The following is a 144,179-nucleotide window of genomic DNA, read 5'->3' as shown; positions in this document are numbered from 1 at the left end:
GGAAGTGGACTACTATGTGCTGACTTGCTGTTTCTTCCATGCCCAGTTCAAACTGGGAAAGAAACAAAATAGCACAAGCTGTTGGAAGAGATTTCCGCACTTACAGAGACTTAACCTGTTGTCCTAAGGAAAAAAACTGTGCCATGACATTGTTTGTCCATCTGTAAGTCCCACTCTCCTTACGAGCTTTTGGATTGATTGGCCAATTTCTGTTAAAGTTGAAAGGCAGTTAGAAATAGCACAGATAATTGTGTTTGTGGGAACTGGCAGCTAGACGGAGTAGAAAGGCTCAGTTCACTATCCCTCTAGGGAACAGGTAATCTCTTTGACAGCAGCCAGAGAGCTAAAGGGCATACACATACCAGCCTGCCAGTCGACTTATTCCTAGCTCCTGGCCACCTGCAGCACAGGTACAGCTCCATCCCAGTGGGCATGGGAACAGGCATGGGAGCTGGGGTCATGCTGCAGGGGCTGCTGAGAGGACACAAGTCCACGGGAAGCTAAGCCTTGCTAGTTCTGCTGCTCAAAACCGTGATGTGTTAATGCGTTACTATGTTCAGATGTACTTCAGATGCCAAAGCGCATTGGATTTATTTATCACACGTCATAGCCAAATGAAAGGCCCGTGCCTTCCAAAAAGAAACCACAGTGCTTCTAAAGGAACTACACTTCTGTCAGTCCAGTTCTGACCTTTGTGCTAATGCAGGCTGGAAAAACTCTGCATGAGTATCCTTCATTGGTTAATGTTGGCATGTGTAAAATGACACTTAAAACTAACTCCCCGAGAGTGCCAAAAGACACAGAAAAAATCCCCAACATTTCTGATAGACTTATTCTGCTCTATAATCCTTTTGACAGTAACCCAAATTCAGTAACCTTTAATTTCTTTGAAGTCGATAATGAATTTGGCACAGTGTGATGAAAGAAGAAATGCCAAGTAATTCTTCATCTGAAATATGATCTTCTGGTTGCAGTGTCCAGAGTCCTCACACAGACACTTCCACCAACTAGTAAAAGGAATTTCACCCTTGAGCTGACGTCAGATCTATTTTCTTAAAGACAATGGTCAGTGTTAAATCTGAGAAAGGACCTATGCAAAGGATACTGACTTTCATCTATCATGAAGTGTTTGCACAGCCTGTAGAAATATGTTGGTTTCATAAAAAGAAGAATCACCACTTAAAACGTTGTTTTCTCAGGGCAGGAACACATATTTAGAATTCAGCTACAACTGGTTTGAATATATTTTAAGGTTATTTCCACCGGTGGAGTTAATCTAGATTTCTTCAGTATGAACAGGTTAGATTCCATTCTTAATGATTGACTTTCATTAAGTATCTACAAGAAGTCATTACTTTTATCAATTGGAGTAGAGAAAGATGTAATCCTCTACTGGAAGTGTGGTGGGGCTTTTTATACAGTAGGAACAGAGACATCATTTTCTTCCAAGTGAACATCAACAACACTTAGTGATAGACGGGTGAGTTTCTGATGCAGGAAAATCCTCGTCTCCAATTTTGGAGGTGATATTTGGGGACAGCCTTAACCTGGAAGAGATTTACTTTGGGAGATGACATGGCACAAAAGCAAATCAGGCAGTTCCACACTTCACCCATTCCACTGAAGGTTTTGTACATTTACCTCCTCCGGGGGTAGGTGAAACTGCCCCTGTCTTTAGCACAGTCACTGCAATCATCTTTAGTGGTAGCCATATAGCACTTTCCTGTGCTTTATATATATATATAATTATATAAAATGCAGCCTTTAAACTTTGGAGGAATTGGAATGGACTACGTGAGGAAGAGCTTTCAACTCAGTGTCAGGCACCAGGAAAGGCTCTGCAAAATGAACTTTTATGAAGGCTGGGAACCTCTGGGATTGGTATTGTTAATTTTAGTGGTAGAAAAATGGTCGAGTTGTGAGAGAGGATGTTATGGGGGAAAATAACACAGTATCTGAACAGTTAGACAACATTCTGAACATGGTAGTGAGAAAAATCTCTCATGACCTCTCATCTTATTGGCAAAAGTCTTATAGGCACAGAAATTTTTCCCTCTATGAAACTCTTCATGAAACTCTTCTCAAAATGCCACTAGTCAATCAAGAGGTCATGTTCTTTAAATATTTAGGTTTTTCATGGGTTCAGTTAGAGCCTGACAGTAATAATCCAGTGTTAGCAACTACAGGTTTGAATTACCATTAACCAGAAAGGGCATAAAACCCAAGCCACCCACTTCTTGGGTATGTGAGTTGACTACTGCATCATACATAAAATGGGCTACCATGGGTGACCTTCCCTAAAATAAAGGCTCTATAGTCATTTAATAGCCCAGTGAAGCCAGCATGGGAACAGAGACCACTCTGCCTGGTTTCTGAATCACACTGGAGGAGAGGAGTATGGAGCTGCTGAAGCCAGCATTGCCCTGACTGTGGAGGCAGCACAACAAGCCAGCCTGGCCTGATGTCCAGGTCCAACAGGCACCTTCGACCCAGCTCAGATGCCAGACTGAGGTGGCTGATCGGTGGAAGTTCTTTTAAATCTTTGGATGGAGAATCCATGTAAATCCTGTTTGAGGTGCATAAGTCCTTTTTGTGCTTCTGGTCCTTTGATGCACAAAGGATTTAAAGAGCAGCTGTGTATTTATTTTACAATGCATTCAGCGTGTATACTTTTGAATGATAAGATGGTTTATCTGTAGTTTGCTTAATCTTTTCCTGTCATTCATGGAGATTAACCACCATTTTCATTGTAAACATTCCCTCTGCTCCCCTTGTGATTCCCTAAGGATACACCAGTTCAGATATCCCTTCAAATAATGAACAGGCAAGGACTAACAAATATTTCACACATAAATATTTCACTCATAGCAAAAGGCTTTGATAGCCCCCTTCATTATGGGGGGTATTTCCATTTGATTTTTACTTCTTGAATCCTTTCTTAAAACTCAGAGTCAAACATGGATTTCCAGTGAAAGTGGCAAGCCCCAGAAATGATGGAAAATAAGCTGCCAGGAAGCAGAGCTTTTATTTTGTACGCAGTTCCACCCCATCCCACTTCCTATAGTGCATTTTAAAGAAGGGACTGCTCTATATCCCACATCAGTGAAGGTTACCACACATTTCTGCACTATCATACAAAGCACACAGCACTTTCAAGACTAAAGATTAAGTAAGGGGAAAGTGAAAACATAATTTATGGCAAAATTTCTGAACTTTTCAACTCTGAGTAAAAGTAAAGAAAGAAAAATCCAGGAAGGCTCATATAATTTTCCCTCAGCTGGATATTCAGTAAGAGTTGCCAGCCTATTGCATTTCTAGTCATCAGAGAGCAATTAATAAGATGTAACGTAAGTTAAAGCATTGCAAGGCTTTGAAGTAGAACTAGACTTACAGAAAATACCAGGTTCTTCACAGATAACCCAGCACACTGCACAACTGTACCTGTTTAAACATGGTACATAATTAAATTTCATGGACCAGTTACACCTATTTGGGGCTCAATTCTTTTGATGGTGAAAAAAGCTGCAATCTTGCCTTTCATTTCAATGGTTCTGATACATCCCTAATGCTCAGTCTGGGCAAAAATTATGCACAAAACTTTGTCATTTTTTCCTGCAGTTTGAAATTATTGCTTCCTCTGTTTTGCCTACTGTGCAAGTACTCACTATCTGACAAAAAAAACCATTAGAGGAAACTGTAAACATTTGATTCCTTTTGAACAAGTTTCTTTCAGTATCTTTACTTGAGGGAAATCTGTCCACATATACCCCAAATTTTCATCACAGAATCATAGAATGGTTTGGGTTGTAAGGGACCTTAAAGGCCATCCATTTTCAACCCCCCTGCCATGGGCAGGGACACCTTCCATCAGACCAGGTTGCTCAAAGCCCCATCCAGCCTGGCCTTGGGCACTGCCAGGGATGGGGCACCCACAGCTGCTCTGGGCAACCTGTTCCAGTGCCTCACCACCCGCACAGGAAAGAATTTCTTCCTAATGTCTAATTGAAATCTCCCCTCCTTCAGTTTAAAGCCATTACCCCTTGTCCTATCACTACATGCCCCTGTAAAAAGTCCCTCTCCAGCTTTCTTGTAGCCCCCCTGCGAGATACTGGAAGGTTGCAATAAGGTCTCCCTGGAGCCTTCTCTTCCCTGGGCTGAACAACCCCAACTCTCTCAGCCTTTCCTCATAGGAGAGATGCTCCAGCCCTGTGATCCCCTTTGTGGCCCTCCTCTGGACTCTCTCTAACAGATCCATGTCCTTCTTATGTTTGGGGCTCCAGAGCTCAACACAGTACTCCAGTACATTTTACGCATAGTCTTGTATTAAAAGAAATGTGAAAAATAAGAAAAACGGGAAGTGGTGCTATTTCTTTGAAAGAAGGTCTGATTCATGGTTGAGAAGTTTCTGGTGGTCTCTGTCACTTGTTTCTCAGAAGCTGCTGCTTTTTCTGTAAGACATCACACCAGCTCCTGCGACAGCTTTTGGATCCTTGCATTTTACAATCCAGCAAAATAAAATATCTCAGAATGAGTGCCTATTTTGTGACAAGATTATAAATTGCAATGGTTCAGTAAGGGCAAGACCCTTTGGGAAAGAAGACTAAACAGATTGGGACCTGGACACCTAAATCCATCACATCTTACCAGATATGTATCCTGCTCCTGAGGTCTTTCACAACATGGACTTAGCCAGAGACCTTCTGTCCACGTGAAAGTCACATCCAGATAAACACCTCCAAAGGAAGATGAAGAATCACTGAACACAGAAGTGGTTTTGGAGCTTCCCCTTCCACTTTCTTACATGTTGCTGATACCAAGCCATGCTCGCAATTTGCTAACAAAAAGTACCGAACAATCAGTCGCTGCCAACATGGGCACAAGACCTTTGCATTCACTCAGCGGTGTGCTGGTGATGCCATGGCTTGGTCCCTCATCTTCCTTGTATATGTAATATGGGCCACTTTGCTCCCTGTCATGAAGGGAACCACACATCAGTACGAATTTACATCTTTTGGCAGTTAAAAAGATTTTTGACCACATAGCTGAAGTAAGAGCCAAATCTTCTAGATGGTCAGCCTTCAAAATCTTGTGCTTGAAACATTCACCATGACATACTTGTACTGACATTAATGGAACAACATTGGTTTAAGACCTGTGTTTTGCTAGTAGTATTCATCTCAACTGGACACAGAAGCTTTCACCTACATTACCCACAAACAGCAACAGTTTCAGGCCCTGGTGTGGTGGCTTCACAAGTGGGGTGAGCGGAGACTGCTCCTAGGAAAGATGGTCCCAGCTTCTCCCCCAGCCTCAGCCATGCATCCCTGTACCTTTCTTGGGGCCAGCATTAGTGCTACAGCCCTAGAGGAAGCACAGATCACTCCCACCCTCAACATTGGTGTCCTTAGTCCTGGTCTTGGGGCTGATCTGACCACCAGTGGTCCAACTGATGGCTCAGATATGGCGCCTGAAAATTAAGCTGAATATTTCACATGCTCCAGCATGATCCAGACTGCACTGAAAGGGGTGAATCCCGTGCTACATCCACAGGCATAAGTTGTCATTGCTTGTCTTTACAGCCCTAATCACACAGTCACAGTGAGTTGGTGCATTGAACTCATCTGACAGAACACAAACCCACTTTCAAGAAACAGTTTTCCATCAGTCAGCTCAACGGACCAATGCAACCCATAACCATGCAATTGCTAGAGGTTAGGGAATGCATGACAAAAACTGGGACGCAGAGATCACCCCCTTGTTGGCAGTGAGCTGTTAGGTCAGATTTGGTAAATCATGTAATTGCACTGTAATACTCCTGTCTCAATTGAGTCTAGTGGTTCATTTTCCCTACAAAGCTTCCTGTTTTCCAAAGAATCATCTCCAGAGCTGGCAAAAGCAGCAGTGTGACTTGCCTTTCCAGACTGAATCACATTCATGATTCCCTCTTTGTACTCTCCCTTCCTGAGGGCACTGAGTCTGGAGGAGTGCTCTGCATCAGCTTTCACCAACCTTGACTTCATATAAGTTTTGCTTTTCTTTCTCCCTTTTTCAAGCTGTTTACCTAAATAAGTTCATACACTACTAAGAAGCAAAGTCTTGATTTGATACAATCACATTTCAAGACCATGCCAACGGTTGGACTTGATGATCTCAGAGGTCTTTTGCAACCTAAATGATTCTATCATTCTGTAAGATTTGGCTGCTTGCAAGCACCTCATTACAGTGACCTGGTTCCAAGTGCCAGCAGGCTCTGAAACAAAGAGGAGACCTTTTCAGCAAGCTCTCACCAAGGTGTGCAGGGAAGGCAAGAGCAGATGGGTAAAGACACAGCTCTGGGGCTCCTGGCCTGTTTGATGGAAATGAAATAACATCAGCAAATTTGTAAGAGCTGACTGAGGCCTTTTTCAAAGAAGCACAACAGCTGCAGGGCTGGCTTTGAGGCTGTCATCCTGTGCTGCGTGGTGCACTTTGACCGCGCTCTCACAAACACTGTCTTCCGATTACAGGCAGGCTCAGTCACTTTTCTGGAGAAAATACTGGGTGAAATGATACACCAGCACTGCAAAACACCCACCCGCTCTGCATATAGCAATTAGCAACAAGCAGATCCACGGTAAGAGTAATAACAATGAGGATTTTCGTAACCACTAATAAAAGCAGCAGCATCACGGTGCAGCAAGAAGAGGTGGGAGAGGTCATAAAATTTAATAGCGTTCATTGACAAAAAGCTTGTTTTTTCAATAAGCAACTTTCTTCCCTGAGGAATGGAATTGAATTTGGACATCACCTCTAACAAGAGCTGTGCTCTGGCCCCACGCAGGTCCAGTTACTAATGGTTTCTTTCAGCTTAGTCTTGCAAGGTCCTGCCCTTACTGCTCCTGAAAAGGTTTCAGCATGTGTGCTCGATTTTAAGCATATACATGTCTCCTGAGCCTTCCACGAACAGGGAGAGTGTTTTGAGGCTGACATGCACTGCGGGACCACAGCCTGGACACTCAGCTGCAGCACCTCGTGAGATGGACCCTTACATGATTAAAACCTGTGACCTAACCTGTTGTCCTTCTAATATGGTCTCATTGGACTTGGGGAGTTGACACTAGGCTCTGTATCATTTGAGGCACAAGTGACTTTTGCACTGAGCAGGAATATGTCTTAAGGAGTGATTAATTTTGCTGCATGCTGCAGCTTCCATTAAAGCGCTTTACTTCAAGTGCTGTTTCTTGCCTCAGGGAATATTTTCCCACTCTCCAGTTGTTTATAATAATGAAAAGGCGGGTCTTGATTTGGAAAGAGCAATGTGCACAGATAAGATAAAATTGCTGCTGAGGAACCTGGAGCCGTCCTTTCTTTGCATTACCACTTGCCTGCATTCTCACATCCAGCCTCCTTCTATCTCAGGAGCAAGCAGCAGAGCCCCGCGCTGTAGGTGCTGCTCAGCCAGTTTCCCAGACATCAGGAAATGAACGTTTTGACAACTTAGCCAAAATAATAAAATAGCTAAAGTTAACAGGATAGCAGCTGTGAGGTCTCACATGGGGCTTACCCACAACTGTTGTTGCACGCTGAGGTGGAATGATGGGATCCCAAGCTCTCCCTTAATTTTATGTATTTATTTGTAGAAACAGTTTTTGCAGAAGGGTATAGGCTAACACTCTTGAACTTCAAAGTCCAAAGCTCTCTGATTGCTGACAGAGAAAAGACCGCGGCAGCCTTTCTCTATTGCCACACCAGCATTTTCAGTCATCATCCAAGTGCCTACATTTGGAAAGTGAAGATTAAGTTCTGCTTAGTAAGTCAGTCCTAAATCTAAAGTTCTTAGCAAGAGGGTTTTTATTTGCTGTTGGATTAGGTTTCTTTTGAAAAGAGGACAAAGAGGAAATGGGGATCTCTCCTGCTCGAAGCCATGCTCCTGCTACCACACCAGGCAGGAGCAGGGCATCCCCTGTTCCTTACTTCCCTGCAGCAGCGTGATGAACGATGAGTTCCCAGGGCTGCAGCTCAAAAGGGAGAGACCAGGAAAATCCTGCATCCCTGTGAATCATGAAGACAAGATAGGAGCGCAAAGCCTATTGTTGAAGGGTTGTGAAAGTTCCTGTACATCAGGACTACCTACACCAACACAGGACACCTCGTCCCCCAAACTCAGACAAACTGGCACATGGTCTCTTGCTGCACCAGCCATCATAGCAGAATTTGTGGCCATCTGTCCTGCTGTAATGGCTGTAACGGGGAAGCATATCCGTGAATGCATGACATCACCATGTGTGACCATCATTCTCACACAGAATGGAGGATGATTCACTGCAGCAATGAGTTTTGCCCAGAAGTAGAAAGTTAAGATGTTGGAAGAGTATGGAAATGTTTAGCCTATAGCTCTGGAATTAGGAGCCACAGGTGGCAGTTAGGGAGGACTCAACATCTTGAGGCTGTGTGGTGGATGAAGTAGGATGCAAAATACTCTGCCAGAGGCAAGGGATTCCCAGACTCATCCTCATTCCCAGGCTGGTCACACCTAGCCTGGGTATTTCTTTACCGAGTTCCAGAGCACAGCATGCTCCTACATGGTTTTATAATGTGCATCATCAAACGCCTTCCTGAGGTAATCAGTTTTAGAAAGGGTCAAGTTTTCACTTATACTGAAGGAAGAGGAGTGTTGTGGGAGAAAGCTGGAGCTGATACAAACTGGTGTCATTTCTTCAAAGTTACTGAAATCACCTCCATTTATACCAACCGATTTGGCCTTTGAGGGATGAGAGAATAGGTTAGCCAGTGGGCAGCTCAATTAGAAGAGGTAAATGGAAGGCAGAATACTTAGCTGTTTATGGGATGGTCTTTATGAAATTCTCCCAACAATTCTCCAACATTAATGAAAAACATCTCATAAGGTGACAGTGTTGACAAGCATTATCCTTGGTCCTAGCTATGCTATAACGCAGAGAGGAGAAGCAAGGTCTGGTGTGTGCGATGCAAAGCAAGTCCCTGGAGAGCTCTGCCCATTCTACAGAGGCTCCTTTCTACTATGAGACTTTTGCAAAGCAAGAAGCATTTCTGAAAGGTGTGACTCATTCATTCTAGAGAGTTGCAGAAGCTCTCACAGAGGTTTTGTAGATATTTGGCATTTCAAATTGATAATCTTGTCTCTTCAACTGCCTCAGACCTTAGGGACTTCATAATGTCACTGTCCTTAGGACAAGCCACAGCCCTCTTCAGGTTGTTGCTTTGTTAATTGTTTTCTACCAGCTCCAGAAAAATAAAGTCATATTTCATGTTATGAAAAAAAAGCTGCTGTGTGGTGTGATCCTGCACCAAGAGAAGAAAATACTCTGGTAAAGGCTATTACAAATAAAGGACATTTGTCACTGTAGTGTGCACTTTCCTTTGTCTTGGTATGAGAATGAAGTTGTGTTTCAAACATCTCAAAATTACTCCGCTTGGACCCAACCAGGAGGATGCTTGTCTCATGCTGACTGGAGGTCGAGGTGGGACACAATGTTTTAGGAGTGATGGAGAAGGTGAAGAGGCCTCAGGGGTCAGGGAGCACAGCCCTCCCAGAGCCACTGTGGTTTTGTCAGAGAAGTGGGGCAGGCAGCACTGGGGCAGGGGCTGGCCAGGCAGGGGTAGAGATGCCACAAGCACAAGGCCAGGTCAGGCACAAGACTAGTGCTGTGGCATCACTTTCAGGACAAAGAAGGGACACACATTTTTTCATGGTCATATAATCTTCAGCCAGCTTTACTGGTCTTTCTGTTACATGTGCTCAAATTAACTTTGGCTTGACTTCTGGGGAACTAATCTTGTCCTTAAAAATACACATAGGTGTGTTTTTTTGAAGCAGACACAGTGTGCTAAGACCCTGGCAGGATCAACCATCCACTAGAAAGAAGCTGCAGAAAGTATATATAGATTTTATACACACAATGATTTATCCAAGAAACCTGATTATAGGCGTTATATTCATCCAGCCAAGACAGCAGGAATTTCTCATGCAACCTACAGCAAATCATCTCAAATAGCCAAACTATTTGCAAACGATCTGCAGCCAAAAGTTATCTGCAGAAACCACTCAGCTAAGAATTTATGGCAAATAAATCTGTTTACCAGTCATTTCTCTGGGAAATAAGGGGCCAAGTTCAACAACTCTTCCAAATGAATTCATATAGGTTTGTTTCTGAAAAAAAAAGCTGCTTGCTGTCATGCTGGGAATGTCAGAGCAGGGGCCAGAGCACATGTGTACATGTGCATGCAGGGTTGAGTATAAGCAGAATCGTGGGCTGGGACAGGAGATCCTCAGAACCCGTGGAAAGATTTAATCAGCAATAAAATCATCAAGAACTGAGAAAAGTCATGATGAAAAGGCAAGATTCAGAGGGCTGAAATAAATTCGGGGTTTGTTATTTTACCTAACCACCCTTTGTGACACCAAAAGAGTATTTTATTCAATTGATCTTGACTGAACTAATTGTAGTCATTTAACTGTAGTTGTTCTAATTAGGCTTTTACTCCAACACATATTCTACTAAAATCCTTCCCCACCCACCCCCACCCCCCCCCGCAGTGCACAAACACAGGCTTGCCCAAATTCACCTCATGCTGCTCTTGAGAAACATCACCTGCACCACAGCCCAAAGGTCCTGCTTCCCTTCTCGCACTAGCTGCATCCCCGCTGAGCAGCTCCCATGGCCTTTGAGGCTTGCTTTCCTCACAAACAACAGGACACTACTGTCTCCATCCCACGGTAACAGCCCGTATTCGCTCCTGCCTGGAGAGAAAGAGGCCTTCATGAGTCAGCATGGGCCCATTAAGCACTTGGCAAGATGATATTTTCTAGGCATAGTACTCGTAATCTTGCATTCATTTTACTAAGTTAAAGCAACTGATGCTTTCACACTCGTGGTGCGAGTCACCTCTGGTAGGGCACCCAGCACTGAGTCCCTGAAGCCTGGGGTGCTGATGGGACAACGTGAGGAGGTCAACTGATGGGCCAAGGAAGGGTCTGGATGAACGAGACAACTGGTGCCTCCAGGGGTCCCCAAGCCCAGTGCAGAAGGTGACAGTTGTTTTTCTCAACCATAATTTGACATGCAGCTGTGACACAGCTGCACAGAAGGCTTGGACTGTGTGGGGGTGTATTTTATTACCAAATAAACTTGCTGCACTTTACCCAGCAGTTACTGTCTGTTGTTGGCTCTGTAGCCGCTTTCTTGGAATATGGCAGGAAATTTTAATAAATAGAGTCTAATTTCACCATCTTTCTTAGCTGCCATCCTTAACTTCAGTGCATGCCTGCTGGAGGTAGCCTTGCTTAGTGCCTGGCTATTGAGTGCCTGTTTAGCCATCACCTTACTGATACTTGCTGGAAAGAGCTATTGTTCCTGAGCTTCCTCATCAATAACAGAAGTTCCTGAATTTCTACTTGTTGTAAATTAAAGAAAACACCTCTGTACAAAGCATTTGGTTCTGATTCATGACTTTCAAAGTTTTCTGACTGTAATCTGTATGGATTGGTTTAAGCAAACCTCTTCAGGCGACATTATAGAGCACCTCTCAAGGAGAAAACGCCAAAACAAAAGCAACCAGCAAACTCATGTGTTTGCCCAGAGGACCCTTCAGTTTTGAAAGATGCGTAGCCCCACATCACTGTTTGGAAGAAGAGAGCAAGGTGCTTCTCAAGGGATGTTTTCGATGTAGCCAACATGTTTATCAGCTTAGTTAAAAGGAAAGGAACACAAGCAAAAATGGATCATTTTAATTGATGAACTTGATAAGCACAATAGTTTCCTGGCTCAACGTAATACAGGGCACACATCATACAGTCATTTGCCAATACCCTTCTGGTGCATTTGACTGGTTTACAATGTTAATACTGCTGTTCAGCCAGGAAGGGAAAGAGGCTACATCTTCTGGAAATGAGTTAGGAAGAAGAGAAACAAAGATAGAAAGCTGGAGAGGCTTACTCTAAAACAAAAAAAATCACTAGGTTAGATGGGGATTTGAAAGCTGGGTAAGAATGTGTCATTTTTAATAAAGCAGAGTCCCATGTGTTACTGCATTTTGGTAAGAATTTTTCTGCAGGCTGTGCCCTAAATATATAGTAGTCTTCTTTATCTGTCTGACATTGGAAACATGGAATTTAAGTAGTTAAATGTGTTCAGATAACAAGAGTTTTGCATGTAAGTGCTGCTCTCTTATAGACATGCCCTTCGCTGAGATAATGAGTGATTTGGATAAAAGACGGGCATACTGTATTGACTTTGAAGGTACAATCTTCATTAGGAAATTCTGCAAACTGAAACTAAACTACTCTTCCAATAATTGCACAACTCCAGGAACATTTCGATAGATAAGTGCAACAGGAACAGCTGAAAGCTGTTAAACTCCTTGGCTGCTAAAAATGTGATCTACACGACATCTATGTAAAATTACAAACACACATCATTCATGCCAAGCAAAAAGAGGCCATAATGTTGTAAAACATTTTGGCATTGCTTTGGGTATTTTCATTGGTAAAGGTTAGGAGCTTCCCACACAAGTGAAGATGTTACTATTGCCCAGGTTCATTATATTCAGGCTTTTAGAGGCCCTGATCATGGTTCTGACTGTGTTTTCCTCTCAGGAAGACACAACTGCACAGCCCTGTGCACAACACAACTGCACAGCCCTGTGCACAGCCAGACAAACAGCACAGCACAGGCACAGTAAGTCTGGCATGTACAGTGTAGTTTATCTGTAGGTGTGCAATAGCTGGTTTTCCTGACAGCCTCCAGCCTGGACTCCCAAGCATCTGGAAAAGTGGCTGGTTACTGCAAAAATACAGGAAAAGATATATCCCATATGCTTGTCATATGGCGCATGAGATTTGACCATGCAGTACAGGAAATGCTACGCAATATAAGCAGCCCAGCAACCCTGGCGGTAGCTAATGGGTCTTGGGAGCGTGTATAGAGGGAAAGGGGTGGCTGAGCCTGGGTTGCTAACCCATAGGCTCATGCTTTGTGGTGGCACTGTCCCTGCCTCCTCGGGGTCCAGCAGTACCAGCACCCAAGCGTCCTTCCCCTGGAGCCAGCAGCTCACCCTGCCACTCTCACTGACTTGAAAGAAGCTCCTCATATGCTTAAAATTAGCCCTGGAGCCAGGCCAGACTTCTCAGCACATTATGGGACAGAGCTGTTGACAGATGATCTTAACTTTCGTTTGTGAGTTTGTACACACACTCAGCCGAGCTGCAGGACCAAGGTCTTGGTCTCACATTCTTGCTGAAGAGCCTGTGGTGCTTTTCACAAGAATTAAGATGTGAGGCTCAGTCAGATCAGATCAGATCAGATCAGATCAGATCAGATCAGATCAGATGCCAATGCCATCTTCCCTATCCTCCCTGGGCACCTATAAACAGCTGCAGTGAACCGGTCTGCCTCACTTCTGCCCCAAGCAATCAGACTTTAAAACAGCTTGGCATTGGTTTGCCTTTAGTATCAAAAAGTGGCCACATGGTTGGTATTGCTGACAGCTATTTGAGTTTACATGTTTTGCATTTGTAGCATATGGGGACAAGTTGGAGAGTACAGCAGAGGCACTTGCAAAAAGCGAGGTGCTTATCTGGTGGGATTGTGCCAGCAAGCATGTAGTTGGGTTGAAAAGTTAAACTGGGATAATATTTCATTGGGATGGTTAGCATATTTTTCTACTGCTGTTAATTTGGGCAGAATAATGAGGAGAGGAGAGGAGAGGAGAGGAGAGGAGAGGAGAGGAGAGGAGAGGAGAGGAGAGGAGAGGAGAGGAGAGGAGAGGAGAGGAGAGGAGAGGAGAGGAGAGGAGAGGAGAGGAGAGGAGAGGAGAGGAGAGGAGAGGAGAGGAGAGGCACGTTCTGGACTTTGCAATATGAGTACAAGTCTGTTGTCTCCCACAGTGTTACACTGCATCCATAGAGTTACAGTCTGGTTAAGAAGGAAGAGCAAAGGAAGGAATGTTTGGGGCCAACAGGACAACAGGCTTTTGCCTTGCTACCCTTTCAAATTCACTGAAGATGCTATGAGATGCCCAGGCAGAAGTACCACACCAGGCAGCCCCTGCCCACAGCAAAAACGAAGGCTGTCTGAATTAGCAGTATGGAGCATGTTTTGTTTCCTGCGCATTTTCTTATCTCACTCAGGTTTTTGATCTATGGGTGACTGTGTCAGGAAGTGGCCTGAAGACACCCCTTTTGCCTCATGTGTGGAAATTTTCTAATTATAGCTCTGCATCAACAGGCTCCCACTCCTGTAATGACACTTGGTGTTGTTTATGTTGTTTAAACAAGAGAGGCAAAGAACCCACCTCCCAAAACCAGTGCAATAATGAGGAACAAGATGCCCTCTTTTATCTCTCTGTCAAGTGAGGCAAGTCTATTATCTGCCCCAGCCTGAGGCTGGGATCACCATCTCCCCCAGAGCAGCATTTTACAGGCTGATTAGTGTACACTTCCTGCAGTAAACTGTAAAAAAAAAAAAAAAAAAAAAAAAAAAAAGTAAAAATAAAAACCAGCAGGGACTACAACACAGGAGGAGAAAGAGAAATTCAGGGACAAGATTTAAGCTCTGCACTGTATACATATTTAACTGATGATCCATGCATAGTGTATGTACATGCACACACAAACATGCAAGCAAACACAAAATAACCTACACGGGCTCCGGGAGTCACCACTGACTTTGCACACAGACTGATGCTAAACCAGGAGGAACTGAACCAGCTGGCTTTGAAAAAAGGCACCCCTGGAGCAGGTTGGTAGAAATGCCAGACAAATTTGTGGGACAGGGCAGGAGCAGTGTAGAGCCCTGGGCTTCAGGTTTGAAAAGACCGAGAGTCAATGCAGTTGGAAAGAGCTTCTCTTGCACTAAAAAAAAACAATTAGCTTTTAATATTTTACATTCTTGGAAAGTAATTATGTCACCTTGAATTAGTAAAAATTTCCTTTAATAATCTTGTTATCTTTTCATTAGAAATGCTGTTAAAAATTGGCTAACTGTAAAGATACAACTGGACAAATATATTTGTGGCAACAAGAAGCATCTAATTTGTATGGCAGAACAGTGATATGACAGTAAATTTCTTACACCTCCAAATTGCTAATGCTCTATTACACATGCTAATGGAGACTTGGGAGGATAACATACAGCTTTAATTTCTTTGAAATTAAAACATCACCTGTGGTTTTGGGTGATAGCTGAGTAAGACAATACCTCTGTCTGCATAAATGTAGGGTTGAAGTGAGTGAGGGAGTGCTTAGAAAAGACACAAGTTGCTAGTATTATAATTTTTAGGGGTTTCTAGCCCTATCACTATAGCCAGATGCATGGCTACATTGTGTAAAGCAGGACAGAGCTTAAAAGTAATCAGGATCTTTTGGCTTTAACCACAATGAATCTTTGAAAGACTTGAAAATAAAATTGGGTGTCAAAGTATGGACTGTATGGAGTCTGTAAGCACTGTAACAGAAGAACTGTTGCAATGAAAGATGAGCAAAAAAGTGGTGTTATTACCTAGAAAAGCTTTCTGAAGATGTCTCAGCAATGGAAAGAAGTGACTTGAAGACTAAATAGGAGCAGCTTAGAGCAAATGTCTCTGTACGAGCTGAGGTAAAGTGCACTCAAATCAGCTCTGGTTTTGTGGATGCAGCTCCTGTAAAGGCTTAGCCTTAGGAGTTTGTCTTCACCGAAACCAGACAGATAATCAGCTTTCAGATTCTGGATGTGGTTTTGTTAGGTGCATTGATCTTGATTTGAAGATACACTTCAAATAAGCCTTTGTAATAGAAGTTAAAGACCCCAGAACCCTGCTGCCTCTTATTTATGTATTATTAGCATCGTTATACACTATATTTGCTCAGATGTAAATGTTTATTCCAGGTAAATAGGATAACCTTGGAAACCCACAGTGATGATACTGTATGCATTAACTCTGTGCATTCTGCAGCTCTCATTTACTTCAGATGTTTCTATATCATCTTCACTGAGACCATCACAAAAATGGGTAATTGCATTGTTCTCCCAGGTAAAGGTGAGTTAGCATTTCTCCCATTATCAAACTGAATCCAGTGGGCCACCAGCATTATAAAGGAGACAGCTTGGGTGCAGACCTTGGATCAGCTCCCTGAGCTATCAGCAACCTGGGAGATGCTGAGAGGTGCTCCCTTGAAGAATGGAGATAAATGAAAAATGAGCAGCAAGATAGTGGAAAAGATAAAATTGCACAAAACTTCTCTCTCTTCTTCTCAATGAGCTTTAACATCCACTCACCTTGAACTACTTGGACATGCAAACCTTTCACACATCCAGAAGAGAATTACAGACCATAAAATCTGCTGGTTTGAGGCAGAGAAGTTGTCCTAGATAAACTATTTCAGCTGTTTTCGCAAGGAAGTGCTGTTGCAGGTATTGCAGCTCTGGCAGGTAGCCAGACTGGACATTCCCTTCGCATTCATTGTCATTTGGCCCCAGTCTTAAATTACCATTGCCATCTTTTGTAAAGGACATGTCCAGTATTTTTTTAAGAATATCATTTTCATCAGTAGATTTTCCTGACAGAAAATTTTCTAGATGTCCTAACTATTGCCAGCACCATACTGAGAGTATGCGTGCACTCCCAAGCAAGGTGTGACATAGAGAAAGCAAATGTGACTCCAAAACATTGTCAAGGCAGGGCATTGACCCATCTCACTGCAGCATCTTGCTCTCTCCCTGTGGCAACTCCAAAACAGAGCAAGTTACTCCTGTTTACTGTAGAGGCATAACATGAGCATCAGCAGCTCCTGCAGACCTGCCTGTGGTTGGCCCTCACTCATCCAAAACCAGAGAGGGCAAGTTCAAGGAGAATAGTTTGCCCAACTTCTTTTTTTCTTTTTATTTCCCCAGAAGTGGGGCAAGCTAGCTGAGGGCAGGCTGGGGCTCCGGGAGCAGTCAGGGCATGGGACTGCAGCTCAGGGATCTCACCTCCCCGTGTGCTCGGACACACAGCTCCCTGCCTCACACTCCCTGCCTGCAAAGCAAGAGTGCTGGTGCACACCCAGCTCTATGAAAAAGAACCTTCAGATCTACACACCTGAATGGCAGCAGGACTATGATCTCTTTAATCATGTTAATGTTTCTGACTTTGATATGAGATGAGATTTTTCAAGACAATAAATGCTGAGCAATACAGAGGCTGAAGAGAGAAATCACAAAGATCCCTTCAACAAAATCTGAAAAAAGAGCTGGACAATATACTTGGCAGAGGAAAGGTTGGTGGCAGTACAGAAGCATCTCCAAAGAAAAGGGCAAACATTACCTTTTTATCCTTTCACACATGAAACAGAAGAGGAAAGAAGGAAAAAATAGACACATCAGTTTTAAAACTTACTAATTTTATTTACAAACTCAATACAACATGAACTTAAGTTGCAACTGTTCTTTCTTTTCTTTCCAATGGATTGAAGAAATTATTGATTTGCCTGACAGCAACAATGAGGACTTTCAGAAAATGAGAAAAACCTGTATCACTCATCAACGCAGCACTTGCTAAGGGAGAAGAGTAGGAGAAAGTGTCTGGACAAAAGCTGATCTAAAGCCATCAGAATGGGATCCTATGAAACGATCCTTAGCAACTCCCTAATCGGTTCCTGCTCAATAATGAAGTTCCTTACTACCTCCTCATTCTGCACATGGCCAGTAAAGGATTGGGGATTTACAGTTCTTTGGGATGTATCCCTGAATTACCTGCCTTTTTCATAGAAAATACATGTGTATGCTAGATATATAAATTTTTTAACCTTGTTATACAGCAGTGGGTGCCTTTCCAGCCTAGTGAGTAGAAGAGACTGACGTACATCCAGTTGTACTTGAAAAAAACACCTTCACTTCCAGAGTATCTGGGAATGCAAAAAGGCAGCTGAGAATGAGACTTTTCTTACTTAGCTCCTCCTAAGATGAGATGAGATGGCAGCAGAGCTAGAAAGCGTTGTTTCAATTCACGTGTTCCCAGCAGAAAGCCTTTGTGTGGTTAACTGTGCCTCAGATGTAAGCATTTACCATAGCATGGCATTGGGTGGGAGAAAACCGAATTAGCAGGAGGCTTTCCTCAGTTGGATTCATTCATCGTGGATCTGGCAAAACGGAGAGTCCGTAGCATATAAGTCAGCGTGGTTTTGGCACATGAAAAAGGTCAGTGCTCACTGTGATAATAATCTGTAGTGGATGGTGAGCGTCGGTTTCCAGGGTTGGGAATTCAAGCTTTTCACTTGCGCCTGTGTAGAGTGACTTCTTTTTTATGAGGCAAATCTGCAGAGAGCTACGATTCAAACATCGTGTTTACCCAGCAGAGATAGAGACTTTTATCTTGGAAAGTGCAAAAGGAAACAGGTTTTTCTTATATGACTTTGTTCTGTCTCCAACCCCGGACAGCAGCCAGTCCCAAAATTCAAGTGCCACAGCACAACATGGAATGAACTTTACTCAGGGATGTTTTTTTAATTTTTGTGTGGCTCCCTTATGTTCCCAAACCATTTTCCACTGGGACAGTATTTCCCATTGAACAGGGAATTTATCTTTAAAAATATCTAATGACATGTCTTGCTCAGGGGGAATATTCAGGTCCTTGAAGCCTGGCCAGTTACACTTTGCAGCTCATGAAACGAAGGCTTTATGCCTTTTTTTTCTAGGGAACAATTTACTGACGTAGATAGATGGTTCGATACATGCTGTAGCGCTCAAAACACCACCATATTTTTTGTTTTGTGGCCACTAGGTGTCAGAGCACGGTGACGTGGGGCATCCCGTGAGGACCACAGAGCTCACCACAGCAGCAGAGGCTGAGCCAGGCTCCTCAGCTCAGCACAGGGACTAGAAACATTGAGCTTTAGATACTTCTACATGACGAGTACCAAGACAAAGGGGGGGGGAAAAAGAGGAAAAAGAAAAGTTAAAAAGTAAGGAGAGGTCATGTATCCCCTGGTATCTGCAACCCATTTTCTTCCTGCTCCACGTACTGGCTGCTGCCTCATGATGCTCCACGGGGAGAGTTTTGCCTGCCAGCATTTTGCAGCTTGCTGTCTACGGTGGAAAACTTACACCCCAAGTACAGTATGATGTCAAATCCACATGCAGAGACGCCTTTTTTTTTCTACCCGGCTGCTTACATTGGCAACCATCAAGGTCGCTGCTAAGTGGCATTGGCTGCTTAACAATGCAGTTTCATCTCTGTGTCACACTCAATTTGAATTAGAAATTGGCAATGTTTTCTCAAGAAAATGCTCCAATTTCCATTGGGATTTCTGCTCTTCTGCATTTTATGTGAACTGCATCAATGCTTGGATCTGATGATGGGAAGTGTACAGGATCCTTCTCTTTTTGAAACAATATTAATTTAGGTCCCGCAGGAAGAGCTTAACTATAGAAGAGTCTATATTTAGAATATTTTCCTTTTGTGTACAGCTGAGTGTATTTCCAGATCCCTTGAGTGTTCATCATGCTGTGGACAACTACAAAACATATCCCACCTTGAAAGTCATTCCAAAGGCAGAAGGAAGGCAAGAAAAGAATAATTAGCTCCAGTGATCAAAAAACTTAGGAAGAAGTCTCTTCCTTCCTCTGAACACAGATATACCTTGTTTGACAGCACAGTTTGTTAATCTGCTTTCAATATTTTGTTGTGATTATTAAAACTATCTCATAGAAGCACAAAAACATTGAATAATTTAAGTTTAGAAGGGACCTCTGGAGATGATCTAGTCCCTTGCTCATGGCAGGGTTAGCTTCTAGGTTAGATCTAACATGAACATTACATCAGGTTGCTCAGGGCCTTTTTAGTCCAGTGTTTAATGTCTTTGAGGACAGAGATTAATTACGTGGCCTTTCTGGCCAACCTGTTCAAGTGTCTGATTAGCCACCTAGTGAAAAATTGGAAAATTGCTTGAACTAAGTATAACAAAGATTTAAATAGAAATAAACCATTTGGTGCTATATGAAAAATAAAAGCTTTTTACCTCCTCAAGAATGCATCAATGCCAAAGGCCTCAAATGGGAAATTTAGCATTGTCAGTAGCACAGAACCATAGTTTTTATAATTAAAAAAAGAAAAGGTTATTTAGCTCATACTCATGGTTCTGTTCTTCTTGATGGCTCTTTTGATCCAGTCAAATACTTGTGAGAATGAAATTTACGGTCTCCAGCAGTAATATTTGGAAGACCAAAAGTACATTAACAAATCTTCCTCTCCTCTTTAACAGAAAAGAGCTTTAGGATGTGATATTCCAGAAAAACAAAACAGTTCAGTTTTAGCTTAGCTGAAAATAGTAGTTTTAACTTCTGATTTTTATTCTAGCTTTTGTAGTTACAATTTTCCAGATGGATTTTCCTTGTACTTATTGTTCATTATTTCTCAATGCTGTGATGAATAATAAGAGCTATACTTGCTTGTGCAACAAAGAGTAATACACAGCAGAGTAAATGTAATCTTTAGACATACTCATTTCAGACTTCTATGAACCCTTCAAAATCAGTTAAGCATAGAGTAACATGGTCAAACAGCATCAAAGATATGAACATATGAAATTCGGAGGTAAAAACGTACTCACACACTCATCTTCAGATGGGACGTATGTAGTCTCATTTAGAATCTCAAGCAATCTCATAGTGGAGATGATGTAAAAGATGAGGTCATATCCACTTCAAGGTGACCTTACTGAGAGGTTAAATGTCATCCTTCACATGATCTTGTAATTTAACCAGTGCTCTGTCACTTTTTCTGAGCTATTTTTACTTGCACAATCCTAGCACTCTGGTTTTCATATGCTATGCCACAAGTTTGACCTTCTGGCTGCTTACAGTTTTTTTAGGTTTCTAGAAAAGAATTAGCTCTTTCCTTTGCAAGATGTGGAATGTGGTACAGCTGAACAGGATCACAGAACCTTATCTCCATTGTTAGTGACAAAATAAACTGTCATTACTAGCTTCAGAGAAAATAAGCTCTTCTGTAAGCACAGCAGACCCCTAGTCTACCAATTTACAAATATAAAACAATGCTTTAAGAAGGAAAAGTGCCAGAAAAGCAATTGAATTATCCTGTTGTTGAGGAAAGAAAAATCCTTACATAGCAGACACAGGCTGAAGACCGGTGATGGACCAGCAGCGCCATTCACACAAGTCCCGTTTTGATTGTTCCTGAAGTTCAAGATTTCAGAAGCAAACACCTGATCAGCATGCAGGTGTATGTGGTGTATGGAACACTGGCAGCCACGGGCAATCACACGTTGCCTACAGCTATCAGAAGTGAGCACCCAGCCCCATGCTTTCTGCTCTGTGGTATGCACTGCTGGGTGAAGAAGCAGTTGATCTTAGTGTTACTGCAATTCTGTCAGAAAGCACAACATGCTAATTACATACAGACTTCATGCACGTAGTTAATAAGACACTGAACAATGTCTGACAATTTGCACAGATAACGGCAAGTTCAGGCTGAGTAAGCAGTTGAACTACTGCTTCTAATGTGATGGTGTATAAAGAGTCCAAGCGGGGATTAAATCCTCCTTCAGCTAGGTAATGTACAAATAACAGAAAGAGAAACCCCCTCCCGAGTTCACCACCTTGAGCAGTGCACTGCCAACAGCAGTATCGTTTAGAGCTGAGACTTGGCCATGTTTTCTGGGTTAATAGGCAGGGAAGCAGTATTTGGTATTAGCTGAATTCTGCAGGAAATCTGGAAGCTGGTGCTTAAGAGAAAAGTACTGGCAAGCAAACGTAAAGGAATTTCTTATAATTTAGCATCCAGCCATCACTTAAAAAGAACAAAAAATCAGATTCTTATAATTTAGCATCCAGCCATCACTTAAAAAGAACAAAAAATCAGATTTGGTTATGGTATGGCCAACTGCTAGTCCAGGAAGAACAGGTACTGCAAAAAAGAGCATGGAGTGGCACAAAGCCTGGGATTTAGAGTAATTTAAAAAAAGATTGGAGACAGGGGGGTTATTTCAGAACAAATATAGTACAACTAATTTTTTCTTCTGTTCAACTCGTAGATATTATTGCAGAAAGGTGTGACAAGAGAAGGAAAAATGCAAAAGTCTTTTTCAGGAAACACCTGCCTGTGCAGCAGGCGAGGAAGGAAGCAGCCCAGGAGCACCCAGCCCTGAGAGCATGGAGAGGGGCTTGCTCCTTGCTCACTCCTTGCTCGCTCCTTGCTCAGCTCTAGCTCATTCCTCACCCCACTGACTCCCCAGGCACCACAGGTCTGCATCTTCTGCTCCGATCATGCTCCCAGGCTGCCGTGTCCCTCTGCCTGGACTAAGGCTGCTTGGGGCAGCTCCCAGAGAAAAGTCACTGCAAGTATAGCCAGTAAAACTCCATCCGTGTGCAAGTGATGTCACATCTTGAGTGAAAAGCACCAGTGGTGGAATAAAGCTGAAGAACGAGACTTGAACTAAATGGTAATGCATTTGCTCCATTTTCCTATCAGCCTGCTACTTCTGTCCAGATCTTGTGCTCCATCTACTTTTCTCTTTCTCATTTTGAAGAGGCAACTAGGCAGATCCCAAGGTCAGTACCGTTGACCCCCAAATTAGCTTTTCCTCTGGACCTGTGCAACTTACCTTGCCTGGATCTCCATCACTCTCACCACAGACTGCTAGGGCTGTCCTAGTCATTGAACACCCAGCTCCAGATGAAGGCAGAGACAGTTAGTCTTAGCATTGTCCTAGCTTTACTGCAGTCAAGTCACAAAGCAGATTGCAGTATAGGAGAGCTGGTGTGCTGGCATTTAGGTTAAATCAGAAGGACGTGAGGGATCTCTCTCAATCCCAGTAAAAAATATACTTAAATCCCTATGAAATCAAGGCATTCGAGGTACATCTTTATCACAAACAGTAGATTTGCTCATTCCTTCAGTCCTACGTCAAATTCACGGTTTCAGCTCTCAGCATTTAATATTTTTAGATAATATTTTATGGGATATAAGCACACAAACACAATCAGAAAGAGCGTTATCCTCTAGCATCACAAACCCCTTCAGCTAACATAAAACCACAGAGGTCCATCAAGTAGAGGATCTGCCTTGTAGCTTAGATATTCAGGCTGAGTCTGCAGGGAGATGATGTGGGGATGATTATGTTACAGAAGTACCGTGTGAAAGGCATAAAACGTCACAAGTAGTCTGGAGACTGATTTTTACACTTATCAGCTTAATGACAAGCAAAGGCCATTAGATGCACTCTAAAAATTCCTCCCTGCTATTTGCAGGTCCCCGCAGCATGCTGCAGACACGCGCCAAAGATGTGCCGCGTCGTGAAATCCTGCCGTTCTCAGAAGGTGGAATCAATTAGCATGTAAGATGTGTACTTAGGGAGAAAAAGCCTTGCTGCAAACACCCGACAAGAGAAGTATCAGCTGGGCTGTTTGCTCACATGGAGCCTGTTAGTTACACAAACACCGGGAAAGAAGATAGTATTACAGGTGAAATCCTGCAGTTCTCCTAATGAAAGTGAATTTATTTCCCTTCCTGTTTTTCCTACTTACCCCTACTATTTGACCGCTGTTAGACTGTGGCATGTACACTGGTTGAATGCCAGATTTGTCCCTCTCATTCAGCATTTTCCATCTGTCTCACTAATTTTACCTCAAAGAAATTGCGAAAGAAATACTTAGGCTTTTCTGGGGAGCAACACCCAAGGAAGCTGTCTTTGATGCAGGTGAGGGCTGTTCCAAGGAACAGCTTGGGAAAAGAAATCCTGGGGAATCAGATGAGAAATGGCAATTTGGAAAAGAAAATCATGCTTTTTCAACCTGCATTTTCCAGTGATCTTTGACCTTCCCATTTACATTTTTCTTCTTGAGTTTAAGAAGGAAGCAGGGTTACCAATACTGAAAAAGTAAAGCCCCAAGAGTATTAACCTCTAGGGAGTGAAGACTTGCTTTACACAGAAAGAGCATAACCGGTACAGTGAACATTCATTTTAATGCAAAGCTAAGGAATAAAATTATCTTCTTCACCAGAGGATCTTGCGATGAACAAATACTGATTCCCACTGTCTGATCTGGTGACACCCCTAAGCACTACTCCATGCATGAGTAGCAAGACACAAAGTCAATGTTAAATTCTTTCTCTTATTCAGAAGGATGGAGTCCACAGGCAAGGAGAGATGATGGTGGCCTAAATGGGGAACAGCATTTTGCACTTCTTCACACTGCTGTCTTACTTCCTAAACCTCAGGAGCTGACAGTCAATGTACTGGGTGCAATCTTTGCCCTGGCTCCCTGCTGTCAAGTGGCACAGGTGCTGAGTGGAGGTGCTGTGCGGCAAGAGCCGAAGCAGAGGTGGTTCAGCGAGGAAAGGCTCTTCTGAGACCTTGGCAATAAATCCTAGATCAAATATTCAGATCGTGGCTACTTTTCCAAAGTTTTATACTTTTTAAAAATTGCGTAGATTTTTTCAGGACTAATACACATCTTAAATTTAATTAAGTTGAGTGATAGTTTTCCAATCAAAACCCACCGTTTTTAAGATTGGAAAGCAGAATATTCTTATGTCTTAGCTTTGAAAACAACTAAACTGTTTCTAGCCACGCCATTTTTTTTAAAGCACCCTGAAGTGGACAACAGTCATGAGCAATATCAATACAAAAAGCTGACATCTGCAACAAGAAATAGCAATTAACTTTAACAATAGTAGTACCAAGCAAATAAACCTGCATTGCTCTTACTTGTAAAAGGGCAAGTATGGTGGAGAATCCTGAAATGCTTCTCTTGCTGCAGAAATATGAAGACTAGTAGTATGCTTGTATGTTCTGTAAAATTATACAAAGCCTGCCATAATTTGAAAACTCCACTGGATTTTTTTCTCTGAGTTTTCAGCATAAGTGACATTGACCTTAATATCACTGCATTTAAGCTTCAATCTTTCAGGCAGCAAGGGGGAAGAGCAGAGCCGTCTTGAACAGAAACCAAGAATTGAAAATTTCAATGCAAAAGAGGTGTACATCAAAGAATACATTAAACAGGGAATTTATAACACAAGCTTTTTTTTATCCCTTCAGCTCTGTAACACACAGATATGCGGAGACTTGGGGAAAATCAAACTGAAGGCGGGGGGCATAAGACCCACTCTCCTTTATACAGGGTGAATGCACAAAATATTTACGCTCTTGAAGGAACGGGATGGGTTAGAAATAGAAACTCTTTCTTAAAATAGGAGTTACCTGCAAGGACTGGGATTGAGCTGCACAGTTACAGGGTCTGACTGAGCTGAAAATGGAGCAGGAAAACGCTGAGATTTTTTTGTTCTGTTTTGTCTTGTTTGGGGCAATGGAGATGGGCTGCTTATGTCTAAATGGGTTTCTAAAGTAAGTGATAGAAAGGCAGGACCAACAAAACCACCACAAAACAGACAGTTTGGATCAGAAGAGGTATCACTAATTGTACATATTGTTTTTCCTTGAAATCAGGAACATGCCCTGACCAAGTTGAAAACTCTTGCTGCTCCGCAGGGTACACACTCCAAAGAAGGAATTACCTGCAAGCAACCAAAATGCAAGTCTCTGCAGTAAATAAAATTTCAACTAGTTGCTCTAGTATAAACATATTTGCTTTTACTGACAGATCATAGGTTTTGAAAAGTTTGGAAGAAAGACTTCCCCTTCCTCCAGAGCTTTGAAGCTGTATTGTCCACTTGATGAAAATATGAAAATACGAGACGTGTTCTTCATATGACAATGCAGGAGGAAAAAAAGGGGAAATGAAAAAAATATTATCAACTCAGCACCATCATTTCAGAACATTTTGACATATTTTATTGTTTCCTCTTAACCGCCCCCTCCTTCTTATCTCATGTACAGGGCCATCTATAGTAATGTTTTAAATGAAAAGCTTTTTAGTGAGCCAACTGCACCTTTCTCTAGGGAGTTCCCACTGAAATTCCTGATAACACCAAACAATGGAACTTTTTTCAAACAGTTACAAAGTGTAATGAAAATGACATAAATTATCATTTAGAAATTTCATCCCTTTGAATATGTTTTTCCTTCATTATTCATAGCAATTTTTCTAGAAAAACAAGTTATGATAGACCTTTCTGCAGAGTAACTTAATTAAACCAAAATGTTAGTAGTAAAAGCAGGCTCCCTCAATTACTACCATTCTGTGTCTCTATTCTAAATTGCCTTTTACAAAATAAGCATAGATATATATACACACACATATACATATACATGTATATATATATATATATATATAAAAATATACAAAGGGAGCTGAGTGGCTCAGGAGCCAAAGCTTTCCAAGTCTTCACAGCAAATAGTTAAAACTGTAGCAGAGAGGACACAGATAAAGTTGGTGCAGGCTTGACTTAGCTGTCTATAAATTGCATTTAGTACCTCTGGGCATGCTCTGGCATATACCACTAGTCTCCTCCAGGAAGAGGTAAGTCTTTTGAAGACCACTTGTCATAGCTGTCCACCCATTGGGACACCCTGGGTACCCCAGGGCATTTCAAATGGCACCTTATACCTGAGCATAGGAAACTCAATCAAGCCCTTAGCATCCACTTTAAGATCATTGTATTATGTGAACAAAGCCGTAAAGAAGGAATTTTTTTTTTAATCTGGAGCTTAATTTTTAAGACCTGAAAAATGTTAGACTTTATCATTATGAATACAGAAGATTAAATTGACGTGGAAACTGATGCCAAGGTATTATGGTCATATTCCTTATATATGTAAGTGTGGATTTACGGATATTTGGAAATGTATGTCAGTAGCAAACTGACCTCCAAAACATAAATCCTGAGCCCCATCCATGCAGGTACATCAATGTGTGGAACTAACTTGTGCCGTCTTCATTGAGGTAGATAGGAGATGGAGGGGTGTACTTGCTCTAACTTGTTCCTAGCCTTCCCTCAAAGCCGCGCCGTGTGTCAGAAATGTGACTGGAAGCCCAGAGGAGACAAAGTGGACACCTACCGAGAGCAAAAGACTTTGTGTGGCACCTCTTCAGCTGGTGGGAAAGATGGAGTCATGGCCATGTTTTAGCTTATTGCCTAATTTGGGTGCCTAGCTTACCTACATGGTGGTAAAACCACGTCTTCCAAATGTGGATAGTTACTTCAATGAAGTTGCACATATGAAGAAGGAAGGGGTAATCTAGTCCTCTGAAGTAAGCTCTTAAATTCACTATAAAGGCCATGGCAGAAGGAAAGTGCTTCTGACAACCCCCAAAGCAGATCCTGTCTGGTGAACCAGACCTCTCACCTGTATGGGGAAAGCACACCTGCCCAAAGGGTGACTACTAAGGCCAAATTTGATGTCCATCCCTCTGCCATGGTGCCCCTGAAAGGGGAAGCATGAGCTAGAGGAAGCCCCTGCCCAGAGGAAGAGGACCAGCCTTGAAGGGCTGCTGCGGGCTGCGCTCCCCTGGCTGCTCAGCAGGCAGCTGGGTGGCTGCACGTCCCAGTTGGATGCAGGTGAAGGGACTCCTTCAGAGTGCGGCAGACATAGACCCTATTTTTGGGGGGTTCTTTAGCAATTTCATTATTGGAGAAAGGGGGGGGGACAGGCCTAAAAATGTGGGTGTGGGTTGCTAACACTATGCTTATAATTTCTGGCTTTGGTAGAGAGATTAGCTGGTCCAAGAAAGTAGGATCACTGCGGGATTTAGGCAGACCAAATCCTATCCCAGGTTTTATGCTATTTTGATTTCTTTAGTCTCCTGCCAGGCCAATACACAAGTCTGCAGGAATCCCTCTTCTTCCAGCTTCGCACACGCTCACAAATGCCAAAATTAACAATTCAAGATTCCATTTAATTCCAGATGAGCATACCTGAATTGCTCCATCTTATGATAATATTTTGCATCTTATTCAGAATAAATGATTGCATACTTAAATAACTAAGCGAAACATTTCAAAATCAATTTGTAGATCACATCTCTGTTCCTGAATCCAAGACTATGCGTGAGTCCTCTCCCCCTCTCCCAGTCAGTGTTATCTGGTGCAAGGGGAAGTTAAGGAACTGGGCTCCAACAGTGTCAGGCCGTGGAAGAAAGTGACTGCAGGTCACACTCATGGGTGAGACGTGGGTACCACAGCACTGCCAGGCGTGGGACCCTTCCAGCCACTTCCAGCTCTGGAAACCTGTGGAAGTGCAGTTTGATAGCTGGGGTGGTCTGAGCACCACGCTCCTGGGCATGGGGGCTGGCAATCCCATTAAGTTGTAGGGCCCCTCACAATTTACACACTGCAGTCCTGTGCGCTCAGCCGCAGCTGCACAGGAAGACTGCAGCGGAGAAGGTTATTGCACATGCAGAGCCTGTGCTCAAGGATAATTTCCTAATTATTGCACTCTCCTTTACTGTTTTTAGTGCTTCTTCACCATGCAGATCTTCTATTTTTCAAAGGCAGGTGCAGCATGGTGGGGTCTCCCTAGGGGTAACACAGCATGGCTCCTGCCAAAGCTCAGACCTGACCTGCACCAGTTCTAAGTCGCTTCAGGTGGATCTGAGAGGAAGACTTGGCAGTAATTCAAAAGGTTGGAGTTCCCGGTTGTGGAGTCCACTGAGTCTGTAAAATCACCACATTTTGTTTAAACATCCCCCACCCACCCCAGCCTGCCCTCTCCAACCATTATAAAGGAATAGCAAAGCCCAAACTGCAGAGTTTCTTAAAAATAATTTCCTTATATAGGGGACTATGAGAAATACTGGGCAAATCACCAAGAGATGAAGACCTAAATCCCCAAGAGCTTATATATATGCATTAAAAAGATTAGTTTGAATGTCAAAATAAATAAATATAAAGCTGATTTTACACTACAGGATTATGCTTGGGAGGGAAGATTTTCCTCCTGTCTTACACAATCAAACTTCAAAAGAAAACTCCCTGTGAAACGCTACTGGGTTTCTGCAGTCATGCGGACGACTCTGTCGGGCAGGACAAAGCTTTTTTCTGTTCGAGGGAAAAGCTCCATTTGGAAAGTTTGGAAGCAATTTCTGTTCTCAGTTTGCAAAGTGCAAATCAGGACAGTTTGTAACAACACTGAGCTATTGAGATGCGGGGAACTATTTACATAAGTAAGGTAAGCAGGATTTGACCCAGCCCTGTGAGCCCTGCAGATAGCATTGTCCTGTCAATTTTCACTCCCTACAGCAATGAAGCCAGATAAATGGCTTCCTGCCATATGGCATCGACTTTTCACAAGAGATCATGTGGACCTTGCCACTGGCCCCTAGGTGCTTTGGAGGGAAGATCCCACTTTGCTTCACAAGGTAAATTCCAACATGTTTTCCAAATCTGCCACGTACTATGAGTTCTCTGCTGAAATGTATAAAGATGTCCTAGGTAAGGGTAGAGGGAGAAGGAAGACTCGTGTGTGCTAGCTGTGAGGTTCTGTATCTTCAGCCCTTGCCACTTGGCAGGATGGAGCTCTGCATGTGATCTGTGTGATTGCTTGTCATTATTGCCTCTTTTTGCTGGGTAAGGTTCTGTACGTAGTATTTTGAGCCATTTGTGATGACTTCAGGGAGAGCAGATACCAGCCCGAGTACTGAACAGCACCTTTCATCGTAGGGCTTAGACCATCAAATGAACAAAGTTTAGCAGCAGAGTTTGGCTTGCTAGTCAGAGTAGATCCTCAGTATTTCACAGGCTGTGCTTTATCCATAGATGTTTCCTCTCATCCTCTACTGCCCCTCAGCTATAGACTAGCTAGCTGTGATGTGTTTCATGATCATGTTACACCAAAGAAGGTCAGAGAAAATAAACGGTATTAATTCAAACTTGACTCAAGAAAAGAGCAAATCTCTAAGGAAAGCACTCCTCCCCTTTTATTTATGAAATAACACTCTAGAGCCTCACCCCTCAGGGAGGGATCACTTTATATTCTCACTGTATGTAAAATTTACCCTGCCAAGAAGCAGCTGATAAACTCAAATCTCTCTTCACAGCATGAGCTTCTTAATGCCTCTGCCTCATTTGTTCATCAGCACTTTATGAGAAAATAAACAAAAACAATGTCTGTTTGCCCATTGTCATCAAGGGCATCTGAACACTTCCTGCTGGGAGAGGTGGTTGTACCACCCTTGGAGCAGAGGCGATCACATCTTTCTTCTGCCTCTGCATTTACAATGGCCAATCTACAAAGCTGGAATCCCAGGGAGCTTAATCAAAAGCCAGAAGACACCCCAGGGTATGTGTTATTGTCTAATAAGAGTAAGCAGTGCACACTGTTAGCACCAGCATCAGGCTAGCGTCAGCGTTTCTGCATCCTTGGGCATCCCTTGGAGGAATCCTGCTGCTCTTACGGGGCAGAAGTTGTTACAGATGTAAAAAGCAGGCTATCGCAATCATACAATGATTTTTAACAAGGTAAAAATTAAAAATAGATCCTCCGTGTTCCCCTCAGATAACAGTTTTCTCTCTCACATCAGTTTGGAAAGAACATTTATGCTTTTTTCAGTTCAGCCTACCAGCTGCTACAGAAAATCAGTGCAACTTCCCCAAAATATCCCCTTCATGGAAGAGGAGGAGGATCACATTGATGTTTAAGTTAAAACCCACAGGCTTAATTGCAAGCACACGAGCCAACATTTTAAGGTATTTTTAAAGCGCAGTTCCGTGAGAGGCTCAATGCAGCTCCTACCATCCATCCCTCAAACTAGGCAGCAGTGTATGTGCAATTTCTATATGATTAGCACAGTGGATCTTTCTCCAAGAGCCTTCTTTTCTTCTTTCCTGCTTTATTGTGGTCTCTGGCATTCTTTTTGCCATCATTCCCCCTCAAATCTCTATTTTTTTCCTCTGCACTCGGTCCATTCTAACAGTATTTTTCTTTCTTGTTTTTAGCTTCTTAACGAGGTAGATGTGGATTATTTGACCCCACTTCTGAGCCCACACGTGCATGTGTCTGAGAAGTGAGGGGCAGCGGGCAGGCATGTCATTTGGCCGTGCTTTGCTCCTCCGGTGTCTCTCTGAAGAGATGGAACTGGCTTGTCTGAAAGATGTGTAATAGCACTCATCTGCCTCCATCCCTCATGTGAGGGGCAGCATGGAAAAGGCACTGGGGAGGGAATTCACAACGCACAGGAGTTCTCCTCTGCCCAGAGGAAAAACAAGGACCCGCTTCCATCCCTGCTCACCGTACACTAAAAGTGAGAGAATGTATGCATGTGACTGTAAGTGCTATAATCAGGGAAAATACTCTGCTAAGTCTTATTCATACAATCCTTAGCCAACGGGAGACCTAAAGATCTCTGTGTCTTCCCTTTGCATCAATGCACTGGTTAACAAGGGGAAGAGGGGACGATGCCAAGTGTCCTGGGCAGACCTATAGCAATGTTTTCATTCGTAACAGCTGAGTGCCGCGATGTGCATTCAGTAAATGTGTTGTCCCATTATGCTGACACCGCAGTGCTCCTTCTCCTCCACAGCCACAGTGTGGGAAGATGATCTCCAGCCCATGCATTGCCCTACACCATCATTTCTATATACTGCATACATGTGCAACTAGCAAGCTAAGGTGTTACAGCCTCTCAGAACTGGTGGGAAATCTGACGTGGAGAGCACTCTTCCCAGCAAAAGTACCTCCTGTAGAGAAGGTCTTTTTATTTGAAGTCAGTTCTAAAATGATTTTTTGAAGGATTTTGCAGTCTGCTTCAGTGGGGAACTGAGACCTCTAGGCAGGTTTCAGATCTCCCTCTTTTAAAGTGTTGATAGCCTGGCACCAAGTGTTTTTCACATGACAATTTTGCATTTTGACATTAAAAAAAAAATCCTTGAACTTTAAAATTCCTCCTGCTATCACCTACTAGCAGTCAAATTTGCATAAATATACTTAGAGACACACATACGCACAAAGATACAGTTATAAAAAAAAAAATAGAGCATTAAGAAAACTAACAAAAGGCAGGCACAGCTCAGCAGTTCTCACTGACTTGGTTCCTTGTACTGCCAGAGACCATTTTAAAAGGCAAATTTTCATCAGATATTGGGGAGGGAGGGAAGGGAAGGAAATTCATGACAGATTGTGCTGTGAATTCCTAAGCCTGGAGTTTTGTTTGTGATTTATCATTCCTAAGCCTTATCAACCACTGATTGAGTCTTTCCTCTCTCAGCCCTTGAGGGTGGCAGTCTCTGGTCTCCTGCAGTTCCCTCCCGGACGACCAGCTTCTCTAAATGCTAATCAGATGATACGGACCTTTCTGTGATCTTGTGAAGGGCTCTATCAGCAGTTTGGTAGAAACACCGTCATGTAAAAATGATACTCCCTTGTCATCTCCGAGAGGTGTCTGCCAGGAAGCAGGGTGGAAACACAACATCAAATGGTTTGTATATTGTCAGCTCCTACAGTTCTCCCTGTGATGCGTCAAAGTGTGGACGAATACTTACCTGACATGGCTTATTACAGAATTGGGGCTTTTGCAAAGAAAAGAGATGTTTTATAACTTATGAATTTGTTGGGTTTTGGGGTTTTTTTGCTAAACTGAATTAAATTCAGCCAAACCCTACACTGTTTCCAGATAGGATAAACTTGGAGCCAAGGTCCTAGCAACTTTAGTTTTCTCATGGAAGATATTGTAAGCATCTACAGGCAACAGGCTAGCAATTTCCCAACACATAATCAAGCAAGGAAGCAGTGCTCCTACCAACACAGCTACGCAGCCAAACAGCTTTTCCTCAGCGCAAACTGCCAAGCTAAGGGCAGAGGAAGAATTTTGCTTCTCCTCTTGAGGGCAAAGCTCCTTGTGATAGGGATCTGGCTGGTAGAAGAGGTATAAGTGTGATCCTTCCGTCACCAGCTGCTGTCCGAGCAGTCTTGGAACCGAGGGTGGCCAAAGGCTGCCTCAGGAGCTCTGCATCTGCCCAGCACTTCAGCCGTGTTGCATCCGCCAGGGGCTGCTTCTGTGGTGCGTTTATGGATAGACTTGTGCAGGCATCACCTGGAATGCAGGCTCTCCAAGGACTTCTTGCACAGAGCTTGTGGGGTACTTTCCAGGCTTTCCGTCAAGCTCAGAGGGTTGCAGCTCCCAGTTGTGGGCAAGTGCTCTGACCGTATCAATGTAACCCTCATTGAACCAATATCGGAAAAAGAATACATAAAACAATCTAAATGCTGGGCACTGCCTGCCCTTCCTTTTCAGATGCCCATGCCCACTCTGCAGGGTGGCCAGCGTCAGCAAAGGAGTGGGTGTTCTGCTCCTCTCCAGCCTCAGAGGAGGGTCTGGATTGTCCTCTGGGGGCAACTGGGTTCCTGAGATAGTCCAGGGAGAGAGGAAGACAACCTCTCAGGACTGAATCTCCCTCCAGAAACCTGCAGAGGCACCTGCATACAATTTGTCCAAGGGGCTACAAAGGAGATGCCTCTTCAGCTGTGCAACACTATTCTGCTGTCCAAATACAAATCCAATTCAAAATGTAATTGCTTTTTGCTATTACCATTACAGGTTGAAGCTAACTCAGCTTGTCTCATTGCATATGCCAAAAAGTTTCAACCTGGGATCAGTCAAAAATGATTTATTGATTTCAGTTTGTTCAGATTGCAAACAAAAACTATCCCACCCTACACACAAAAGCACTGTGATAGCTTTTGAGAAAAAAACCCAATCACCTGTGTGTCAGTATGCCAGAAATACACACCAACCAAGTTTGCTCAGTTTAAGCTATCCAAGGATGGATCATCTTCTGGAATGGCTAATAAAACGTGTATTATGGACATAGAGAGAGCCCCTAACACCAGGCCACAAGGAACCCATTCCCCAGCCCAGGTATGGATTATTTGACAATTTTGGGAGCAGGTCTGCTACCTGGCTCTCAGCACACACTGTCCACCTCGTGCAGATTCCCAGTTCATTTCTCCTCTTTCAGCTGTCTGCCCTCATCTCACCGACAGATTGATGGTAGCTATAGTTTCCAGGCGAGAAAAAACCCTGGGGGCTTCAGGGGCAGTGCAGCAGCACCAAGATGCCCATGGTCACCATACATTATTGGACTGGGGTGGTTTTAAACTCACTGCAGGGCTGCTTCGATTTATTAGTGGCAAAGCAGTTTCGGATATTAATTACCACTGGCCCTGCAGGGCCAAGTTCAGTTCTCCAAGCTTTATCCAGAAGTGTAGGAGACTATGGAGATACAACCTGATATGTTTATCTTTGTGAAGCACGCTTTCTGCCTCAGTCGTGTGCCAGATGTAGCCACAGCTGCAGGAAGTTGTTTATCTGCCCTTGTGACCTTGCAGAAGTGTTGGGCGATGGTAAAACCATGTTTTTATTGAGCATCTCTTAAAATGCAAACTCTTTGCCATCAGTTAAAATGTATTTTAAATTCTATAAGGAAGCCAAGCGCTGATATTGCAGAGCTCTGTAATCCTGTTATATCCTATACTGTGTGCTTGAGGTAAGAAGTTATTTTGGGAAGCTAGCTTGAAAATGTTCACATTGGTGAAAAAAGTGATTGTCTGAACACCTGTGGTAGCTACTGTTACTGGTACCCTTTCTAAATCTCGTAAGTCTGTGTATTTATTGCCCTTTACATCTCCACCTTTTATAGAAACTTAATCTATCATGTTAGATGTACTGTGACATGATTCTGGAGCATAAGAAAGATCCCAATGAGCCTTTGGACGGGTTTTCCAGGACTCCTGGGGCACATAGGTGCTCGGAGCCTCTGAGATTTCAGTAAGAGGTGGACACCAACTTCTCCTAGGTCACTCTGAAAATTTTTGTCTTTACTGTTCTCCAAAGGAAAAAGGATACTCTGTGTCAGATAATTTTGTCAAAATAAATTTATAGCTGCAAATGGCAGAGCAAGAGCATTTGTCAGCAGAGCTAGATACTAATATAAATTGATTGATCCACACTATGGTGTAAATGATAGTCCTGAGCATGGGAGAAAAAGGATTGAGAAAAATACAAGTGGTATGTATCCATCAACCTTATCACTCAGGAGAAAAAATAACAGTGTCATTAGCTAAGTTTCCAAAATAGCCCAGTTTCCTGCTTGAAAGTCAATCCTTCAGAAACAGGTTAAGCCTTCATTTTGTTATGACATGCTGGTAAAGTCACAAGGGTGCCTTTGGTCTTTTTCTGTCAACATTAACGTGCTAAATGAAAATAATTGTTCCAATGGAAAATACTTGCTTGTCTCCTAATACGTTATAATTATCAATGTTTTTTTTCAGTTGAACAGCAGTTCTATCGCAGAAGGATCTTGTTTACTAAAAAAAGCGAGTAAAAGAATTTGGTAATGCTTTCTTTTCATTTTTTCCTTCTACTTTTAATCACTTCATTTGAGCCAAATTGACATACAGATTTTAGTAATTGTTTATGTTTTGCATTTTTAGACTAAGCAATGCAATTAATAGTAATCTAGTCACTGGAATATTAATTCTTCCACATAACATTAAAATTTATATACATTTATTACGCCTGCTGGTGCTGTATCGAATTAGCTGCTTATGTCTTAGCGGGTAACTTCTAGACATTTGCAGTAGCTATGTTTAGACACATTTACTATGTGCTCATGACAAAATCGCAGAGCCATAGATGCTTTAAAGTTTGGAGTAGATCCCCATAAAGATGAGGCTGCCCTTGAAGGTTTGCACTGACTGGAAGTCAAATGTGAGAATTACATAATTCTCCACAGCAATCTCATTTGTTAGGGCTCAGAGACAATCTGTTTACATTTGGATACAGACCTGATTTTCTTTTAAGTTAGTGTTCTTGAAAGGCTTGGGAGTGAATATCTTATTTAGCCACAGGGAAATGACAGCTCGGGTAGAAGCAGCATAAACTCCCCACCTGTTCCTATTGAAGTGCCTTATTTCTTTTTCTGAGAGGCATCCTGATGGGGCTGAATGGGTAGGTCTGTCTTTATAGACATTTTGGCCTTGGAACATCTACTAGCCTTTGGGCAAGATGCTTGCTAAGAACAGCCATAGTGGCAGTACCATACTGTGGCTACTTGTGGTTATGAGAATCAAGAATTCCTTTTACAGGGGACAGCAAGCAACCATTAAAGGTCAATAACTCACTTACCAGTGACTTTGAGGATAGACTAAACCTACAATTAAATTCCTCGTCCAAGATCTTCTAGTTCCCTAGTGGAAAGTAAACCCTTACTTATTTACCTGGGCAATTAGATGACTGAATTACATAGACTCAGAGCACACAAATTTTCAAAAATGTTACCTTGAGTCTATATCTTATATGGATCTTTATTTCCTAAAATCCCCTTTTTCCAAAGGCAAAAGAGCTCCACTCCAGACAAAGACACCCCTAAAAGCAGACCTAGGATATAACCCAGTTATATGTAAACACAGTAGAAACCCACTGACTTCACAAAATTATCCTCATACATTTGTAGCGGTGTATTGATGTTGACATGCAAAATTTTTGAGGTTTCAATACAACTGTCAAACAATTAGGTGGACCAAATGAGCACATTGTCTTATTCAAACTAAACTGTACACAGGTGTTAATGGGGTACTGGTTGATAACCATTTAAACGTGAACTCCTATTGCAATAGGATGGCTTGTGCAGTTACTGGTCATGTAATATAAACTGAATAGGAAAGTTAGTTTTCTTCTTTATCTGGCATGGACGAAATTGCTGCCAGCACGTTGGGATTCATTCTGGTGCTTGCAATCAAAGAGCACCTCTGCTTGATTGAAAGATATTTAAAGAACAGCCGTAAAGGAAGTATGTGTTTAATGGACAGACACAAGTGGTGGTTCTCATCTAAATTAATAAATGAGAACAGGGATGATTTGATAGTAAGTGCATGCACTTGTGTTGAGTCTACAAGGCGGATTTTTAAACCTGTAGGAGACCAAGGAAGTGCAAGCTCTTTGCCTGTGAGGATAACTAATCTCTGGAACAACTTACCAAAGGTTGTGGGAATTCCCCACCGCTGAATATTTGCAAGTCCAGAGTAAATGTCCTTCTTCTTCCTAATAGATTTTCTAGGTCAAACTTTCATGTAAGTCTTACATCTTTGCTGGGGAAGGAGGGGGCCTGTGTGCTCACAGCAGCTTCAGAATCCATGGCACTGTTAAAACTGAAGTCAGAAAGACTCATTTTGATTAGAATTATTTATGATACCATATAAGGAAAATGTAAAAGCAGAAACAGAAATTACCTGTTTATTCACTTTTCAATCAAATATCATGGAAGCGTACACATTTTCACAAAACATTCCACCTGAAATTAATCCCAAACAGTGTTCCTAAATGTACCATTGGGAAATCTTGGCCAGCTCTAGTTTCAAGGTATAGCTTGAGTGCTCTGTGCTTGCTGTTCCTTTTTCTGTACAAACCTCCAGTTGAGACCAATGCAAACTGTGATGCTATGAGAAACTCAGGGCTGGACTCTGCAGGCAACTTTAACTCAGGCATAAAACAACAGAGGTGATATTTTATATGTGGCATCACTAAAGTTCAACAGCTTCTTTAAACATGAACATTTTAAAAAATTAGTGTTCTGATCTTTTTCGTTATTTTGTTTCATTAAGAAACAGTTTAAAAGTTGAACAAACCCTTTTATGTCTCCTCCTGAGATTTATCTTTTCATGTCTCTATGGTCTATATTTCTTTTGTTCTCACCATAAATCTAGGTTCCAAGCCAGATATTTGTAATAAGTCTATAAAGAAAACAGAAAGAGGTGTGGTAAGTTTATCAGCTTGAACCACACATTTAAGTTTCTGGTGTACATAAAAATTCCAGACTTAAGTCTCTTGACTCTCCCTTCCAAAACATTTCCTGCATGGCTTAAAAAAAAAAAAAAGACAGGGAGAGGAAAAGAGAGAGAAAGAGAGACGGAGATGTTTTACACAAGAAAGACATGAAATACAGTTCAATATTTTTAAAAAATCTATAATAGCAGAATTTGTTGGATCCTCAGCAGTAGCACGTTCAGACTAGCCCCACTGTCCTCCCATACAGGCCAGGCTGGCTGCAGGACCCACCAACCACATCTGATTTCCAAAGCAGGAGGAATGGAGCTAAGTAAGAAGCAGTGGTATTTCTTGCTAAGAATTACGCCTGTTCTTTATTTCCAAAGAGAACCGAAGAAAGAATTGCCTTTTGTTTCTCTGGGAGCATACGAGGGTTTCGGTACAGACCAGCTGGAGCCCCTGCAAGGTGAGGTGCAAGGAGCCAGCCCCGGAGCAAGGGCTCGGCACTGCTGCTGGGCAGCTGTGGGAGAGCTCCGTGGCAGTCCCACAAACAGGAATCCAAAACCCCAGGGTGGAAAACTTAGTGCTACACAGAAAATCCTTTGTTTTTCCCTCCCTGGCATCTCAAAAATCCTGTATCATAACAGCTTAGTACTAGTCACAGAAAGGCTTGAGGAAGTAACAGAGTGCTGCGTAGTTATTTTCATTTTCTCCTAAGTAGCCTCTTCTAATTCATCAGATCACTTTCCAAGTCTCTTTAGATGTAAGTGGAAACAAATGCTGCACACAGATAAAAGGAAGGAACTGAGCAGAGGAAAACATCCACTGTCATTGCATTTTTAGGTGTGATGAACACTGAAGCTGCCTCTCCAGTGCGGACATCGCTCCAGCACAGATTGCTAGGAATTAAACTACGCTTTTCCTGAAGTCCTCAAACAAGCTGGAAGATGTTGATTCCATTAGGAGGTGAATTAGGCAGGACAGTGGGCTAAAACTGTCCGTATTGGGATGAAATGAAAAACTAAACATTAGATTCCTGTTTCCTCAGACAGGATGGATTTTCAGAGGAGCTCATTGAGCAGGTCAGGAGTTGAATTTAACCAGAGCAGTGGCATTGGTAGGAAATACCAAATCCAAAGGTTTTCACCAGACCTTCTGATCACTGAGAACTGGTAGGCAGAGGAAATAGTGTAAAAACTGATTTTTGCAGAGGCAGGGAGGAAGCAAGTGCCATTGCCCCCCAGACACCAGGTCAGGCAGGGGCTGAGGGCAAGCAGAGGCACTCGGCGTGAGTGTTCCAGAGATGGTTCCATCAAAATGCAGGAGCACCGAGCAGCAGACTGACCATTCAGAGGGCCTTCGCAATTCTTACATACACTGCTCATGACAGCCGCACCACTGATTGTGGTGCTAATAAATATGAGGAAGGTCCTGAGGTTAATTCTATCCCTGTTTCAGCAAAGCCACTTAAACTTGGGTTTAATCCTTTGCTGAATTGAGAAGCTCCTGAAATGACACCTCAGTCGGCCACAAGATAACTGAATTATCTGAAGTATCAGGGAGAATCTGTCTTGCCCAGTTAGAGCTGTGACATGCCATGGTCTATTGTTTTGGCCAGCAGCACTCACGCACCTCTCCAGGCCAGCCCACCAGGCACAGACCCTTCCATGCAGGATGCCCAGTGCTTTTGTCCCTATGTCCCTGTCAATGAGAGCAGGAGACAGGGCCACCCTTCTGAATCGGTGTAAATGACTAGCAGTGCAGGAGAGGTTTTTATCACTTATTGCCCTGTGCCCTGTCTACCCTGGGCATTGGCTCAAACAAGCCATCCTAGCAGGTTTCATGGTCCTACCTTAGCTATATTTCTTCTCCTACCTGTGGGCTGCGTGGTTGGAAAGAAAAACCTAAATCTTTTACATACTGGTCCAAATTGCTGCTGTTTTCATCTCCCCCTTTTTTCTTGCTTTTACTACTTCAGGACTGGGAGTAATTTCAGTAGGAATAGTATTCTGTACATAAAGCACAGCAGAGCTATAGGTATGGCAGAGCCAGCACATTGGTTTATGCTCCTGGCACAAAGAGCAGAGACACAGGCAAGCAGTACATCCCTACTGCTCTGACAGTTGTCATGCTCTCATTTCAAGGGATTTGAAGCCTGTCAGGGTAAGATTTCATTAAAACAGCCCAGAAATCGGCAGTCTGTAGAGTACAGCCTGCATCTCTTCCTAGGTAACAGTGCCAGCCCTATGTGACCTTAGCTTTGTTTTGAGTCCAGACAATAAGAATATTTATTAACTGCTGTCTCAATTGCTGAACAGCACACAATGAATCTGGCAAGTAAGTCATGACGTTAGCCAAAGCTGCTTGCAGTATCTGGACACAAGGGCTGAGATTATTTATTGTCGCAGACCCCACACGCCTCAATCATATCTAACCGCTCATAACCGTTTATTTTTCTAGCCTCCAGTTCAGAGAGCAGCAGAGCAGCCTATGTCAGTGCAAATCTGTAGGTAAGGCACTACAAGTAATTAACTTGCGGGTGACCTTTTGTTTGCTTTTACCACTTATAAACTATTTTTTTAAATTATTTTGCGCAGCCATGCACACAGACGTGAATGAAGCAGGTACCAGCATGCCTGCCTATCTGTATCACAAGGAGCCCTTCTGGCTTCTCATGTGTCTATCAAACTGAGAAGACTATTTCCACCAGGAGAAGATGGAGCATATTTTTAAAAGTGCTTTAAAACCAGTGTCAGCCCCCAGCTCCCGTGGTTTGGTTGCTGCCATCTTAAAAGATTTGCCTCTTAGTTCTGTGCCCCCAGCTCAGGAGCTAATCCTGTGCCATCATGCATTTGACAGATCTAGTAGGTACGAAAAGCTCAGATCTCCTACCTGAAAATCACCAAATATTTATCACTGATTAGCTGCATCTGAACACGCTTGCAGCATGCAGTGCTCTTCAGGCACTGTTTTTCTCTTGGCTGTAGTCAATATTTATCACAATTCTAATGGGGTTTGTACTATTAAGCCTCTAATAAATATTTTTTGAGAAAATTACTAATGTAACACTTTCCTAATAGATTTCCTGATAAATATTTACTAGAGATTTTCTGTCAGGAAGCACACCGGAGGAAAAAAAATTCCTTTAAGACTCTGTTACTGCAAAAAAAATCAATTAGAAAAGCAAGCCAAAATAAAAAATAATCAAACAGCTGGCAAAAAGGGGTGCACAATATTAAACGTATGCCAACAAAGGAAGTACACAGCAAAATAGAGGTTTTCCAGAATTAAAGAAGATGTGTGAGCTAAAGTGGAGCTGACTGCCTTCCCGCACCCAGTTTCATTCAGAACTAGACTACTATTTGTAACCAAAAGTTACAGATAAAATTAATTTCCTCTGAATAAGAAATACTGCAAAGCCAGCACTAATTTGTCTGATTTCCAACATTAGACTGAAAGTTTGAGCTCAGATGTAGTTAGGATCAAGTCCTGCTAAAATAACTTCGCAGTTTGAAGCAAAAATCATATACTATTATCATAGAGCTGACATGTTATCTGTGCTATCACCTTCTTTGCCCTTTATTACAATGTGTGAATACTTAATATTAATAAGAAAACAAAGATGTTACATTATCTTTCCAATATTGCACTGAGTTAATCAGGAAGAGTTAATTTGCCAGAGTCATGTTTATACAATAAGGATAAATGGAAAATTTTGAATATTCATAAACAGCTTTCATTTCCCCTGTGACATGTTTAAGTTTAGCAACACAAATGATTCTCTACAGCTGTTTTTACAGCTGTTAACTGTGCTTAGTAGTTGAAAACCTGGACTTCTTTCTAGTCACAGGTCATGGACGGTAAGGCTTCATTGATTCATTGATACATGAAATAAGCTTATGTCTTCATGTTATGGTACAACTCAGCAGAACACTGATAACATATAGAAAAAAATACACATCTAGATTCTGGAACAGGGCAATAGCCCAACATTTTCAAACCTAGTGTTTGCCTTATTGAAGCAGACAGTATTTCTGGAACACAGGTGCTTTCTTTACCTTCCCATACCAGGGGAGAGGTGCCCACTCTCGATGATGCCCAGTTGAGAAGGTGCTTCTGCTACTCAGTAGTAGCATTCTCGTAGTCCGGGATAGATGTGGGTGATGTTCTTCCAATGTCGTGGTAAGGTATTTTATGTATAGACTAGGTATCTAAAATGAATTCAGTTACATTCACAATTCCCTGTGTTTACAACATTGCAATACAAAATGGGGAGCCTGCTTTCCAAATGGGGCCACGTGGATATTTGAGATGTGGCCAGGTCCACGGCCACCTCTTGAACCTGTCTCTATCTAGGAACACCAAAGCATAAGGACTTTTTTTTCCCTTTTTCCCCATGGCAGATGAAATCTCAGATTTAGAACATGTTCGGCATAATAAAGAGCAATTTATAGCCAAGATTATTCTATAACACATTCTAGAAAAAAAAAAAAAAAAAGGTAGTTTTCAGTACTTGCTGCTGTGAATGACTCCCTTAGCTAGTGAGTGGTAGGTAGAAGAGCAACTGCCCTAACTGTGCTCTCTATGACCTCTATGGAGCATCTGCAGGCTCCTTACAACAGCCACTGCAGACCTTCTCCAGACTGCGTAAGTCAAATAAGCTGCTGACCATGCTCATGCACATTACAGCCTGGCTGCTCTGGAGTTTGGCCACACATAGGCCATGCTTTCAAGCTAGCCCTCCGAATGAAAAGCAACCTCAAAATGGAAAGAAGACATAGAGAGATCCACAAGATGTGGTGTAGACAACATATTTCTCTTCAGATAGTTTGAAGCAACTTTTATCCTCCTGGAACAACTTCTACCATCCCAGAAAACAGGAGATATGTCCCAAACTCCCTTCTGTTTCCCAGCTGATTCTTAGAAAACAGGTGCCAGCATTAAAATACTTTCCATTGACAGTCCCAGAGAGTGTAGGAAAGGGTCACTAATGCCACCCATTTCCATGGAGTGCATAAAGCAGCACACAAACAGTCTTTGTTTCCTTGAGGAAATTTTGACCCTTCCCAATTGTGAGCTACAAATGTTGTTATTAACTTTCTCATTGCCTGCCAAGTTTGCTTAGAGCTTTCCCTCTTCTGCTCATAGCCCATAGCTTGTATCAGCAGTGGTCTTTCTCCTCTGGCAGGCAGTTAGTGTCCCTGAACTCTCAACTCTTCTTTTTGAGTCTGAAAGTTTCAACAGGAATCTCATGGAAAAACCTTTACTTTTGAACCTGTGCCTGAACTCAGTCTGTCTATTCCAGGAAAACCCTGATCATTTTGCAAGCAAATTATGTTCTGGCGTATTTCTAAAATACCATAAAATAATATACAAGAGACAGAGACAGGTGAGTATGTCCTTTAAGGATTTTGGTACACAAAGTTAGACAATTATTTGCTACTGTTAAGGGTCTGAATTCTGCTCCTGTGAAGCCCCTTTGGTTGTATCATGGACCAGTGCCCTTTCACAAAGAAAGTATTAATGATTCATCCCTGAGAACTTTAAGTTATCTTCCCTGCTCTCATTTAAACCATAACTTACCTATAATCTTAAGTAAAGGTGTATTTATTTTTTATTAAACTATTCTGCAAACCAAAATGATTCAAATGATAATTATGAGCTTTAGGTAGTTTTCTCCCTTACAAACTTCCTTAAACGAAGATAGTTTTTTAAAAATCTAAAAGCAGGTTCATACATTAAAAAATAGCTTGCCTAGACTTGTCCTTCACAGCGCATGACCAACCCACAGTCAATACCACGTCGTACAAGCTGGAATAAAGCTGGTTTTATTCCCAGGGTGAAACTCCAAACTGTCTCAGATTCCAAGTTGACTACATGGGCAAGAGAGTTGCTAGCTGTGATCAGTGAAAACTGAGCAAATAGTATAGATGAATAGTGAATAAATCATATATCCTAGTATCATGGCTCTAAGAGATGTAGAACTGACAACTTGAAGTCTACGAATTCACGTGTATGAATTATGCATTAAGAGCTATGCAAACCTAACAAACATCCCAGGAGCACAGCACGAATCCTACGCTGGAGCTCTCATCTTATCAGAAAGTAATCCCTGCTTTCCATCAGCCAGTGGAAACACATTTTCTAATTTGAAAGCCAAGGGCACACAGTGATCCTTGAACGGTGGGAAGTGCATTTCAGCACAAGTTTCTCACATCTCTAAGTATGCTTTTTTTGTGCTCTGTGATTTATGTTTTCTTGGCCCCAGGATCTTGATATTATCTTCCAATGATTACAACCAGTAGAGCACAGGCTAGTGTTTTAACCTTCGAGACATAGCAATCTGTTGGCTTTCTTGGTTTATTTTTCCACAAATCACAGAAGTGTGTGACTTTGTGCCGTTATGCTAATTAGCTGAATCAAGGAATGCTTTGATAATTGAAGTTTCTAGACCCACTGGTACTGACCAACTTAATTAACATAGATTATCATGTCCCATAACCAATTATCTAGATTTTAGGGTCCTCACCCATATTGGCTTTAAGCATGTTCACAAAGGTCTGAAGGAACATGGCCTCTATTCATACTTTCAAGTTTGCCCTTGTGCTAAATTTGCGTTGAATCCTGTCTCACAGAGATTACCAAGAAACCCACCTACAGCTATTTTACTCACAAAGCTTTTTTTGGGTTTCATTAGCAAATTAAAATCTTAATTGGAAAAAAAAATCTGAACACAGCAACCAGCAAAAGGTATCTGAGTAACTGAATAATTTCCCTATTCTCCCTTATAAATTAATAAACCCTAAATCACTACATAAAGTCAGTGAGTAAGTCTATTAGGTCTGGAGTTGCAGTGAACCCTGCTGTGGGCTGGCCAGTAAACAATGCTGATTTTTGTCCCACACACAGACAAATTCCTTTGAATAATATGATGGTCTGAGTTAGAAATCTCCAAGCAGATCTTTGCTCTCCCACCCCTACAGGTATTTCATGAAGTGCTATCAGACATTATGGTCCATAATGGCCCACACAAGTTCAGCTTTGCGATACATAAATCTGAGGTCTCATTTGTTCTCTCCAGCATTTTCTATACAATTCAGCCAAGCCTTGACCCTCATTCCCACCTTTTGCACAATATCTTTTCAGGCTCCCTCCATTTGTCTCAGTGAACACGTTTTGTTATAAGTGATGTCTCACAGCAGCCTATAAACTGTCTGGGTCGGTCTCCTTTAACAGGCAGGAAACACAAAACAGTTATATTCACAGATAACTCTCTTGTGTGGCCCAGGTCTTTGTGAAAAAGTGCTTTTTTTTTAATCTCACTGAGAGCCTCTTTGCGTGAGATGCTCATTGAACCAACTCTAGATCCAGGAGCATAAATAATTTATACCCATTTTTATTCTGGATTCTTTAAGATTCTCTTTCCATCAGGAGGTTCTTCACCAGACAGGACAACATCTGTGTTTAGGAAGAAAAAAACTGGCACTCTGGAAGTACCTGTCTCCATCAATTATATTAGGAACAAACCAAACTAGTTTCAGCTAGATACCTAATTTTTAGGTGGTTAAAGTTAGGTAAGTTGAACTCCACCCATCACGATGGAATAAGCATCACAGAGCTGAGAACAAATATTTGCTGCGAAAAGCTAACGTGCAACCACAAGCATTTGTAATTGTCAAATTACAAAGCCTAGAAATGCTATCAGTAGATCAACTATTACAAACAGCTAACGCCAGGAGGGATTGCGAGGCGAGAGCCCCGCAGCGCTGCTGGTAGAAGGATGCTCGAAGGATGCTCGGGGCCGCCCCGGGCAGCAGGAGCCGGAGCCCAGCGCAGGGCGGGCGGGCCCGGGGAACCGAAGAGTGCTGGCGCCATCTAGAGGGGACTGTTCGCCTAAAAAGTGGGAAAATCCTTCCTGCACGTGGGTGGTACGTGCTACGGCGGTACAGCACTGGGGAAAGATATCTCAGAGAGAAGGGCTCTTCCTGATGTGCAAACAGTATACACAATTACGAGAAGTAGCAGCGTACAACTTGCATCTTCTTCTCAACATCTAAATATATATATTTAGATGTTTAATATATATCTATATAATTTATAACACTGTATAATAAATATCAATTTATAAAAATGAATAAATGCAAATATAAATGTAGAAGGTATATTTAAGATTAACAGCTGCTGATTCCTCTCCCCTTCTAACCACCTCCCAGGCTCACAGCTGTACTTCTTCCCTTCTTCCTCCAATTATCTGAACTTTGAGGAAATAGCTGACAAACTGACCACATCTGGAAGCGGGATCCCACTTCCCTGTGCTGCCGGAGCACCGGCCGTGGCTGGAGCCAGCTGGCAGGTGCCTTGGGCATCCAGGAAGCACCGACTGTGCAGCCAAGAAAGCCTCAGGGATGCAACTTCACAGCCCTCTGCTGATCAGCAGCTTTTCCAAATGACCCACCTGAAGTCTAGCATCTGTCTGTTACAGCTGTAGTTTTCCTCAGACACTAATTTCTCTCCCCACCTATACATCCTGGTAGAGTGCAGAGCAAGTCTTGGCTCATGCCTACTGAATCCCTCCTTGCTTGGCTTTGCTGCTAGTAACATTGCAATCAATACATCGTGGCTGTGGATGCAGGGTGGCATGTAGGAATTGTGCCTCGGTCCTACTGTGCGCTACGGACCCACACATAGAGGATTCCTATTCTCTATTCCCTAATAAAGGTGAATTGATTGAAGAGTATTTGATATCAAACATTTGCTATTTCACTGACCTCTATGAGAGCTGTACCTCCGAGGCGCTGGGTTAGTTAAATTTAGATGACTGAAGTGCCAAAAAGTTGGGTACCTTTCACCCTAAAGGGGAACACAACATGATGCACTGTGTGTCTTTGGGTGCATGTGACTGTTCTGCTAGAGTCCTGCTGCTGCTCATCAGCTCCATCCCCCAGTGGCATGCCCTCTGGCCTCCACTGTAATGGCCACACTCCTTATCCTTCACTTTACAAACACCCCCAAAGCCCAAACTGCACAGAAAAATATAACTTGAGTGCAGTGGAAGCCAAGGACCTTGCTCAGTGTGCTGCAGGGCCATGCCATGCACCCAGCCAGGAGTCTTCAGATCATGATTTCATGAAAACAGCAGCTGCACTGGCCACCAAAATTGCTGAGCAAAGCTATTGTAAGTTTTAAAAGTTTGCTGTTCAGACAGAGGAAGGACCCTCTTTATGGGCCAGGCCATTGCTCCCCCTGCCTTATCTGTCTTGTGAAAGCCATGAAAGGACCAGCTGCAGAGACAAGGCTGCAGTGTGTCACTTTCATGTTTTAGAGAGGAGCTCAGGCTGAAAAGAAAGAGTTACGTCTGCCGTGCTTCAGAAAGACATGCTGCAAAAGTGGACAACCTCCAGCTATAGCGAATGTGCAGCACAAGAGGACACAGTGCCTTGAGTCAGGACGTGCAGAAGCATATCGCTGCTGTGACCTGCAGGTTGTGCCCGCAGCCCTGACATCACTGCTCGCAAAGCAGACACGGCTGCTCCCTGCTTACGCACAGCCTGCTCTGCCCAAACCAGTCACCACAGCCATGCTTCCAAAACATGGCTGTGTGGGACACAGGAATAAGCACCTGCCTGCACGCTCCCTGGGACAAGGGCAGCCATGGAAGATGCTCCCCAGGGCAGGATGCTGGGGAGCAGCAATGGCAGCACCCCTCCCTCACCCCAACACTGCCCAGGCATGCTCTCCTTGCCCCTGCCCTCACCAGCTGTGGGATTACCTGGACATCGCCTGCTTCTCCCTCTCACTCCCCCAAAATATCCCCCACCTGCCTGGTGTCTTCATCTCCTGCTAATTAACTAAAACAATTAGCCATGAAAGCCCTGAACCAGATTTAGGATTCAGTTATACTGAATTGACAAGAGAATTAGACTGAGCTCCAAACCTTGACATAAATTACATTGACTTTAAAATATTTATTATAACACATTACACAGATATAACTGGAGAGCTACCAACACGTTTTAGCAGAAAATGTGAACTACGATGATTTTTCCTGAAGCAATGTTATTGAAGCCACGAGTGCTTCAGCTGAGCATGTGCGGATAGGATGAATTAATACGGTTACCTATGTCAAAATAATTTTGCAAGGCTTTGTACCTCTGTTTAGGAAAGTACATTGGTAAAATTCAAAAGTTTTCTTTTGACCAAGCCTGACCTACACCAAAAAAAAAGATGCTAATACAGATTTGGTTGCTGGTAGGGATGCAATGAAAGTGCTTATGATGTAATTCAAACCCATGTGGGAAAAAGTCATCCATACCTTTAAAGATACCTTGGGAGGTAGCACTACAAAGGCAGCCACACCAGCATCGTGGGAGCATGTGGGTATCAACAGAAGTTCTTCCTACAGTGAAAAACCCAAGTGTACTTCAGGCCTGAATCTCAGTGAGCTGCAAGGTGGTAGCCATTGCTTTATTCTCTTAATCTCTTGATTTCATGATGAAGTAGCACTAGAGACTAACAAAACTAGGTTGTTCTGTATTTAAAGACTTGGAAATACAGTCTATTTTTCTCCTGAGGATCCTGGCTTTAAATCTTATTTTACTGTGGAGCATTAGTAAGTGCTAGCATAACTATGCCCACACTAAACATGGTTACTTGTCTCATCTATATTATGAAAAGCTTGAAGTATTTTTTTAGCATCTCCTTGGAGGCAGTGAGTCAGCTAATCGGCTCAGTGATGCCTGGTCAGATAAACCAACACCGAACAGCTGCCAAGTAACACATAGGTTGCTCTCAGGAAGGGGATGCTCGCCCCATGCCCCCACGCACGCAGAAGGGATGTGGGCAGCACGTGTTTCACTGGGGGTCACGGTGATATCGGAGGGATTCTACCAGTGTGCTTCATTGTAAATGCTGCAACTATATCCATGACATGGCTGAGCTGTACAGCACGGCATTATGCAGTTTAGCTTCTAGTAGGACACTGCATTGTATAGTTTAGCTCCTAAGCAGGGAAGAAGCGGTCTGAAACCAAGACATGAGCCAAGAGTGCTGAAACAGGGCCAGGAGAGGGCCATGAAGAAGAAGAGGAAGATGACAAAGAGGATGGAGAAAGGAAGATGTCCCAAACGACCACCAGAGGACCCTCGACCCATCAGGCCACACATGTGTAGTAAGAGCGTAGATATGATAAGTAGCTCTTTGAACTGTAATGAATATGGTAGTAATTTCTCAGAAATGTCATTAATATGTATAGATTGGCTATATAAACAGTGAACAAAATCGGTGTGCACGCTGGGTGGAACTTATCCCCCGTGCACCTGGCACCGAAAATCCATCGTGCCTGCTGTCCGGGCTCCCGGCCGCGGCGGGAGGGCTCTGCCTCCGGTGTCCCGGTACCTGGGGGGAACCGTCTCCCTTCGGTGCCAAGCGGGTTTGGCTTCTTGCTTTCTCAAGGCGAAGGAAAGGCAAAGCAAAGCTCTCCTTTCACGTCGCGGCGGAACCTGTAACGTTACTAGAATGGCATTCCGAGTGCGGGGCCCCACGCACAGGCAGCGTGCGGGCGGTGGCTGCGGGTCAGCCCGCAGGCGGGACGGGCCCCGGCAGGGGGACGGGCAGCGTACCGGCAGCGGCGGGAGCTGCTTCTGGGTCGCCAGCGGGGAGCACGGCCCAACCGGGGGCTGTGTCCCCTCCCCAGCCTCGTTAAACCTGCGGCAGCTTCCTACCGCCTCGGAACATAAACCGAGAGACACGATGGGGACAGCGCAAATGCGGGAAGACGCGCAAGGTAACGCGACAGAGGCAGGTGCCCGCCCCCGGCAGCTGCGGGGACACGGCCGCGCCGCGGCCCCTCACCGCCCCCGGCTGGGCGGACCCGCCTTTCCCGAGGGCGGGGAGAGGAAGCGAATGCGCGGCCGCCCCCAGGCCCCGCCCGCCGGCCGAGGAGGCCATGGCGGCTCTGCTGGCTGCTGCCTGGGCACTGCTGGCCTGCGCCTTCCTGGCGGCGCTGCTGCTGCTGCTGCTGGTGCTGCGGCGGCCCCGCGGCGGCGGCAGCAGCAGCAGCTTCGTCTGTGGCCTCTTCCAGGACCTCGTTCGGTACGGGAAGACGAAGCGGGGCTGCGGGCCGCGCACGGCCGGGCCGCGCCTCCGCCAGCTGCCCAAGAGGTGAGGGCCGGTGCTGTGCCCGGTGCTGTGCCCGGTGCTGTGCCCGGTGCTGTGCCCGGTGCTGTGCCCGGTGCTGTGCCCGGTGCTGCCGGCCTCGGGCCGCGGAGCCATAGGGGTAACGATACATGCGCTTCTATTAGTTCAGCCGAAGATGTAGAAAATAAATAGCATGTGCAAATAGCGTTGTGTATTGTTGTAGGGTTGGGCTCGATTTTTTTCTCCTTTTTTTTTTTTTTTTGGCAGAAGTGTTATTCTGGCGTTACAGATGGGGAATGGAGGAGCGTAGATGCTGCAGTCATACAGAGGCCATATGTGCCAAACTGGAACAAAAGCCTCATCCCGTGAATCCCAGTGCCATGTGGTATCTGCAGAACAAACCTTCCCGCAGGGCTCAGCCCGGGGTCTTGGGGCTGTGGGTTCCTGAGTGTCAAACATACTGTAGGTTTGTTTCCTTAAACGGATTCTCAGTTGTCATCTCCTTCCTTCAAGGTTTCTTTTTAAAATGTGCCTTGGGACAGTAGTAACAGCCTGTTAACATAATGGTCTGGACCCGGCTTGAACAGTCTTTAATAACGTAAAAGAACCGCAGTGTTATTCAAACATATCTCTTAATAGATGTTTAATAGGATGAAAAAGGGGAAAAGGGGGGGAACCCCATTTACAGCTTTTTATACGTTATTGGGATTTCATCGGTTTTGATCAGCCAAGGTTCATGACAAACTGGCCTCTGACTTGAACCCAGGCGCGAGGGGCTCTTGCCGGGCCGGCCTGGGAGGCTGCTTAACCCAGAGGGCTGATGGCCCCCCAGGTAACGGTCCTGTGGGCACCAATGTGTTTTATATACGTAGCTTTCAAACCAAATGTTAAAAAAAGGTTTTGTGATGCAGCATGGTATTCATGGAAAGGTTCTAATGTAGTATTTTGGTTATCAGGCTTCTGGTTACAGAAAATAACCAGGGGTGTGGTTAAGCTCTGCGATACCCTCAGCCAGAACAGGGGCTCGTAAAGGCTTTGTCTTAATTGCAGTGTACCGCAAAATGCCACATTCTTAAGGTAGGTTATCATTTGAGTTGACCTTTCTTCAGCAGAAGTTTCCCACCACCCTGTCTTAGGGGAGATAGTGTCTGAAGAACGTGCTTTTTCAGGCAGTTGGTCTTAAGCTTTCAGTATCTACAAAGCGATTCTGTTACTTGAGTAGCTGGCCCGTAAACCTGCTAGCTGAAAGAATAGAGAAGATCCCGACTGCAGCTGTTGAGGCATTTTTCCATTTCCATTCATCTGCATCTTGTTTCCAAACAAGCATTGTATTTTCACTAGCCTGTGCTTGTTTTTAACTTTGTCATTCCACCTTGTCAAATATTGTGATTAATTTCAGGTTGGTTTGGCAGATAGTGAACATTCCTCTCCTTGAGGGGTAACACGTACTTGCTGCAGTGCTGTATTTTTCTGTAGGTCAGATACATCTCCAGCATAGTTGGGATTGCTGAAAACTTGCAGAGCATGTCTCTGCTAAGCTGGCAGGGCTTGTGTGCTGGTAGTAAGAAGCAGCACTTGTGGAGAAAGTTCCTGGTGGGGGATGAGACAAAAAAAGTCAACTAAGTAACGGGACAGCAGGGAAAGAGCTTGAAGCTTGGAGGCGGAGATGCGTTTTTATCAATGTACGAGCTTCTGTTTGTCCTCTAAGCAGAAAATGAGGGAGAGGGGCTAAATTTTACTTCAGCTGTTGCAAATCAGCAGAGCAAATGTTGCTGTCCCTGCTTGATAGGAGAAGGAACTGTGGAGAAGTGATTTTCTGAAGGGGCTACCAGCTGCTAATGGGCAAGGTGCTCTGGAATATGCAGGGATGCTTGCTGCTTCTGTGGTTCTGACTTGGCCTCTGTATTACTTTTGAGATGTACCCAAGCTGCTTTGGGAGGGAGTCATTTTATTTGGTTTCACTAAGCAAGGGTGTTAGTACCCCTACACTTGCCCAAAAGAAAAGTTTGCGTGTTCCAGAGAAATATGGTCTTCTCTAACTATCCAGTTATATTCTAGTTTTGTACTAATAGTTACATTGTCAACACAAGGTCATCAGCATCTTCCCATGGTACAAATTTTGTCTCTTTGCAGGTGTTTCCAGAGGTCCTGATTTTTATTCATAGCCAGAAGGGCTTTTTGTTTTAAAAACAAAAGGGAATACAGCATCACCTAGTTTGAGCTGGATATCGTGGGCTGTTTAATTCTATCCAGTTACCTGTCTTGGCTGTAATGTCTTGCATTTCAGTAATGCATAATGCATAAGTGCATTACGGGGTTGGGGTATTCTTTGATTTCTTAAAAAAAACCATGTGGTCTAACCTTGAAATCACCCAATGGTATTGGTAGTCTCTCCTTTTTTTCTATATGACTGTTGCAGACCTTGACTTTGCAGGGGGGTAAGGTATTTCAGTGTACAGCTGAGTAATTAATCCTGGTGCCTTTTACCATCTGCATTTGTCATTTATGAACTTTAACCCATCATGTAATGCATCCACTAGAACTGAGGGAAGTGGGAGTGCTGCTAGGCACAACAGCCTGGAAATGCCCAGAAAATTAATTTGGATGTGCTTTTGGTGGTGTACATTATAAAGAAAAAATTGTGCACATCATGATTAGTTATAATAGTTGAGGAATACCTTTGTAATGTGTGGGTTACACTTTCTCCTTTTTAGTGCAGCTACGATTAGTAAAGTAAGCTAAATTAGAGGTTACTCCAGGCAGCATTTCACTGCAGAAAGAAGGCAATAGGGTTATTCCTGCTTGGTACCACTGGAGTCCCAAGTTCTCTACTTATTGCTGTGGAGACCAAAAGGGAATGTACTCACCATCAGGCAAGCATGTCCTGCAGTACATTTCTAACTAAGGAACAGTGAGAACATTAATGAAGACCCTTTTTGTTTCCACAGGTGGTTTACTCACTTTTATGTGGTTTCTGTGTTCTGGAACGGCTTTCTGCTGATCTGTCTTTTCCAAGCCAAGTTCCTCGGAGGGTTGCTCCCATCATGGATTCAGTGCGTGCACCGTGCTCTTGGCAGAGATTCTCAGAGTGAGGACATTGGCAAGTATTCCAGCTACTATGATGCAGTCATATAAATACTAGAAAGCTGCACTACCATCCTGTGTTGATTGTGTTTTCCTCAAGTGCTCCTTCATGAGCTGCTTTTAAACTAGGTTCCAAGTGACTTTCCTGGAATACCAAGTACTTTTGTCATTTTTCAAGGTAGAAATCATTCTAATTTGTGGATGTGATGGCTTTCAGCAGTCCTTTTAGAAAAACGAGCCATTAGCACTTTCCAGAAGTAATCTTGCTGTGGTCAGCAGTGCCTCACCACATACAAGTATTTTCCCCAGCGCTCAGTGAATTTAAAGTGAGGGTGAAATTTTGCTGTGGGGAGGGGATACAACAGTCTTTTGGAAGCACTCTCAGGGTTACATTGTTCCTGTCTGCCTCAAAGTTGCTATTTTTTATCTGCAATCAGATAGCGAGCACTTCTCTGCGCTGCTGGTTCTCCTGCTGCTTTGGCTGCATAGCTGTCGAAGACTGGCAGAATGCCTCTGGACCAGTGTGTTTTCCAATGGTGTCATTAATATCGTGCAGTATTGCTTTGGACTTGTTTACTACGTTGCTGTTGGCTCAACTGTGCTATGTCAAGTGCCTACTAATGTCAGGAATGGTAAGTGCCTGTTTATTGCCAAAGATGCAGTTTTGCTCCCAATTGTTTCCATTGTGGCAAATGGTTTTGTAGAGGGCTGCTTGTGTGAGAAGTGTGTTAACTGATGAGTGATAGTTCAAAGTAACTACATTTCAGTATGTCACATGATCAACCAGCATTATACACAAACACAGGTACACAAACACACACACACACACTTTCATGTTAACCATTACTGTTACGTCCTGAAAACCATCTCACATATTTACTTCCAGGATCATTACCGATCAGTTTTGCATTGTGAAACATGCTTTATGAAGGACAGTAGTAGGTACCAGTTCTCAAATGCTACTATGCAACTTCACATCTCAGACTGGAGTTTGGTTTTTTGTTGTAAGCTTTCCTGTAAGGTGGGTCGGCAAGGCTGTCTTGGCCTCCTGCTTTGTTTTCCACTGAGGACTTGCCACTGCTCTGCTTTGCATCAGTCAGTTTCTTCTTTCCCTCCTAACTGTAATGTCTCCATTAATACAGCAGAAATTTGAATTACATGACTTGTTTCCACAATGCTTTCCACTGAGTCTCACAAGTGAGCTGCTGTTCCCCTGCGCAGATGAACCATGAGCTGGTTGTAGCACTTCTCCTATGACTAATTTTTGTAAAGTGGTCATTACTAAGTATGTAACTTTAGTGAAGTTTTTAACCACTTCCAACCGTATCAGCTGTAGTTTAGTGATTTTTTTTAAAAAATTATTTTATTTAAAAGAGCCCTCAGATCTTCTAAGCGTAGATAAAACCTTTATCTTTCTGGACCACTCTCCTACTTCTCACATCTTGCAGATTCTTAGAGATGGTGTATTGGCTTGTATATTGGAAATCATCCTTAATACAATTAACATTTTTTTGAAGGTCTGAGGCCTAAACAGTTCACGCTGTGCATGTGTGTGCGTGTGTGTATGTGTGTATGTATCTCGCTCACTGTGAACAAGGCAAAACAACAGTGCACTGACAGGTTGACCTGAGCCATGACAATGTCTTTAATTAGGATGGTAAGAATTACAAACAGCATTGATTAATGAGGTCTTAGACTATCAATTATGTATCAGTTGTACATCAATGCTGTACCTCAAGCTACTGCATTAAAACCTAGGTATTTACAGTATAGAGTGGTTAAGGGAAATTAACTACCAGCTGAGCACTTAAATGATGTAAGTTTCAAAAGCATCTTTCAAGGGATTAGAGACTCACTACTAAAAGTTTGTAAGACAGTAACATTTAAAAAATGCATGCAGTGTTTTGGGGTGATCCTTGGGGAGGTATTTCCTGGCTATATATTAATGATACTTATTTTATTCAGGAAAAGAGCTTTCTGTGCAGATCTCCTGGTATCACATTGTGGGAGTTATGATGTACATTTGGGCCTCTCTTCACCAACACAGATGTCTTGTAATTCTAGCTAATCTTAGAAAAAGTAAATCAGGTAAGATATTTCATTTCTCAACAATTTACTCTGGTAATTTTTTCCTGATGTTTCAATAGGCTTCCGTAGCTTCTAATACCTGAAAACATGAGTATTTTTTAGGTTCTGTAGCATAGTGCTCTGGAAGACTTCTAGTAGATCAAATGGTTTTTTTTGGAAAAGATCACATGGCTGAATGCAGAGAGTTGTCTGTCTATATATATATATAGTTTTACATAACTTAAAATGAAAGTCTAGCTTCTAGTGTTCTAAGGGCAGACACATGCTAATGCTTAGGACTTGTGCTGCTACTTGGGGACCTCACTTGTATCTCCCTGTGGGCTAATAGGTTTCCTTACTCTGTGTTTCTGCTAACAGCCAGAGATGGCATTTTACTTCATTAAAAAGTGCAAAGCTGCCAGATCAGACGGAGGTGGACCGTGGTGGTAACTTTAATAGGCGTGTTCTTCTGTAGTTGTGAGTAGAAGAGAAAATTTTGTTTAGTGCATGTTGTTCTTAACTAATTTCTTTCTGTTTGCTTACAGGAAATGTTGTAAGTCTGAGCCACAATGTACCTTTTGGAGATTGGTTTGAGAGAGTTTCTTGCCCTCATTATTTTGCAGAGCTCCTCATATATGTATCTATGGCTATCATGCTTGGATTTCACAACGTGACGTGGTGGTGTGTAGTGTTGTATGTTCTTTTTAACCAAGCACTGGCTGCTGTTTTGTGTCACGAGTTTTATCATAAAAACTTTAGCTCCTACCCAAAGCATCGAAAAGCATTTATACCATTTGTTTTTTAGAATACTTCTTCTAAAGTATCTTTAATGCAAACTGGGAAATGTTTTCTATAAGGGAGTAAGAACAGTGTATCAAAGCCAAGGTAAAATTGCACGTTTTATCTCTAGCTTAAAACCTCATAATTTTAATGATAATCTCATCCGTGTTACAAGTTTACGTGGGGAAATGTAAAGTCTCTACGTATTATACAAGCTAAAACAAAGTTTACTGAAGACCTTAATTCAAACTGAGGAGATGTTAATTGGCTCCTTTCTGGTTTATATATTATGCATAAAACACTTGCTGTTATACAGCAAGCACAAATGCATTTACATGAAAACTGTGTGGTGAAAGAAGGGTACAGGGAATAATTTGAACTACTGTATTTCATGGCTTGTCTAATATTTAAGTGTAATTTTTTTTTCCTAGTTTCTTTTCACTGAATCACTTCAGAGGGAGGCAAATTGTGTATCTTTCTGTGCTTCCCTGTTGATAATTAAAACCAGCCACTGCTTTGTAACTGCAAGCACAAAAACCTGTGGAGAAAGCTGTGGTGGAGGAATGACTCATGCTCAGCAGCATAGATAAACAGGCCCGTTCTCTGCATTATCTCTTTTGCAGCAAAGTGTTTTCATTCATTGATGAAAACTCCTTGTTTATCCCTAAACTGGGAAAATCATTGAAGGTTCTCTGTCTAGAAAGACTGTAGAAGAGAATTTGCAGAAAATTAATGTTCTTTGTTACAGTTCTGTTATTCTTATAGTGGGTTATTAGAGTCCCTCATGCGTTACTGACATCCCTTGTGTGTTATAGGGGGCAGTTATGCAGGATGGCTGTAATCACATCTACAGTAGGTTTTGAGCAGCCTGTGAGAGCAGATATAATGAACTGCCAAGGCAGAGAACACACAGAAACCAGTACCTGACCAGTGTTGCAAAGAAATTCTTTACTGGGGAGATGATGTCACTCAGCCTAGGGTTTTGGGGTTTTTTGGCACTTAACTATTGAATGTTTTGGTCCTTTTCATGATACTGGAGTGAATGATCGGTTTGCATGATGGAGCATATGGATGCTGGTGTTTCAGTGTGTTTTCTACTTACATGCATATATTATTTTATACATGAGAATAATTTTTATATACCAAAGTATATATTGCAAATTAATTAAAATTGTTTATTACACCTATTTCCATTTTGTATCATTTTTCAAAACTGAGACACCAGTTAGCAAAACATGAGCAATTACTTTGCACAGAATGTTGTGCCTCTCTGGGGTCTCGCAGCCCCTCTCTCCATCGACGATTCCACAGCTTCAGTTCACCGTGGAACGTGGTCCCGGCTGGGGACCGCATCCTTCTGGGTTTTTTTTTTTGTTTGTTTGTTTTTTGTGTGTGGTTTTTTGGTTTTTTTTTTTTTTAGTGATTCTCGGGAGTTGCCTGCGGCATCTGCTGTTCTTGCTCCTCCTTACAGGGCTGTTCGTGGCTTCCCCGGGCGCACATCCCTGTCCCTGCCCGGGCAGGGGATGGCTGTGCCCGGGCCCTTCCCGTGCAGTTTTTTCGCCTCCTTACGTAGCCGCTCCGCTCCCCGCCCCTCGGCGCCCTTTCCCTGTCCGTAGGCAACTCCGCGCGGAGGAGGGACGCTCCCCCGAGGAAGCCACAGTCGCGCCGCCCGGCCCCTCCGAACGCCGGGAGCCGCGGGCAGGGGCAGGGACCAGCGCCCGGGCCCCCTCCCGAGCGCGGCGGAGCGCAGGGGGCTGCCACAGGCCGCGGGTCCCCGGCTCGTTCGGGCGGGGCGGGGCGTCTGTCCGTCAGCGGCAGCCGCAGCCAATCGGCGCGGCCGGCCCCGCCCCTCCGGGCCGTTGCAGGAAGCGGTCGGCGGGCGGTCGCGGGGCTGCGCGGCTGGGGCGCTGCGGGCGGGGCGGTGACGCGGCGCCTTTAAGAGGGGCCTCGTGCCGTGCCGCCCCCCTCAGCACCGCGCTCGGCCGCCATGGCCTCGCCGCCGCTCCCGCGGGCCGCTGCGCTGCTGCTGGCGGCGTCGCTGCTGCTGGCGGCCCCGGCGGGGCTGCGCGCCGCTCCCGAGGAAGAGCCCGCCAGGAAGAAGGAGCCTCCGCCACCGCCGGCGGCGCAGGGAGCCGAGCCGCGGGCTGAGGTGAGGTGAGGTGAGGCGGGGACGGGCCGCGCCGCGCCGGCTGCCTGCGTAACGGCCCCTTCCCTCAGCCGGGCCGCGGGGCGGGAGCGCCCCCCCACCCCCACCCCCGCGGCGGCAGCTCCGTGCCGGCGGGGCGGGCCCGGCCTCCCGGGCGCCTCGCCTTTCGGAGGCCGCCGGACTCCTGCATTTCCCCATCTTGTAACAGGAGAAGGGGAAGCGGCGGGATCACCTCATGGCCCTGCATCTTCCCCGTTTCTGCTGTAAGAGGGGAATTTAGGTCCGACGTGGAAAATGGGCTAATGCTTTTTTTTTTCTTTTTCACCCGATAAGTATTTTTGTGCTCCACTTGCATGCTGGGGGGCAGCCGGCCTCTCCAGATCATCCTCACAGAAGCATATGAAAGCAGACTTTGTTGCGACGCAAAACCTGCCGGTTTTTCCTCAGCATTTAAGATTGCTTTACATGAAAACTTTTTAAATGGTGTTCTTGGTTAGGGGGGTCTAGCGTCAGGTCATCGTGCGCACGGAGGGATGAAAAAATGATTAATGTATGGCTTTGAGGTGTCAGGTAGAGCATGCCAAGTTCCAAGTATCAAACCCAAAAATTCATAGCAGTGCTAAACGTGAAGAAACTGTGGGAAGTCAATGTGTATCATACAGAACATGGAAACTTAAATACCAAACCCGAAAACTTGCAGCACTGCTAGAAGTGGAATGCTGGGAAGCCGCCGTGTTAAAACACGTTGCACTCATGTCTCCTCTGGTAGATGGGATGAAGCAAGCTTTCCTAGCCATCCTTGCTCAAGCATGTGAACATCGATTTAATTGGTTTGGGTCTTGCTTTGGATTGTAGATATCTTAATCTCTGTAAAAGTAAACACTTCAGTGAGCGAGTGAGATCTGGAGTATGCCGGTCCGGTTTGACCACTGGAAAGTCTTAAAGCTAGTTTTCAACAGAGCATGGAGAAAAAAAGCTGATGAAAGCTTGTGCAAAATTTTGATGCAGCTGGGATGCAGAGATCCTGCAAGGGAAGAAAGTGGTCCTGACAATTTTTGAAAGGACTTTGTATTTCTTCTGAGTTATCCTAGTCACCCAATTTTAGTTTGAAGAGTTTAATTCTTAATACTTATATCAGAAAATTGCTTGTTTGGTCAAGGTCATGAAGTAAATAGCTAGGGATTGTAAAGACAGCAATATTAGAGCTGAACTAAAGCAGCCTTCCCCACATTTTATTGTAATAGTGGTTCTCACATTCTGGAAATAATGTGCATGGCAAGTACTGTTTCAAAAATAAGTGCACGATCTGATCTTCTTGCTAAGTGCCTAACTAGGAACTTGAGGTAGGTGGCAGCCAGTAACTAGTTAATGATCATTAATGCTGCGTGAGAGGTATGTGATTAGTGTCACACTACGCAGTATGGTATGATAGGTGAAATACTAGGCTTAGTATTTCTGTGAACTAACTATTCAAGCTAATTAACTAGTGTTTTTGTTGTTGCTTCCCCCCCGGCCCCTTACAGAAGGTATCCTCACCAGTTGCTCCAGTTCACATTGTCAATGAAGAGTCAGCTGAGAAGACTAATTTGGGCTTTATTCATGCATTTGTGGCTGCTATATCAGTCATCATCGTATCGGAACTGGGGGATAAGACCTTCTTCATTGCAGCCATCATGGCAATGCGGTACAACCGTTTGACTGTACTGGCTGGTGCTATGCTTGCTTTGGGACTGATGACATGTTTATCAGGTTAGCATTCTTTTCTTTTTGTTTCATCACTTAAAATGTGCTAGATGCGTATTAATCAATACATTTTAATTGAAATTCAAATGAAGGTAGTAGGTATATGCAGATTTCTGTTTTGAGGAGAGTGTGAAGGTTTTCCTGGGGACCATGGCCCAGATTGAATATTTAGGCTCTTACCTCTAATGAGGTGCATGTGCTCCCTAGAGCTCGATACAAGTTTAAGGAAGAGGAATGAGATTGGGAGCCTAAGCACTTTATTTGATTTTTGGGGCACTTTTTATTTTTAGCTCCTGTTAAATTAGTGTGCCTAAAGGGAATGTGGGAGTGACTTCTCGTTTTCCTCCTAAGGCAAAAGATTCTTAGTATGATGACAAATGTACCTTGTCTGACTTGTATCCCTGGATTGCGTAGCAGTTTGGGTTTGTGCTGAGCCACGTAAGTTGAAGATGATGTCCTGCCACTATCCTTTGGGATGGGTGGTACTGACAGAGCCAAGAGCTGGGGGTGAGAAGCAAGGTGTCAGGTGGCACTTGAGGAACCTGTAGCTGTGCTTACTTAGCTGTCATCATAAAGTCTTTAGATACAAAACAACATTTGTGCTGCACCTCATGTATGTGCTCATTTCTAACCATGCCTGTTTCAGAAATGATCGAAATAGTGTTCACTGGTTTATACACGCTGGAGACAGCCAGTTAACCGGCGTCGGGCTTCTTGGCGAGTGTTTCTATGCATCTGTTTTGGGTGTGTAGCTATTGCTGTATATAAGGCTGCAATTATTGCAGTCTTAGAGTAGTTTCCATTTGCACTGTGTCTAACGATAGTATTGTATGAGTTTCTGCTATTAATCACTTAATATAACAGTCTTTGTCTCTTCTCCCACTTCTGTACTGCTTGCTTTGTGTAATGTTACTTAGTACCATAGGTGATGCAGTATTCTGTAAGTCTTATGACCTCTTCTGCTCTCCCTTTTTCTATACCAAGTCTTTCTTCGAATCTTTCTTGATGCTTCTTCATAAAGGCTTTCTTTTCTGCTTGCAGTTTCTTGCATTGCTTTACTTCAGTATTTTCAGTCTTCAAAAAGAAGTTTAGTTTAACTCCTGATTTATTTAGCAGTGCAATTAATACTGTTGTTTATGTATGTATGTTTACTAGTAATGCAGTGTCATTAATTTTGGTCTTGTAGTCTTTATTTTTGGTAGTGGCAGTGTGGATTAATTTCCAGGTTATGTAGTAACTTAGGAGGGCAGTTTTCAACTAAGAAAGCATGTGCAAGAAAACATACATGGTAATATGCTTCCTTTTAGCTAATTGCATGTGGAGTGAAACAACAGAGACAGTTGTGAGTGCGTGGTCCAAGCAGCCTTGAATGTTAGATGTGAAACTTTCGTTTTCTCTTAATTGTTACAGGCCTTTTTTGTCCAAAAATGCTAACTAGTCTTAATTTGTGAAGAAGTACTTTGTCCTGGATACATGATTCTTCCTATTATTTGAGAACTAGTTTTGGCTTAGTTTGATTGCCTTCAATACCTATAAAAAGTAGATTCACCGTGGAAGTAGATTTTTGGTCTTTGAGTGGGATCAGTGCTTTTAAATTAAAGGAAGATCTAAGTTGGTCACATTGTGTGATTGTGGGGAGTGTGGGGGAGAAGGGAATAGTAATGCAGGCATTTGTACTTGGCAAAAGAAGACAGACATGGTTTCATGCAGCTGGATGATTTGTGGGTATGTCTAGTAGATTTACCTTGTAGAAAATCTTACTGTAACTTTATCTGATAAATGATTAGAAAGAGATGCTATCCAACATACAGTCAAATTAACTAATATACACAGTGACTAATCTAACATGATTACAGATGATAGTTTCGTGGCGTGCTTGGAGAAAGGCAGGACTTGCGTAGTCCTTGATGGGAAAGATAATGTTGCTTGGATTTGCTCTTGGGAGCAGCAGCACATCAGCTTTGCCTGGTGTGCCTTGTCTGCATGTTAATGGACTTCAGTCTCTGGCATGACCAGTAATGGCTGGAGTTTAGAGTGTTGTTATGTTGCAAAAACAAGAATATAAAATTATATAAGACTAAAAAAAGACACAATATTTCTTTATCGGTGGGTGTTTGAATTGCAGACTTTGCTAGCAAGCATTTCTTAGATGTGGGAAAAACAATTATGATCCTCATGCTTATTTTTTTAAATGATGCATTTGTTTTCTTTACAGTTTTGTTTGGCTATGCCACCACAGTTATTCCTCGTGTGTACACATACTATGTGTCAACAGCACTGTTTGCAATTTTTGGCATCCGAATGCTTCGGGAAGGCTTGAAAATGAGTCCAGATGAGGGTCAGGAAGAGCTGGAGGAAGTTCAAGCAGAAATTAAAAAAAAAGACGAGGAAGTAAGTCATAAACTTGCTGTGAATTATAGGTGATGAAATAGTTAAAGCCATGAGGCTGCAGAATGGCATTGTGTTTGGAGTGTTCAGCTGTGGCTGTGGTTGATAACTTTGTATGGTAAATGGGACAGAGGTGGCCTCTGGAGGCCGTTTCAACAGGTTGTTCCAGTTCTGTGGCAAGCCTGGCTTCTCAGGAGAAAAGGGATTTTCTCCACAGAGTGGGGTGGTGTTGGGGGGGGTTGTTTGTGTTTTTCTTGGTTTTTTTAAATGCGTTACTAGCAGAGAAGACATCAACAGTTTACTCTTGTCTTTACTTTTACTTGTTTTTATGGTCAGGCAGATTAATGCTGAGGTTTGTAGTGTTGCAGCAAAGGTCTCTATTATAATAACTTACTAAATATACTGGTCCGCTTCTAAGGAATAGTGTGGAGTATTAATCTTATTTCTTCTAAGATTAATTCTTTTATTATTATTACTATTTTTATCAAACCCTAATTTGAGAGCCACCAGTTCGGAAGAGGGGGATCCATGCTTTTAAAAATAGAAGGAAGTCTGTGGTTAAAAACAGGTGTAATTCCTACTGAAACTGCTGCGTAAGTGCAGGCAGTACAAGATGGACAATAACTGGAGGTTAGAGGTGATTACAAGTATACATACAGACATATGTGTGTACATAATATGAAGCTAGTTTTTTTAAATGATGTCTAATATAAATAATACATTGATAATGCAGCAGTCGGTGGCTAATAGCATTCCAGATGCTAAATGGCTGGCTTTACTGTGTATTTCATCTGAGTTGTTTAGATAACTTTTCTAATCTTATGGTTGGTTGGTTTGTGTTTTTTTTTTTTTCCTTTGTGTTCCACAGCTTCAGAGAACCAAACTGTTAAATGGGCCAGGAGATGTGGAATCAGGGCCAGGCACCACTATACCTCAGAAGAAGTGGCTACATTTCATTTCTCCAATCTTTGTTCAAGCTTTTACTTTAACATTTCTAGCAGAATGGGGTGATCGTTCCCAGTTAACAACCATAGTCTTGGCTGCCAGAGAGGTGAGTGTTGCAGAATGCCCACTGTTCTTTTGCTGTCTCTGGGTGGCCTGCAGAGAAGTGGGAGAGAAAATAGTCTTGGAGGGTGGTATCAGATTCACGCCTGCTGCCTTGGTGTGCCTTACTTCGCATTACAGCTGTATTGAGACCTGAAAATAAATGCACTGAAGCTCTGCATAGTATTAAAACTGTTGTTGAATGATTGGGTCTGCACAGGCATTTCTGGAAATAGTTGTTTTATATCATGCAGCTGAATGCAGGGTTTTTTTTGTTACAGTGTTAAGAGATGTTACAGACCAGATGTTTCTTTGATCTGTGTGGTCATGCAGTTTTAACACATAGCTTAAAAAAAAAAAAGAGAGAGAGAGACCTTCATCCCAGCAAACTTAAAGCTGTTAAAAAGATACCTCTTTTTAAAAACCTAAGTGTATAGTATGGTACAGCATATAGAACTAAAATAAACTGTAAACTGGAAATACAATCATATCCAGCATGATTGAAATTTGTTTAACTGTATTTAAAGGAAAATTAAGACTTCTAGCCAGCCTTTTAATAAACATAAGTAGCTTGCCCCTGTGCTTTTTCATGCATTGAGATAATTTACATTTTTTCCGTAGAACCCATGCTTCTTTCAGTGCACTTTCAGACTTTCCTAGGGATAAATCAAGTCTGTCTAATGAAGGAGGCTATAATCTGTAGGAACCTCTTGTCTCTATTACAGCACAGGGAAAGTGCTCGGAGCTAACAAAGCAGGGAACAGCAGATGGAGAGGTTGATCTCTTTGTTGAGGCAGTTACAGGCCATCTTGGAAAATGAGGAGTTATTACTGCGTCTGCCCAGGTTTTTTTATGTGGTGCTAGGCAAGTTGCTTAAGCTCATCTTTTCACAGGTGGTTGTTGACTTTGGTTTGCTTTTTCTGAGTGTCCCATTAGGAAGTGTCCATTAGACCTTGTGGTCTGGTTTGTGAAGTGCTGAGCATTGCAGCTAAAGGCTGTGGGATGTTGTTCCTTTAGCATATGAAGTGTTTGTGTAAGTGCTACAAAACCAAATACTACAAAAAAATTAATTGTAAGTATCTCAGTCCTGGCTTTCAAAATCAGCAAATTACTATGATCTGGATCTTTTGTCATTTTACCTGTAGGATTGTTTTATCCCCCTTTGTTTCATGATATATTTAGATAAATCCTTGTCTGTGAAGTACTAAGTTACATTTGAGCAATGTGGTAAGTCAGCTGTGACCATACATTCTTCAGTGACGAGAGCATAAAATCCTACATGACTGTTCATTAAGTAGTGTCCATCCTGTCACAACAAACAGGGCTCCTTTGGAGGAAAAAGAGGGCTATCTCAGTGCGTGAATGTCTTGGTGTACTAGGGGAATGAATTAAGATTGTCCTCATGAACCTAGTCCAGACAAAGAACTTGATTTCACACCTAATAGTTTTACTGTGTATAAGAATTGTTCATCTGTTTAAGGAAACAGAAAAGGAAGCTCTGTAGTGTTCTGCTAGACTGGCTTTGCCTCAGCTGCTGTGCCTGAGCACTTCCGCTTCTGGAGACACTATACTGAGGGAAGCCGTGGAAACTTGTTACCTTCCAGGGTGGCTCTGGGGAACGGCATGGGGGCTGGTGTCCACCCTCTGCCCATAGGGGCTGTGCATAACTGCTGACTGCAGGGAAACAGGGATTTCTAGGAACTTTGGATCCTGATCCTGATCCTGGAGGTGGATGTGTTCTGCTGGCACAGCCCTGCTTCCAACCTGTGCTTCTTGGTGGTTTCCTACCTGTCCTCTGCTTGGTGCTTGCCACCATTTTTCACTGGCTTGTGATTTTGGTTCTATTGGCCAGAATATTGGCTAGTGTTGTCTTTTTTCGTATCATATAATTTCTTAGACAGTTTTGCTCTTTGCCTGTTAGAGACTTCATGTGTACCTCATGTGACGGCCACAGCATTTTTCCTCTCAGGGCTGAGCCTCATTTAAGAGATGTGCAGGGGACTCAACTCCACTTTCCCTCATTCATCTTCGTACAGGAAAAAGTTGTGCTACTACCTTGCCTTTGTTACCCGTCATTAAAAGATTTATTTTCTGTTTCTGATGCTGAAGACTCCAATTTTATAAGGTGTTCCATACATATGCTGCCCTTAACGGTGTAATTTGTAAGTAGATCTGAGAAACCTTCTTTACGTAGTAAGAGTTATTCACCTATTGAGTAGCTGCTTGTTATGCAGTGATGTGAAAGCTGTCATTGACAAACTTTGAAAACTATAAAGTTTTATTCGCTATCCTCTGGACTTTATTCTTTCATACTTCCCCCTTTAGACGATTGAGGAGGGCAGGCAGTGTAGAGCACAAGCTTGTGAAGCTGAACAAAGGAGTCAAGAATGTTTTAGCTGCTGAAAGCCTTCATTTGCAGTTCATGGATTTATTTTTCTCTTTCTTTATAATTATGTTGGTGTTCTTCCAGCTGATGTGTGTTGTTTCTCAACAGCTGCCACCTTCCCTCTAGAGGCTGCTAAATTGTTTTAAGTACAGCAGAGTGATTTCTGAATCTACATTTAACGACTTGAAGATGCTTCTTAGTTGAAACATGCCATGTGCTCCTGTATTAGTCAGGTTTAGATTAAGTCTCTCGCTAGCTGACGTACACTGTTACTGGTCTGCAAGGCAGTGATGTAGAGCAGAGCTAACACCAGAGAGTATCTTCCACACTTGACAGTGTGCGACCAGGGAATCAAGGCTTTGCTCCTTCGTGGCAGGAGATTGTAGGACTAGGGTTTTCAACTGTGCTGATGTTTCCCTTCTGTGTTTTTTCCTCAGGACCCCTATGGTGTGGCAGTAGGAGGAACGGTGGGACATTGCCTATGCACTGGTTTAGCAGTTATTGGAGGGAGAATGATAGCACAAAAAATTTCTGTTAGGACTGGTAAGTGGAAACTTCAACAAAAAAAATGCATTAATGCTGGTAATGTCTGTGGTGTAAATGATGTTATGTTTTTTAAAACTTGGAAGACCCCAAAATATTGTTGTGTGTTTTTTAATTTGAGCCTGTGTCTTCCAACCTACTGCCCCACCCCACCCTGTAGTCAGCTCCCCTCGCAGCGGTGACCCTGGGCTGTTCCCAGGACCGCATGTCCCTCCTGCCAAGCAGAGTCCAAGCATGTGCCACCACCTTGCGCACGGTGCTTCTAAGGGGTCTGTCCTTAATTGAACATAATGCTTTACTGACTCAGATTTAAGGAATCAAAATGGGTATTGTAGCTCCAGGTTTAAAGATGGACACAGGTGAAGCATGTTTTGCTTCACTATTGGCTAGCTTGTGGGAGACCAGAGGAAGGAAATACAGTATTTTTAACAGTCAGTATGATTTGATAGTGAATAATAGAAATTTTGTCACAATTCTGAGTACAGACCTTCAGGTGAGCAAGAGAACTGCATATTTACAAGTTATGCCACGCATATAAAAGCCTTCAAAGCTACTCTGTGGGTGGCATAAATGTGTGTGTGTTGTTGGGTTTTTTTTATCATAACCTGCTATCTGTAACAGGAAGGGCCAGTAAGGTTACATTGGGTTGTTTGTTTTTCCTTAGATAAGGTTGCAGCTTGCTTCAGCTGCCCATCCTGTGATGTAGTGAGATTTCTTGCTCCCAGGAAGGATTCTGTGAAGCTGCTTCCTATAAATGTTCATTCAGAATATTTGTTCTGTAGTTGCAGAGGTTGTAAAAAAATCAGCTTCTCTGCAAAAAGTAAAACATGCATTCTGTTCTGTTTGTTTGCTGAAGAAATTGGTGATGAAATGCTAATCTAACGATTTAATATGTTCCTAATAAGCTCAGTGTGAACCTTTGGCCACAGGAATAGCCTTATTAGGTTAGACCAAAGATCCATCTAGCCTGTTAGTTTATTTAGGGAAGAGCAGGAGAACATGTACAGTGGTGTTTTCCCAGAATACTGTCCCAGCCTTTAGCAGATTGTGGCCACTGCAAGCAGTTAATGTTTTTGAAACTGTCTGTTTCAATATAGTTACCTAAACTATGCAAAAAATGCTGATTATTATGTCCCCCTTAACTGATGGCTTGCTCCAGCATGAGGATATTGTATATGATTTTCCCCCACAACCAAATGTTCAACAGCAGGTGTCAACTTCAGTTTCATACTACCTAAAGCAGTAAAACCATTCCTTCTAATGAACAGACTATATTGTTGTAGTTGCCATTAGACAGTGGGATGGTATTTGCACATTGTGATACTGAGCTAGAAACAACGTCCGCTGTTTGCAGCAGAAATATCAAGGTTGTTTGGGAATCAGACATTAGAAAAAAAGATAAAAATCTGTAATGTGTCATGGCAGATATTTAACTTTCAGTATCTAATTTTTTTTGTTTCTGCATTTTTTTCAGTGACGATCATAGGAGGCATTGTCTTCTTAGCGTTTGCATTTTCTGCACTATTTATAAGTCCAGACTCTGGGTTTTAAAATTTTTCATCACTGCAAAAGAACAAGGATTGGAAGTGTCAAGCAGCTATCCTTGTGCATTTGTGTATATAATGTACAGAATTATATAAACAAGCACTGAAGATGAGACACTGAACTTTTTATAGCGAATGATTCATGGAACTGATACATTTATGGCAGCTTCTGCAGTGGAGATACGCTTATTGTCCGGTTTGTTTATTCTGTGGTGCCTGCTCCCTTGGTGGGATTTGCGTGGTCTTCTTGCTTGCTGGACCTGGCTCAGCTGAGTTTTGAGGATCTACTCATAAGTATTGAGGCTTCCTCTTTTCTTCCTGTTACACACGGCCGCCTTTCCTGTTTCTTCAAGAGGGAAGACTCTGCCTTGTTCCATGTTGCTCAACAGAAGGTGTTAAGGAGGAAACTGCTGGCTCCCACCTTCAAGGACTTTGGTTCCAGGGTGCACCCAAGGCTGGATAATCTAAGCAACAAGAAACCTGGGAGCAGTTTCTATACCATTGAGTGGCTGAGCCACTGACAGATAATTTTATAAACTTCATTTGGAGGGAAGAGTTCTTAAAGAAATCAGGGATTTTTATCACGAAATTGATGTGTGGTGATTAACAACCTCTACCATGTTCAATATGCAATCTGTCTGGAGCTACCATTATTTGACCTTTTTTTAAAAAAAAAATTTTTGAAATGTTAAAGTATATGGAAAGTAATAAAACAGTCCAACTTAACAGTATTCCATTCCCAGGACTGAACAGTAATGGAATTCTTAGATTTAGATGTGTTCCCGTTTTTCTTTTTAGGAATAGAAATGTAATCTGGAAGATAATTAATAAAACACAGTGTCTCCATGTGAGTTATTTTCGGTATTGTTTTTGATGATTCCCATAATTTTTGCCACAGAAGTTTACCTAGTGACTGTGTACTCAAGGTGAGAAAAGTTTACTAAATTTATTTTGGATACTGATAAATGCCAGTGTTATAAGGACTTTGAAAATGTTGACCACTGAAGATAGCAGGTTGCAGAAATACATGCTTTTCTCTGCTCTCCAGTGATGATTTGGATTCTGAGCTAATGGCTTAAATAGCCCTCTGAGATCTACTCAGGAGCAGTCTAGTACAATAGAATGTATGGTTTCTGGTATTATGAATCTGCCTTATATTGAAGCTGATGTAATAGGGAGCATGACAAATCTGACCATTCCATTAGTAGCTCACAAACAGAGCAGTCCCTAATTCTTCTCTGAAGTTTCTTTGCCCAGAAACCCCCTTAATGCCAAATTTCCTCAAGACTGCAGCAGCGCAATGCACTTCATGGGCAGTGGTATGAAAACAGGCTACAATTTTGGGCTCCAGACCTAAATGTTCATGTCTTGGCCTGAAAGAAGGGTGCTGCTGGCAGTACCGTTGCTAATTACTAGGTGAGGCACTGCGGTTGGTGTGGTGTGGGTTTTTGGGGGGTTTGAGGGGTTTTTTTTTGGTTCGTTTTTTTTGGGGTTTTTTTTTTTTGTTGCGGTTTTTTTCTGTTCTGCTTTTGAACTAAACGTAGTCAAAACCTCTTCTTTCCCACAGCCTGGAAACACACGCTCTGTGTCCCTTGTGTGTTTTGGCCTCAGCGTGGAGGGGATTTGTAGCAGAGGTCATGTTAAAACAGAACAGGAATAGGAAACCCAAAATAGGGAAGAGCCTAAACTTTTAACTATTTACTGGACAACTGCATGTTGTGTTATTGAAAAGTGGTGCTGGTGGACTACAGTATGTTCATGCAGATGTGTCCTGGGTGAACTAACTCTGGTGCCACAGTTCATCCTCCTGAAAATTCTTGCTCAAAATCAAAAAAGCCAAACCAGTTGGCCGTACTCAAACATTGAAGCTTTTCAAACTTTCTGTGTGCTGCTTAAAGCTGTTCTGGTACAAAACCGATTAGGATCAAGAGAAAAATGCACCTATTAAACATGTTGTTTGTAGAGGCCAAGTGTGAAGTTGAGAACAAATTTCTGCAACTTTCACGTTTATGTTTTACTATTACAAAGTCATACATGATGCTTAGTACTGCTTTTGACCAGCTTGGATGCGCTGTAATAGCTAGCTAGGCAGGTAGGGGTGAGTTTGAATAGTGGTGGGTTGGGGTTTTTTTTCCTTCTTTTTTTTTTATAATTAAAGCAGAAATGTTGATTTCTCCTTGGAAAGCTATTATAAAATTAGCTCATGAAATTTTAGTAAAAGCTTTGAAAGGTGCTTTAATAGTTGCTGCTAGTTACAGTGATTTAATGTTGTCAAGTGCCTGTTGGAATTTGTCACAATTTAAAGAATCTAGCTGGGATGTAACCAAAGCCCGTTGAAGGTGATGGGGGGACTTCACTGGCCTATTTTTAGCAGCACTGCATCTGCTGCGCTGTTGGTAGCACAAATGGTGTCCTTCCACAGCCTCTCAAAGCACTCGCACCCTGGCCGTCTCTCCCCTGCTGGCTGATCCAGGGGTTGGGATTTCAGCACCTTTCATCATGCTTCTTTCTTGTGTTTCTAGTGCGTTGCCATTGGAGAGGTGTGTGGCACTGCTCTGTCTGGAAATAACCTGGAGACTTGAGGTAAAGGTAGTAAGGGGCTGTGTGGGTGCATGCATACACACAGATCTATGTATTTAAACCCCCCAAAAAGCCTTACCCTTTCGGGTGAGTTTGCATCAAAAACTTCCAGATTTTTTTAAAGCCTTCCCTTTGCACATACTTTCCAAGCAGCAGGTCTTAATTGAAGAGGCAGGTATGTTGGTGAGATGAAGCAAGCCTGCTTACTAGAGCTAAAACATTTTGGGAGAATGTGCGAGCTGGGTCCTTGGCCCCTGGGCTAAAACAGCCTGTGCAGGAGATGTTGAAGGCAGAACGTGAGAAGGTGTGGGCTGATGCTGCAGTGACTTGTGGTGCCCTCCGAATTCTGAGGGTGGGGAGCTGAAAGCCAGTGTTTGGACACTTGGGATGTTGATGGATGTCAGCAATAATTCATTCCTGCCCCTCCTTTCCCCACCCTGTGCCTGAAGTGCAAGAAAAGCTCTGTCTCTCTACGTGCCCCGATACCGAGAGACCTAGTGGGAACCATGGGGCGTGTCATACCTGATCGAATGAGCTGTGCAGTTCAGTGGGCTCGTCTGCTGCACCTTCATCGAACGTCTTTAAGATCCTCAGTGAGCTGAAACGTGTTTAACAGGGGAGCTGGGCATACGGGAACAGATCGCTTTGTCTTTTCAGCAGCCAGCTGTAGCACCGGCTTCCTCTCCTCCGAGACGGTGTCCTGACAAGTTCTTCGCCAACTTGCAGGAGCACTGAGCCTGTGTGCTAAAGCGCCAGCGCTGCGCAGCATCTGCGTGTGATCAGGTCGGGGGAGATGTGATCTTTATAGAGATGTTCAAGCAGTGAAATTGTGGCCGAGCTCTTGGGGAGGGCGGGCTGGTGCTTTTGGCTGCATCAGCTTGTTCATGTGGAAAAAAATACAACTGTACCTGTAGTTCAGGCCTGCAGTGGCAGTGTTTGAGCTGCTCGGGCTGGGAATTGCAAAACACCAAGGTTCAGAATGACAGAGCAGGCTTGATGCTGAACTGATGGGGCAGTACGTGCCATGTGGCATTGTAAATGCTTCTGAGGTGTTATGTACAGCAGGTTCCTACATGGCGGTGCTTCTGGGGAAAGAGCTGGTTAGTGTATTAGCCAGCCAAGTCCGGGGTTTTTGGGAAGAAAATATAGAAAAAGTTTAATAGTGCTTGTATCCTTTTAAATGAAGGCGAGTTTGGGGGTTGCCTTGCATTTTAGAATACAAAAGGAACACCTGAGGTAACTAGCTGCAGTTTTAATTGCCACAGTCCTATGAAATTTCTTGTTCTTCTGTAGCTGGAGAATGCGAGTTACAGCGAGCGAGTGGTTAAGCGCTGCAGGGAAGGCTGTGCACACCGTTGCAATTGCGACATGGAAAACAGGCAGCTGTCCACTGCGGCTTTCCCATCCGTCCTGCAGCTCTCCCTGCTGGGGCCAGATGCAGCCAACCTCAGTCACTGCCAAGGGAACCTTGAAAACAGCATCTAAAGCAGGAAATGGCATTTCTGACTGCCTGCGCACACAGCGGGAGTTTAAAAGCGCACACTGCCTGCCACTGCTCATTTCCAGGCACCAGAAACAAAGTGAGAGGATGCGAGTGTTTTGGTTTTTTTTTTATATATATCCCAGTAGAACTGACCATCAGCTGAGATGTTTGAAGTGAGAAAGGCTTGTCCTTGTTATTTTCGAAGGTGCGTATTCCCAGCCCTTGGGTAAAGCCCGTCTCATTACACCGTATGTGGCAAAGGGCAGTAAGGGCAGATTACAGTAAGCTGCTAATCTTCCACCCCGGCAGGACAAAGTTTTTCAAAGGAAACCTACTGAACCAAGGTACAAGTCCAGGTCCAGCTGAGCCCACTCTTCCCAGGGGAGCGCAGCCAGGTATGTGTAAGCTGGGCTGGTGCTTGGGCTTGCTGTTCTGCGTCTGGAAATGTGGAAGAGGGGCTGCAAGAGGCAGCCCGCTGCTGTACAGCATCCCTGCGCCTCCGGCTTGGGGCAGGCTGCGCAGCTGCTGGAGCGCTGCCACCGCTTTCACGTGAGCAGTTTTACAACACATTTCTAGAAAGGGGTTGCTGGTTGAGCCTCCCTACGTGTTAGTCCCAGATACTGTCTATTAAAGTATTTCTGATCCTGAATTAAGAGGATCTGGCAGTTTCAATGTAATATAACCTGAGTTATCCTTATTTCCAGAGATGTGAAATAATGATGTAGTGGCAGTTGTACCAACGGATTTTTTTTTCCCCCTAAGATGACCTTGAACAGCCCCTGAAGTCAGCTCCCTTGGCAAGTTACAGCTACGAGCCTTTGCTAACACAGGTACAGGTTACATGTAACATTCTTCCATCTCTATGTGGCATGCACTTGACAGGTGTGTGTTTCTTCCAGGTGATTTAAATTCATTTCCCAAGTGAAAATACGTTGCCAAAGGGTCTGACAGCGAGAGACTATGTGCTGCAAAGAATGCGAGGAAGACTGGAAATTTTTGTTCCTACTTCATGTTACCCTTGAACAGCTGAAATCTTCTGGAATTTATATCACTAATGCCTGAGACTTGGAAGTGCACCTAACCTTTGGATCGCTAATCTTTACAAGCGATTTACAGTTGCATTCTCTGTAAGCATGATTTTTGTTTTTCACTTTGCACGACAGCAAAATGCCATTGAACAGCATGGCAGGTGAGGCAGCAGTTATAATCACAGCTCTTCTTCTTGATAAGTTTATGGAAAAATGTATTGATATTTCCAAAGTTCAATTTTAAGAAGACTGATAATCTTGCTTGATACATGCTATTGGTCTTATTATGGGTGGGCGTTGACAGTTTTTCACTACAACTGCAGCACTTCTATAGCTGATCTTGTTTTGACTCCTGGGGCGCAGGCTTACAGCATATAGGAGCGATATAAAACTTGCCCATGTAATTCCCAAAGGCAAGAGATCAGCACCTGCGCATATAGGCATCTAGTGTGGAATTACGGAAAGAACTGCAGACCGTAAAAATAGCTAAGCGTAGTTATCATTTTATCCAGGCATTCAGCTTCAAGTATGGGATTTCCTTCCCTCCCTCCCTTGAACATTTACTTCTAAGTCATTAATGTTTACGCTTTGGTTAGTGCAAAAGGGAGAAAGGGTTAGACCACCCTGATAGGTTACCTGTTACCACACAGCTCTTCAAAGCCAGGGCTGCGTGCTCTACAGGAGTTGTGCTCAACTAAATGCAAGTCTCTGCTTCCTTTTTCAGTGGCAGAGCTGACATTTCAGAACATCTCTACTCCTTTATAAATGGTGTTCTTTGACAGCTCACCCGCAGAAGAAATACCTGGGGAGGGGAGGCGAAAGAATTAGAGGAGGGTATTTTGCCCATGCCAGAAACGGAGAGAAGGGCGAGGCTTGATAAGCCCTCCCGTCCGTGCACACCCCATCACTGCAGTGCTGCTCCGTTGTTTGGCAAGAACAGGGACTGCACACGTGAAGGTAAAAAAGTAGTTTTAAGTTGTGCCCATTCAAACAAGTGCTGCGTGAGTAAATTCCAAGGCAGTCATGTAAATACACAAATCAGAGATCTCTAGCCCTTAGAGTGGGGCATCGATTTATAGCGATACAGAGAGAAGACAAAAAAAAATACATTATGCGTTTTTACTGAAATCTTACAAGTCATTTGTTTGGGTAGGGGAGAGAAGATAAAATCAACATCGAGCAACTTCTCACAAGTCGGTTCTGTGGGTGGGGGAGAGAGAGTGCCTTCGTTACAGTCCTGGGAAGGGTAAGAGCGCTTCACTGTGAAACTTGGGATGAAACTGACATCAAGCAACTCAGAAAAAAACCTTCTAGAACCTTAGAAGCTACAAAAAGCAAAATTTTAAATGAGTTACATTTATTCAGTTAAAAAATTGACAGTTAGTAATGGTCACATGAACACCAGGGAACTGTATCTACATTTCCTGACGTCAATATGAGCGGCACTAGGGTTTTTCTGTTTTCTTTTATGTATACAAATCTAACGCCAGTTAAAAAAAATACAAAACAAAATTGAAACCCAAGACACTGTGAAATCAACACTGCTTAAAAACTCAAAATTCAATCTGATATATTTGAAAATAAATAATTTTTACCATTCTCATTAAAAAAAGACAACTCGCCAACTGCTTTCAAAGCAGTAACATCTTTAAGACCATTCCTGAAAGTGTTTCAAAAATAATTACCCTTTGATTGTCTATTAATGCAGCATCTCTCAGTCTTAGCTGGGGTCTCTATATTAGGCCATACAGTATTTTGTTCAGACACAGTGTTTTGTGGTTTTTCCCCCCTCCCTCCTGTTTATTTAGGTTCAATTTCTTTGAATATAGCATATCACACTGGACAAAATTCATGCAGATGACATAGCAGCATGAAGCATAGCAGAGCTTAAAATCACCTGTTGAAGAAAAAAAAAAAAGAAGACAAGGAATGTAGTGTTAAAAATCATGATAGTGAAAAAGCAACTATCCAGTCTCGTGAACAACCAAGACAATCTCACATGTTCTCTCACAGTTGTCTCATCTACTATAATTTGTTTAAATACGTCTTTTTTAATCCAAATTCACTTCATTCTCTTCAACTTTTTCCACCAGGGATAAGTAAAAAAATAAAAGGTTAATTATTAAAACTAGTCTCTTTTTCCCTTTTAATCAAAATAACCATTTTCCAGCCCTCTGACTGTACATCTAATTTTAGTAACGATTTCAAATAGAGAAACTTACGAATCTGACATGTTTGACATCTCCTGATGCCACATCTAAAACACTCATATTAACAATACCTGGGTTAAATCTCTGAAAATATAAATGGTTCTTCAATCGATTTCAACAGTTGAAAAAGGCCACATCTTTAAACCTTCAGAACGTTTTCACACAGATGATAATCCTAAGGAACACTTAGAATTACTGAGCAGGCAACTGAGCCTCCAGATGATTCTCTCTTATAGGCAACTGTGCAACCTAAAAAGTCTCCTTCCAAGGAAGCTATCATCATTAATCCCTTCCCCTGGCCATATAAAACACAAAGCCAACTGGTTTTAGAAGCCTTTTTAATCTTGCACTTTGAGCCTCAAAGGATCACCGTATTAAAGAAACATTTTCCAGAAATGTCTCTCTTGACAGTTTTATGCATCATGTTATCCCTTGACGCCCTCCCACTTTTTAACAGTTTCACTGACTAAAGAAATAATCTGTTTTTCAAATAGTCTTTTCAGTAAAGTGCTTGTTATTACTCCAAAAAAAAAAAAAAAAAAAAAAAAAAGAGAAAGTGCTATTTGAATCTTAAAGAGGATTTCTCTTCCTGTGAAAAACTGCCTGATATAGCTTTATTTTATTCATTTTTACATAAAGCTGAAATGAAACCTACCTCTTGTAAGGATACTGGGTTACTAATTTTGGTGTTTGGCAGTAGGCAAGATGCCCACAGAAGGTGGTGACACACTGGAACCGTAGTGCAGAAGGTAAACCTTCTAGATGAAATGGAAGGCATATGGAGAGCTCCTACTAGAATCCTTTCATATTTATATACAAATATAATATATATTAAATATAATATAAAAATAGCTATATTCTTTTTCTCTGAAGTTATCCTAGAAGCTTTTCTTCAAACCCTCACCCATCGCAGGCAAACCATGTCTGTTTCCCAAACTCCATGCAACTATGCCGTCTCTTTCACTGTATTGCCCATCACCAGCCCATTTCTTCATAATGCAGTCCTCTCCTTAACAGACTCCTTCCCTTCTGTCAGAGCCATTCCGTAACGTTTACCCTCCAGAACCTGCAGCATCACAGCATCCATTACCGTGCTATGTATTAGGATGTTGCAAGTAGGTCTATGACTGTAGTAAATGAGTCGGGCAGAAGCAAAAGGCTGATTAAGAAAGAGGCGATAGCCTGGTCCTCTTCCCACTAAAAATCAAAGACAGTTCAGCAACTGATTCAGCAACAGGGGAAGCTGCAGACCCTTTAAATATACGCTTTTTAGTCACTAGCTGTGAAACAAAGCATCTGCATACTTGCACAGAATCTGGACCGAGACTCGCTTTTGTAAAAAGTCTGCCTGATTCGCAGCAGGAACTTTTCAAATGTGTGCTATATTTTTCCAGTTTTTTTTAAATTTTTCCATCTTTATACTTTTTCTACTAGCTGGTAGTTCTGTAATCGAATGACCTCCCTCTGAGGTTAGTTACAAAAAGCTTCTTGATCAAAGCATACATCTCTATAGTTCTCTTTCAGTAGCCATTGCTATTGTCATCATCTAATTTCTCTCTCACCTGGGTTAGCCTTTTTTACCGACAGACCTATAGCAGCGCACCAGAGCATTTGGGAAGGGGGAAAGGGGAAGAGAAGTTTAAACGAAGCTTTATAAAAAAAGCTGCCTCATGAACCGTCTGGCTGGTATCTCTATTTTTTTGTAATTCTCAGTAGAATAGTTTAATAAACCTATTTTACCACTATTCAATAGTTCTAACAACACTATTAAAGCTCTCCCAGTTTTCTTTTTTAGTGCTATATTATTATTGTAATAGGTTAAAAAAATTGTTTTAACCTATTTTCCATTAAGCAAAAGTACTGATAGCACAGACCTCCAGTCAACGCAGCTTAATTCAGAAACAGGTGGAATGGCATGGTAGGGACAGTGGAGCAAGGCAGGATTTCTCTAGATAGAACTTTACAGAAACAGGTTTCTGACAATTATTCTAGCCCAGAGAATGCCAGAAATCCCTTTAAAGAAAGGGAAGCGTTCCTTGCTATGTTTGGTATTGGCATCTGTTCCTTGCTCCAGGTTGCAAGAGGCTTCTTGGAGCAGAAAGCGATCCGATTCTCTTTGGTACTATGTTTTGCACGCTCTCCTTCCTTGTTCACCACTGTGCTTTCTGGCGCCAAACTCGCTTTGTAACTGGGGAATAACAAAGATCTAACGGCGGGACATGTGCCGAGGCAAAGGCCAGCCTCAAAACAGAACCGTGTCAAACGCTTGGCTAAACTGGTGTTACCTTCCTGCAGGTTTGGTTCATCCAGTAATACAATCAAACTGTTTCATAGTACAAAACAGTCCATCACCATTTGGTTACATTCATTCAACTCTTCCTCAGAATTCAAGATTAATCCAGCTTTCTCTCCCTAGTACTAATTTTAACTGCTTTTACTGTTTTAAATTATCAGATCTATCAGCATTTATTAATTTTCCTGTGAAGTTCTGGTTTCCACAAACTAGTACCATAAAAACCTACTGAACATTTACTTGAAATAGCACATCGTATCTGTTGGAACTTTTTATTTTCTTTATAAAGTGAAGTTGCCTTCTGAAGTCTTAGTTCAGTGATATCGCTTAAATCAATAGCCTGGTAGTGTTAAATGCAATCATGATCTCCCCCAAAACACGCTTTAAATGCTACAAAAATTATTAGAAAACCCCCACAAAAAACAGCAACAACAAAAAAATCAGCTTACTATTCCTCCTCCTGCAAAAAGAGTTCTTTACTTTTAGATTTTTTTTATCTTTTAGGAGTATTACCTTCAAGGTCTGAGATTTCAGAGTCTCCTCTGTTTTTGGCTAGTGTTTGAGGGGGAGTACCAGTCAAAAATGTTCATGGTTATCAACTCAGACCATTATTAAAATCAACACAGTACAGAAATATCTATGAAGTAGATAGATACACAAGTTTGGCTGACAATGTACTAAGACTTCAAAAATTGAAAATGGTTACAGATTCAAGACATTGTAATTCAAGATGTTCAACATTATCACCTGAATTAAAATCAAGGCACTATGGGTTCTGTTGTTGTTGTTAAAATGACCCTGAATTAGTTCTGACTAATTTTTGAAGGAGAATAAAAAGATTCCAACATATTTTAACAAGTTACAATTCTCACCACAGAGAAAGTGGTTAAAAAGTGCCCAAAAGGTTATTAAATGTAAATATTTTTGTGCAAATTACTCCTATAACTGAAACATTCTTGAAAATTACTGTCATTTTTTTTTAAACCTTTTACATAAATATTTCCAACTATGAACTATATCAAAAGATAGCTTTGGGGAATAAAATTCCAAACCATCCACAAGAAAGCAGTGCAAATTCCTATTTTTTTTCAAATAAAACAATGAATTAATTATGAAATGATGGATGATATTAATGAATCTGAATGTCCTGAACCCTGATGCATGATCACCAGTTCAAACAGCTTCATCAATAATTTAACCTCAAGAAGTCAACTAACCAACACACTATACCTCATCGAACAAACCCTGACATCACAGACAAAGCACAAACAAGAGACTTGTGCCCACATTAAGGGTGAAAATAATGATGCATCATGTTGTAAACAATAGGGTAGAACAGAGGAAAACATTAGTCTGAGTATGGCGTGAGAATTTAGGGCAACATATTCAAACCTACAAATAACAGATTACATTTTCATGCATCATATAAAATATTATGCTCTTTCTCCTTTTATGCAGACATATACACAATATTTTACATCATCTGTACAACAGAGAACTGGATTTCACACAACATTTTCAAAATATTTACTGTCCCATAATCATCTGAAAAAAAATTAGATGGTTTTTGGACTATATTGTGGCATTTTTTTCTGCTAATTCAAACAATTGCTCCATGTCCATTTTAATACTTTAAAAATGTACAGGACTGATAAAAATACCAATATTTTCAGCATCTCTCTCATTTCAGTCACATTTTGAGATTTCACCTGGACAAATTAACACATGGCAGCAAATCCTTTAGAACACAGAAACCGGGGCAACTATCAAAGTTGGCCATGTCCCCATCATCATCTTGTGGCTTAACAGATTCCAGAAGTTAGAAGTAGATCTCAGCCTTGTGTGCTGGAAAGCCTTTGTACTGCTACTTCTGTAGCCTCAGTGCAACTGTTTGTGGAGCAGCCCCTTCCTGGTAGTTCTCTTCAAAAAGAGGCAGACCCCCCCGCTATTGTGGCTGACCTTTGGAAGGATCAGTCATCTTGTCAGTTCTGTGCCGCGGAAGCTGCTGCTGCTGCTGCTGCTGCTGAGACTGATGCTGCTGGTGGTGGGACTGAGTGAAAGTGCTTTGTTGTAGTGGGAAAGCAGCAGAGAGGATAAGCTGCGCTGACTGATTTCCATGAAGTAACCTGGATGTCTAAAACATGGTAACAGAACAAGTTCATTTTTCCTGCTGTGCTGAGAAACACAGGCCTAGCTGCTTTTTAACTTTTCATAAGGGTTCAACCAAAATAAACTTCTGATTTGGTCATTTAAGCGGAGCAAACAATGCAAAGATTAGTTCATACTAATAAAGTTAATTAGAGCATCTGACCAATTATTAAAGCAGCTGTAACTGGGCTTCATAATTTCCCGTGACAATGGGTAGGAACATATGGCAATTTGTCTCCATATCAAACCGTAAGAGCATAACAGGGCTTAAGGAATCTATTTGAACAAGTGCAGGTGGCTGTCATCGCAGTCAAATGAAAAAACAGTGCATGACTTGGCACAGATCCCATTTATCCTCCACAGCCCAAATGAACAGTCAAAGAAACCGCTGCATTTGCAGACCCGAACATCCCCTTTGAAGATTTATTACTATTGGAAATAGTAATTATTTTTAACTTCTTACAACCAAAAGATGATCGTTACTAAAGGAAAGCAACAAAAGGATGGGTACAAATGCACTTGAACGTCTCAATCCTTAAACGTGTTCTGCAGCAGAAAGTAAGTTACATCGACGGCTGCACCTGCCGAATCGGACTGTCAGAAGCACCAGTGAGCAGAGGAAGGAAAAGCACTTTTCTCCCTTTTTAAAAAGCACTGGCTGCACTTCAAATTCTAGCACTTTAACAGTTTGTGTTAAAAATACTAAACTTTTGCCTAGACCAAAACAGACCTTTGGAGATCTTCATTTTTCACAAATCTGCTTTGTGAGAATGAAGTCAAAACTGTAACAACTTTGAAATATAGAAACAGAGACATGGACATAACCAGCCTGCTAAGCATTTATCTGACTTGTCAAGAGAGTACATTCAAATCTGTGCTCTGGTTTGAGTCAACTTGCAGCTGAAAAGCCTTTGCCTGACATACGACCGAAACTGTTATTTTCCCATGAAAGACTTTCTTCAACAAGTAAATATTTTGTCAATGACCTAGTGAAAGAAAATTTTACGCAGCCCTAAATAGAACTATGACCATTCCTTGTGCACAGAAATGTAGGTTAAGCTTCCGATTACTTACTGTATTTGTATATGTTCCACCTATGCACAGGATCCCAAACAGTGCAAATGGGACACTACACATAGTAAGAAATACTTGCAAAATAAGGATTTTTTAATTATGTATACTCTTAAAAAATAAATACATTGACATGCCCAGAGCAAAGAATGTTAAGATTGTGCACAAAGTACATCGTGATTGTTACATGGACTTTATCTTTCTTTGGATAAGGCAACATCAGAGACCAAATTAAGGTTTTTTTTATCCATGTCTTCTTGGAGGCACTTTCTCTCTAGTGTTCCAGCTACCACTCCCTCACCAACATCACCTGCTGGGTGAGCTACGTGGCAGCGATTAAATGGAATCAACAAATGGCAAGCTATTTCCCCATCAATTCTTTCTACCTTCTGGTTCTCCTTTCTTTTCTTGTTGAGATTTTCTATTTCTAAACTCCTTGGGTTTTGCCTTCCTTCTCTTTTGATCCAATCTCTCTTCTTTCTCCACTAAAACAAGGTTCTTCTCCACTCTCTCTGTTTACAAGGTTACTTGCTGCTTGGCCTCCCCTGTAGCCGAGACAGATGTTCATGCCTCATGTTACAGGGACAAGTCTTGCTCTGGGCTGCATTCTGCTTTCCAGACCAACCAATTCTGTTTGAGATCATCTCTCATACCTTCTTGCACTAATATGTGAATGCAAAGAAAACACAAGCTGTTTCAAAGGGAAACATCTGTTTCTTCATCCCATGCTCAATCAAGAGCAGCAATTCAAAGGGAAGAAGACAAAGGGTAGGACAAAGCACAGAGTAAAACTGCAGGAAAGACTACTGCTCCTTTAAATTGAAAGATTTTAGAGAATGGCTACAGAATAAACTTACATGCATCAGGCTTGTTTGTAGGTTACCATTTCAAGTGCTCTGTTTTCAGATAAAGCACCCATAGGATAAGCTAGCAACGCTGGCAGTGTCAGGGCTCTAGAAAAATTTATAGAGAATGCTGCATTACCTGTAGAAACTGTTGGGGGTGCTGGGTCAGCTGTGGCTGAGCTGGTTGCTGAACTGTGGTGAGCTGCTGCTGATGGTCTTGCTGACTTTGCTGCTGCTGTTGCTGTTGTGTTATTGACAAAGTCTGTGGCTGCTGCTGTTGGGCAGCAAAAGTGGGATAAGCTGTCACCACCTGTCCCATAAACATAGTACTTGGTACCATTACTGCTCCACATGCTACTGGGGCCGTAACAAGTTTTGTTACAAGTTGCTGACCTTGAGAAAATCTGTTAATAGAAAAAGACATTTGGAGTCCCTTCAGGAAAAAAATAAATCTAGCATCACGTGCTCTTGAGAAATGCAGCTTTTTCAGGTTCATACTTTGCTATAACAACGTGAGTTTTGATAAGCTTGCAAACATTATTTTGGGCAAAGTTTAGTTTAACAGTTCCATCCATATATAGTTAAAACGATAAATCACATAATTATTTAACGCTGTGTTAGTTCCTTTTGTGTATGATGTAGCTGTGTAAGCACATCATCACAGCAAGTCATCTGCTGAATACTGGTCTTGAAGATTTACCTGATTTGTCTATCCTGTGTAAAAGTGGTTACTGCTGCAGCATTCTGGTTGTTGTTCTGTGGTACACTAGAAGGAACCTGGACCACATTTCCTGTTGTGGGCTGAGAAATCACCATAGTGTTATACAAAGGCGCCGAGACTGCGTTCTGTGACTGACTGGCAAGAGAAGACTGTTGATTATGGCCACCAAGTACATTTTGTTGATTATGCTGAAAAGAAAAAATATTTTTCTCAGACAGTAATTCGTAAATAGCCAGGTATTACAGCTGTCCTCCTCACTGTCATTGCCCATACTTCACAACTGTCAATGGTTTTCCATTACAAATTAATACTTAAAGTACACATGTATTCCTACTGACTGAGGATTTGGAGGTGGGACGGGCCCTTGGACATCTGAAAATCTCTTAGATTAAGCTCTTCCCCTGTTCAGGTTATTTTTTTCCCCGAATTTTTGAGCTACTTGCATACTGTTTGCCCAAGATGCTATTTCCCACTCCTTTAGCATCTCTGTGCCAGACGTAAGACTAAAATGTGCACACCATGTCAATCCATTTCTTACTTGAAATTCTGCAACTAGCTTACTGCTGAGATGGTAACACTGTCCACCACTAGTCTGTCTCTTCACAATCTCAAAAAGTAACTACGGAATTTGGATAAAGGTACAGAGAAGGGTGACCCCAGAGATGGGAGGTATTAAAAAGCCTCCATACACAAAATGGTCAAACCCATTAGAAGTGTTCAGCTTGCAGAACAGGCTTCTATGGAGATACATGTGACAGAGGACTTTGAAATCACGTATGACTGACAAGATGAAAAGCGAATAGCTGCACACTGTGTTTCCCAATATATGAGCTGGGTGGCAAGTTTAAAAAGCGAACGTAATCACATTTTGCAGAAAGTAAAGTTGTAGAACTCAGTACCAGACACTGTGGTTTTCAAGTTTACGTGGACTTGCAAGAAACTGAATAAACTCAAAAGAAGAAAAAGGCTATTACATCACAGATGTCATTCCCCTACGGCATCTGACCGAAATTGCTGAGGAGTAGAAAAGCCAACTGCAGAAGCACCAATATACGCTTGTCCTGTTCCTAGGGTTTTCTAGTTATTTGCTGTCTGGACACTGGATTTCAAGCTCACCTAGTACAAATCTCATGTTACATGTTCTGTCAACAGAAAATTCAGACATTCAAAAAAAGGCAGGCTATAAGTTTTCTTAATACCGGTCTTTCAAAAAAGCTACTTGTTAATTATTCACATGTCTAAGTTTTAAAATAAAAACAAGATCTGAAATTACATTATCAAGAACTTAAATGCATTTCAAATGGGAACATGAAGAAATTAATATGACTCAAAGGATATTGTTAAAAAAAAAATTTGGGAGAGGGACGTCAGGAAAGCTATTGTATTTCAGCTATGGTTTTGAGCATATATTCTATCCAGCAAAGTCAATAAGAACTTTACCTGTGTTGCAGTACTCTGCAAAGGCTGTTGTTGTATCATGTGTGGAGTACTTATATGGCCTGTGTTCATCCCACTTTGAGTCTGATTACTCTGAACAACTTGACCTTGCATGTTTATTGGTGTAAGCTGCTGAACATTTGAAGAACTTCCAGAAGCAAGCTGCACAGAACTGAAGTTGAGTCCTGAAGCCGACTGCTGCAAGAACATCTTAAAAAAACCCCATAAATCTGCAAGTTAGCTTTTAAGAAAAATCTGTTAATTGTTCAAGATGTTTCAGAGAAAGTAAGCTTAATTATTTTAAATCAATGCAAGATGAAGTTTCATCTTAGTTATTACAAGTGTTTGAAAAGCATTACATCCACCAAGAGCAAAAGGCCCAACTCCCACGCAGGGTCAGTATTCAGAGACTCTACTGTAACTGATAAAAATCAGAATCCTGATTTCTAGAGCCCTAAACGTTCAGGCTTAATATTTGTTCTTAAAAGAAAAAGTACTATTTAGAGACTAACTTGTAATAAAGTCTATGACTGTCAGAAGACAAAACATACTTGAGATCACATTTCTATTTGTAGGTTCCCCAACAGTGAAACAAATTCAAATGAAGAAAATCTCAGAACGAACAGATCCAGGCATGGCACCAAGAATGTGATCTTCCTTGGCAATCAAGAAATCATGACGATTATACTGAGCTTTCCAAAATGGTTGTAATAAATTGAATTCAGCACAAAATATTTGAGTCTTTACAGAAAGTTAGGCCCAGGACTAGAACAAGACAGGGTAATAATTTCAAATGTGCAGCACTTAGATATCTTCCCTAGTTTCCACAGTCCTGAATAAGGTCCCTCCACAGTGCACAGGGAAGAAAGCTGTGAATCTCTCCTTTTGAGGCATCTATAAGGCAGACTACTGCTGGCAGGCTTACGCTAGACATGATAAAACACTGAAAATGGCACATGCCAGAAACTCCTACACTTCAACGAGATTTAAGCAACATACTCAATACTTCCAGGAAATATTTTTTTCTACTCTTCATTCACAATCCACAGTGAAAATATTTTGATTATTTCCTTAAGGTGTATTTTAGTTTTAGGTGGGGTTTGGTTGGTTGGTTTTGGTTTTTTAACTGGCAAAACCCAATAGGGTCATTCTTTTCCAAAGACAGCTGCTGAGAAGGGAATGACGAAATTAGAAAAAACTATACTGGTTAAAATACAGAAGTCAAGTAGTCATCTGCTAGACTGAGTAATGCATCCTCTGGACTTCTCGTCTTTCTGGCTCAGTAACTACTTCAGTATACCACGCAAAGTAGAACCACTTCACCAGGAGGGTGTGTAGGAGGACCACAGCCTGATAGTTAGGACAGTTTAAGAAACAACAGGTATGAATCTGACACCCACAAGCTAAGAGGAAACAAACGCTTATCTTGCACATTTTGGATTAATATCCTAATGGCCGCACAACTTTGCAGGAACTAACAAGCGCTGCATCCTTTTACATTTAGGTTTGGGTATAAGCTAGGCTTGAGCTGCTCAACATCGAAAAGATACACTGGGGCACTTCCAGATACATTCAGAAGCAAAATGGCAGGCACCTCAGGAACAGCAGCAGATGCAATGGATTTTAGGCACATTAGGTCCAGCTGGAGCTGACAGGGGTAGGGAGGATCACCTTGTGGAATTAAGTGCCCAAGTCTCATTTTAGATGCCTAAATCCTCTACAGATCAAACCTGTGAGAGCTACACTAACTCACCTGGAGTCCTTGACCGTGGACAATTTGAAGCTGCTCTTGAATCTTACGCAACTCCTCCTGCTGCCGATGAATATTGGCCTCTATCATCCGTGTTCTTTGCTCTAGCTGGTCCTTTAAGTGCTGCATAGCTCCTAATTGAGCTGAAAACTGAAACACAGGCTGTAGTGCAATGAATAATTAAAAGCTGAGCAGAAATAATGGTACTTTATTTACAAGCAATAAATACACTCCTCCATAGCAGCAAAGAAATCAAGCACTGCTTTTTAAACTGCTAATAACCATATTCTGAGGACAAATTCATTAGTGTGAAAATCTCACAGAACTCACATTTAATTGATGTCACAGTTAATTGATACATCAGAACTGGGGAACTAAAAAAAAGAAAAATCCCATAGCAAAAGAAATTCACTAGTGTTCAAATCACTAAGACTGTAAAAAAGCCTTAGTAATTTAAGTGGTCCTGTGGATGTTAAAGGTCTCTCAGGTTAAAAATTCAAATTGTACCAGTTTACCAAAAAAACTAACCCAAAGCTAAAACATATGCAAATAACTTGGGAATATTCTCAGTCACTAACTATTGGGGGCTGTGCTCACAGATAAACTGTTTGCCACTTCTATTCTTCCCCAGACATCTGCTATGGGTCACAAGTCAATATAACCTTTTGATACTTATTATCCCGTATATAGGACATAGATATTTGGTTGGGCCTGATACCACTTTTCTTATTTGACAGAAGTGTTTCATAGACCAAACTGCCTTTTGTTACAGGCATATGTGTAGGAAGTTACAGCATAGCTGATGGACTTTCAAATTCACGTCCTAAAATATCTTCTCTTAAATTGTGTTTATGTTTCTAACGGCCAAAGCTTACAACTATATCCACACAAAACATGGGAAAATAAAAAAATAAAGGAAAAGTGTCAAATTGGGGAATTTTCTCATTTCAAGAGAATGTTAAAGGTGCCACTGGCACCAAAGAATTCAATTTCTGAAAGAGAAATTAATCTTACATTCAGAACACAGAATAAAATCATTTTGGTTGGAAAAAGACCTTTAAGATCATCAAGTCCAACTGTTAATCCAGGACTGCCGAGTCCGTCACTACACCATGTCCCTAAGCATCACATCTACACATCTTTCAAACACCCCCAGGGATGGTGACTCAACTACTTCCCTGGGCAGCCTGTTCTGATGCTTGACAATCCTTTCAAAGAAGTTTTTCCTAATATCCAATCTAAACCTCCCCTGGTGCAACTTGAGGCCATTTGCTCTTGTCCTATCACTTGCTACTTGGGAGAAGAGACCAACAACCACCTCAGTACAACCCAGTTGTACAACCCACTTAGTACAACCAGGTAGTTGTAGAGAGCCATAATGTCTCCCCTCAGGCCTCCTCCTCTCCAGGCTGAACACCGCCAGTTCCCTCAGCTGCTCCTCATAGGACTTGTGCTCCAGACCCTTCACCAGCTCCGTTCCCCTTCTCTGGACACACTCCAGCACCTCAGTGTCTGTCTTGTCATAAGGGCCCCAAAACCGAACACAGTGTTCGAGGTGCGGCCTCACCAGTGCTGCTGAGCACAGGGGGACGATCACTGCCCTTGTCCTGCTGGCCACACCATTTCTGGTACAAGCCAGGATGCTCTTGGCCTTCTTGGCCACCTGGGCACACGGCTGGCTCATGTTCAGCTGGCTGTCAGCCAGCACCCTCAAGTCCTTTCCTCCCAGGCAGTTTCCAGCCGCTCTTCCCCATGCCTGTAGTGCTGCACGGGGTTGGTGTGACCGAAGAGCAGGACCTGGCACTGAACCTTGTTGAACCTCATCCACTGGCCTTGGCCCATCGGTCCAGCCTGTCCTGATCCCTCTGCAGAGCCTTCCTGCCCTCCAGCAGATCAACACTGGGTGCACTTGATCCCCTCATCCAGATCATTGATACAGTTATTAAACAGAGCTGGCCCCAGTACTGAGCCCTGGGGAACACCACCTGTGACCAGCCTCCAGCTGGATTTAACTCTATTCACCATCAGTCTCTGGGCTCAGCCATCCAGCACATTTTTTACCTGGAAAAGGACACCTGTCCAAGTCATTAGTAGCCAGTTTCTCTGAAACAATGCTGTTCTCCATAAGCACAAGACTTAATAAACAATAAACCAACTTAAACCATACCTGGGACATGCCTGACTGGAGCTGTAAAGTTGCAGGCTGAGACATCGCTGGCTGTGCTACTGGTTGTCCAAGAGACTGGGAGCTTAAAGACTAGGATTTAAAAAATTGTTCCATAACTGGAAGAGAATGAACTTCATACTTGACATGAAATATTTCTTTACATTAAGTGTCAATTCTGAAACAGCATCATCTGAACATATGATAAAACCAAGTAAATGTTTCCTGAAATATCTAACCTCAAATATTAGAGAATTAAGAACATAAGAGTAATTGATTATATACATTATATATATATATATATATGTAATTTTTCCACTGCTAAAACTGTATGAAAACAATAGGTATAAAACAGGAAAATCAGAAATTACAGCTAGTTTAGAAGTATTATTTATAGTAAAGGAAAAGCTTTTTTAACAAGTTTGGAAGTTGACACCTTTGATTTATTCTTAAACTAATAATTTTTAAAAATACGTATTGTAATAACATACTATTTCTGAAATGAATGTATTAGTTCGCTTGGAACATGGGCACCAAGTACATGAAACATGACATTTTCTCCTGTAACTAAGATTTCAGAAACTATATGAAAGTATTCACTAATATTCTTAGAGCCCTGAGTTTATATGAATTCTCTATAGGGACACAGACAGCATCATGTTGGCAACTGTATAGATATATAGATGTATGTAATAGCTTATATACATATCTATCTATCTATCTTCAAAATGCAGAATCACAGAAAGAAGTTCTGTGTGAGTGGTAAGATTCATACAAAATCTTGCAAACTTTAACGTCAAAAAAACCTTCTATGCTTAATTATTGTATTTCCATAAAATGTAGTATAATGAAGTTGCATATTGATCATACAGTTCTGATAGTCATGTATTCCAAGTGAAACTGTTAAGAGTCTAAATTATGTGTTTTCAGAAGAAATGGAACAAAGACTATATGGATTTAATAATACCTTTTAAAGGTGAATTACACTCATTAAATACAAAATTTTTCTCTGACGAGTTACCTGGCTACTCAGAGATGATCTTCTTTGTGCAGTCTTTTCATGACCCGGTAAGCTTTGCCTTGGAGGAGTGCTAGTGTCCACCGTCATTTTAGTTGGTGTTGCTGACAATGTTCAGAGTTACAACAGAAAGATACATATTAATAGTAATCTCAATTCTGCAATGCAATAATCAAACCACAGGAAACTTTGCATTAACAAAAAAAAGCTTAAGGCTTGGACTCTTTTTTTACCCTGACTATCCAACAATAATGGAATCTGATCGACTGAAATGGAGTGTTCTAGGGTCTGCTATTGAACTTTTAGAAGTCACTACACAACCTCTGAAAATCTGAGAGGTCAGCAGATCTCTGAACCATCAAAAAGGACATTTTCATTTGCACACTCTTCATAAAATGATGAATAACTGCTAGTTATGCATTTGATTGAAGTAAGCAGAGAAAGCCTTCACTAGGAAGGCAATTATATTTTCAACAGTTGGTGCTTACATGAATGATCTGATACTGCAGTATGTGAAGATTTTCTTGAACTCCTGGAGGAAGCAGAAGGTGTGGGGCTGGTATCAAATCTTTCCAGTGCTTCTTTGAGACTCACTGTGTTTATGTGATTGTCAGACCCAGAGTCCTGACTCTGAAGAGACACATACATACAAACAATAATTATTATCTGATTCAGCACACGAAGTACATTTCTGTTAGCAAACATCTAAGAACATGCTGTGTCTAATCAACCCACTTACACAGGTGACTGTGCAGAAGTAGCGGCCTGTTTGATACCTGTAAGCTTAGTTTCCATTTGTGGCTTTTATCGTTAGAAAAGAAACCAAACCAAAGCCATGTAAGCTTAGAAACCAAAATGCACGGAGACACACACCATAAACTGACTACTGAGCTGACCTCCTTCTCGAGCAACTCAGTTCAGTCTGAACACCAGTGTAATAAGTCAACTGCTTATTCTTTTGAAAAAGGACGAGTTAATTCCACTAGAAGGAGCACTGACAGATGAAACTTGCTGAACTGCCAAGGGAGAACATTTCTGAACTGCCAGGGGAAAATGTGACAAAGCATCTGCATAAACTGGCTTATCTATGACTCACTGGGCTTCCAAGGACATTAAGTCAAAACGAATTTTGTATACTTCTAAGAAGTGGGACAGTCAGACAATGCAACAGCTCCTGCTTTCCTCTTGTGAATTCCTTTAAGCCATCTTTGTGAGTTGACCTTGGTATTTCAGATTATAGGTGCTTCCAGTAAGGAAGAACATTTATTAATGAATCAAACTCTGCAGGAATCAGATCTTAATAAGGACTGCTGGGTGCTGCCATGCTGTAACTACATGCACATGAAGCCCTGAAAAGAGGAGAGTGAGTGTTCAGGGCAGAACATAGTTAAACAAACACCCTTCCTAGACTTCTTTGATCATTTTGAACAGTCATATTATTTAGAGATCAAAATAATTACTTTATCTATAACAGGACAAAACACTTCTTGCGGCTATGTATTTGCTTACATATTATTTTTAGTATGAGAGAATAAGTAAAATAAAATTATATCAGCCACTCACTTTATCTGCTGTAATCTCTGGAAGAGACTCCTCAATACCAAGTTCTCGTCGTCTTTCTGCTCTAACTTCCGCATAACTAGAAGACAAACCAAAAATTTACTATTATCTTGAATGATTTAAAAAACATACCTCAAAAACCAAACTCCTCAGAGCTACCTTGCTTACAAAGTACCTCAGGAAGTGTTCCAATGATTCTTTAAACTGCTATGATTCCTCTACCTCCAAAAAGACTAACAATAGAGCTCCCATGACATTAGAATCTCTTAATACAGATTTTTTTAAAATAACTTACCTTACAACAGTGTGCGTACAGACAATAAACTCTGGCCTGGAGTTCCACTGGTGATACGTGATATAGTAATGTGTTTGCAGCCAAATCCATTGTTGTCCCTTTGTAAGGAATCTGTAGTAACATGACTTCCCTTTCCCATATTGCATTACTATAGAAGTAAAGAATAAAGTTTACTGTCTTTCCAGGCTGTAAATATTGCAATTGCATAATAAACATTATTTCCCAGCTTCATATGGTCCCAAACCATGTCTAAATCCGGTATTATGACAATGATAAAGAACAGATTTTAAACTGTAGCTTTCTATAAAAAAAAATTTACACTGCATTTTTCAGAGAACTGCAGAATTCAAACTTCCGTTTTTGTGGGGTTTTTTAACATATTCTGAAAAATTTACGTGCAAAAAACTTAAATACAGCTTTATAAAGAAAAACATAGCTAAACAGAAAGCTTATTCTATTAAATGTTCAAACAACTTTTGCATGTATTAAACAAGCCTTTTAAATGCTAATGGAAGAACTGAAGAAGTATTTGTGATAGTGCTGTGCACTCCAATTTACCACCATGAAAACTCCAAATAATAAGATAAAGTTAAATGTTTTTGTAGTTCTGTTATCAAAAGAAAAAAGATGAAGATCAGCAGTGCAATAATGTCAAACAGGAGTAAAGATGCTTCACTCAAATATATCACAAAATTTCTCTATGACAGTTGTACAATTTAACAAACTTTACACAAAACATCTATAAAACAAACTTGTTTGTTTTAGCAACTTAGTCGTACTCACAGTGTTCGTGACATTTTGCCAGATTATCTAGATCATCCACGTGATAATAATCATAGCCTGATGTTCCCAAAACTTCAAATGGAAGATAACCTATTATTGGAGGTGCCCTAATTAATACAAAAATTAATGTCATTTTATTTTCACACAAAAAAGCCAAACAAAAGTATTTCATTATTTAAGTTTTCTTGATTACAGCATGTGCTCTGAAAAAAATTAAAAATTAACCCAACACAAGCTATGAGTAGTTAATGCTGATTAGCGAACTCTAAATACTATAGCCACCACTGTGATTCAGCTACTATTACTGCTATACATAGAAGGAATTGCACCTGTGATCCAAGAATAGGAACTTCCATTCTAAGCTATGTCTAGATGTGAACTCTTCATTGGGTTCTTCAACAGTGCACATTTCCTAAAAAGAAGAAAAAAAAACACACAAAAACCAACACTCTCTCAAAACTGCTCTATTCTAATTCATAAACTCTTTTGAAATTCAGACTTGCCTAAAGTTAGTAGGTAAGTCTACAATAGTTATTATTTTTAGACAGCTTCATTGGTTTTGCTTGTTTAGATGCATAGTATGAGGTAGAATCTAATCTCAGCTGTGCGAGGTTGACATTAAGTTGATTTAAATGGAACAACCCTGGTGTGAGATGAAACTCAAACTCAGTTATCTACAACCACAGCAGTACAAGCAGAAATCCATAGTTCCTGCACTTAAGCTTTCAACTTCTAACAAGCAAAAGATGACATGAAACACTCCCACCAGACACTCCGATTACAATTTATGCTTATAATGTGTAAAACCCAACATTAGCAAGATGGTCATGTTATTTTGAGTTTAGGAATACGATTCTACCTTTTTGTAAATACAGAGTAATCTGAATCTCTTTGGCTTGAAGGCACAGACATACTACAAAGAACACCCTATTCTTATGTTTAGAACTCGTGAAAAGTACAAGAATGATTGCATCTCCACTATTACAACAAATCCTCGAGATATTCTGTACATCGTTTTAAATGTATTCTGCTCAGACACGTGCAATCAGTGCATGTCAGTCAATTTCTATCATCCCCTTCCAGACAGGTAAAGATGCCCCAAGTACTGTGCCTGATGCTGAGACAGTAACAGAGCCAAGTACCCCAAGGCAATCAGTTCTTTTGCAAACTCCTCTAGTACTGCCTTACAAAAAGAAAGATGGATGATAGAATGCATGCATGCATGCATACACCCGTCAAAGAATTATAATAAAATTACAGATCAGTAAATCCTTTTTTGAACACCTGCACACTGTGTCATACTTGTAGGAACTTGCAACGGTATTCCCATTGCCAGGAACACAGTAGAATCTATTGATGATCAGATACCACAACAGTTTCCTGCAGACCACACTATGGAAGCTGCTGCTGCAGTGACATAATATTCATGACAGATGTGGACAGACAAGCACCCTGCTGCCCTGCAAACATCTGTAACTAAAATAGTCCTACAGAAAAAATACAGTAGACTAACTGTTGTTCCTACAAAGAGACCACCTTCCTTTACATTCTTCCACATTACAACACAGAGAGTTTAAGTGCATATTTTGCAGTTCTTTAAATAGATATTTCTAAGTTTTCTTTCTATGAAAGAAAAAATTGAACATACCTAGGCAATATTTTTTCCTCACCTTCATCATGTAAAATCTAAAGGCAGTGACTAGAAAGTGAGTTATATGATGAAGGTAATGAACAAAATCATCCTGCGCACAAATTTATGATTCTTGGTGTGACTTCCAGTTAGTAAGACTTAACCTTCAAAACTGAAACTACCCCTAAACCCTAAAGTTCATCTACTTTCCTAAGATTCAGAACAAAAGTAAAAATAACGTAGTGCAGGGAGTAAAATCACAGTAAAAACATCATTGTTAAAGAGGAGCTGGCAGCCAGTTAGCATCCAATTACTCAATGTATTTGTATTAATGATTTGCAGATATTCCACTGTAAAATACTCCTGGGCAGAAGCTATCTTGTTCAACAAGGCATCTAGAAAAGAAACGACTTTAATTTATAACAAAAACTATTCTGGTAGAATCCTTTTGGCTGGATTAAGCCTACCTGCTTGACAGGATTCAACCATCTATCAGCTAAAATGCAAGACAAATTTTTAAAGAATGTGTAGAGCCAAATCCCTTCGCTGAGGAAACAAAATCTGTGGCGTATTTTGTCACAAAAGTGGTGGGGTCATATGCAGAAAACAAAAATGTGAACTTTCTGAGATTATTCTCAATAATACTATGGCCTTCTGCAAAAGCACTGTATATCCTTGAGAAATTACATTCTAGGTTAAAAAAAATCCAGAACCGTATACCATCTGAAATAAAGACAAAAAGTGGCAGATGAGCAGGCAGGTTCTACCTTAAATAAGGCAATCCAGTACTAAAATGCGCATCTCATTACTGGCTGCACCACACATCTGGTAGTAAAGTTACTGAGATGGTGAAGCTCCTGAAGTTACACTTATTTGCTGTAGTCTATTCAATGCTAGCCTCAATAATAACAGAAGGTATCCAAAGAGTATAAGCAAGTAACTTTCAGATTAAAAGTCTTCACTCTCATGTTGGTCTTCTTCACAAGAAGATTCCCCAGATGAACAGCACTAACTGAAACCCTTGAGAGGATCTTAACACCTCTGTAACATGAAAGCTTCCTTAGGCAGTAGGGGCTCAGAAGTTCAGGTAGAGGAATGAAACTTTGGCCATATAATCTGTAATGCTTTTACCCTCAGGAGACTGACAGACCTGAAAAGATCATAAACAGATGTTCCTCAACTTCCAAATGTCCCGTTCCAGAAGTAGGAAAACCAGTTTTACTATAGCATATTCCTGTCAGACTAAAAGACAAAAATATTTGCAAATAATGCCCGGTTGGTCTTTATTCCCCCAAGCATTTCATGCAGCAAAAAGTACACATGTAACATCTCTACAAACTGTAGGTATAACAGGAAGAACATTATTTAGACCCACATGGGAAGAAAAGTGTCAGATGAAAGATTTCCATGGCTTGAGGAAAAAATAGACAACAAACTTTCTCTGGCATGCAGTTTGGAGAGATCCAGTTCCTATTCAGCCTGCCAGAATTGAAGAAGTTTGATTTCTCCACAGGCTCCCTACTATGCTGTCAAAGTGCAAAGTATATATCACATCTTCAGAGGCTACCACCACCGATCTTCAGCTTAAGACACCAGTGCATTCAACTTATGGGCAGAAAATTTAAATGGTCAAAGGGTTCTGCATGGCGGGCAGCAGCTTACCGATGTGCCATATATACATTTCATGGCATTTTTTACAACTGAATTGCAAGAACAAGCGTTAGATAGTAGACTATCTTGTACCTTGATTAATATATTTGTATAAAACATATAATCTGAGTCACCACCACGGACTATCCTGTACTGTATCTTGAGTATTTGACTGATTTTGGTGAGGAACAGGATTATACTTAGTAAACTACTAACTTCATCCACAATCAATTCTAAACTTGGAAAGATACCTTCACTGCATAGTTGCAGTTAAGCAAAATGTTCTTTTTAAACGACCAAGTTACTGAATAACAGCACTGAAACAAAACAAAAAGAGTTCTGTTACCTCAAAACCAACTCTCTGTTACTGACAAGTAATGCAAGCTTTCATTAAGCCCTACCAGATCTGCTTCTGTGTCAAGGTACAGCAAGACCATCAGCATAAAACTCACATCCAAATTTCAACTAAAATATTAATTTCTCCATGTAATCTCACTGCTATCTTTGTTTATGTTAAACTTGCTAATTTATATTCCTATGGACTTCTAAATTTATTTCTTGCATATTACTATTTTATGTGATTATTTAGAAATTGTATTCACCATAACTTCATTTGATGCTGTGCATAACACTTAGCCTTTTGCACAATGTTTAACCTATCTATGTGTGAAGAAAAAAACACACTTTCAGTTTCATGTAATAAAATCCTTTATGGTTTTCATTAATAATATTTGAAATGTGTGCATTCTCTCTGAAGCTTTCCTGTTCAGAGTCCATGTAAAAATGATACAAAAAAGTGGTTTCATTTGTGCATAATACCTTGATAAATTGAGGTGTAGCTAATCTAACTGTGGCTACAAAGCAAACTTTGTCTTCGTATGAAGGTCGGTGAGATCGCTGAATAGTTCCTTCAAAACCATTGTGCGCTGAGTTGGGAACTGAGGGAAGATAGAGGAGAGGAGGTCAACACACTACAATATAAGCGTGGAGGAATACGGCAATAAGATCACAAGACAAATGGCCCAATATTTATCTAATGTGCTTTGTTTATAACAACATGCATTAAGAAAAATGCTACATATACACAAATACGCACAGGAATAGTAGTTGTAGAGTAGTAATGGGTATACAGCCACCAGGTAACTTTCTCAAGGAATGAAAATTACAGTTAATATGATATTACCTGACAGAGCACTTCTAAGAAAATAATAGCAATTCTAATCCTTCTTGGTAACTACTGAAAATGACTGGAATATACTTGCTTCAAAAATATCTTGTAAAACTTCTCTTTTTATCAGGTTTTGCTAACTTTTTCTTTTAGATTTTGAGGTAACTATTTTTTTCTAGGCTTCCATCACATTCAAATGACACAAGCTGAAGACATACTAAGTAACAACTATCAAAGACATAATTATGTAATACGTATGTGAACAAATCAGGACACTGAGCTGAGAACAAACAGATTCCACGTACTGAATCACAGAGGTGGATGGAATCACAAGGGGGCAAGGGATGGACTAGACCTCAAAACAGATTAACCTTACCTTTCATTTCCAGCAGATATCAATTTAGTTTATCTTTACTAAGCTCTAGAGATGGTGACTCCAAACTGCTGTCAAGCCCTTCCAAGCCTAACTGGTTCAAGTTCAACTCCAGATGAGAACTTCTACTGAAGTTTCTTCATGCAATTTAAACTTACAGCTCCTTGCTCTTTCCATCAGAAAGAGAACAGGTAAATTCCTTCCTCTTTATCTTATCCCTTCTCCTTTGGTCTTCGGAATTTATCTTGCCTTGTAAGTTAAGACTTTTAAATTTCTGATTGCTTTCACTGCTCTACTCTGAACTCCCTTCAACTGCTTTACTTCCAACAAGTAAGTGTCAAAAACTGGATAAGGACATACAGGTGCTAAGAATTGCAGTGGGATTATTTCATATGGTTCAGACTATCCTTTAAAAGGGCCTTTTGGCATTTCACAACTTGGTGGTTGGTCATGGTGATTTGGTCATGTTCAGTTTACATTCCCCAGTTAATTCCTTTTTCTAAAGGACTGGTATCTAGCTGACTATAACCTTTTGTCCTGGTCATAAAGTTTGTTATTCCTACATGGAGTAACTTGCATTTGACTACTTAGTCAATTTGTCTGGGTTTTTTCTCAAAAAATAATTTATTTTCTAAACTTGGGGCTGAATTCTTATCTTGTTTTTAGTGTTCTTGCATCATTTCATGACTGCAAACTATGTTAATGAAAATACTGTTTAAATCCAGACATTCATTAAAACTCCATTTTGACAATGAACACTGGTAACCTTTCCAACCAGTTTCTGCAGCTACTCTCCAGCAATTTCAATTAACGTGATCCCCTTACGTGTTTGCAAGAACAGATTATGGTAACTGCCTAAAGCATATTAAAAAATCTGTCATTTATTTGTGCTTTGTCCTCTTATCCACAGTGTGCTACTCTTTGGCAGAGGTAACTGACTTGATTTGCTGCTATCTTTACCTGAAAAATCCACAATGGTTGCTATTCAGTTCCTTGCTGGCCTTCCTGAAATTCACGTGTAGTTTAATTATTTGTTCTAGAGTATTTCCCAATATTGAAATGCAATTGATAGGTCTGCAGTTTCCCAAACCCTCCTCTTTCCAAGACTAGCACCATATTTGGCCTTTTCAGGCCTGTTTCTTGTCTTTCCTATAATATTACATACCTGCATTTGGCACTAAGACCCAACCTCTCCCTGTTTTGTGAGAAAAATACTGACACCACATAAAAACCCTACAGGTTTATTTACAAGATACTGTTTTTGATAACATTTTGGGGGTCGATCTTTATGAAGATATACTACTGACCACGTCGCACAAGCCGTTTGGCTGGCTGACCAAATGCCTCTCAAGTAAACAGGCTTCACAGGCTGGCCAAACAGATTGGAGACATAGTACAGAGAAATAATACGAGTATATAACTAATAAAAATAACTTCAATGGAAGGGAGAAGGAACTCAGTGCAGAAAACTGTACTGGCCCACCCACTTATCTGAGTGGTAACTCCTGTTGGTGAAAGCACAGAACTGAAAGGGGGGAAAACTACATTTTACTTCCCAGCTCACTGCATAACGAGAACTGCAGGTACTCAGTACCACTGATCTTCAAGTTACTTGGTCACCTGCTTAAGTAAGTATGGATTATGCTTCAATCCATATGCTAAATCCAGGCTTTTTATTTTAAAGTCTTTGCTTAAATTTCTCTTACATTCTTGTAAAAATATTTTACAAGATACTAGTTTTCTTTAATTGAAAGCATTAACCATAATTACTACATTTCACATTCAAACACACAGACCTGCAATACCTGATAGGCAGCTTTTCTTTTTTTTCACTAAACCAATGAAGAAGTGATATAACTCTGCTTCAAAATCTTCTTTTGAAAGACTGATTTTAGTTCATCATTAAGGTTTGCACAATGGTCCCAAGCCTGTTTAGTTCTGAAGCTGCCTAGATGTTCCACGCTAACATTACTGAAATTACTTACCGTTATTCAAACACTTGAAATTTCCTATAAATTTTACGTATTCATACGTAGGTTGCTCTTTTGGATCTATTGTTCCTCGCAGCATATGGCAACAGAATTCTAGTTGATTTTTCGCTGAGAAAAGAATAAACAAATTAATAGGTTATACGCTTGATGAAATGCACAGACAACATGAAATGAAAAGCAGGAATAATTAAGCTGCACACTTATCGAGATACAGTAAGTGTTGTGATTACAAATGACTACAGCCTCTGCTTTTAACCACCGTGATATTAACTAACCTAAAGAAAAGAACTCCTTTAGAATTTGTGCATGAAGGGTCTGAATGCTAGTGACAGAACCCCCCAAAAAACTAGAGCTATTTTAAAGCAGCAGCTGCCCTGAACTTGTTTACTAAAGCGTGCACTTCCAAAACTCATTAGGCTGCTATGTTTTTATTCTTGCCAACTGCTACAACTGTCTAAATAGAAGCTATATAAACAAGATGAAACTTTCTTATACATGGGAAAGTCACAGAGTGAAATGCAATGGAATGCTGAAAATTCTACTCTTCAGCAGGGGGGAAACAACAAAAAGCACTTTTGTTCTTCAAGGCTCACCCTTTTTCTGTTTAGAAGAAAAAGAACTGATCATGTTAACACACTGCAGATTATTTTTAACATAACTACTGTAATGGTTTTATCTGGGATAGAGTTAATTTTCTTCATAGCAGCTCATATGTTGCTGTGGTTTGGGTTTGTGACTAAACCAGCATTGATAACAGGGATGTTTTAGCTATTGCTGAGCAGTGCTTACCCAGTGCAAAGGCCCTTTCTGCTTCGCACACTGCCCTGCCAGCGAGCAGGCTGGGGGTGCACAAGAAGCTGGGAGGGGACACAGCCAGGACAGTTGACCTAAGGCAGGGGTCCTCAAACTACGGCCCGCGGGCCAGATACAGCCCCCCAGGGCCCTCAATCCGGCCCCCAGTATTTACAGACACCCCCCCCCGCCGGGGGTTGGGGGGGGAACCAAGCAGCCGCAGATGGCTGCCTGCCACTGCATCCGTGCGCCGGCCCCCTGGTTAAAAAGTTTGAGGACCCCTGGTCTAAGGGATATCCCATACCATATATGACACTGTGCTCAGCAATAAAAGTTGGGGAAAGGAGGAGGGAGGGGGGAGAAAAGGAGGAGGGAGGGGGGAGAAAAGGAGGAGGGAGGGGGGAGAAAAGGAGGAGGGAGGGGGGAGAAAAGGAGGAGGGAGGGGGGAGAAAAGGAGGAGGGAGGGGGGAGAAAAGGAGGAGGGAGGGGGGAGAAAAGGAGGAGGGAGGGGGGAGAAAAGGAGGAGGGAGGGGGGAGAAAAGGAGGAGGGAGGGGGGAGAAAAGGAGGAGGGAGGGGGGAGAAAAGGAGGAGGGAGGGGGGAGAAAAGGAGGAGGGAGGGGGGAGAAAAGGAGGAGGGAGGGGGGAGAAAAGGAGGAGGGAGGGGGGAGAAAAGGAGGAGGGAGGGGGGAGAAAAGGAGGAGGGAGGGGGGAGAAAAGGAGGAGGGAGGGGGGAGAAAAGGAGGAGGGAGGGGGGAGAAAAGGAGGAGGGAGGGGGGAGAAAAGGAGGAGGGAGGGGGGAGAAAAGGAGGAGGGAGGGGGGAGAAAAGGAGGAGGGAGGGGGGAGAAAAGGAGGAGGGAGGGGGGAGAAAAGGAGGAGGGAGGGGGGAGACATTTCTGCTTACAGCATTTGTCTTCCCAAGTAACCATTACACACGATGGAGTCCTGCCTTCCTGGAAATGGCTAAACACCTGCCTGCTGATAGGAAGTAGCAAATTAATTCCTTATTTCGCTTTGCTTGCGTACATGGCTTTTGTTTTACCTGTTAAGCCATCTTTATCTCAACCCACAAGTTCTGTCACTTTTACCCTTCTGACTGTTTCCCCATCCCACTAGGGAGAGCGAGTGAGTGGCTGTGGGGTCTGAGCTGCCTACACAGGTTAACCTGCAGTAACTACTTACATTTTAAGTATTCTGGTGTCAATGAACCACTTTCCAGCAGATGAGAAGACAGTATTTTATAAATTTCTGAATGTTCCCCCTCTGGGATAAAATTAAATACACTCTGATCCACAAGATCAGACTGAAAGAAAAAAATTTCATAAGCATTAAACTAGTGCAAGATGTATAATGTCACAAAGCCTACTATTTAAATGCAAAACAATTCCACAATTCAGAAGAACATTACTGACTCAACAAAGCCACCTGCTGGAATACACATGAATATTCTGCATGAAAAAAATCTCACTTTTATGTCTTAATTTCGGCACTGCAAAACCTTTAATGAAAAACACTAAATGAAAAGCAGATAAAAATACATATTGAAGTACAATGGAGTCTTGTATTAACTTCCCTGGGATGCAAAAATTCCATGTAAAGAAGCATTTTAATTAGAAATTATAGGGAGTTGTTCTAGGGCACTGTAACCTGTCAGTGGCATCCTCTACACTGAAATAATTTCTTGGAACAAAAGACAGACCCTCCCTACATCATATAGGTTATCATGTTACCAATAATTATATCCAATTGCAATTGATTTTATAAATACAATTGCTGGCTTTGGCTGGGGTAATTTTCTTCATAGTAGACAGTATGGTGCTGTTTTGGATTTGTGCTGAAAAGTATTGATAATACAGGAATGTTTTAGTTACTGCAGAGCGATGCTTACACAGAGCCAATGGCTTTTCTGCTCCTCACACAACCCCACCAGCGAGCCGGCTGGGGGTGCACAAGAAGTTGGGAGGGGACACAGCCAGGACAGCTGACCCCAGCTGACCAAAGGGATATTCCAAACCATAAGGCGTCATGCTCAGCATACAAAGCTGGGGGAAGAAGAAGGAAGGGGGAGATGTTTGGACTGATGCCTTTTGTCTTCCCAAGTAACTGTTAGGCATTATGGAGCCCTGCCTTCCTGGAGGTGGCTGAACACCGGGCTGCTGATGGGCAGTGGTGAATGAATTCCTTGTTTTGCTTTGCTTCTGTGCATGACTTTTGCTTTTATCTCAACCCAGGAGTTTTCTTACTTTTCCAATTTTCTCCCCCATCCCTTCAGGTGGGAGTGAGCAAGCAAGCACTGGTGCAGTGCTTAGTTGCCGGCTGGGGTCAACCCACAACATTATTTCATAATTAGTTCCACAACTATGTACACAAAACTGGGAACAACAGAGATGAATGCAATAAAATTGAACAATGGAACAACTAATCATGTGCACAAATGCATTTGATTAAGTATTCAGAAAACAGTGATCACAGAATGTATGGTTGCAACATATAAATCACACCTAAAAGCAAAGTACAAATGTGCCTCCGAGAACTTGATAAATTCGACTTTTTTTAAAAAAAACTAATCATAATTACCGGTACATTTTTCAAAATTTGCAGGCTGATACCATGCATACCTTAGGGGTATTCATGTTCTGCAGAATCATTTTTTAAATACGCCACTCCAAGTTTAACAAAATACTCAGCATGTAAATAACTCAGATATTTACAAAAACACAGCAAGGCACCTAGCCTTTAACAGTCATTTGTCCTTCTCTTCTGGAAAAGAACTCACTGTTTCACTCATCAATTGTTTGCGTTTTTGAGTACTAATCTGCTTCATTTCAGAACAACATTATTCAAAGGTAACTTTAAAAACTACAATGTTAAATTTACCAGTGAGCAATGCCACTAAGATTAAAGATGAGTGAATGTGATATAACCCAAAGTATGTATCTAGCTTAAAAAGCAGAACCGGCAGCAATGCATGTCTTACGAGTTCTTTGGCAAGAAAGGAGTAAAAAAGTAGTTTAAAAAAATTCCAAGGATATCACTTTTTAGCAATAACCCTCTGACTCACGTAGAGGCTGTGATAGGTGTGAACTCTAAAGGGTGTCCTGCTGTCAACTGTTATTTCAGCTATGTTAAAGAGAAACTGATGCTAGTCTGGCACTTCATAATCCTGCCTAACATAGTGCTGACTGTATTCTGTATTTCCAAAGTAAATGTTTAATATAGGAGACAGACCAGTAGAAAGAAGTTGTGCTGAAGAAAAGGCAAAAGCATTAAAACAAAGCATACATATCCTCTATAATGCCAAAAAGGCTAACGATTCATTAGTACCCATAGCAGAACACCATCCACAGACAAACTGATACATTATAGAAAGCAATTTGTACTTACTGGCAAATGTTCAAGTAAGGGAGTTACACTTTCAGACACATATATTATATTTCCATCTGTCATAATTGCTAAAAAAAAACCATCAAGAGCCTGAAATTAAACATAATAGGCAGTTAAATAAAAAGAAACAGAGCATATTAAAAATGTTAAGCTATATTCAACATGGAGAACAATTTACATCAATTTTAGTTTACTATAAAAACGAGAATGCCTTTCATTACTACTTCTTAAGTCTGCTTTTACACTATGAGCTTTATAATTCCCATGCTGTTCTGTTCTTAAATAATCTATGGTTTCAGAAGCAAGCCTGTATACAGCTAGCCACTGTTTCCCCACTCCCACTATGCCTGCATGTTATCTTCAACTCCATCATCATTTCAAACATCACAAAACTCAGAAAAATGAGCCAGAGAAAAAAAGCAAAAAAGGTGGAAGTTTAAAATCTCAGTCTTCCCAATCTCAAAAGAAACTTGTAGCAACAATTTATAGAGACTTGAAAATTGTGCGATACAGCTCTGCCTGCCTCATCTTCTGCTTACCTCAAACTTATTCCCACTGAACATAACAACCTACCTTGTAGCTGAACGCTACCAAACATAAAAGCATGACAGAACTGTATTTCTAAATAGGAAATTTTAAAGCTCACATCTTTGAAAATATTTCTTGTATCATACAGTTCTAGCTTTACAGACACTAGTTGTGAACACGTATTTTGTAAGAGGACTTAGGAAATGCCAAAACCAGCTAAAAAACCCCTTGAAAAACAGAAGCAACTTACTAACTCGTTGGAAAAAAATATGCAAATTCATCACAGAGAATTATTGGAAAAAATAAGTACAGAAAATCAGAACTTTTTGCTTTTTAAATCTGCCTCAAACAAAAGCTTTAACTAAAGAATAAAAATAGAAAGTGCTTGTTCATTTAGTTTAATAATTTAACTGTTACTAAAAATTGTTTCACTATCAAGATACAAATGACTTATCCTTATTTCCAAGGAAATGATAGCTTATACTGGAAGTTTATTTGTAGTAGTAATCCCAACTATTCATGTAATCATCTTTAGCAAAGTAATGTTCACACACCATTTTTGGAAAGTGCAAAAAGCAAAGAAATTAAACACTTTATTGCTTACAAGTTACGTGGATGTGTTGAGCCTTTTTTATGGTTAAGATTTTAATTTATGCATAACAATTCTTTATTTAACTAGTACCCTCCTTAAGGTGATCATTTAAAATATCCACTTTGACAGTAAGTATGTTCATTTGTGGACTTGCTTTGTTATAAAGTTTTATGTAATCGAAAATGCAGTTAGAAGAAAAATTGTTTTGCATTACAATGCATGCATTAGGAATTTTGACTTGATTTTAATAAAAACATGCAGTTACAACTGAAATAAGAAAATAAAAAGCTATACCATCAAACTGAAAAATTTCATCAAGGAATGGCTCTCTGTAAGGAAATACTCTACTCCCAGAAAAACAGGAATAATATACCTCTAACATTAACTGTGTGAACTCTTCATTACTAAGGAATGTCGGCTTCCAGTCCTGTCGAATTTCACTGGCATCTGACTGTGCAGTAATTTCTACAATGAAACATAAATACAATATAAGGGTTCACACTCCCAAAAGCCATTATTGTCCCACTAAGCTACATACACACAGTAGGAAATAGCAGAAGGTTCTCCAGTCTCCTCTGTTGTTAACGCATTACATATAGATGTTCCTTAAAAAGAAAAGTCTTCTCTATGTCATAATCAGATTTGTCTTCTCTTTCCTTCTACCAGTTTGTGCTACAGTCCTGCCAAATTTCAAGGTAATGCTGAAGTTTATGACAGTAAGTAATGGATTTTGACAATGGAAAAATACTCTTTCCTCTGAGACCATAATAAAATGTATCATTGAGTGTTGTTTTCAAAGATTTAGAAAGCCGAAATTCCTGATCAGTTTAGAACATTAAAATGCCTAATCTTCAAGTATCTTGGCCAATCCTGGTCATTCTAACCTTTTCACTAAAAGCTGTTGCTGTCCTTTCTCTTCTTCCCACTCTTTTCTGTAAAGACATAAGGCTACATTACAAAAAGAGTAGAGTTTCACCAAAGACTGTTAAGAGCTGTGTAACAGACTCTACTGCAGAATTACAGTCCGATTCATACACAGAGATTAATTTTGAACAGAGATTACTGTAGGACTTAAGAGAAATATATAGATTAACATGCCATACATAGGTAAGAGAAATAACAGCTGCTAAATAAAAAAAATTATTAATAAAAAAATCCCAGGTTCTGAAAGCTGATGCATCCTTATCAACTGATAACTGAAACAAGAAGCAAAACCACGTAGTATTTGCAGTTTTGATGAGTAACAACCGCATTACAGAAGTGCTGGTTGTAAGAACAACCTTGAACAAGTAATCATGAATAAAGCATTTAGACAAATCGAAAGAACCAAACCACGTCTTTAAGGTTTATGATTTCTCAAGGACAAGTCTGTACAAAGCTGTAAGCTAGTTTGTTAGTTCAGATGGCTCAAAGAATACAGAAAACCTGCAACTGAGTGAAATATGCAAAGGGCTGGAACAGTCCAGAATTTTGGTTCCCAGACTGAAGGAGGAAAACTACAAAAAAGCTTTAGACTTAAATAAAAGTAAGTAAACCAGCAGCAACTTCATGCAAGAAACTGGCAAGAAGTGGAAAGTTGCAACAACAGGGGAAAAGAAATATCAACAAATAAGATGGACCAGAACTTTGAATGATCAGATCTCACAAAAAACATAAACCAATCAGGCCTTTGCTATTTATTTTGAAATGGCATCACAAAGCACTAAGAGTGGGCTGGAGAATAAGGACAGCCTAAGTATTACACCAAATTTAACTTGTCAGTCAGAATAAATACTGAATGCTGAGGGGCAAGTCAAAGGACACAGAAATGAAAAGATCTGCCACCAAAGCAGAGGCAAAATTCAAGGAACTTAATGCACTTGGTCCACAGGAAACAGATAATCTCCACTTCAAAACTGGAAAAGTTTGATTCACTGGCTCATTCTGGTCCATATAACCATCCTACTTCAGAATTAAAGAAAAAGTCAGTCTGGCTTCTGCAGTCGAAGGAATTTATACTAAATAAAAGCTTAAGTTCATGCCTTTAACAAACCATTCTGAATTATCTTACCACAAGTACAGGTGTCCTTTTACATTTCCGGTAATTAGAACGAGTATGATATTGAAAACAAAGCCCAAGTAACATAGAAAGAACTTGTTTCACATGTGTAACTTCAGTGAAATGCCTAAAAATTCTGGCAGAAGGTTGCATTCAAAGATAAAGGGCACGGAGGCCACGTTCCTGAGACAGATACCAGACAGAGGATAACAAAACTTGCACATTAAACTCCATCTTCAGATCCAGCATCTGAAGCAACTCTGCATCAGCACTGAGTATCCTCAAAAGAAATTGCCAGCTGGGCCAAGATCTGTAGTATTTATCTGTGGGTTGTATGAGTATCAATCTACTAGTTGTAATTATAAACAGCTAAATTCTTCATTATTTCATCATTTTCAAAAATTTCTTGTTTAAAAATTCAAAGGAAGATGATAGGCAGCATTAGCCAAGGACAAGCTCTCAGTAATAGAATTTCAGTGTGTTTAGCCTGCTGGTTTTTCCCAATGAGAAACAGAACCCACACTGGCCAATCTGGAGCTGCCACCAGAGTACCAAGTCTGGCCAACATGGAAATGGTCCAGAAAGAACCAGAAGCAATGCTGTTAATCAAAACCTGGTGGCGGAACACAGTAGGATTTTCAACAATAAAGCAGCTAATCAGCACTGAACAATTCATTTACTGCTAGGGTCATTCTGCTTTATTGCAACAGATCCAGGCAGCCCAGGAGGCAAAATATGTTTCTGAACTTTGTCAACATTTTGTCCAAAACACTTTAATGTAAACCAGTGCAGAGCAATGCTAGTAAACACTGGCAGCCAGAGCTTTAGAGTCCTTAATATGATACGTGCAGTCACACAAAGTCCCACCAGGTGAAGGACAAATGCACCATGACCTAACAGACATCCATCTGCAGAGCTGCTTTTTGCCCCTTTATCCTAAAAATAATAATAATAATTTTAAAAAATACTCTCAGAAAGCACTTTGAAAAATAAAGTATGACCGGCGCTGCTTGCTGACTACGTGTTCTTTCTTCACTCTACATTTTATGATAGGAATCATCAATACATGATAGCATGATTCTGAAACAGAACCAATTTTTACAAAGGCCTTAGAACCCACAGAACTGACTTTTACAGAAAAGGAGCTTGCACACTGCTTTATTTTCTCTTATGAGACAAACGTGTCTCAGAATATTGAAACAGCATAATCAAAATTTAATTGGCAAAAAAAACCCCTAATTTATGAGTTCTCACACAAATTACCCCACCTCCCTTTCCATTTTAATTGTTAGGTTTACCCTTTTAATGGCACTATTCAGTACCCATCTGGTGCTACTTGAACCATAACACTAATGGAAGAGACATGCTAGGGTATGGAAAAATATTTATCATACCTTAACATACTTTAAATTAGCACACATACTGTTGATAAATACATACCTACTAATCCACTTAATAGATTAACTTACTTTATTTTCTAAACTTATAGCTGCTTCTTTTGTCCCTACTGCTTTTGAGTTAGTATGGATGCTCAGAAATTACTGGCGGAAATGGGTTAACTAGCAAAAGAGTTAATTTTCTTCAATTTTTAATCTTGTTTTCAGCATTGTGAGCCACAAGGTACCATATTAAGAACAAGTGTAGGCACAGAAACAGGGATTTTTTAAAATACATAAATATCAAACAGCCATAAAAAATGTACACTTGGTGGAGTAATTTTTTCATGACAGAACTAATGGTCTGTAACGAACTTCAGTGCAACATATCTGGGTGTATCCCAGCACCAGCTGATGCAAACAACCAGAGAAACAAAACATAGGAAGGATATTCAAAGACATTCATCATTTTGACATTTCATATGACAGTTTACAAAACAAACACACACACTCATTGGTTTATACATCAGTGGATATGTCTTGATATTAGAAAGTTCAGCTAAAAGTATAGATTTTCTGGCGTTTTTTTCTAGCTAATAGGAAAAAATAAGACGCCTATGCTGCTTGCCTGTATGCCCACTGCATGCCACCCTCTCTCATCAAACAACCTACCTAGTAATGCTTGCTGGAGACTACAATGCTCTCCCGCCTTATCATCTTTTTTAAAGCAGCCAGTTGTGTAGATACCTGGCATGATGAGAGGGAGCATTAAGTTCCCTCAGACTATGTTTTCCAGTGATTTATCTTGCTTTATGTGGACCTTGGAGAGACAAACCAACTGTTCAAACCAGTCTTATCTAAATATCAAAGTCCTTCCAGCAAGTACTTCCACTGAAATGGATCAGCAGTTTTCTTGTGAAGTAAAATTTTGACAATCTGCACGCTATGAAGCAACTAATCCTAAAGGTCTCCATCTGCCCAGAACAAAAAACTTCAAGGTTATTTCAAAAATAAATTATTTGTTTTATGAAACAGACGACTTTGACAACTATGGGACAAAACAAAATTTAGTACTGGCTTTTGCAAGATACAAGTCAAATTATATCTGTGCTACCTAAATTGTGATATTAAACATCTTTCTTCAGGAGCTATTTACATTTGTTTTACAATTTCCTTAAAGAAGCCGCAAAATTGTTAATGTTTTATGTACTAAGTGAATATCATTTAAAAAAATAAAGAATTTACAAATATTTTTTAATTATTAGAAATAATTACCTTTGTGCTTCCGTAAAAAGTCAATGCTCTTCTGCAGTACAGTGGATTTATCCATCTTCCGAGCATTACCTGGAAGCATGGAACCCAGCTCTTTGATAAGTACATTGAACTGATCTCGACGTTTCTTTTCAGACTTGTTCCTAGACACTCTGAAGAACAGAACAGGAAACATTTTATAACACCTATGAAACTTTCTTACAGTAAGTTGCATACTACTGCCAGGTTCCTGATGCTAACAGCCCCTTAAGAATTCCTGCTGTGAGGAGTGTCACAAGCACACTTATTCTGTATCTCAGACACCATTTTTTGAAGGGTGGCTTCCTCCTTCTCACAGAGCGGTATAGCTAAGTCTTTGGAATAAAGCACTCTTTTACAAAAATACAAATCATTGAACCACAGTTATAAATACACAATATATCTGAAGAATAACAGTAAAAGAAAGCTGTTCAGTAATATGACTATTTATAAAAGAATCACGTTTTTATTGTTTAGAGATCACCCCCATAAGTTGAAGTGTACAAGTACAGGACATTTCTTAGCTTTAAATAATAACTTTAAAACTTACCTTTTTGCTTTATCTTTGTCATCTTCTTCCACCAGCCCATCAAAAATGCTTCCATCATTTCTGAAAAAAAACCCGAAGAGAAATAAATGTTGAGAGTATAAAATTTCTCTCTTGTGGAGTCCAATCATAATGAAGGGGGTGGGGGGCAGAGCTCATTAATCATCATCTCCATTACATCAAGAAACCAAAGCACTGTTTTACTGAGATGTCTAACAAGGACCATCACCAATAACCTGAAGCCAACTCTGCTGTAAGTTCTCCGTGTAGAACTTTTACTAGAAAGAAAGCAAAACCCCTTACGTTTCTGAAACAACTCAAAGGATTTTGAGACTATTTCTAATGAGAACTTACAACCCTATGCAAACACTGAATTGAACACTGTTTTATTTTCCTGTCTCTTCTGGATTATTTGCATTACCTTACCCTTTTGAAAACATGACAGAGAACATATATAACTTATTTTTACCTACTGAAAACTTCTATTCCAATTATTGGAAGTATTTATAGTAAGAAAGTACATTTTTTCTTAAATAGTGTAGTATTATTAATGGAAGAGGGCTGAGGAATATGCTCATACCTCATCCACATATGTAATTTTATAAATATACAATTAATATCAATAAAACCAGTGATTACTTCATTATATTTGCTTTCTCAACAAGTATCACATAACTTTTCCTCAACTTGACACCTGTCTGCATACTGCTGAAGAGGTATTAAAATATGAAAATGAGAACGTGTTTTCCTTTGAAGATGCCTCAGTATACTTCATAAAAGCCCTTTATTCCATTTCCTTTTGTTTTAGAAGTCAAGTCAAAACTGTTCCTGTTTTCCAAAACTGCTGTATAATGGACATTCACATTTTATTCCTTTAACAACTTCTGTCTGCTTTCAGTCTGTTTAGTGCTGTTCACATTGATCTCTATGCCCACCTTTTTTATAATCCTGTTTCCTTCCCTTAAGCCAAGTAACCATATTTCTAAAAAGCTTACCTCATCTCTCTGATTTATAACTGATAAATCATCAATTGTACATTATGATAAGCAATGATGTTAGCAAGTAGTTATTTTGTATGCTACTACATAAAGCTTTTAAAAGGAATTAATATATTCAAAAGGCTGAAGACTCAGTGAAATGCCACAAAACTTCACTAAAAGAACTGACAAGTCAAAGAAGCATTTCAGAAGTTTTACCCTTTGCATTTATTGTTATATATTTTGATATGGTTTAACTTTCTATAAATTTGATGCAAGTTTCATTGCCTGAAGTCTCAAAAATGGTAATTCACAGAATACTAAGGACAGATGTTCACCTAAGCTGCTAAGAAAGTCCTGCTCAAGGAACCAAATAGAAAACGTGTCTCAGCTATTACTTTTCTCTTGAAATAGGTTAGCAGGTCACTTTACTCTCATATGCTGCATCACTAATTGTTTAAATGTATTAGTTTTCCTTAATCAAATAGTGAAGTACTAAAAAAAATAAATCCAAATAAACATTATAAACCAGCTCAACTTGCACAGATGCTGTTCCATAGCTGAAAATGAAATTTTTGAGTATTACAGTACACAAACAAAACTCAGTATTTCCAATACAAAATAACACATCTAACAACTACCAAAGTTAATGTTGTCAAAAATAGCCGAAAATTCACTCCTCTTATTTCTTGCATAAATTTAATATTCTGTGTATGTGAGCTATAGAAAAAGACTAGTAAAGAAAGCATTGAACAGTAATTCCTTCAAAACTCTCAGTATTTATTAACATACCTGTCTGCAATGGAGCTCATTTTATGAGTGCTTATGGTAAAAAACATAACATATCACACTTTAGTCTTGTGGTAGACATTTGTACGTTTGCCTATAAGAGAAGAAAAAAGTATCAAAACGTGACTCTGGAGGAATAAACAGGTTCTTCATTAGAGCATACTCGAGCTTCCACTTCTCTATAAGCTGCTCTTAATCTTCCACTCTCTTCCAACCTACTGCTCTGCCCTCCTACCTTCTCTAATGCAGTCTCCATTAACGTCATAACCTGGACTTAATATCTCATTTTACATGACAGAAAGTTCAAAAGAACATTGTTTTATTAAATGCCATGATAAATAAGTCTGGACTAAACCAATACAACCCTTTTTCTGACTCTGAATTCAGATTCAGCTTTTCATTTTTATTTTAACTTCTACCTAAAAGGCTCTCGTAAATTTGAAGGTGGAACAGATGTAAAATAGACTTCTCAGTAGTATAACACATTCTATCTAGAAATTTATGCAAACAGAAGGCATTTGGCATATAGTAATTTACAGCTATAATTTATTTCTTACTATATTTTATTCTTGAGCACATTGTTATAACAGACACACAAAACAGTAACAATTAAGATACCTATTAGAACGTGATCTCCTGTGAGAAAGTTATTTAACCTGGCTGTTTCTTAAAGCAGTCACTTACTCATTACAAAGTTTCAGCAGGAACCTTTGGTTTTCCAGCTGTACATATTTTGAATAAAAGAACATGCATGATGTATTAAGAGTGACAGAAGGAACGTAAAATTAAAAGTAGTATTTAATTCAACAAGTACCTACTTTTAGGTATTCAAAAATTATAAAACTACACAGATTACAGAAAGGCTGAAAGTCAAACATAAACCAATCAAATTCAATCTTTTCCTTTGATATAGAAAAGTCAGTTGTCAGAGGCTGCTCAAATGGAGCATCAAAATTGTAACTTTTTCAGTGATTAAGGAACAACTGCATGCAGGAAGAAGTTTTATATGAGCTGAACTTGCAGGTATTTGGGAATTCTTCTATGTTACAAACTTAATAGTAAAAAGGCATTACATTTATTTCAAAGGAGCTAGGTCAGGGGTCCTCAAACTTTTTAACCAGGGGGCCGGGGCGCAGATGCAGTGGCAGGCAGCCATCTGTGGCTGCTTGGTTCCCCCCCAACCCCCCACAGGGAGGCAGGGGGGTTCTGTAAATAGCAGGGGCCGGACTGAGGACCCTGGGGGCACGTATCCAGCCCACGGGCCGTAGTTTGAGGAACCCTGAGCTAGGTTTAATAATTTTAGTGACTAATAGTTTCTGAGAAGGAAGGATTTGTTTCTGAGAGTGCCAAATCCAGTGGAACTTGCAGTGTTAATACGACAAAGAAATATGGCAGCAACTCCATGACCCAGTCTGCAAAGTGTTCCATGAAAATCTTATCCCAGTTTTTAATATATGGGGAAACTGAGGAAGAAAGCTTCTGTTTCAACAAAACTGTCACAGTCTACAACAGCCACATACTATGCAGGTTTGCTCCACGAAACTAGTATTTCTCCCCACAGTTTCATAACTTGAATGTAGCAGGAAAGTAAATGGGAGAGCTGTGCTGCAGCACTACCTTTTTAAAGGTTCATCACAAGGTTTGCGTGCAGTTTTGCCCAAATGCCCATGAGCCCTCTTACCTACCTCTTCATCTTGCCTTTATTCTCCAAAATCTAGTGCTCTGAAAACACACTGGAAGCAAACCATTCCTTTACTTCAATTCTTCAAAATAAGAATTACACTGACCATACCGACAACTTAAATTCCTCAAATTAGTTGGCCAAGTTTTATAAAGTAATGGAGCTGCACTATTTGAAAACCAGCCAGAAATGGCAAGATGTAAGTAAATTATGAAGAAGTGTTTGTTTGGACTTTTCTCAAAAGCACACAGCAAACCAGCTGCTCAGCAGTAAAAGCAAACTACCATTGCTGGCATGGAATTAGTTTAAAATCAAGACACCAGCTAGAAACTTGTTTTCATTTAAGCTTACACAGTATGCACTAATACATGTATGCACTAAATACACTTTCAGCCCTGTGTTAAATTTTTAAATGTATTTGATACCTAACATTATAGGGATGAAGAGTAATACAAAAATCTGTAGGAAAAATGATATTTTGTTCTCTTAATCTGCAAAAGAAAAATACATGTACAGCCAAATACAGAAGACTTTCATCTGTGACATAACTGACATCTTCATTATGCAGAATCAGAATTTGAAAGTCAGTATTTTCACTTTAACAAAGCACTCAATTTCTAGAATTCAACAAAACATTCACTTGTTACAGTATACAGATCCTATATGTCAGAACTGGCAACCTAGCTTTGCTATCCAAGACAAACAGTTAAAAGAACTGAAAGCCCACAGGAAATGCACTTGTAGTGCATTTATTTCTCACTTTTCAAGGTCTGACCCCTCTGTCTTTGCATCCGAATCTGCAAGACACTGAACATTCTCAGTGCTTAGACAAGCCAATGGGTAAGGCTGCAGAGATAAGGCCAATGAAACCAGTCAAGTTTAAAGCAAACACTACAGAAAACAAGGAGTACACCTATTTCTAAGATTCAAATTCAGTCGCACTCTGGAGATCAAAAGACACTACTTAACATTGCTACTCAGCCCTTCAGTGTTGATAACAGAAAGCCATAGGAATAATAAGAATATAACTTTACCTTTTACACTTTGGGACTTGTTAAAGTGTGAGGTTTAGGAATGAAACCTGGTTCCTCTGAAGAACAATATGGAGTTAGATGTATCCTCTTCTGCAGAAAAGCATTGAATTCTGAACTGTAAAAAAATTAAAAAGGAGTGTTTTAAAATCAATGAGATGTAAAATAATCACTTCTTTTAATAAAAGAGAAGTTGTAATTTCAACAAAAATAATTTATAAACACAACATTCTGCTTATTAAAAATATCCTGAGTATTTCACTATCTGAATTCACCTCGTTTTAAAGCTCTTCTCCTTGATAAGCAGGATATTCTGACACAATTTACTTTCTGCTTTAAACTATCACTTTATGCTTACCTTTAACCTTGATGTCATTCTTAATTTCAAATTCAGTATCATCCCACACCATCTACGTCCTTATTTCCACTTGCTACCTTCAAAGTATATCTTTACACCATTATTTTAACACCTTTTCTGCTGAAACTCTTTCTTACTTGGGCCTCTCTTGGCTTTCTGAGTTAAGTCTTCTCTCCAAATCTCCAGAATTGCCACCCTCAAGACTCCAGAATGTGTAGAATGCTGCTGCAACTAGCAAAGTCACCCAGCTGCATTACTGCTACTCTCTCAGACACAGCCATTAACCCCTTCTTTCAAAACCCACTTCATTAACATTTCCAAGAATGTATTCCAAATGAACCTCACAAATCCAGCTCTTCCATAAAAAAACTCTGCATGAGTATGTGACCACCAATTTCCAGTCTCTTTATACCATTACATTTCATTTATAGTTTCTTCCCTTGAGCCATGCTACTTTCCACATTTTTAAGTTACATGAAATCAGTTTTCTCATCTTTATTGTGCTTCTATCTGCCTTGCTTACGGTTCTTAAAATAAAATGTATTCACTATACAATAATGTACTTGTACCATTTCTGAAAATTTTTATTTTAAAGCATATTAAATTCTAAAAAGGAAGCTGGGATCTAAAAACTAAGCTATGCTACTCTTAAATTTATTAATGCGCTTAATGGAAAACACCAGAATTACCTCTTATTTGATTAGAAAAGTTAAGTTTCTCCTTCCCCTGTACCTAACAGAGGCTCTTAAGTGGTTAAAACACAGATGTAAATATTAACATAGGAAGTTAAAGCACAGAACAATCTGCCAACAGGAGAAAAACAATTACAGCATGATTCAATGAAGCCACTTGCTCTTGTCTGGCCAAATAACCTGCTGGCCCATTGACCTACTTTTTTAGGTGCTTACAGCCTCCTCTCCTATTCTGTTTTGTTCCGTTTGACAAGTGCTAACATTAATAGTGACAAAGAGTCCCATGAAGTCTAGGTTAGAGAGTCTGCAACATGAAACCTGTGTTTTTAAACTGCTTGGACTCGAACAACTCTGCCAACTCTCACCCAGCTTCGAACAGAGTTCTAATGAGGAAAATTTTAGACCTCATCTCTGCAGCATGTATTTTGTAGAGGTGTATTTTTAAAAAAAATCACAATGAAACACTTCAGAAAAATACCACAGGACTTATATCTATATGATAACCTTATGCGATAAAGTCTAAAACAGAATTTTAAAAAAAGAAGTTTTTAAGGATATTTCAAAAAGGGATTTTAAGATGACAAGGAAAGGAATATGTTTATGTCACAAATACACATAAGCAAGCTTAAATCAGACCAAAAGGAAAGCTAATCACAGCGGAAAAGCTTTTGTAGCCAAAACCACATAGATCTCTAACTCAGTAGAAATGGCATGCATGCAAAAGCCAGCAGAAAGGTTAAGACGCCTACACACCAGCACTGTCAGCCACAAGTGTTCAAAGGTCATGGGTCTGTCTCCACAATTCATGAGGGTTTTTTAAATGCAATGAATTATGTGTACTTGTCTCTAGATACTGTGTCTTTTGTACACATTCAGTGCATGTTTTTAAACTTTTCTGCAACCAAGAAGGCAGAAACTTACAATCTTTAAGAAAGCTGAGGTCCTCAATCTCAAACCTTAGCTGCTGCCATGGATATACAAACTATTAATACATAACATTTCTCAATCTGTAGCAAAACCACAAAAACTAGCGACACTGTCACTTCTACACAATGCTGACTTACCAGTCATGGGGAGGCAGTAAGTTACTGGGTGCCAAGTTATTGCTTGGCCAAAGGAACGAGGTTCTGATTAAGTCATAGGTAAAAAGCCACAATCCAATCGAAGGTAACAGTGAAAAGTTCACACCATCTGATAAATATTCAATGTTTTCGAATGAAAGAATTTCAGTAACTTCAGTCCAATTTTATCATCAATACCGGTATGCACACTGGTGATATTAAATCTTAGAAACAAATTCAAAGAGCAAACTGTGATATTACACTACAGTCTTGCTCATGACAGATTTCTGTCATGACTGGACTAAAAATGGATGGGACAATAGTCAATGCTCTGCCTGTACTTAATTTTGTACATCATCAGTGACTGAAACCCCTACGCCTCCAGTACTTCACCTTAATGGTAACATTGTCAAATATTTTTGAGGAAGAATCAATACTGCTCTTATATTTTAAAAAAGTTTTTTTAAAAAATGTCTTGATTTTATAAGTAATATTTTCATGACTTTACAGATTGCAGCCCTCAGACAGAATTAATGCAAGGTGATAGGTATTATTAAGACAAGTAATTTCACCCAGGAAAGATCACAGGAAAAATACAGGAAACAATGCAGTTTTCCAACGCTACGGTTTCTTCAAACAGAAATAGATTAACTTCTTTAATACAACCTGATCTCTGTGCCATAATCCTATTTTGCCAGGGGAACAAACTAGTTATTATAATCACAGAGGATAAGCTTTAAAGAAGATCTTGTCTAAAGAATCAAAATCACAGCACACCAGCCCGCACCTCCACAGCACCTGATGCCCCAGCAGAGCTCTAACGCCAGTTATGTACCAGGGTAAGCCAGCCAAGGAGCAGAAAAACCACATTGCGAGCAAACAGCTGAGCCAGAACCTAGCCCTCAAAGTAAGCACAGCACCAAAAGCCCTATTGATTATATGGATTCTGGGGATAATTATAGACCTTCTTGATACTTTTTTCCAGGAGGAAAGAAGCGTTTGCTTCTGGTAACTTGGATTATGAACTTCTGGTGTTTCAGTCTACTAAGGCATTACACCATGGGCAAGCAGAGATCCATTATCTCATGCCCAGAATAGCACACCACTATCGCTAATGTTCTCCATTTTGCTCTTTGCTTCATAGGTTTACCTCCAGCCCAACCACTTTTCTGTTCAGCTTTTGTTTTTTGGAGGTGGAATAGAGGGAAGGAAAAGGGAAAGAATTTGCTTTGGTTTTGTTCCTCTATAGTAACCCGACTTTTTAGAGAGCAATAGATTTTTAGGCAGGTAAACCATAACCTGCTCTCTAATCAGATATAGTTTGGCCTAATAGAACAAGCTAGCAGGTTTCAAAATACTTGCTCCTCTGCTTGCAGTGCTATAAACACCAACAGAAAGCAAATTAGGATAACAACGGATTGATCCCTTCTTGCTAAACAAAGGCTACCTGTTAAAATATGTTTTTAAAACTGACATACATCCCTTTTATCTTCTACCTCAAAATTGAACAAAACAAAAAAAACACACAACCACAAAAAAAAAAAGGCAACCAAACAAAAATATCAGAAGGCAGGGCTGACAGGAACTTCAAGAAATGCTGTCCAAACTTTGCAGCTGAAAAGGTTATTCTAATAGCTGGAAATAGCTTCATATTGTAAACTCCTCTCCATCATGTCAACAAATCAACTGTAGTCTTGGCCTGTACTTGTGCAGAAGATCTGACATAATCCAGAAATGTCATTTGCTGTAGATAAACACGCTGTAACAGCAGGTGTACATCTTCACCTGCTTCACAGGAAAACAGAGTATGAGAGGGCTGCTTCTAGCACAGACATCCACACAACTTGATCCCAGAATATCCTGGTCTGGTAGAGCAGCTTGCTTAGGGCCACTACCTTTGCAGGGGGTAGAAAAGGACACATCTGTGCAACATAATGAAGAAAGGGCAGTAGGACAGATGACTGGTGGTGCGGATTGCCATTATCAGAATAACTCACCCAGTCAAGTCTGTTCCTGAGGGACTTTTGAGAAAGAGATTAAGCCCAAGCAATCTCCTGGAGAGATGACCTGCCTGACAGGAGGCCTGTTGTGGTAGTGGTTAGAGATATCACACCTTTAGTCAAGTTATAATGGCACTTGAAAGAGTGCATACTACCTGCCCACAGACCTGTTTGTACATAGTCCAAACAAACAGCAGCAGTTGGAAGAGCCTACAGATCACCATGAGTGGGAGACAACATAAACACCACAGAGGTAAAAAGAGGTTAAGTTCTTAAAAACGGTTTTTAACACAGATGTGTCCTTGTCTACTCCTGCAAAAGAAAGGGACCTAAGAAAGTTGCTCTGACAAGTCTGGCTAAGAGTCACTGTAAATAATATCTTCATAGAAACACGGATGATGAGGATTAGAGGAAAAAGCAATCCTCTCCTATGTTCTTCATGTGCTGCCATCAAGAGAGAACTTTGCTGTGTAACTTGGGACTGGACACAATTTGCAATTTCTGGTTGCAGAAAATACGCCAGCCCACCATTCCTCCCCTCCAGGTCATTTGGTCTGATCTCTGTTTGACCGGCTGTTCTGCTGCCACTCTCACCTGGAGTCTGCATCTCCTTCCCCTTCCTCACCACAGAGATGGGCCCACAGCTCCCTCCCCGACACAGTGCAGCACTCCCATCTTGGTTCAGACTACAGTAAAGGTATGTGCAAGAAAGCCGTAAGAAGCCTCAGACTCTTCGCCTGGGCTACACTGCTGCCCAGCCATATAACCCACTGATCTGGCCTGTGACTCACCCATTTCTTTCTGACTTTTCCTCAGACCTGCCTCCTCATCAGGAACTTGCTGGCCATCTGGGCTCTTCCCTGAGCCTGGCTGCCCATCCCAGGAAAGTACTCAGCAAATTGCCAGGCTTCTAATAACTGGTCCTTGGCTTTGGGGTGCTGAAGCACTTACCAGGCTTTTCTCCCCTCCATCACTTTCCAGGTTGCCTGTATTAACTTTGCCTTCTAAGATCCGAATTAACTACACTTGGAGATACCTGAGGTGTTGAGTATGTGTCCCCTTCAAATTGTTAACAAAGTGATTAGAATACTGATTTTCAGAGTTTGTTAGTGAGGACACTCCCTTTCTCAGAAAATCATAAAGGAAAACAAAAAAATAGTACAGACCTAGCTAAGTTTATAAGATAAATTCAAAAGACAGTGTTTAATGACATGGCCATCAGAAACAACTGCTATTCTTCCATATTCTCCTTTGAAGTATTTTCTCAGTCCTTCGTATTCACAGCTCCTTACTGGAGATACCTCTCCTTCAATAACAAAGCTGTAAAGTGTGGCAGAGATAATGCTGGTAAATGCTGTGTGCCACTAGCCTGTACAAGAGAAAGACTGTGGCTACATGTTACTGATTCCACTTGCACCAGTTGTTATAAAGCTCCAGCCTCCTTCTTGCCACCCTTCCCTTGGCTCCCACTGGAGGTGTGCACCCCTTCAGCTCTGGCAACACACCGAAGCAGATTTGTGAAATGATGTGTCCAAAAGAATCCACATATCACAGTTTTAAATACAGTCTTTATTATCATGCTCTTAGTAAAAAAGTGTGACTTCATGTACCTTTGAAAATTGGCACGGCTGAGGGACTTAACAAAAAAAGCAGTACTTCACAGCATGACTTTTAATCAAGATAAGCTAGCCTGTCGGTGTTACAATTCAAAAGTGAAAACGTTCACGTCTCTAAATCTCCACTTCCTTTAATGGGACCTGCAGCCAGCCAGCTCAAGAACAGATCCTCAATTAATGCTCACTGTGCTATGGAAAAAGCGTTACACGTTGAGTAGAATCTGGAGAGTCTGCTAGTCTCTCAATGGAGGCATCTAAACTTGGTATATTTTACAATGAACAAGTAAAATCCCAGCATCCTTCTTCCAGCCTCTTAAACAGAGCCAAGAACAAAAGTTTTTTCAGAAGTTCAAAAGGAGAAAAAATGCCACACATATGCTCAAAAGTTTAAATTCCCACCAAATATTACCAATTATCCCTGAAAATTATCTACTACACACAAAATAATGACTTTCAACAGAACAGTTACCAGACCAAAAAAAAAAAAAAAAAAAAAAAAAAATCGATAATTTCTCAATATTAACAGAAATTAAAGGAAAAAAATTTAAAACAGTGTACCAAGATATCTATCCTGGAGTTAACAACACTTTGAAATTATTTATCCAATTACAAATATGCATATTAATGAAACAGAGCATTAGAAATTTTAAATGTTTTAGATCAGATACGGATGCTAGTTTAAACAATTTGTCTAAAATTGATTGTCACACTTTCCTCAGAGCATAAATAATGCCAAGAATACTAATAAAGCTAACCAAAGAGGAAAAATTTATTAAACACTTTATTCCTACACTGTAAACTATTCATGAAAATTATGAGACACATAAGAGTGTTAAACATTGCCTTTCATCCACCCCAATAATAAGAGGGAAGAATGTCTAGATACAGAAAGTAAACTAACTTTTGAAAACTGTCCTGGAGAAAATTCATTATCAAATTCAACAGATGCAATTATTACACATTCAAAGCAAGGTAAATTCTTCTTCCATTCCATAAAAAAATTTCTGCTGAGTGTTGATATAAACTCATTTTTAAATTTAGAAAAGGAGGCTTTACAATTATTATTACTACAACAACACTCAGTTCTCCACTACAATTAATCTTGCAGAAAAACATGAAGCTACATACTAGGTGAGCACCTTAACCAGTTAGTACGCATGTGTGTTGCAAGGTAGAAAAGGTACCTACAAAGCTGTTTTTTAAATTCATACAAATGACTCTTTCCAAAACTCTATCCTAGACCAGAAAAATCTGCTCAATGAAGATTTATCGGTTTTTATATCCAAATGAACACTAATACCTTTTACATACAGTACTGACTAATCTAGAAAAACCTTCAGTCACAATTTCTTGTTTTGTTCTCACTATTGCATTCTAAAATCGTCAGAAATCCAAGTCGTCAACAAATGTCCAATACAGCCTGTAAGAAGTTAAGTTATGCAAGTTATTTCTGCACCCAATGCCTTTACAGTCTATTTAGGAGAAACTTAATCATATAGCTATAGGCCTTAAATCAGTTTTGTTTGATTTATAATTCACTTTACCTTTTAAGGGGCAACCACGTATTTCATATCAACAGCTTAATTCCTTTAAGATACCATTACCTAGCACATTCAGAAACATCTTATCGCTTCTCAGTTATGCACACATTAAAAAGGGGTGGAGGAGGCAGAGGGAAAGCAGAATGCCATGCCAGCCATCCTAATGAAATGAACTCAAGTTTTGTTTTTTTGTTGGTTGTTTTTTTTTAAACAGGAGACAAAAACTTATTCCTAACTCATGGACAGGGTACTCACCTAGAATGCAGGAGAAACAGACCAAGTACTTCCTCTGAATCAGTCCACAGGTAAAAGAATTAGACATGTAGGATAGCAAGATCAATATATAAGAGATGATGCAGGTCTACATACATATATGGCTACAGACGCTAGGATACAGATTCTACTACTTCATAGCCTAACAGTTACTTACATTTGTAAGCACTTTTACCAAACTCCTTGGTCAAACAAAAGTTTTCATGTTAGCCTGTGATCATTACTTTGACCACTCATTTCCACACCCATATTAAACTCCCTCTCTTCTGCTACCATCAGTATCTGTAATCACACAGTCAACACAGCTGAAAATTGGTCCAGCCTAAAACTAACCCAAATATTGTTTCATTCAGCTAAATCAACTGCATTTGTTTCACCATATGGCTGCTCAAAAGCTGTGTTGGCACAAGGGAAGGGGAAGCAGTGAATCACCAGGTTAGACAGCTTTTGGCAACAATGCCATTTCATGCTGACCTAACACCATGTGTTAAATTACAACCAGAGAACAAAACTGAGAAAAATGAGATTCAAATTTGTTGTCAAAGAGCAGCATTGTAGCTACTACTCGAGAAGTCTGCTTCATATTTAAATGAAATATCTGTACTCTCCCATGCATTGCTGCATCTCATGTGGCAACCTGTAAAAAATGAAATTTCTGGACAGAATGAGGTTTATATACATTGATCCAGACTCATGGATCAGGTTTGGAATATGAAGACAAACCCAGAACTCAGCTTTAAAGTCAATGGGAAACTCAAGCAAAATGTAAAAGCACAGCAGTATATATACCTGATGTGTTGCTAAGTAGTTAACATACTTATTAAGTACCATGTTAATTAGCATGAACTGTGACTGTTTTAAGATGATACTCTGTATGGATACTTGTACAAGGGCATTCACCTAGATTAACAATATGAAACTAAGAAAATTTAATGAAAGAATGATTTATACCAGCAGCAGCCATTTGCAACTCTTAGTTAGAATTGTACAAGTGTACCAAATGGACCTATATAAAAAGATTAGGACAGTTGTGAACAGCAATGTCCAAGAACAAGTGACAGGTGTTTCAGAAAGTTAATATTTACTCTGAAGCTTAATTATCCATCTAATGTAGAAATGCAAACATGGAAATAAAACACTATAAAAATATTTAGCGATAAGCATAATTTTTTTCTTCCAAGTTGATTGCACAATCCTCGATTTGTGCAGCTGTGGAAGTGCTTCTGATGCTTAGATTTCCCAGCACGGGTGACTCATGCACAGCTAAATTACTCTGTAAATCTTTTGTCAAGAGTGGACTGTTTGACTGCCTGAAGAATGGAATACGCAGTGCATTTCACTGGAAAGCGTCTTCAAAAGGAAAGAAGTGAGAATTCACATTTCCATAAAATGAGAGAGTAGGAACATTTTAAGCTCCAACACTGAAGCACAGTCCAAGTCACATATTAACAAACAAGCAGCTCCTCTTCCTGCCTCCCCCAACCCCTTTCATGTAGAAGTCCTGCACATCATCCTGAGGACCAGAAAATGATAACAGAAGAAAGAATGAGGTAGTAGAAAAACAGAACAACAAAAAAAATAAAACAAGGGAAATGCTAGGGGATGCTAACTTCAGTGTATTAAAAAAAGATGTGGCAAAATACACTTCTGTATTAGCATGCTTACTGTTATGTTCATAAGATTAACAAGATTTAACAAAAGTAAAGACTTACTTTTCTAATTTCTGGTGTCTGCCAGTAGCTCCTTCAGTTTTTCCCCCAATACAACTACCTGTTACAGAAAAAGCAAGTTTACACATTATATGAAAACTCAACACTACTGTTATGGAATTACAAACCCCTGCATTGCACTACTTAATTTCATTAAACCAAACACTACAGTTACTCTTGCAATTAACTTTCAATGTAACAATCCAGCCTCAACTGGAATTACAGTGATTGCAAAACCTGAGATATAGGACAAGTCCTTCATATTACATAGGCAGGAAGTGCCTTAACAGGAAAGGGAAAAAACAAAACAAAATAAAATTTTGTAATTGGTACAGAGAGGAAATGTCTTAACTGTTGTCTCAGCTAAAGAACGGACAAAACTAAGGCAGAACACCTTTAGTTTTCTTGTTCCTGGAAACTCTTTGCAAAGCTTGTTGCAACCACTTTGGGGATAGACGTTAGATATCATTTTGCCACCCTGCTATAAGCAAGAATCAAAAGGAAATGGAACATCATCCAATATTTAGTCAATAATTGGACTTGCTGAGGCTGGAAAGATGGTGCATTATTTTAGCAAGAGGGACAGCATTGCATGAACTCTGCAGAAACAGCAATGCATCAAGAGAAAAAAGCACATAAAGTCAACTCTAAATTTAATGTAATTTTACTGTAATTATTCTGCATATATATTCTTATATAAATGGAAATAAACAAAGAACACCACCTTTACTTAAGCATTCAAATATGAGAGCACTGAACACAACGGAATTTCTGAATGTTCAGTAAACACTGTTGAAAGGAAAGCCATAGTTTGAAGTAGCACTGTAATATTTAACCAACTGTCTTTTAGCATTCTGTGTTTCCAAAACATTGTCATTTTATGTAGATATCAAATTTGCAAGCATTCTTTCTTCATTCTCCTGAGGAGCAGCAGCATGCTTTCCTCCTTTGCGGCTTGCTACTGACATGAGAAGAAACTTTCAGGGCTTGTGCTGACTAAGCAACTCCAGAAAACCTACTGAATTCACCACCTGAGGGTCACCAGAGAAGCAGCTAAAGACGACCAACAAATACCTTGTTCCCATAGATCAGTACGACCTTCAAAATGTTGGGTCCAGTCAATTTAAATGTAAATTAAGTTGATCAATTATGACACAATATTACTCTTCAAGCACTGGGAATTTCTGTAATAAAGACTTTCAGAACCTTGCAGACTAATTCAACACTCATGGCAAAAATTCTGCCAATTATTTCCCATTCCCCCAGCTCTTTCAAAAATATTTTAAGATCATGACATTGATTAAAAGACATAAAACACTGAATGTAACTGAAGAATTTCTAAGCCAATCTTTTTTAAGCTTTGCTGCTACCGTATTTGAGAGAAGAATCTTCAAGATTAGGTTATGGGGGGAAAAAGGATCACAAATTCAGCTCCTTTTTGTATTTTTGGAAATTCAGATTCTGGCCTGATACTTCCATATAAACTTTAAATAAAAGTTTCAAATGAGTCATCAAATTTATTTATATAAGAACTATTAGTCCTTTTTACCATCTACAACACTCAACACAAAATCATATTACAAAAATGATATCAACTACTTGGGACCATAGTCACTACGTTTACGTAACTTTAAACTTTTCTCAGCTTTTTTCTTTTTCTCTTCTACCATTTCTCAAGCTTTACTTCCACAGAATTATCAGGCCACATTATCTACCAAAACTCATGTCTCTGTATGCATACTCTTTGCCCCTCAAAGCCTCCACTGCATTCTTAAGTTCTCAACACGTCCCAAATTAGTATCACCATATTTTATTTGCAAACATTTAGAACCTTTCCTTCCAGATTGTTACTGAAGATGCTAAAATTAGCACTGCTTAAAAGGCTTCCATCTCAACGAGCAAGTAGGACCTATTTAAAAATAAAGTTGCACGAGATGTATTTTACAATATTTTAAATGAAAGCAAACATGGTAATCCATGCCTTATAGGCTCTTTTCCCACTTTGTTAACAGAATCTGACTTAGATCATTCAGCAAAAGTCCTGAAAAGTAACATTAAGAAGGTATTTATGAAGTCATTAGAGCTATTCCAACTTTCAGTTAATATATCAGTTATGAAAAAGTAAAACTATAATCAAGTTTTACTTTCAACAGCAATTCTCTTCTGCTCAGAACATTGTGAACATAGTTTCAATGACCTAGGGTCTTGCTATTTAACACCAGTATTGAGGAATGGGATTCCAAAAGCTATCAATATTCACAGGAAGTCTTAAAACAAATATAAATTGTATGTTGAGGTCACATGCTAACAGGCTAATGAAAAAAGCTGTATTGTATTTAAGCATACATTAAGGCTTGAAACAGTTTAGTTGATGCCTAACACATTAACAAATATGCAAACAGAGAATGAAGCACACACTTCAACATAAAAGTGCAATATTCATAAGACAAGATTACTTAAAATTATGAGGACTCTTCATAAAGAAGAGTTACAATTTCTTTTGTACAACTTAATTTTTACTTACAATTTCCATGTTTTGACTCAACATTTTTCTTCATTTTAAATTGAGGCTTGCACCTTCCTCAATGAGGCCTCCTCCCAAAGTTGCTATATGAAGCATCTAAATACTAAATTTTGATTTTTACTTAATGCAATGTTTTTTTAGAATAGAATCAAATCATTCAGGTTGGAAAAGACCTTTAAGAGCAAATCCAACTGTCAACCCAGCACTGCCAAGTCCACCACTAAACCATGTCTCCAAGCACCACATCTACATGTCTTTTAAATTCCTCCAGGGGTGGTGACTCAATCACTCCCCTTAGCTAAAATGCCACATACACACGTGGCTGTAATAATCACTCTTTTAGAAAGGATTATACAAATTGAATGGAAAGATGCTTAAGCCTAGGAAAATAAGATATGCTAACTTTTATATGTTTATGCTAGTTAAAACATGAGGGGATAGACTGTATAAAAACAATTTAAATAATGTTGCAAATAACTGTTTGAAAAAAATAACTGGCTTTCTTTTTTATTCAAGTTCTCCAAAATGCTGCTGATACATGTGCTGCTACAAACTTAGATTTTTTTTTTTTTGAAGGATTATATTGAAGGGTGGTTGTTTTAATGTCCCTATCAATAGGAATCTTACTTGAATCTTGGAAATTTTCTGGAAAAAATGCTGAAAGCTAAGGCCTAGATTCTGCAGAGACCTAATAAACAGGAAAGATAACCAAGTTTAGTCCTAATCATTGGCTTTGGCATGTGGGATGTTACACTAGCAGTAAGCATGCAAAATTACTGGAAATCTCTGAACTTCAAATTATATGGGACAGATAGGGAGAACTCTTGCAACTGTTACTTCAAGATACAGTGATTTAACACTGGCAACCAAATATTACTTAAAACTTTCAAAACCTTAACAACTACCATCTACAAAGTCAAACTGAGGAACTCAGTCTGGGCCAGGTCTATCTTGACTCAAGACAGCTCAGTGCAGAGAAAGATGGCAATAACTGGAAACATCGGTGAAGATCATCGCTTTTCCATTTTTTGTCTTGCTCCTACTTAATAATGTGCAAAAAAAACCAAAACACCAAGTGCAATAAAACACTGGACTTGGGGATTTTTCAATGCAGATGAGCAGCTCAAGCAAAATATTTGGGATGGGAAGTATACAAATTTTAGAATTCTATATAAAAATTATGAATTGAAAGAAATCAGAAGACTCCTGTTTGCAATGATTTAGGAATATAAGCACAGAAGTAAAACAGACTAAGCGATCAGAATTTCAAAAGGCAGTTATGATTTAATAATTTGATTCACTGTCACTTGTATTTATTTGTTTCCTTGACAGTTTGTATTAATAATAGTTGCAAAGAACATTCTGCCACTTTGAAAGCTGTAGATATTAGCACAGCTGGATTTGTAAAACAGATACATATCACAGATGTTCATTGCCCTCATCTACTAACCTAAAACCAAAGTGAAAAATTTTGGCTATGTCTCTATTAGCAAGTCATCTGCAATAGCAGAAATGGATCAGTACATCAAAGCAGCTGGTGCTGACACTCCCATGCTAGCTGTTCAAGAGGGTTTATCTTGGATCAGATTTCACCTGTTCTCCAGAAGCAAACGTCACCACCTCACAGGCCATTCAAAGTTTGCCAGGGATTTAATAACTGATTCAGACCTGCATGTTGCCAGTAGGGACAGAAGAGCACTTTGCACCTGCAGCAGAACTTTTTTAGAATAGAATTTCCCAGTTTTCTGGGAAACAAACGTAGTTTGAACACCCTGATCAAGTATGTGGTAAGGGGAGATAATCGAGAGATTTTATCCAAAACGGTATTAATGACACAAATCAAAACACATACACTGGAATTACATCCTATCTTTCCAAACCAGACTAACCAAAATAGGTGTCATGTCCCAAAACAGAATACTTAAGGGTACTGAAAGACTCTAGAAAATTCATGTAAGCTTTTCTTTATAATGCCTCACCACAATAAAAAAAAAAAAAAAAAAAAAAAAAAGAGAGAAACATCATGGTACATGGCAATCTACCAGCTACCACAAAAAGCATTTATTTACCCTATGCCAGAATTCAGCAGAATACATAAAAATGGATATCCCTATCACTTTAGCTTCATTTCTCTTCTCCCCTTCTTTTGTTTCTTCACTCCATCTTTCACGTCCTCCCCGCCTTTAAATATTTCACCCCTTTTCTTATTTCCTCCTTATTTATTTCAGATTTTTTCTCCCTATTTATTTAATTCCCTCCTATTACCTGTGATATTAAATACAGCAAGAGAAAACTGAATATTCCAGCATCTCTGAACTTTAAGACAGAGCTGTCAGTGTTGTTTTTTCTTTAGAAATTCAGATGGTGCAGACTGAGACAGGCATGTATGGAAGCACCACCTCCATGATTTAACCTGCCCTAACTCAAAATTTAGAAGAGTTAAAGATGAACATGTGTTTGCTTCAATCATTCAAATTGATCTCTAAATCCAGTGCTAAGCAACTATGTGAACTGAGAAAAATCAGATTAATGACACAGGAATATTAGTCTACTGTAAGACTGAAATTAGCCCAGTTCTAAACGTCATCTCAGAGTACACCCACAGAAACACAGAACACCGAAATGCTAAGGGAAACCAATCAAGCAACTTATGTTATGGAAGAATTTCATTACAAAAACACTAGACAAAAATATATTTGGCACATACACAGCTTTTTACCTTAGGATTAAAGCCAGGAACATATTGCTTAATCTTTGCCTTTCCCCGCCCCCCCCCCCCCGCCTTTCTGAGCTATGTCATTTGTTTATATAATAATATAATCTTCTGGATTTTAGGTTAAATGCCAGTTTCTCTTAAGTCATAAACAGGATTTTGTCACACATGATTAACTCATTAGTTGCTTAGAATAATTAAAATATTCAGAGACTCACCTAGTTTCACTGACATTCAATATACAATATCCAAGTAATTTTCCAGGAGGTTTTTGCAAATGAAAGAAGGGGCTTCACTCTGCATTTCCTAAAATTTAGATGAAAATCAGATTTCTTTAAAACGATTCCCAAAGAAAAATTGTTCTTTAAGAAAAACACAAAAACAAGCCACAAAATAACGCTATACAAAATTTCACATATACATAAATTGAAAAATTTAACTATAACGACAATCCTTTTAATTTCAGAAGCCTCCTTCTGCGTGGACCTGGGCTCAAAAGCAAAATCCAGTGTTTGTAAGTAATTCTGGTTTTAATAACAAAAAAAAAAGTTAGCAACAATTTCACCACAACTTATTCCACTGATTTTTTTTAAAATCCTATGATGCAATTACATAATTTTAATATGAATTCAATACTACATTTTTAATCCATGAAAATCTAAGAAACAATAAATCATTCAATTTACTCCTATACTAAACACAGATTCCATCTTCCTGTAACTCATGAACACCAGATGCTCTTGGGTCACTTCAACACAAAAACCCCAAAATATTTGAAAAGGAAGTTCAGTGCAGTCCTATAATAAGCAAATGAGAGGGGTGGAAATATTAAGATCATCCTCCACAATATAAATTCTAGTTTCAGCAAAAGTGGAAATAGAAGTCTCCAGCCTGTCTTGTAAGTCTGTCTTCATTTCTTTCATAATTTGAATCTTTAGACAAACAGGGCACTGATTTCTCCCACGCAGCATCTCTCTCTCTCCTCACTGCCTGGCCGAGGGCATACCTGTGTTTCGGTGAACTCTACCACTGCATGTCATTAATTTAAACCAACTCCTCTGATCCAAATGTAAAAACCTAGGGTAATCTCTTAGGCTTGCTCAGAAACAATCTCTCTTTTTCCCTTAAATCTCAGTTAGGATCCAAGAGACGATTTTCAGATCATTAGCTCTCCATACCCTATTTAACAAATTTTAATTTAATGAGCTTCAGTTTTTCTTCACTCTTACGGGCAGAGCAGCCCCAATGATTATGAGCAAAATAACCAACTGCTCTACAATACTATGTTTCCCATTCCTTGTGGATGGGTTCTGATTGTGCTGCTGCTATTCCTTACTCATTGCACTTCTACAGCAGGTGTATAAAAACAAATCTGAGTTAGAGAATAGTTTGACTTCACTGTTCTCCTGAGTAAATGTGTTTTTGCACAACTAGTGACATGGGCACGCTTCCAGAGAAGCACAAAGGCACTGCTGCAAGCACTCACACATGCACACAAGTCAGTGATAAAGGGTACAACTTTCAAATCTCTCTTCTATTTCTCCAAATCAGTGTCAAAAGTATTTTCTCTCTAGTTATTTGCTTTTCATGCTTCTACGAAAAACATTAAGAAAAAATATGTGTGGGAAAATGTTTTTATATAAGTAAATACAAAATTTCTGCAACTTAAGAACAGTTTTAAACTGAGGATTTTCAGCAAAAGTTAAAAAAAAAAAGCACTGAGGAATAAACCCAAAAGGACTAATGAAAACGTAAAGATGAAGGAAAACAGCCCACAGAGACACAAGCAGTAAAGAACACAGAAGTACAACCTGGAAAACACAAATTCTTTATAAAACAAAGCAGGTCCTCATGGTCTAAAATGGTTACTTGAAAAGCAACACCAAAGATATACAGCATATGTAAGTTTTCAGGCTGCTCAGAAAGAAGTCTTTTGTCACTTTTAACCACACAGTATGCACTGTTCAAAACAATATTTTACTATGATCTGTTCTGAGCACAAGAGCAGCAAAAAAGAAGAAAAATCAAATAATACAGAAAAGTTGAATCAAAAATGCACAACAGTTACGGAAATATATTACTGAAGCAGCATTTGAAGGACAGAATCAACAGCAGGTTGGGGACAGGGTTAAGGAAAAGCACAAGGAGTGCAAAGTGAGTCTCCTTACTCAGTGTTTGTACTTGACATTAAATGCAATGGAGGAGATTAGGCCTGTTTACTTCTCACAGTCCAGCTAGAACATGCTCAGTAGCTCTGTCTGGTTATGACTAAAAGGATTTGGAATATATCTACCTCATCCGATTTGGATAGATGAAATGGATTTAGACAAATCATTGAACTGGTACAAGCCGTATTTCCAGAATTCTATCATGCCGCCTAATGCAAGAGTTTGGGATGGAACAAAAAAAAATAAATAGCCTGATAGTGCTGTGTAACAGTTTAGGTTTTCTCCTAAAATGAGTGCTTGCTCTAACATACGCAGGTGCTTCATCTTTTCAGTGGTAAGATTTGCACTGCATTTTGAATCAAGAGAACAGTACGTTCCTCCCCCTCATCTCATTCTCAGATGCAGGCTGACTTTTGATATAGTTTTAGCTGTAGCAGATACATAATGCAAAGAATTACTGCTCAATAAGTCTTGCTAACTACAAACAACTAAAACCAGGGTCTTAGAATAGAAAGTGTCAAGCATCATTAACTACAAGCACTGCTACCTGGAACTCCATTCACGACCAAACTTCATGCATGACCAAACATCTCCAATGCACGATAAACCATTAGGAATACAGAAAGGCTTTCTGCCAGCAAGACAAAATAATCCAGTTTCAGCAAGATGGGCACAATGTCAGATCTACTTAAATAGGTCAGTTTCTCAGGTTTTTCTGACTCAGTCAAAAAATGAGAACATCTGAAAAAAATTAACAATAACATCTACATAGAAAGAAAAAGCACATAAACACATACATGGAGGCTACAGAGTGCCATGGCTGTGATACTCATGATATGTCAAATCAAAACCCCTCAGCCACTCATGAGGTGAACCTTAAACAAAGTACCCTGCCTGTTTTCTGCTTCTCTGTGTGACCATGGATGTGCAAAGCAATCAGTAACGTTACTACAAGGTAAGGAATGAATGAATCTTGCAAAGATGGAATTGTGCATCTCCCGGTCCATCTTCAGCTGGATAGTACATGGTATCCAATCAAGGAAGAGGGGAGATACAATGTTTTCACAAGTAAAACTACATGTGAACAGGAATACTGTTACTTGAGCCTATTAAGATGCATTCTGTTGCTTTCTGTATATTCTTACATTAATGGGGTATTAAGCCCATCTCCACTTTAACAAAAGCATCTGTAAAAAAAACACAAAACAAAACAAAAAAAAGAAACCCACATCCAAAAAAGCTGTAAGCATGGCAATACATATGCTCATTCACTGCAACACATCCCTAGGAGAGATATTAATTCAGTCTCCAGAAACCACAGGGCCACATTAGCACACTTCACTGCTGTGGACAGTGCCATCATGGGGTTGGTTTTTTTGGTTTTTTTCTTCTAGTTTCCAAGGCAGCTTAGGTACAGTTAGTTCAATTGTTTCATTCCATGCTCCAGTGTACAGGATGAAAGCTTATTAAAAGCTTATTTGAAGTTTATTCTTGGCCCCACATGACATTAATTTCAATCTCAAATTGAAATGGAACGTCTACCTTGCCTGAGGTTGAATAAGAGACACCTCTGTTTAAAGCATTACTGTCCTAGTAGCAACAAAATCTAAATACTGACTTAAATTACCTAGAAATGCATTGCGCCTTGGTAGAGTGGGTGGATAGCGTTAGTAGTCCAAATGTGATGTCATCTGAGCAAAAGTCTTCTTTGGCACAGTCTTCTGAAAAACAACAACAAAAAAACCCCCACAGTTTTATAAAGATGAACCCATTCAAAACAACATTTAGAGGTGAGCCCTTGATTGCTGCTCTGTTTTCTCTCCTGTCATTTCAGTCACTTTATTACCATCCCTGAACTGTCCACAATTTCATTTTCCAATTCCTCTATTCAACATGATGAAGTAAATACACATGAAGAAGTTGAAAATCAACCATATACCACCTTTTACGTAGCTGTGGCTCTGCCTGAAATCCAAATCTGCGAGACAAATGCAACAGCCTAACGGTTGACATTAAAGTTACAGTTCTAACACTGTCTACAAAATATTAATACTACAATTACTATATTAAAATTGCTTTGGGGTGTGTTATGACCTTGCAATAATACAACATGCAAATTTCTGGAGAGTAAATACATCAGTCTTAACTCTGTGTGTATTACGGTTCAAACACAGACACAACTTTAGAAATCTACCTCAGAACATAGTGTAAAACTCTCGCAGAACAACAGCGTCAGAAAGACTCAACCATCTTCCTCTCACTAATGAAAAACTAATTCCAGTAAGCTGTACTGAGCAGAAGCTAACTAAGCAATAGAGATTTCTAGACACACCCTACTTATTACACAAGGAAATAGCTTCCAATCTACTACACAAATTCTGTATTCCTACATACAGTGCTGTCTTTTAAATACACATGCACCAATTTGGTAATATAATCTCACTGACTACAATCCTGCTGGGAAAACTACTGCTATTTATCACTATTGATGTTTTCTATCCAGCACTCCCATGTGGCAAAGTACATCCTTGAAGGTATACACAAATCTATTTCCTTCCATCATATGCAAAGACAGGCAGATTTCTTTGACGTAAGATAACAAAAGCCAGGAACTTCAAATCCCCTGTTCTTTACCACCTTGTCCCCCAGTACATACAACACAGAAAGAAGGTGGCGTCAAGCTGGGGAAGAAGGTGGGTAATGTTTGAAGGTGGTCTACCGGACAAGCCTAATAGGGAAAGAGAAGTAGACCATTACAACCTACCTCTCTTATTTACTTTCTATACAATACAATGAAATATTCTGATGTTAGAAACCAGTTTTGAATCAAATACCAGTATATAGATAAGAAATGGCAAACTATAATCTGTGGGGCAAGACAAGCATCTAGATGCCATTTTAAAGGACAATCTATACAATTTTGTAAGAGATTATTTTTAGTTTCTTACGCCAGCAATACAAACATTAACATTACTCAATATAAATCAGCCATAAATTTGTTCAAATTGTCTATATAAAGGTAGTACCAGTTTAACTGAAGTAACTTTGAAAAGCAATTTCAGTTATTTAATGAAAAAAAATTGTGATCCTTTTGACTGAAAGTGGTAGTGCTTCAATTGTCTTTGATGTTCAAAGTTTCTATAGCTCCATGTCAGTTACACTGAAACTCACAAAAAGTCCTCCAGCTTACACAAAAACTGCGTGTAATAGAAGGTAGTGACAGAGCAACATGAATGCTCAACACTGAATTTTCAGGCACAGCTGCCTGTTGTTTTGCCACTCACTTTAAAAGTGAGTCAGAGACAGCTACACTTCTTAAGGGGTTAAAAAAACCTCTTAGCACTAGAATTTGTGTCCTGACTCACCTGCAAAACCAATCAAACCAGCACAATCTCAAGTCCTTTTCCTGTCTCATCTTTTTGTTCATAAAAGCCAAACCACTCAACATAATTTTTAAGTTTCTATGTTTTCCTGCCCCATTTCCTAACACCTTCTAGTTACTCTTCATCTTGATTCAGACTACTCTTCTGATTTTACTATGCCTTCCAGAGCCTGCAAAACAAACCATTTCCCTTCTTTTCCTTCAAATCCTTGTACTATTCAGGCTTGCTTTATGCTGTCTTTTGCTTCTATATTCTCATCTTTCTCCCTGCTGATCTACCTTACTCTGTTTAATTCACTCACTATGACTCACTTATTCATTTGAACCCTTGTCCTCCCCTTTCTGAGGTCATTCTCCTCATTTTCTATGTCAGTGAAATTCAGATCACAAGCTCTTCAAGGCTGGAATGGTATCTTATTATCTATGAAACATCATGAAAAGCTTTAGTGCAGCACAAGATGTTTAAGTAATGCTTATGAGTTGGAAAAACATTTTGAAAAAACCCTGAAGTACAGTATTTGAAAAAAAAAAAAAGAATTTTTTTCAGAAAACATATTGTAAGCAAAATTGCCAAGATTACCATTGGAAGTACCATACTAATTCCACACTCTAGTTTTGTCCTCAACCACACAACTGCTAGTAGTAGCTTGATTACATATAAGGAATGTTGCTGCTGTGGGTGGCAAGAAAAACTTTATTAAATCACATTACTACATTAAAATTGACAGTGAGGAAAGTGTATGTGTGTGTGTGTGAGAATCTGCATTCCTATTCTGACAGTTCTTGGAAGCTGTGATTCATGCTGCTACTTGCTTTCTACTCATAGTCAGAGGAAAATCTGGTTTCCTTTTGACTATTTGTTACTATGAAAACTACTTTAAAATAAGCACAAGCCAAAGTCACCTAACTATTCTGCAGTCCAGATATTTTAAAACTGAAGTATTTTAATACTCAGAATTAATGAATTAAAATTTGTGAGTACTATAAAATTTGTGAAGATTGTATTGGTTATGGAAGGCTTGAAAAGTATATTTGACACTATTGAGCAGGGAATTCTCCAGAAAACAAAGTAGCAAGCTAATGAAGTTTTCTTTTCTTTTACCATTACTAAGTCTATGAGAAATTTCTCTAAACCTATCAGCAGCACACACTACAATTCTCCACCAAGACTTGGTAAAAATTGTACAAATTCAACATAACGAGGTAAAGTTCAGTCTACTGTTTATCATGATTCATAGGTAACGCAAATATATGCTAGATGGGAAAGAACCAGAGAAACGTCCTTCTAGACACAAGTCCAGCTCCTTCTGCTTTTCAACTAACAACTCCAGATGAGCTATTCTACTATATACATCATATCCAACTAAAAGAAGAATGGGTTTACAGGAAATCCCATTTGGGAGGTACTACCTTTTGTTATTACGCTGAAAGAAAAATCCTATTTTTTGGCTATTAATGGACATATTTCATACAATACCTGGTACAAACAGCAATTTCAGACAGCACCCTTCCAGTTTTATCTCTCCACTATTAAAAGCACTTACTTGCGATGGCCTTTAAATGAAAAAGTCCAATTTCTTAGGCTCAGGTTATACTTTCTTTTCCTCTTTACTACTGAAAGTGAGGTCTAAGTTCTAGTCTTGTCAAAGAAAAGCACATAAAAACCATTTCCCCCCTGAAACAATGGGAAAATAGTAATTTAATCACAGCTTAAAGCTATTATAAATTCAGAAAGACCAAACTGAGTCAGGCAACCCTCCAGTCAATGAAACACTATCATGTAATTCTGATCAGGACAATAATTGCCTGGTTAAGGGTCAAAATATCTTTTAGCAGCTTATCAACAAGCGAGCTCTTCAGCAGGCAGTAAAGCACAATCCTGATAGCACTATTCCCCTTTCCCCCACCCTCCGAAGCCAGTTCCTGCCACATCATCCCTCTGACACAGCACGATATTCTCAGTCCCTGTAGCCCCTTCCAAAACACCCCAGTGTTCTGCCTGTCTCCTCAAGCCCCGCTGGCACAACCACCCCCTGTTCTCCTACCCAACACAGACCCAGCACGTGCTGGAAAAAAAAACAGGTCAGTGCCAAACTGGCATTGTATTCTCTCCCTCTCTCTGGGTGTGTGTGTGGGTGTGTGTGTGTAGTGACACATTTCTCTCTACCCAGCTTGCCTATTTTCCCAAAACCTGAGGGAACATTACTCTTTGAGATTTCTATCCCTCCTACAAACATGGTTGCAATTGGTCAATGACTTCAAAAGCAATCGGTGAATACATACGGAAAGGATGAGAGAAAACAAGGAAAAAGCATAAATCACGTTTTCTTAGGGAATCAGGCTTAAGGAAAAAAGGCAACTCCCTACAGCTTTTTAACGGAGAAAATTTCTTGATTGTTTACTGAGCCAAAGGAAATACACAGATTTTGGCAAAACATTTTCCAATTTCTCTGACAGTTTACAACTTCATGCCTAGGTTTCCAATATACCTTTAGAGGACTAAGGACTGCTCCATGTAACAAGGCAGTTTTTCCCCTAATATATCTTGAAGCTTTCAGATGACTGATGAAAATCCAAACCTTTGGCATTTCTCTACCCTGATTCATCTGAAAAACTACAAACTTCTACCTTACCACAACAGTAGACGTTTACCCTCTCAGAATTCACAACCACCTCCTCACCAGCAGCCATCAAACTGATGGAATATTATTCTATCAGGGTGCACGTCAGTGACAGCCACAACTCAAAATACAAGAGCCAATCTCTGATATTACATTAAATATGCAATGAAATAGCCACCAAACATCAAATGCTCTTAAATGCCAGAAACTAATATTTACTATGTCATTAAAAACTTTAGTCAAATGTAAAAATGGTGATTTATGTTTTATTTACAACAGCACCAGCATTTTCAGAATTGGAAATATAAAATTAGCTATATTAATACAATTTGAGTGGTTTTTTTTATTAGGTAGCTTAACACATCACATTCTCTAAGATAATAATTTAGTAAGTAAAAATACGTCTTTCTTCAAGATTTGTAACGTACATGCTAGGAAATTCACACATTAACCTCTTCCCTCCTACAAGAGCCACTTTTAACAGGCCAGCCTGCCTCCTGTATGTTCACAAATACTTGCTCCGATGGTATTTAAAAGAAAATGCTGGAACTTTCTGGGTATCTACCAGCTCAGCAGATTATGAGATGCTTATGGGATCTGAGACCATCCTTCTGCAAGCAACTGAGCAATACACTCACAAACTTGTGGAGCTGAACCTAAAAACTCTTGTAGATTATGTTGTTAGCAATACTATACCATACTACAAAGCACTTAAAATTCAGACATCCTGCTGAATGATCAGCCCATTCCCAGATACTCCTTCCCTTCTAAGTGTCCCACAACAACATCACTACCACATCATGAGTTACTAATTAAGTTCTCCTGCCTGCTCTGGCTGTAATAGGCAATACTATCCTAAAGTATAGCCTTCACTAGAAGAGACTATCAGCAGGGCACAAAAAGAGAATTTCATACAACGGGATCCGCAATTCTAAAGCACTAAAGCCAGGGAGAGTTGCATCACTCAGCAAGACTTCTGAAAAAGTTAGTAGAGATGCAAACCATAACAGTAACGAGTGAACACAATTATTATGCCTTCACCTGTTTCTGAAGGCCTAGGACACAGGTATGATTAGTACTCACAATCCTGGTCCTCGTCCTTGATGTATATAGGTAAGCTCTTCCCATAAAACAGGAGTAATATATTCCCTTTAATATGCGAGCAGGAGGAAAAAGATGTGCGCTTATTTTGCCCAGCAGCACAGGGTTACAGCACAGTAACCTGGAACAGAGAAATCTGAAAGCCAGCCTCTACTCTGCCAGAAGGGGTTCAAACCATAATCTCTCAGCAGAATCCATGCTGCACTAGGAAGATGAATGAACTCATAACTTCTCATTTCAGTGGCAATCTTCAGAACATGGAAGAAAAAATAAAAAGCAAAGCTTTGCTGGACAGGGCGGAACCAGCAGTGTGCCTGCCTGTCTACAGAGAAGGGCACCCAAACAAGAGGACAAGTGCTGGTTTCCAGCTCCTAATGGCATTTAAAATTTTAAATGCAATAAAATACAAAATAGGTTACGGAGCATAGGCCAGAAACACAGGTACTCAATTCCTTTTTCTCCAAAAAAATAACTGGTCTAGTATCTCTCTTTGGCCCAATTAGACTTTAATCATCTTGTACGCAAGGAAAAATGGATTTTTAGGGTTTGGGGTTTTGCTGATTTGTTGTTTGCTTTTGTGGTTTTTTTTAAAGAAGCCATCAATAAAACCTCTTCCTCCTCACCTCTTTTGTGTTTCTGAACAAAAGGGATAGTCACCACAGGGTTTTGGTCCGAGTCCAGTCCCATAGGCGTGCCCAAGGCGTGGTTTGAACATGCCTTTGGACAAATGAATGCCTAATTTACAGCTTGCCTAATTTATGAATAGTAAACAGGTTTAGATGCCAAGATGCTCAGTTGCGACAAGATTATGGAAGAGCTCAGTGAGAACAAAACTTCAAGGTGTTTAGAAAACTTTACTAGTGAAAACCTAGGAGATCCATAAAATTTAAACAACATGTGGCTACAATTTTATTTGGGGCTAGACACCCAAAATTCATCTAAAACATAGTTTTGACTCCTCTATATTATTTTATGGATCTGGCCATACACCAAACTAACATACATCAAAAACTTCCGAGAGGAGAACAAGGCCACACATACTTGTTTTTAAATTCACTTTGAATGGAGCTGTCTTACTGCAGGAACAATTTTCTTCTGTTTTAACATAAGGATAATAGCCTAGTGCCATTTCTCTTGTGGTACCAGGCTGTCATTATGGGTAAAATGATATAAACTGCAAAACTGAAGCTTTCTCACATACGCTGAGATTATTAAACACACAGTTTTAAGGACAAAGCACTGAAGTAGCCATCTTAATGCCTAACTTGACTACATTTTTATCACGAAGATGAGGAATGCCCATCGTATCTACTAAGCTTCATAAGCTTCACCCTCTAAATATAAGTCTTTATCGGTCTTGAATTTTGTGGGTATATCTAATTTTTAAGGATCTATATTAAATAAAATATTAATACTATTAATGATGATTTTATAATATACTCAGCAATGCTCCTCAGATCATCAGTGCAGAGTAAGAAAACTAATTCAGTGATTTTAATGACAAAATGTAACAACTGGAAAGAGTCCAAAGTTATAACGCTGAAGTGTTGAAAGAATCTGAGAAGCCTTGTTGCTTCCACATAATACTAAATATGACAAATGCAGAGCACCGAAACTTTTTACATATATGATTATATATTCTGAAAGCGGCTATAATTAAGAATTTATATTATACACAAACAGTATGGTAAGAGAATATTAAGACTATAAAATTAAACACTCAGGCATGAGGTATGCCAAAATTAAAGTGGCTTTTGCATTACAAAGTAATTTTGTGGCAACAGTAAGGGCTGAGAATTCCATCCTTCAGGGCAGCACACAGCTGCATTAACCATGAGTCTCCTTCCTCTTCTCTGATTTTGCGTTTCACATCTTTAACTCCTGCAGCAAATGAATGGGGGAAATGTCCAACAAACAGTTTCAAATTATTACAGATCCCCATTAACTGAATTAACAAAACAACCAACTGCAGCAGTAAACTGTTTTCCCCAGGTGGATCACCCACAGAAGCGAGTGAGATATCCTCCCAACTGATACGGCCAAATTTGCTTGTGCCAAAGTTACATTTCAGACACTAGAATCTTTCATTTCAGACTCTGTTACATGACTGAAGGTGTGCTTCCTACACCTCTTTGTATTCTGAAAGATCACTAAATTCAAAATACTAATACCAATACTACTAATAATAATTCAGTATTAGTAGAAGATCAGAGAGACAGCTGAATGGTTTGGCCACTGTCTGTCTGTAGTCCCACTGATTATTTTTTTTCCCCTCCAGAGATAAATTTACCTTAGAACAGCTACTGCTCTCCCAGCAGCCTGTTGACTCTCTCCTGTTCCTGCCTCCCCTACAGCAGTGCCAGTACAGCTTTCTACAGGGTGAACCAACTCAAAATACTTTGCAAAACAAATAAATAGAAGGTAAGAATGGCAGAAACAGCTACTATTGTCTTTGCTACACAACCAACTACTAATACCACCTAACCTTGGAAACATCTCTAGGTCTGCTTTATCATCTGGCCTTTACAATTTCTAGCATTCATACGGAAACTAGTACTTTAGAAATACTGAAACATTAAAATGTATTTTTCCTTACTTCAAACATCTACCAAAGTCTTTTCCTCAAGAAAAACTAACTCATTACAATATGATAAAAAGGAAGGCACCTTAGCTGTAATTCCATTTCTTCCTGATTATAGTGTGTTTTGTATTAAAAACTGTATTAGGGTACTGATTTTCTATTGTAAGAGGAGAACTATTCAAAGTTTTCAATCTACAAAATTAGGCTGAAGCTGTGAGGCTTCAGACAGCAAACTACACATATCTCCTGAAGGGGTGCACAGCTAAGAAGGGAGCTGTTTTCAAAGATGAAATTACCTAGAGAAGCAAACTGCATTTTTGATTCACAACTATTTTCAACACAAGTCTATAATTTGTAGTAAAAATTTCACAACTTTTCAAACTGATATAGAACATTTCATACAAAGAACACATGGGGAATGTGGGGGTCTGTATCTGTACTACTACAACTTTCTGCACAGATTTAGAATAGGGGCAAAAACATAGCCAAAGCTGAAAGCTCTTGAAAGCAGCAATTTCCTTAGCAAGACCAATCCATCCACGAAGATTCATGACTTCAGTGAAATTCTATACTAACAAGATAATTACCCGATACTATAAATTAAACTTAAAATAATTACCATTCATTTTTTAAATTACGGAGTACAAAAAGAGTAAAATTAGCTACAATACAGTTTATGGGGTCCTTAGTGCATTAATAAAGAAAACATTCTCTGTTTCCTCACATCCTTTTATTTTACCTATGTGTATTAAACTTTCCTATGTAAGAACATGAAGCGGAAGAAATAAAAAACAAGACATGGCTGAATGACATCTTAAGCTATTAAATATCAACCCAGGAGTTATTTTTTTCCTGTTTGGACTGTTTCTTAAGAGGTAACTCTTGCCTTACCAACAGAATTCTCAGATGTTAAAAACGCTAGCATTCACATTCAAGTAAAAAAACCCTACCCCAAATACGTAATGTTTGGTAATCTGAAAGCAGTCTCTGTAACACATTTGAGAAAGTATCTTAAATGGACACGTATGCAAATCAATAGTTTATTAAGAAAAAAAATGCAGTTACTTGTCCTGTCAAGCAGAATTTCTCTATTACAACAGTCAAATCCTGTCTAATTTCAAATAATGGCCCAAACCCCACAGATAAGTATAGACAAAATCAATTTTATTTTATTCCTGTAAGACTGAACAGTGTGAAACAAAACTAACTGCTCATACTGAACTTTGCCAGGTGTATTTCTCAAGTACTTCTTCCATTAGAGTATTTGCTTAAACAATCCTCTTGCCTTCTGGCACACCTGTCACCCGGAGAAATGATCTGGGTTAAATATAACTGCATTTAAAAAAAGAAAAAAAAAAAAAAAAAAAAAAAGGTAGTTAATTTTAACCTGGATCATTTCCCCAACTCGATTACGGGACAGGGTTCCACGAACCCTTGTGCCGGTGCAGCTGAGGGGGGCAGCAAAGAGGTGCGAGCTGGGTGCAACACTGCCCCCGAAAGCACCGCCTGTCAAGCCATGTAATAAAATAAAAGGGAAAAAAACAATAAAAAAAATACTTTAAGTATTCAGAGGATCAGGCTCTACGATCAGCCTCTCCATGCCACTTCATACCCCAGCCAGAGCTGTATCTTTCTTTGTGCCTTAGTAGGTCAACTTTTAACACAAACATGAACACAACGGCCTTATAAAAATACCTTGCTACAAATACATTTGATTAGTACACGGCCACTCTTCCTCATGAAAAATACATTTCAAATCCAGGCCTGAAGTACCAGGAATTTGAAAGTGAAGCCAACCGAGAATCCGAATCTACCTTAACAGAAAGACAAAACCGAAGTGCCACGGATTTCCAGCCCCTCGCTCGTCATATTTCACACACGGAGTGTCTGACACACTGATCCCAAGGATGCACGTAAGCCGGGAGAGGACCGGGAGCTACTGAGAAATCCTTCCATTTAACAGCATGAACCCGCTGCAGGCACGGCAATAAAGTTATCGGAGCGAAAAACATAATCCAGCGTGGTGCGTACTGAGCCCCGCAGCGCCAGCCCACCTGCCGCAGCGGCACTCGGCGCCGCCGGAGGCCCCGCACCGCCGTCCCGCCGCAGGGAGGGCCCGGGCCCGCACCCGCCGCCGCGGTCCCTCGGCGGCCGCCCGCCCGGTAAACACCCTCCCCGCTCACCGCGCTGCACGGAGCAGCTCCCCCGCACGTGGGGCAGCGGGGCCGGGCGAGCCCCTCCGGCACCCGCTAGACGAGCCGCCCCACGGAGGGGAGCGACGGACGTGCCCCGGGGGGAGGCGCCGCCCGCGGCTCTGCCCGCCCCACCGCCGAGGGGCCGGGGACTCGGCTCGGCTCGGCACGGCTCGGCCCGGCGGCGGGGGATGCCAGGGAGCAGCCCGGGCGGCGGGGGCGGGAGCGGCCCGGGCGGGCGCAGGGCCAGGCGGGCAGGACTCCAAACGTGCCCGGGAGTTGTGACAGGAGCAAAGTGGGTCACCGGGCCTAGCGGGTGCCCCGCGAGCGCCCCCCGTCTCCGGCGGCGGCCGCCCCGGCCCGCGCCCTGCCCAAGGGCAGCCGCTGCCCTCCCCGCGGGCCGCCGCTGCCCCGGCGGCGGGGGACCCGCCAGCGCTGTCAAACTTCAACGGCCCCGCGCCGCGGCGTCCCCCGCCTTCCCCCCCCGCCGCAGCCGGGCCCGGCGGAGCCGCCCGCCCCGCCCCGCGGCGCTCTCCTTACCCGGCCGCGCGCGGCCGCTGCCCGCCCGACCTCTCCCGGCGAAAGCCGCTCCCTGCGCGCTGCCCCGAGCCCGCCGCCGGCACAGAGCCTCCTCCAGCGGCAGCGCCAGCAGCCGGGCCCGGGAGTCCCCCGCCACCGCGCCTGCGCCGCCGAGCCCACCGCCGGCAGCCGCGGCGCCTCGCGCCACCGCGCGTGCGCCGAGGCGCACTGCAAGCCGGAGCGCCCCGGCCCGCGCGCGGGGCCCCGCCAGGGCGCAGGCGCGGCGCGGCGGCGGCGGGCGGAGAGGCGAGCCCGGGCCCGCCGCCTGCCCTCCACGCGTGCGCGCCCGCCCGCCCGCGGCCGGCTGGGCGGGGCGAGGCGGGGAGGGGAGGGGCCGGGCGCGGGGGGGCGCGCAGGCGCAGTGGGCGCCGCGCCTGCCTGACCTCGGCTCACCTCGGCTCACCTCACCCGGTTCCCTGCTGCTCCGCTCCGCTCGAGGAGGAAATGGCGGCGGCCGCGCTGCCGGGCGGGGCGTGGGCCATCGGTCATCGGCCGCGGGGGGCGGCGCTCCCGCGGGGTCGCGTCCGGGCGCCTCGGGATCGAGGAAGCCCGACTCGGCCGGACCTGGTAGCGCCGCGTCTCCGGCTCGGAGCCCCGGGGCTCACCGGGCCGACGGTAGCCGGGCTGCGAGGTGGGGAGCCGGCGAGCGGGGTCGTCGCCCGGCCGCGCTCCGCCTCCGGGCAGCGGCGCCGCGGGAGGCTGCGAGCGAGGCCGCCTTGCGGCACAGGCGGGGCGGCCGCCGCCAGCCAGGGTGTTGCGGGGCTGGGTTTGCGGGCGGGCGCAGAGCTCGGGGCCGAGCCCTCGGCGGGGCCTCCCTGCCCGAACGGTAAACCCGGTGCGAACGGCCGTTCCGGGCAGCGCCTGAGCGCTTGGCGCGGCGCGTTCGCTCGTTCCCAGAGGGCAGCCGGCAGCAGCTCGGGTGCTCGCGGGGAACGGACGTGCCAGCACGAGTCATTCAGGGATACGAATAACCCTGACGGCGGTCGGTGGTTTCTTTTATCGGTGTGCACAAAGGGTAAAACTAACAGAGTGGCAGAGAGCAGACTTGACCGTCTCGGGCCTTTTGTTAGCGTGCAATGCTGTTGATACCAATTTTATAGAATAGTCTTACTAACGTTAAAAATAAGTAATGACTCTAGCTGAATTTAAAATCTCAGCACCTAATAAAACTCTGGCATCTCTAAGACACTGTACTAATACTACACGGTTTGCACAATTTATTTTGTACAGTACTAACATTGGCTGTTGCGGTCTGAGAGGTTTCTGGACCACCAAGCTGATGGAAGGCTCACAGCAAATGAGTTTGCTGCTTTCTGACTGAAAAGCCGTGATTTAAGTCAGTGCTTCTCATTTGCTTACAGTTTGGGGGGGTGGTGGCATGGTAAAAGTAATTGTGAACTCGATTGACTGAAGTGCCCTGTATGGGGGGTTGAAGGATTTTTTAGGCAGGCTATGTCGCTACACAGTGACGAGATGTAGATCTGTTTGGAAAAATGTATCATTTCAGCATCATAGCTATCATAGGAGTTTGCAAGACTGTCTCTGATAATAAAAGTGTTACTGTGTTTGTGTGATATTAAAGCTTACAAAAACTGTAAGATGAGCCCATATTACCGACTTTGTGGAGAAAGTTGTGAAAAAGCCCAGCTAATAAATACAAACATCAGGTATCGTAAATGTTACTCAGAGACGACTAACTGATACTGCAAGGTCTTTATGTACAGCTGTAACAGATTCCAGCCACACTGCCTACTACAGAAGTGGAATATGCTTAAATATGCAGCAGTTATGTTTGCATAAACCTGCTCTGCATGCAGCAGACATTGCAGCGAACTGTTTTCTGTAAAATAAAACATTGCTCAGTGGTAATAGTATGTAAATACTCTGAGTTTTCTTTCTCAGTGACAAGGCTGTTTATTTTTCAGTTCATCTCCTAAACAGCAATATATCTAAAAGTGTAGTTACAAATGTGTATCTGTAGAAGCCTCATTAGTGTTTGTGTCTGGAATGAAGTAATTTGACTTGGCTGCAAAAATCTCATGGATTTTTTTTTCTGGGTTACTTTTCAGGTGGGTCAGTTTCCCCATTTGAGTCACCTTGTGACTGAAGTCTTATGCAGAGGTATTGTAGGGATAGGAACCTCTTTAACAGTAACGCTGCTAAAGAGCGAACCATGAGCTCAGTTTTTCCGCTGGAGGAATTTTAAAAAGCATTAGGATAAAAACACTTTCTTAGTTACTGATTCATACTCTATTTCTAGCTTTCAATTGAGGAAAATGTGATACAAACAAAACTAATCATTTCATTACTCATGCAAAGCATAGATAATGTTCC

The 144,179-nt window shown here is 40.9% G+C and overlaps 3 protein-coding genes across 11 annotated transcripts; 2 read left to right on the top strand and 1 right to left on the bottom strand.

Moving 5' to 3' along the window:
* The first annotated feature begins 49,558 nt into the window (after positions 1-49,558).
* SRD5A3 (steroid 5 alpha-reductase 3) lies at positions 49,559-56,905 on the top strand. Of its 4 annotated transcripts, XM_056322362.1 has the most exons (6): positions 49,685-49,811; positions 50,055-50,253; positions 52,736-52,887; positions 53,309-53,503; positions 54,837-54,959; positions 55,484-56,905. In XM_056322362.1, the coding sequence occupies exons 2-6, from the start codon at positions 50,084-50,086 to the stop codon at positions 55,741-55,743; spliced, it is 900 nt and encodes a 299-aa protein (XP_056178337.1). In that variant the 5' UTR covers positions 49,685-49,811; positions 50,055-50,083; the 3' UTR covers positions 55,744-56,905. The 4 variants fall into 4 exon arrangements, with proteins under 4 accessions (XP_056178333.1, XP_056178347.1, XP_056178330.1 ...); XM_056322358.1 differs by lacking the exon at positions 50,055-50,253 and having other exon boundaries at positions 49,559-49,811; positions 52,736-52,891; positions 53,313-53,503; XM_056322372.1 differs by lacking the exon at positions 50,055-50,253 and having other exon boundaries at positions 49,560-49,742.
* Positions 56,906-57,584: 679 nt separating this feature from the next.
* On the top strand, positions 57,585-68,363 carry TMEM165 (transmembrane protein 165). Its single transcript, XM_056332322.1, has 6 exons — positions 57,585-57,867; positions 59,388-59,613; positions 61,823-61,998; positions 62,864-63,046; positions 65,863-65,968; positions 67,443-68,363. The coding sequence occupies exons 1-6, from the start codon at positions 57,706-57,708 to the stop codon at positions 67,517-67,519; spliced, it is 930 nt and encodes a 309-aa protein (XP_056188297.1). The 5' UTR covers positions 57,585-57,705; the 3' UTR covers positions 67,520-68,363.
* A 5,345-nt stretch (positions 68,364-73,708) lies between these two features.
* CLOCK (clock circadian regulator) lies at positions 73,709-141,980 on the bottom strand. Of its 6 annotated transcripts, none has more exons than XM_056332300.1 (25): positions 141,807-141,980; positions 131,017-131,110; positions 127,440-127,527; positions 121,988-122,045; positions 112,738-112,852; positions 110,026-110,116; positions 108,260-108,319; positions 107,695-107,843; positions 103,379-103,470; positions 101,886-101,975; positions 99,684-99,804; positions 97,705-97,818; positions 94,998-95,116; positions 91,228-91,310; positions 90,899-91,005; positions 90,116-90,263; positions 89,824-89,899; positions 88,749-88,890; positions 88,264-88,364; positions 87,246-87,335; positions 85,082-85,228; positions 83,332-83,538; positions 81,871-82,079; positions 81,310-81,574; positions 73,709-79,240 (listed from the first exon to the last, which is right to left on the bottom strand). In XM_056332300.1, exons 6-25 carry the CDS (start codon positions 110,070-110,072, stop codon positions 79,052-79,054), a joined length of 2,556 nt encoding a protein of 851 aa, XP_056188275.1. In that variant the 5' UTR covers positions 110,073-110,116; positions 112,738-112,852; positions 121,988-122,045; positions 127,440-127,527; positions 131,017-131,110; positions 141,807-141,980; the 3' UTR covers positions 73,709-79,051. The 6 variants fall into 6 exon arrangements, with proteins under 6 accessions (XP_056188275.1, XP_056188241.1, XP_056188249.1 ...); XM_056332266.1 differs by having other exon boundaries at positions 85,082-85,240; positions 141,807-141,979; XM_056332274.1 differs by having other exon boundaries at positions 85,082-85,240; positions 131,017-131,107; positions 141,807-141,979.
* Between the last annotated feature and the right edge of the window lie 2,199 nt (positions 141,981-144,179).

The sequence above is a fragment of the Falco biarmicus genome, chromosome 1 (genome assembly GCF_023638135.1).
Source record: "Falco biarmicus isolate bFalBia1 chromosome 1, bFalBia1.pri, whole genome shotgun sequence".
Classification (NCBI taxonomy): Eukaryota; Metazoa; Chordata; class Aves; order Falconiformes; family Falconidae; genus Falco; species Falco biarmicus.
The sequence above is the reverse complement of the archived record's forward strand: the minus strand, read 5'-3'. Positions and strand labels throughout refer to the sequence as shown.

Coding starts and splice junctions, on each gene's coding strand:
- SRD5A3 (XM_056322358.1), top strand. CDS start 49,597: ATGGCGGCTCTGCTGGCTGCTGCCTGGGCACTGCTGGCCTGCGCCTTC. Junction 52,892..53,312: donor CAGAGTGAGGACATTGGCAA/GTATTCCAGCTA, acceptor GCAATCAGATAG/CGAGCACTTCTCTGCGCTGC. Junction 54,960..55,483: donor TCTTAGAAAAAGTAAATCAG/GTAAGATATTTC, acceptor GTTTGCTTACAG/GAAATGTTGTAAGTCTGAGC.
- TMEM165 (XM_056332322.1), top strand. CDS start 57,706: ATGGCCTCGCCGCCGCTCCCGCGGGCCGCTGCGCTGCTGCTGGCGGCG. Junction 57,868..59,387: donor GAGCCGAGCCGCGGGCTGAG/GTGAGGTGAGGT, acceptor GGCCCCTTACAG/AAGGTATCCTCACCAGTTGC. Junction 65,969..67,442: donor AAAAATTTCTGTTAGGACTG/GTAAGTGGAAAC, acceptor CATTTTTTTCAG/TGACGATCATAGGAGGCATT.
- CLOCK (XM_056332266.1), bottom strand. CDS start 110,072: ATGTTTTTTACCATAAGCACTCATAAAATGAGCTCCATTGCAGACAG. Junction 107,844..108,259: donor GACAAAGATAAAGCAAAAAG/GTAAGTTTTAAA, acceptor TCTGTTCTTCAG/AGTGTCTAGGAACAAGTCTG. Junction 79,241..81,309: donor ACCCCCAACAGTTTCTACAG/GTAATGCAGCAT, acceptor ACCATGTTTTAG/ACATCCAGGTTACTTCATGG.